This window comes from Pituophis catenifer, unplaced genomic scaffold (genome assembly GCF_029215685.1).
Source record: "Pituophis catenifer annectens isolate HBS135680 unplaced genomic scaffold, rPitCat1.0.hap2 SCAF_16, whole genome shotgun sequence".
In the NCBI taxonomy this organism is placed as follows: Eukaryota; Metazoa; Chordata; class Lepidosauria; order Squamata; family Colubridae; genus Pituophis; species Pituophis catenifer.
This window is the reverse complement of record NW_027256896.1, coordinates 17,511,058-17,631,174: the sequence shown is the minus strand read 5'-3', so window position 1 is coordinate 17,631,174 and position 120,117 is coordinate 17,511,058. Positions and strand designations below refer to the sequence as shown.

General features: G+C 45.4%; 2 protein-coding genes across 2 annotated transcripts; one reads left to right on the top strand and one right to left on the bottom strand.

Moving 5' to 3' along the window:
- Positions 1–5,689: 5,689 nt before the first annotated feature.
- On the bottom strand, positions 5,690–32,655 carry DNAAF5 (dynein axonemal assembly factor 5). The gene is made up of 13 exons (XM_070954973.1): positions 32,109–32,655; positions 30,573–30,757; positions 30,299–30,423; positions 29,593–29,708; positions 26,458–26,690; positions 23,584–23,796; positions 22,578–22,721; positions 19,426–19,594; positions 17,768–17,915; positions 12,372–12,522; positions 8,419–8,566; positions 6,827–7,018; positions 5,690–6,599 (listed from the first exon to the last, which is right to left on the bottom strand). Exons 1-13 carry the CDS (start codon positions 32,653–32,655, stop codon positions 6,454–6,456), a joined length of 2,517 nt encoding a protein of 838 aa, XP_070811074.1. The 3' UTR covers positions 5,690–6,453.
- Positions 32,656–36,188: 3,533 nt separating this feature from the next.
- Positions 36,189–117,087, top strand: PRKAR1B (protein kinase cAMP-dependent type I regulatory subunit beta). The gene is made up of 11 exons (XM_070954953.1): positions 36,189–36,254; positions 37,691–37,900; positions 56,294–56,464; positions 58,761–58,852; positions 73,909–73,970; positions 75,211–75,257; positions 84,261–84,419; positions 95,269–95,329; positions 96,618–96,739; positions 114,645–114,726; positions 116,915–117,087. The coding sequence occupies exons 2-11, from the start codon at positions 37,718–37,720 to the stop codon at positions 117,085–117,087; spliced, it is 1,152 nt and encodes a 383-aa protein (XP_070811054.1). The 5' UTR covers positions 36,189–36,254; positions 37,691–37,717.
- Positions 117,088–120,117: the final 3,030 nt, after the last annotated feature.

Here is a 120,117-nt window from a genome sequence, read left to right as displayed (position 1 = left end):
CTGTTCTGGAGCAAAGACACACAATTAGTGGAGGCACAGATAAGAGTTGGTGTGTTTTTTTTTTTTAGTGGCGTGGGCATTTATCTGCCAAGGAAACAGGAGGCACCAGCTGTTGCTATTCAGATCAAAACACTAGTAAAATTGTGTGAGCCTGGAACAACTTTGCAAGACTAACAATCCCCCACATTCTCATGTGAGGGGGAGCATAAGGATAAAATACTTCTCCTGGTTTGTTTATCAAATTTAGAGGCTGCCCATCAAGTGAATCTGGGTGGTTTATTGATACAAACAATAAAACCATGGGGGGGGGGGAATAGAATTTAAAACAGGTTTAAAACACAGCCAAGGATAAAATAAGAGCAGAGTTAACAAAAAGTTACAAAGTTAAAGGTTCTTTTCAAGAGTTTCTATTTCTTCATTACATCTCAAGGAAAAATAAATACAGACGGCACAGCTACATGGCTACAAAGGATTATTCAATTATTTTTCCTAGAAAACTTCCTTTTAACTTACCTTATTTACCTTTCATATTATGTTCTAGTATTAAAACAAAGATGCTCATCAGCAAAAATACAATGAGGGTGCTCCATTTCAGTTTTGTATTTGTCAGAGGTTATTCCGCTGCAAGACTTTGGGGTGAATAATAGAAAACCAATTTTTCTACCCATCACTGGATGTTGTATGCTTGCTTGAATAATTACATCTGACATCACTTTTGGAAAAGATACACATTCTGCCTTGAGGCTATGTTTCCAACAGTTTTTATTAGATTTATTAAACCAAGCATGGGAATTCTTAACAATATACTAAATTTTGGAGGGCTTAAAGTACTGCTTAATCAGTTTCTAAACTAATATATTTTGCAAACTTTGTGGGTTAATAACCAGTTTAAATGTGCTGATTGTTAAGTACAACCTATGATTTTTTTTAAAAAAAATATGAATTGAGGGGAAAGTTTGTTTAGGATACCCATAGTTTGTTTGAAAATAGTTTATGAAATTAAAAAGAACAGAGATAATTGTAGGCATGTGTCCTTTTTCAGTAACACAAGATGTAAAAGGTAAATAATGAGCCAACAGGCAAAACGAGAACCATCATTGTTACAAATCTTAAATAAACAGAAAAATGAAAAGTTGAAACATTAAAAAAATATGTATCAAGCAGAAGAAACAGGATTAAGGGAAAAGGTAAATATGTTAACATTACTGAGATGCATTAAATTTGTTAGCACCATTGTCAGTCCCAAAAAACATGTCTATTACAAAAGAAAGCAGGAGGAGAGAAATGGAGGCAGGACTAAATAGGCTTCATTAATTTCAGTGTTGTTTAAAGTTAGAACTCTCACAAAGTTCAGTAATCCATAGGTTACAAAGAAGTTAAACAGAAGTGAAACATATAAGCATCAAAACATACAGACAAGGCATCGTAAACCAAGAGTAATCAATCATAAGATGGTCAGCAAAAGAAAATGGATGCATTTACAAAGAGCAAAAGGCAGAAGTGGGCTTTAGGAGGTAGCAAACATATATTAAGAAAGAAAAGGAACTATTTTTGCTTCTGCCACAAATTACCTTGAAACCCTCAATATTTGGCAGTGTAGTTCTTTTAATGGAGAATCAGATAGTAAATTCTGACCCAAGCTGGAAGAGGGATTATGTTGTAAATTGCCTATTACCAGAGTCCTCTGCTAATAGGTTACATATAATGTATAATTAAGCTTAATGGCAAGCAAAAAAAAAAAAAACAGATGGCAGATAAAGGGAGCATATACAGCCCCTAGATATTTATACACATAAAAAGTAAATAATGTGTATGCTAGGAAACACACATGAAGTGTGTTTATGTGTGCCTCTGAGTCATACTTTCCTTGGAAATATTTGTCAGATGTTTGCCACTCCCTGCTTCCTAGGGCTGTGTGTGTGTATACAGGTAGTCCTCAAGTTACGACCACAGTTGAGCTCAAAATATCTGTTGCTAGTGAAACATTTGTTAAGTGAGTTTTGCCCCATTTTACGACTTCTCTTGCTAGTGTTGTTAAATGAATATTTGCAGTTATTAAGTTAGTAACAGGGTTGTTAAGTGAATCTGGCTTCCCCATTGACTTTTGCTTGTCAGAAGGTAGCAAAAGCCGATAACATAACCCCGGAACACTGCAACTGTCACAAATGTGAGTCAGTTGTCAAGCATCCGAATGTAAATCACATGACCATGGGGCTACCGCAATGGTCATTAAGTGTGAAAAATGGTCCCAAGTCACTTTTTTCAGTGCCGTTGTAACTTTGAATGGCCACTAAATGAACTGTGGACTACCTGCATATGTATATATAAAATGCATGTATGTCTGTCTGTGGGTATGTGTGTGTGTGTGTGTGTGTGTGTGTGTGTGTGTGTGTGTGTATACAGGCAGTCCTTGACTTACAATAGCTCATTTAGTGACTATTCAAAGTTATTGACTTTGGACCGCTTTTCACACAACCTCTGCAGCATCCCTGTGATCATGTGATCAAAATTCAGAGGCTTGAAAATTGATTCATATTAATGATGGTTGCAGCATCCTGGGAGTCTCGTGATTCCCTTTTGCCACCTACTGACAAGGTAAGTCCATGGGGAAGTCAGATTCACTTTACAACCGTTACTAACTGATCCACTGCAGTGATTCACTTAACAACTGTGGCAAGGAAAGCTGTCAAATGGGGGCAGAGCTCATTTAACCAATGTCTCCTTTAACATTTGTTTTAGGCTCAATTGTGGTTGTTGTCGACTACTTCTGTGTGTGTGTGTGTTGGAGCATTCACAACTTCTGGAGGGAATGGAGATTTTGCAATATCCTTCCCCTAGAGTGGGGAGGTAATGGGGATTTTGCAGTATCTTTCCCCTGCCACCCCCAGCAAGCCACCCCCACAGAACCGGTAGTAAAAAAATTTGGATTTCACCACTGATATATATGTATATGTGAGAGTGTGTGTGTGTGTGTGTGTGTGTGTATACATATATACCTGAAGACTTGGCTGTTCAAACTAATAGGCTGATTCTGATTCCGGGTTTTATTATTTACTATTAATTAGTTATTTGGTTTAAAATGGGATTTTATTGTACTTGTTTCTTAACTTGTGTTCGCTGCCCTGAGTCCTTCGGGAGAATGGTGGCATATAAATACATGATGTAATAATAATAATAATAATAATAATAATAATAATAATAATAATAATAATAATACACAAACTATTCTAAAAATATGAGTTCCAGGTATATTAGTAAAGAAAGAAGCAGACATCCTGCGAGCTCCGGAACTTAAAATTTTAAAAGAATGAAAATTTTATTTTACTAAGCTTTTTCGTCAGAGTATTAAACTACCATTATAGAGATCTCTGCCTTTATATATATTATTTATATATATGTATAAATATAAATGCAAAAAATTAAAATCTCCGGTGTTTTCCCGCGTCATGTTAAATAAGTTAGTTAAAATGTTCAAAAATTCTGGTTAAAATCTTAAATTTTAAAACTTAAGAAGACATAAATATAAATATACATACATATATATATACACACACACATAATATATACACACATATGCATATATATAGACACATATATACACACACACACATATAATACACACACAATTTATTTCAGGTGTATTATGTACACCTCTTTAGATAATAGGATAGGTATCAAATGTTCACAGCTGCCCAGGCCCCTCTCCCTCACCTGCAGGTATTATTTACTCTCTCTTGGGGGGGGGCTTTCCTTTCCCCTCAACTCCCAGCCAGGATCGAGACCCTCCTCTGAGGGGGGGGGCGTTTAAACCCACTTTATACGCCCCCTCCCTTCCCCCCCCGGCCCCTCCCCGCCTCAGCCTTCGCAGCTCTAAGGCAGCCACGGCCGACCGAGGCAACAGGTGAGCCGGGCGACGCGCGGGAGCGCGCACGCCCATCCCCACGTTACCTGACGGGGCCAGCCGTGCGCGTCCCCGCGCCGATCGAAGCGCCGCCGCGCTCTTCTGAGGGAAGGGAGGGGGGTAAAAGAAAAAAAAAAAGAAGGAAAAAAAAAAATCGCCGGCGCGCGCAGGCGCGCAGACTCCCCGGCGCAGCCGTTGGGTTTCGAAAGTGGCTCGCGCTCCGAGGGGGGGAAGACACGCCCACCGGCCTCGGCCACGCCCACTCCGCTTGGCCAAGCGAGCCTCGGTTGCCCCGGGATGTTGGCGCATGGGATGATGGGCGTGGTAGTCCGCGGAGGAGGCGGGATATATGGCCTTCTGGGGCTGGAACCACAGCTGGGGTTGGTGGTGGCACAAGCCAGGATCATCATCATCCCTATGCTCACCTGGATCCCAGGGTGGTTTAGCAGTACCTATCCCGGTTAGGGAGAAGCCAGGATGCTCTGTGTAACCTGGACCCTTCCACCGACTTCACAACAAGCCTAAGCCAATTAAGTGTGATCTTGGTTTGTACTTTGTGCCGAAACCATCATTTGGCTGAGTTTGGGCAAGGATCCTATCCCATCAACCAGTGTTTTTCTCAACCGGAGCAACCGAAAGAGGTGTGGACTTCAACTCCCAGAATTCCCCAGCTGGGAATTCGGAGGGGGGGCCAGCCAATAGTTCCCTAGCTGGGGAATTCTGGGAGTTGAAGTCCACACCTCTTCCGGTCGCTCAGGTTAAGAAGCACTGGTTGATGGGATAGGATCCTTGCCCAAACTCGGCCAAATGGTGGCAGTACAAACCAAGGTTCCCCAGCTGGGGAATTCTGGGAGTTGAAGTCCACACCTCTTCCGGTCGCTCAGATGGACAAACATCACCTTAAGCCATGATTTATGACTCACAGTGGCTGCTCTACATTTTACACCAACACTAGCCCATGATTTGGCTCGATTTATTTAACTCCATAATTCACGTAACAACTGCAGTGATTCACTCAATGGTGGTAAAAATGTCATAAAATCAGGTGCAAGTCACTTAACCACCTGCTTAGCAAAGGAAATTCGGGTCCCAATTGTCATAAGTCGGGGACTACCTGTATTGTTGTGCCAACTTCCTCCTAGGAGGTGTTAGCACAGGCCATTTTAAGTAAGGAGCAACTTTTTCTAATTAACGGATTCAATTAAAAAACAGCATTTAATTTAAAGATAGTCTGAATTCTCACAATGAGTGAGTTCGAAGCCTGTGTTTTTTTTCCTCTAAACAAACAGCAGAGAGATGTCAACCTTTTGAGATTTACCAGAATTTTGCTGTGCTCAATTTTGAAAGAAATGCAAGTCATAACCTCTACAGATACCAGTACCTCTATTTATCATCCTTTGGCAGTTCAGGTGATTTTGTCACTGGGAATTTCTTCTGGAGATTGCTGGTTCTGATAATGTAAGGGTCTGACGTTCTATTTTCGTTTTTTTCCGCTGAAAACTCTACTTATTATTTTTTTTAAAATAAGAAAATGCAGTCTATCTTATCAGCTTTTCCCCTTCCCATCATTATTATCCGGGCTTGCATTTATGCATGGTTTTAAATCTTTGCAAAATGCAAAGCAAGAAAAGGGAAACAAGGAATTTTCTAAACACCTAGCAACAACCTCAGGGCCTCAATGCATAAGAATTTATTGGTGATTTAAATGCTTAGAAACCTCTTGCATTTAAAAATACTGCTATTTTCTGAATGTCTGGCTTGAAATCCAGAAGCCAAAATCTCTTCCCTCCATCTCGGAGACATAGTTTATACAGACGCAATTATTTTATCACAAAATGTAAAGCTGTATTAAGAAACCAAACGGCAACGTTCAAAATGCCATAAAAACGAAGAGCGTGAATTAAAATCAGAGCAATTGGCGAAAGCACAACCAATGAACACCGAAACTCCTTTTATAAAGACTCCGAGAAAGAGCTATCTTCATTAATAATCCGGTTGAAACTTCTTATCAAAACCTGTTCTCAAATTATGTTTATATACAACACTGCTCTTATTTCATCATAAATCAAGGTCCTATAAAAACATAACTCAGGATGGCGTTTAGATTTGATACACACCATGAATTTCAAGACAGACAAATTCCCTGCTTTTTGCTCCTGTGACGGAGTATCTAGTATCACATATCAGAAATGGGTTCAATCTGCTGTTAATTTAATAAAAAACTATCCATTTTAACAATGCTTGCAGAATAAGAGCTTTCACGAGCTGTTAGACGTGGATCATTCAAGTCACACATCAGCTTGACCTAGCACACTGCCATTTTGTTAATCAAACTTAACCGCAGCCATGTTAGTTTCAGAATTGGCAGCAATAAATATTATTGAAGGTTTTTTTTTCCCCCCAGTGTTCATGTATGCAAGGAGGATATGAATTTTAGCTTCTTCCAGCTTAAAATGTCTGTTTATTGAAGCACCTCTTTTCTGGGGAACAAACTGGAAAGATTCCCAATTTTAATTAATGAAGGCACTATGAGTTAAGGCCCACTGAGGCATTTAGGACTCAGAATAGCTCCATCCCGTTGATTCAAGGTGCAGAAGGAGCTGGTCACAGTAGATTGGAGTGCGATGTTTGTGTACGACTCCTTCGATTTTCTTCGCCAAGAGGTCTGGATACAGAATGCCTCCTTCTTTCAAAGTATCTGCAAAACAGAAGTTGCTGGAGTTATGAAAACGGCTTGGGCTTCAGGGCATACAATTTTCTCAACGACAATTTTTGGAACCCCAACGAGCCGTAATTATTTCCTGAGACCGTGCCACTAGGAAGCTGGAAGTGATTATCAAGCAATGTCAAAGTGACGAACTAATTTTTTTTTTTAAAAAAAAAAAAATCTCAGGAAAATCAGAGCTTGCTGAACGGCGTAATTACCTAAAACAGCCGACTGGATATTTTGGTCGGGGTCATCCAGGTGAACTAACAACTCTTGGTAGAGAACTTCAATGTTGGTTTTCAGAAGAACTTTTGTCTCTGGGTTGTTTATACATCTGAACCAACTGGTCAAGGCAGCAGCAGCTGCCAAACGGACATCATGCGAGACGTCATCCAAGCGCTTCAAGATTTCTGAAAAAGAAACGGCAGGGTCATTTCCCGGACTTCATGAAGATGACAATTCTCTGCCAATTTACGTGACGAGGACATTGCTTCCCTCTATAGCAGGGATGGGCAAATGTGGCCCTTTTATAACCTGTGGACTTCAACTCCCAGAATTCCTGAGACAACCTGTGGACTTCAACTCCCAGAATTCCTGAGACAGCTGTCTCAGGAATTCTGGGACTTGAAGTCCACAGGTTGTAAAAGGGCCACATTTGCCCACCCCTGCTCTACAGCAATGCAGAGAAATCAAACATATTTAATAAACCTTCCATTATTATTCAGTTTTAATTCTTTCATTTTCTAAAACTGCCTAACTTTTAAAAAGAGCAGAAAAAAGGTTACACCGACGACCATGATTCTTAGTTGAAAAGCTTTGACAGAATAATTTTCTGTTAAATGACACATTTCTGGCCTACATGTATTGAATTAGTCACAGCTTTTTCTCATACGGTCCTTGGTATGGAGGAAATTAAATCAAAACACTCTGAGTTATCAAATGCTTGAATATTGCAAGAAAAATTACTTGGCATGTTCGGCTATGACAACATTGTCTCCATTTAGTCTCTCCTATGTTTTGTTGTTACTTCATCCACAATTTAGCAGACCAGGAAAAAAAAAAAAAGGGGGGGGGGAGGAAATATATCTAGAAACTGGAGTGACTCTAAATCTGTGTTTTTCAAAGTTGTCAAGTTTGAAAAACACTCTTAACTGAACAGCCAGGTTCTCATTCTAGAGCAGGGGTTCCCAACCTTTTCTATACCCTGCTCCCCTGGAACGCTTCTGATATATTCTCGCACCCCTTACAAAAATAAATAATTATTTGCATATGATTATGCATATATACTGGGGGACGTGGCGGCTCAGTGGCTAAGACGCTCAGCTTGTCGATCGAAAGGTCGGCAGTTCAGGGGTTCGAATCCCTGGTGCCGTGTAACGGGGTGAGCTCCCGTGACTTGTCCCAGCTTCTGCCAACCTAGCAGTTCGAAAGCAGGTAAAAAATGCAAGTAGAAAAATAGGGACCACCTTTGGTGGGAAGGGAACAGGGTTCTGTGCGCCTTTGGCATTTAGTCATGCCGGCCACATGACCACGGAGACGCCTTCGGACAGCGCTGGCTCTTTGGCTTAGAAACGGAGATGAGCACTGCCCCCTAGAGTCAGGAACGACAAGCACATGTGTGCGAGGGGAACCTTTACCTTTACCTTATCCATATACACTATAGTTTTGAAGCTTCTAAACCCAAGTTTTCACACCCCCTGGAATATCGTCTCGCACCCCTAGGGGATGCAAGCACCCCCACTTGGGAACCCCTGTTCTAGAGAAAGGTAAAAAGACTGAGCCATGCCTGCCGTTTATCCCTCTAAAATACCTGGATAAATTTTGCTGAGTTCAGGCTGTTTTCTGCAGTTGTCTAAAAAAGTCCTGATAATTCGGCAAGACATCAAACGGGTCATTTTGGAATCTTCCTCCAGCGTCACAATGATCTGAGGCATCAGAGCATCTTCGACATTTTGCAACTGTGAAAGCAAGAAATCATCAGATTTTAGGAAAAAAGACACTGTTAAGTAATCGGCATTTGACGTTCGACTCATTATCTCAAGCCAGATCTGTTATAGAGAGAAAACAACAAATTCAGCTAAAAGTAAGAATTGGGGCAAAGGTTAACCAAGCAGATAATTTTAAGAAAAGCATCCTTTTAGCAGCCATCTAACTGTGGTTTATTTCTAAATTATGTATTCTTTGTGTATGGGCAAGATTTGACAGTATTTAGCATCATTTTATAGGTTTCTCCTTGTTTGAACCAACGTTCAGTGAACGTTGCAAAGGATTTGCAAAGGATATAGGAAATAAAGGGGAGAACTATGCAAATTAGCTAGCTGGTTCCTCATCTTTAATTGGAATTTTATTGCACTGGGTGTCCCTGCTGCTTTTTTCCGCCCTTCTATTTTGTTTAATAGCTGTAGAAAGTTCAACTGTGAAATGACAACGCTAGGTCAAAAGCACCGCACGGCCCCAAGAGAGGGTCTCGCAATTATATTCCTCAGATTGCATCAGTCACATGCTGCAAAGAGGATGACTTTGAAGGAGAGAGTTTTTAAGAACAGTGCGTGATATCGTGCTGGAAGGAAAGACAAAAATAAAAAAATTTCCCACTAATAATATTGGAATAAATAACTAAATAAATACAGGCGAGACCTTTGCCTAAAGTAACTCTTGGCATCCTTATGGTCGAGATTTTTTCTGCTTTTTCTCAAGAGCTGCCCTTTCCGCATTCTGAAATCCAAACTGCCCCGATTTCTGCAGATTGTGCATGATTTTGTAAGCAAATGGAGCTAATTTAATAACCGTCTTACCCTCTTGCCCATTGGACAAGTTTGGAAAGGGTGACAAATTGGTTCAAGTTAGCATTTCAAGATTACTCCAGGAGATGGTGCTCCTGTCCAAATTTCTGTGCAACGTCCCACCTCAATCTTGCCTTGCCTACTTGAGCAATCAAAGGTATACCTGCCAGTTTCCCCCCTCCTTTCTCTTGCCTTCTCTGCCCGTCTATATTCTGCCTGCTTTGTGTTCAAATTGATTCAAAGTTCTGAGTAAGAAATCGAAAATTTGTACTAATGGAAAAACCCGAAAGCCGTGCCTACCTCATGGGGATTCTGAGCCTAATCTTCTAATGATTTAGTCTGACAGTTAAGTCAATATTACAGTCTTGGCTGTAAGCAGCCACGATATCCCAAATCTCAACAACAGCACTATGTTCCTCTACAACAGACCACCCAAATCACGAAGGAGAAATGCAGAAATTCCCCCTCCACACGCTTTCTACTGGAGATGGAGGAAACGTTTTCTGTAACAGCTACGGGATTTGCAAACCTAGTCTTCTCTTGGGACTAGGTTTGCAAAAGTACAGGAAGGGCTGTCGCAAGGAAGAGAGGGCCAACTTATTTACCAAAGCATCTGTAGGCAGGATAAATGGAAAGCAATGGATGGAAACTAACCAAGGAGAGAAGCAACCTAGGTCTAAGAAGAATGTTCCTAATGATGAGAACAATTAATCAGTGGAGCAAACTGCCTTCGGAGGTTGTGGGTGCCCCATCACTGGAGGCTTTTAAGAAGAGGCTCGACAGCCATCTGTCTGACAGGGTAGAAGGTTTCTTGAGCAAGCGGCTGGACTAGAAGCCCTCCAACTCTGTTGCTGTTACTTGCCCAATCTTTTTTTATAGCCATGAAAAAAAATAAATCATCAAAAGTTGATTTGAAGGGAAAATTGGTTTCCTTTCAGGCATGCAAGTAGCACCTATTCCGAAAACCCTTATAACCAGTGTTTTTCAAACTTGGCAATTTTTAGGACGAGAGGACTCCAACTTCCAGAATTGCTGGCTGGAGGGAATTCTGGGAGTTGAAGTCCACACCTCTTCAAGTTGCCCAGTTGGAAAGTCACAGCCTTAATCAAGCAGGATTTTTTTTAAAAAAAAAATTTCTGGGCTTTAGAACCATGAGGATGGATAGGAAGCTGGCACGTACCCCTTTTGAAAACTCCCAGGTGCTCAGAGACTGGGATCCAGCCTTAGATTGATTGATTTGAAGATCAATGTCCCTGATTAAGTCTACTTCAGGCCTGGCTTTTTCAAAGCCTAATGGGCAGAAGTCTCTAGTAAGAATCCTAGAGGTTGAAGCTTGCCATTATTATTATTATTTTTTTTAAAAAAGCCAGGTTGACTTTAAATTGAACTGGGCCATCTCAAAGCTTGTCCTGCTGCAAATTACATCTTTGTCCTTTGAATCAAGATCTCTCAGCGGTCCAGGTCTGTTTGGTCTCCCCTGTGTTAAAAGATTGTTTTCAGCTGTTTTGTGTCTTTTAAAATACTGAATTCCCTCCCCCCCCTCCCCAAAGGATTTAACTGGATAAGATGTGTATCAGTCAGCCTAATGGTCGGGACTCATTTCGCCAGACGTTGAAAAGCGAGAGCAGGTTGACTTCTCACTGAACAATGGGATAGAACCAGCTTGAGCCTTTGAAGTTAAAAGGAGATTAGAAGCTTGCATTCCCCCCCCAAAAACAAAAAATGCTCAAGTTTCAAACAAATTCCCCCCCCCCTCCCAGTCCAACACATCTGAGGGTTTCAGACTGGGGGTGGGGGGGGTAGTTAAGACACCATTCTTTCCTTGTTGGCTCACTGCTGACTCCTTTTTACCTCTAGCATAGCTTTTATTTTTGGGCAGAATCCCAGGCTAACCTATCCTTCCTAAGCACTAGTTTGGCAAGGGTTTAAAAACTATTTTAATTTAATTTCGTAAAGCTCAGATGTTGCCCAGCTTATTGTAGATTCCAGAAGGCTTATATCCAACCCCCTAAAAAACGAAAATACGAATTAAAAGCAGTAACAACCTCAAACCTCATCTCAAGCCTAGAGAGCCAACCCCCTATTTTGGCACCTGCTTTAAATGCCACCCCCTGCACTGAAAAAGGCACCTTGGTTTTAATGCTCCTCTGGAACAACAGGAGGAAAAGGGGTCAAAGTCACAAGGAGGGAATGGCTGATCAGACTGAGCTATCAAGCCTGCTTCCGTCCTCTCTCTTCCTTCACAGCCTGATGCTAAGAGTTTTTGTGGCAGTTCCTCCCAGCTGGGATATTCTAGATCAGGGATGTCCAACCCTGGCAACTTTTAAGACCTGTGAACTTCAGTTCCCAGAATTCTGGCTAGCTGGGGGATTCTGGGAGTTGAAGTTCACAAGTCTCAAAGTCGCGAAGGTTGCTGGCTGGGGAATTCTGGGAGTTGAAGTCCACAAGTCTCAAAGTCACGAAGGTTGCTGGCTGGGGAATTCTGGAAGTTGAAGTCCATAAGTCTTAACGTCGCTAAGATTGCTGGCTGGGGAATTCTGGGAGTTGAAGTCCATAAGTCTTAACGTCACTAAGATTGCTGGCTGGGGAATTCTGGGAGTTGAAGTTCACAAGTCTTGAAGTTGCCAAGGTTGCTGGCTGGGGAATTCTGGGAACTGAAGTCCACAAGTCTTAACATTGCTAAGATTGTGGGCTGGGTAATTCTGGGAGTTGAAGTCCTTAAGTCTTAAAGGTTGCTGGCTGGGGAATTCTGGGAATTGAAGTCCACAAGTTCTCAAAGTCACCAAGGTTGGACACTCCTGTTCTAGATGGCTAGATTCAACCTGGAGCAGCATTAAGATGAAGCACAGCTTGAAACAGCTGACCTGCCTTTTGAGGTGACAGTGTGTTTCCTTGCTGGGTTTTCACTGAGGCTGATCTGATGTGATGTTTGTGGGGAAGGAGGAGGGGGGGTGGAGGGGGGGGGCACAGGGCATTTTACCTCTTCTGGAGAGAGCAGTTCACTGTAAATCAGCGCCCAGAGGCAAGCCACAGCCGTGGTGCGGATGGCAGCTGCTGTTCTTCCCGCCTGCCACTGGAGATTAGGAGACAGGATGTCTTTTATCACGATCTCAAGGTAGTTACCGAACTGCCTGGAGCCAAAAAAACAAAAGACGAGCCGAATGAAAAAGCTTTGTGCAAACGTGCTGGAATGACAGGGAGGATGAAAAGGCACATTTTTAGACTTGAAAACAAGAGAGCCCCGAACAGGAAGAAGAAGAAGAAGGGTGCAGGAACAAGAAAATTCAGGGGAGGTTAGGGGGGGAAAAACGAAAAGCCTAATTGATGACAGGATATGTTAACAATATTTCATTCCTTCGGATTTCTTGAGGGGAAGGGGAACAAATGGACACTCTATAAGCAATATTTCAGGAAGAGCGGAAGGAGGAAGAGACCCCTTCCCTGTCCTCTTCCTGGACCCCTTACTCTCAGGTTGAACCCACCCCCAGGTTAACCTGAAGGACTTTTCTGTTTAAAAGTATCGTATCTGGAGGGGGTCCCAGGGCTGGCTGCAACCAACGATGCTTTTGAACAGAAAAGGAAGGCCGAGATTATTAATTGTATATATTACTTGCATTGATTAAAAGTGTCAGGAGATAAATACAGGTAGGACCCTTGACGTAGGACCCCAGTTGGGCCTAAAATAACTGTTGCTAAGCGAAACGTTCGTTAAGTGAATTTCTCCTCCTTTTATGAGCTTTCTTGAAAGAGTTGTTAAGTGAATCACTGCAGTTGCTTAAGTTAGTAAAATGGTTGTTAAGTGAATCTGGCTTTCCCATTGGCTTTGCTTGTCAGAAGCATTTGCTTCTCCATTGGCTTTGCTTTCTCGTTTTCTCTCTCTCTTTCTGTCTCTCTCTATGTCTTTTTTTTTCTGTCTCTCTCTTTTTCTGTCTTTCTCTCTCTTTGTCTTTCTTTTTCTCTTTCTTTTTCTTTCTCTCTCTCTCTCTCTTTCTCTTTTTCTGTCTGTTTCTGTCTCTTTTTCTCTGTCTCTCTGTCTCTGTCTCTCTTTCTTTCTTTCTGTCTGTCTCTCTCTTTTTCTCTGTCTCTCTCTCTGTCTTTCTCTTTTCTGTCTCTCTCTCTTTCTCAGTCTTTCTCTTTTTCTCCCCATCTCTCTTTCTCTCTGTCTTTCTCTTTTTCTCTGTCTCTCTTTCTGTCTCAGTCTCTCTCTGCCTTTTCTCTCTGTTTCTGTCTCTTTTTCTCTCTCTCTGTCTCTGTCGTTCTCTTTTTTTCTCTCTCTTTCTGTATTTATCCTCTCTGTCTTTCTTTTTCTGTCTCTCTTTCTGTCTCTCTCTGTGCCTCTCTCTCTCTCTCTCTCTCTCTCTCTCTCTCTCTCTCTCTCTCTCTGTCTTTCTTTTTCTCTGTCTCTCTCTCTTTCTGTCTCTCTAAAAGGCAAAAATACATTTGCTGCAGGTAAAATTCACTTCTGATGAACTGACAAAGCTTGCCAAGCTTCCAGCAGGAGATGATTCAGTGAGAAGCAGAACCTTTCCGATGTTCCAAGTCAATGAGGACAGATCTGTTCTTATGGCGCCCTTAGTCTTAGAAGGGACGTCTGGAGAAAGTTCCAAATATGGGGCTAATAAATATAGCGTTTGAACAATATCAATGCTCAACCGAGCAAATTAAACTGGATGTTCTTTCTTGCTCCACTGAGGACAACCTTCCTATTTTCCTATAGTGACACAAGGTCAGTATTCAGATCCTCTCTCCCCACGGGACAATTTCAGCCTTGATCATGCGGGGAGGTGGGGGGGGACGACGGACGCTGAAGTCAATACTCAGACGGTAGGAATGATGCAATAAATCTCCTCATTCTGACAAGAGCTTGTACGAGATGCATTATTTATTCATTATACAGAATATCTCATTTCTAAAATAGTCACAGGAAATACACGTAAATAATTTATAATGCAACTTTGCTCGGGCCTTGAAAGGAGTTCTTTCAGCATTCCCCCATTTTTTTTTAAAAATGGCGACCTTTGGTTAAACAAAGATGGCTTTTCAGAGATCGAGCCGTTTTCATTTTGAACAGATTTTGACCCCGATTAGGAATCGATTTCTTGCCTGCCGTTCCATGAAGGACCCAATCGAAGATTGCCTGGAAAAATGATTTCACTGGTCTTCTGCTACCCAAATGTCGTGGCATCGACCATTTTTTTTTTGCCCTTTGGCAGTAAAATTAACGTGAAGACAGCAATCGACCATTATGGATGGCACTTTTTATAAGGGAGTCCACAGCTTGGTTTTTAGAGTTGGAGACCCCTATTCTGCATGCTCTCCTCTTCCAGCAGGTGGCATGTAAGAACCAACCGCCAAAAGGACGACAGCTCTACGCTCAATAAAATCATACCATAAAGGCCAGGGTGGCTTTGCTCCCAGATAGCTAACTGAATGTCTCTCATTCTTCTATTCAGAATAACAGAGTTGGAAGGGACCTTGGAGGTCTACTAGTCCATCCCCTGCTCAAGCGAGAGCCCCTATACTATTTCAGACAAGTGGCTGTCCAGTCTCTTCTTAAAAGCCTCCCGTGAAGGGGCACCAGGAGTGAAATCCAGCAGGTTCTGGAGAACCGGTAGTGGAAATTTTAAGCAGTTCGGAGAACCGGCAAATACCACCTCTGGCTGGCCCCAGAGTGGCGTGGGAATGGATATTTTGCAGTATCCTTCCCCTGCCACGCCCACCAAGCCACACCCACCAAGCTATGCCACACCTACCAAGCCACACCCACAGAACCAGTGGTAAAAAAATGTGCATTTCACCACTGAGGGGCACCCACAATGTCTGAAGGCAAGCCATTCCACTGGTGAACTGTATTCACTGTTAGGAAATTTCTCCCACGGTTGGGAACAGCTTTGGTGGCGCAGCAGACTAAAGCACTGTTAAGTGCTGTTAAGTAACACCAGCTGCCTGCAATTACTGCGAGTTCAAATCTCACCAGGCTCAAGGTTGACTCAGCCTTCCATCCTTCCGAGGTAGGTAAAAGGAGGACCTGGATTGTGGGGGCAATAAGCTGACTTTGTATAAAAAAGAACACCGCTGGGGGGGGGGGAAGCCCTACTAAGCAGGTATATACAAAAGTATGAAGGCTATTGCTTAACGCATTGTAAGCTGCCCTGAGTCTCCGGAGAAGGGCAGCATATAAATCAAACCAATAAATAAATAAATAAATTTCTCCCATGTTTGGTAGAAAAAATTATGGATAAAACAAGTATAGATATTAGGAGAGTTGTCGTATTTCCTACACAATGTTCCATTTATGGGACAGGTTGCAACTCTGGATGGAAGCCTTGACCTGTTTGCAAGCTTCCGAAAAATATTTCAATCTATTGGGGATGGATAAAGGGTGGCCCATGGCCCTTGTGATGCAAGGGATTGGTTGATTTTATTTGCGAGCTTTGAAAAGGTATTTGTGTCCCTTTTTCTTACCCAGCGTGCAAAACGCAAATGCACAAAACGGTGTATCACAATGCCAGATAGGTTTTTTTTTTAGCCAGACAGTTATCGTGTTTCGCAATCTCCTCAGAGAACCGTCACGCAGACAGGAAACGTAATCAACCTGAACCGACTTTTCAAAAGAAGACTACTTTTCCTCCATTTATTATTATTATTATTATTTTTGTTCACCGTGAAAACCTACACAGCTGTTTTCTTTTTCCAAGTGATTTCAGGCTTTCCGGTTTTGGCTTCAAGGTGGTCTGGGCTAAATGACCCATGGGAAGTCTTCACATTTTTGCCCCCTCCCCTGTAATGGCTTCTTTTAATCCCTTAAATAAAATGTGTCAAAACCACAAAAGGGGGGGCTTTACCGGAGCCACTCACTTTGGAATGTCTTCCGGGAAGGCGAATCACGTTTAAAAAGTGCATTTAAAAAACAAAAGAAAAACAATTTGGAAGAAAAATATCTTCGGAAAATGCTCTCCCTCCCCCCCCCCCTCCCTGGCCCCGGCATCTTTTGTCTTTTCTTAGAGTCAAATTCATCCTATTTCAGATCTTTCTCCTGAGAGAAAGAGAAAGAGAGAGAGAGAGAGAGAGAGAGAGAGAGAGAGAGAGAGAGAGAGAAAATCTCCCACCAAAGCTGAAGGTTTTAGGAGCACCTTTTCTACCTAACAAGCTTGCACAATCGCAAGCGCGGCTCTGAAATCATAAACACAGCCTGGGTGGTAAAATCAACATTAAGCTGAAGTCTGTTGACAAGGTTTGGACGCTGCCCCCTGGATGTTTCTAGGTTTGTACTCTCCTTTGAGGACAACCCATTCTTCTGGCATAATTTTCGCCTTTGTATCAGGCTGTTTTGTTATCGATTTATTTATCGCTCAAATTTGTAGGGCCGCCCATCTCACACAAAGTGATTTTTTTTTTTTTTGATTTATATGCCACCCTTCTCCGGAGACTCAGGGCGGCTTACAGTGTGCCAAGCAATAGCCTTCATCCTTTTGTATATTTATACAAAGTAGGCTTATTGCCCCCATAACTGGGTCCTCAATTTACCTACCTTAGAAAGGATGGAAGGCTGAGTCAACCTTGAGCCTTGGCGAGATTTGAATCTGCAGTAATTGCAGGCAGCTGGTCTTAATAACAGGGTGCCTTAGACCACTGTACTACCAAGGCTCTTCATTTGAGTGATAGCACTTAGACTTACAGTATATACTGCTTCACAGCCCTCTCTAAGCGGTTTACAGAGTCAGCCTCTTGCCCCCCCCCCCAAACAATCTGGGTCCTCATTTTACCCACCTCGGAAGGATGGAAGGCTGAGTCAACCTTGAGACTCGAACTGCCAAACTGCTGGCAGCCGTCAGTCAGCAAAAGTAGCTTGCAATACTTGCATTCTAACCACTGCGCCACCACAGCTCTATTTTAGGCAACAGTGATATAAATAAAAAAAGAGGCTTTTTTTAACAAGGTCTTTACCTATTTGCCTGAGAATTCTTAGAATAGAATAGAATAGAATAGAATAGAATAGAATAGAATAGAATAGAATAGAATAGAATAGAATAGAATAGAATACTTTATTGGCCAAGTGTGATTGGACACACAAAGAATTTGTCTTTGGTGCATATGCTCTCATAAAAGAAAAGATACGTTCGTCAAGAATCATAAGGTACAACACTTAACTGTGAAAAAACCAATTTACACCTCATCTTTAGACATCAAATGCAAAATCCAATGGGGCGAAATGTCTAAAGCGGTGTTTTGCCAACCCAGCTGACTTCAAGATGGGTGGACTTCAGTTCCCAGGAACAGCTGGCTGGAGAATTCTGGGAATTGAAGTCCACACATCTTAAAAAGTCGGCCAGGTTGACAGACACTGATCTAAAGGATATGAAATCAGGCTCTTACCCTTTAGCATTGACTGTCTCGCCTGGGTTCTGAAGCAACTGGGATAAAATAGAAAATAACTTGAGACGCATCCGAGGGTCCCTGGAAGTCTGGAGGCAGGTTTTAAGAATGGAAATAAAATCCTTCAGGACTTCGGCAATCAGAGGCCCTGGGAAGAGAAAGGGGAACAGTGGAGTTTTGTACCAAGTGAAATTAGCCTCTTTTTTTTTTCTTATGAACAAGTTTTATTAATTTTTTCTTTCACATACATATTTTATGAACAGAGTATTGAATAGGTCACATCTTATACATTAATTTTTAAGTTTTATATTAATTTTTATAATCTATCCCAATCTTCCATTTGTTTTTTCCAAATACAATTTACATATTTCGATTTCTGCCAAAATATTCTTTTCCCCTACTTTTTTACTTTATCTTCATATCTTAATGCATAATATATAAACAATATCACCATCCGCCCTTCAAATCTTAATTCCTTAGCATTACTTCAATTATCTTATTTCTTCATTTATTAAGTATGTTTCTCAAAATCCCTATCATGCTTTTTAGCTATAAACAATGTGCTTCCTCTTATTCAATTCGTACATTGAAACCCTTTAACTTAATTGATCTTCCCCATCTTATCTTAATCTCTAGTTACATAATAAGCAATATCACTATCTGCTCTTAAATCCTAATTTTATGAAATTAGCCTCTGCAAGGAGCAATCCTTTCCCTAAGAGGGAAGCGGGGTTAATTCTGGCAGTCCAATCTCAGTTGAGCAAGCAGAATTATGAACAGACTTCTGGGAATGCAGCCTTGCAGGATTCCGAATAAACTACAGCGTTGTCCCATTTCACCTGGAACAGAACAGTTAACAAATGGCTTCAAGAATAAGCTAGGCTGGGATGGGATTCAAAAATTTTAGCAACCGGTTCTTTGCCCGATTGCTGGGTGGGTGTGGCCACGGTGGGCGTGGCCTACTCAGCCTCCTGCATCACAGCGGGCCTCCCCAAACTCCGGAGGCTTTTCTTGAGCCTACGGAAGGGTGAAAACGGCCTCCCCTGGGCTCTGGAGGCCACTCCGGAGGCTGGAAATGGAAACAGAAATGGGCCCGTTTCCAGATTTCCAGAACTTCCGGGAGGCCCGTTTTTTGCCCTCCCAGAGCCTCTGCGTGGGCCCTGCACTTACCTGGCATCCAAAATGGGCCGCGTGGAGACCCCTGGGAGGGGCGGAGTGGGCAGGGACAGCCAATCCTTGCAACTATCTGTTTGGCAAACCAGTATCCAGTTTTCCCGAACCGGCTGAATCCCACCCGTGAAGCTAGGTACCTCAAACCTTCTCTGGGGTGACAGTACATCATCACTCTGGAGAGAAGACTGGCCCCACTTTGACACTCTTTCACAAGACCCTGAAGATCTGGTTCTGCCAATGGGTCTGGGGACCCCCGAGTGATATGGACCTCATCGAGTGGCTGGTCTGATTGTTGTCACTAGGGAGGTTGGGGCTTTCTTGGGTTTTATACTGGGGCTTTATCTTTGTAAGCCACCCGGAGTCATCGTGAGTAAGCTGGGCAGCCAGCTTACTAAAAATAGATGAATAAAGCTGCCTTCACATCAGTCGGTCCGTGAATCCCAGCGCAGAGAGGTTCAGACCCTGCCGGCTTCCAATCTTCTCACCTGACTGAGTAGCAATTACATCCATCTGCAGGAGTTCCGGTGAGCAGCAGCTCCAGCCATCGTGAGTTGAGGACAGCCATTCCATCAGCTGAGATATGTGCTGCTTGTATAAGCCAGTGACATCCCGAATGTGTTGGACCTCAGCCAATCCACTCATCGCTTCCTCTAACTGTAGGAACGGGGCAGAGACAGGAAGAATTGAGGAATGAATGTGGGGAGTCCTCAACTTACGACAACGGAGCCCAACATTTCTGTTGCTAAGCGAGACATTCGTGAAGTGAATTTTGCCCCGCTTTCTGGCCTCAGCTGTTAAGTGAATCACTGCCGTTGATAAGCGAGTAACACGGTTGTTAAGTGAATCTGGCTCCCCCACCCCCCGTGTTGACATTGCTTGTCAGGAGGTTGCAAAACCAGTATAGAACCAGTAGTAAAACCGACTGACCCTGACGTCATCAAAACGCACGTGCGGCCCCGTTGCGAACCAGTAGTAAAGATAAGTAAAACCCACCCCTGAACCGGTGGTAAAATTATGTAAAACCCACTTCTGTGTGAAAAACAGTCATCATTTTTCTCCAGTGTGTTTTAGTGACTTTGAACAGTCACTAAATGAACTGTCGTAAGTCGACAACTACCTGTAGATGGATCGTGACAAACATTTGGCCACTGCAGGGTTTTGGAATGGAAAGAAAACCGGCAACTGGAACACGCCAGATGCTTCCATCTGTTGGGAAGTTTCTTAAAGCAGCCACATCATGGGAAAACGCACATCTGCAAGAGGCTTGAACCTGCGTATCCACCTTCCCTCTGAAGCCTTATATCTGCCTCCAAAGAAGATATAGGAGATACTTGTGGTGCTAAATAAAAAGAGCCTTGGTAGTACAGGGGTTTAAGGCACCCTGTTATTAAGCTGGTTATTAGGACCAGCTGCCTGCAATTACTGCAGGGTTCGAATCTCTCCAAGGCTCAAGGTTGACTCAGCCTTCCATCCTTTCTAAGGTAGGTGAAATGAGGACCCAGTTTGTGGGGGCAATAAGCTGACTTTGTATAAATATACAAAAGGATGAAGGCTATTGCTGAGCACATTGTAAGCCGCCCTGAGTCTTCGGAGAAGGGCGGCATATAAATCAAATTAAATAAATAAATAAATAAATAAAATAAATCAGTGATCTGGTCCAAAAATCTCCTTTTGTTTTTTTGGTTCTTTCCGGTGAATGCCTATTTGAATGCTTTTAACGATTTAGGACTTGCCTAACGAGCTTCCTTTTCTTTGAAACAGATTTATCCAGGAATCCCGCTCCCTTTTTTTAAAATCAGCTTCCCAAGACTAAATGCTTAGATTCTCTTCTTTCCTTGAACAAGTCTAGGCATCCGGATTCCACAAGGCAAAGTACCCCTTTGACCTTTTGTGTGTGTGTGTGTGTGTGTGTGTGTGTGTGTGTGTGTGTGTGCATCAAATACTATTAATGTTCGATTTTACAGTTTTAAAAGTGAAGTTTCGAAATTATGGCTTGGGGAAGGGGGTGGGGGTGGAGAGGAATTGCCTGTCGGTGGCAAAGAGCTGTAAATTTCAAGGCAAGTTTATCGTGGCTAGAAGCAACCGCACGGGAAGCCGAGTAGCCATTAAACGAAGGGACGAGTCTGGCAGCAAAGCTTGTGTAGGCCACCGAAGAGTTTCCATGAAAGGGTGGAATTTGACTGGAGAAGAAAGTGATTTATGGCATCGTGATAAGTCATAAACAAAGGTGGGGGGGGGAGAGAGAAGACATCCATTATCAGAAGCATCTCAGGTGCTGGCCTCCGATTTTAAGGGATGCCTCAAACTTTTCAAAGCTCAGCATTGGGGGTGGTGGAGGTGAAAAGGGCAGCTCCTGAAGAAAATACCGAAAGGGAAAGATTTTTCTTCTTTGAGTTTGATCCTGGAAAGGGCCAAGAACCTGGAGAGACTGAAGTAGGATCAAAACGCCCATCTAAATAAGCAGCTGATTTGCTTATGGTTTTGCAAAGCATGGTACACTAAGGCTATATTGTTTCACTGGATTAAATGCAGGCAGTCCTCGATTTAAGACCGCAATCGAGTCCAAAATTTATGTCGCTAAGTGAAACATCTGTTAAGTGAGCTTTGCTCCATTTTCCGAACTTTCTTTTCATGGTTGTTAAGGGAACCATTTGCGGTGGTTGTTAGTGACATGGTTGTTAAGAGGATCTGCCTTCCCCACTGACTTTGCTTGTTATGACCCGGGGACACTGCAGCTGTCATAAATATAAGTCCACGCCAAGCGTCCGAATTTTGATCAGGTGACCATGGAGATGCTGCAGCGGTCGTAAGTGTGAAAAATGATTATAAGTCATTTTTTTTCCAAGTGCTGTTTTAACTTCGAACGGTCCCTAACGGCTTTTGGTGGTCTGAGCGCTTGTGGCCCCCCTGAACTCCGTTTTCACTGGCAGAGGCACCGCAGGCTGGTCCTTCGCTGTTTCCAGGGCAGCCCCCTGGGCCAGATCTAAGCACCCCATAGGCTGGATTCGGCCCTCGGCCCTTAAGTTTGACACCCCTGGTTTAGAGGAATGCCAAAGCTCAGGGATAAAACGCATACATTGCATGAAGAAAAAACAAAAACGAATTCTCTACATGGCATCCCAGTTGCAAAAATGTTAAGATCTGGCCAAGGACATGACTGAAAGTGTCCTTAACTGTTGCCCATTAGGGCAAAATACTGGATCAGTGATCTAATTTGTTAGATTTCCTGAATCTCTTTATTCTCCCTCTCTCTTTTCCTTCCTTCCTTCCTTTCCTCACTGCCTCCCTCCCTCCTTTTCTTCCTTCCTTCTCTTCCCCCCCTTTCCTCTCTCCTTCCTTCCTTTCTCCCTTCCCCCCTTTCCTCTCTCCTCCCTCCCCCCTCCGTTCCCAGGCCCTAAATTTAGAAGATTTGAGGTTTAAAGGAATTGCTTTATAGGACCAGGTATCAAATACGGACTGAGCGTTGCCGACCCTGTATCTTGCATATCTGTGGCTAATTTTTTATTCAAGTAGCCTCAGCTAATCAATTCTGGAATTGCGAAAAGGCAACGATGAATGCTAAGAGCTGGTTCCAGATGTCGAATCACATTCTGCGAGAAAAGAACCTTAAGCAAAAACTGGCATTCGGGGTTGTTACCTTGACATGTAGATGCCCAGCGGTTGGTATTGCCATGAGGGTCACCAAAACCTTGGTGAGCTGGAGGCTTATTTCTTTGCAGTCTTCCTGGCACACTTCAATGAGACTTTCCACACAGCAGAGCAGCTGCTCCAGATAAAAGACCTACCAAAAATACCAAAAAGCCGCCGTTATTCCATGATTCCCAGAAGATGGAAATGGAATTTCCCTTCCTGTTTTGCTCTGCTTGGCTCAAGCGATCCGGTGTGGACTGTTTCCCATGGATGTTCTTAGCCAAGAAAACCTATCCGCCTCTTCTTCTCCAAATCTCCAGAGGAACATATCAACAATGTACCTGCAGGGGTGAAAACACCTGTCATACTTATACAGAGTTCCCCTGGAGACAAGCACGCACTTCAGTGGTGGGATTCAAAATTTTTTACTACCAGTTCTGTGGGCATGGCGTGGCTTGGTGGGCATGGCAGGGGAAGGATCCTGTAAAATCCCCATTCCCTCCCAACTCCAGGGGAAGGTTACTGCAAAATCCCCATTTCCTCCCGATCAGCTGGGACTCGGGAGGCAGAGACTAGATGGGGGCGGGACCATTCAGAATTTTTACTACCGGTTCTCCAAACTACTCAAAATTTCTGCTACTGGTTCTCCAGAACTGGTCAGAACCTTCTGAAACCCACCTGTGATGCACTTGCAAATGAAGGCAAATACATGTACGTGTCCTAGGATAATGTTGCAAGATCCAATCTGGGTCAGTCACCTGGATAAGAGGCTTACAGCTTCTGGACTCGTGCTGGAGCCCATCTTCAGGGAACTTCTCTCTACTGGGAATGAGCACGAGTCCAAAAGCTCGGAAGAGTAAACCTCTCGTCCCGAGGACCGACCCAGACTGGATCTTGCACGATGCCCTTGGATTGTGCCTGAAGCCAAAGATGCTAAACTTCGGAGAAAAGACGTCTACGGACTGAAAAGATGCATGCTTCGTTAGAGGGTTTAGTGGGGCTTCTCTCCTCACCTCTTCAGTCCGTTGGCTGACTTCAGGGTTGCAGAGCGTGTTGCCAAGGGACACCAGGTGAGGTTGCAGGACTTTGCGGGGAGATCCCCGGATAAGTGCCGCCAGGATCGTGAGGTAAGACGTCATTGGTGCTCTTTGGAGATCGGACAGGATTAATTTCAGAGAGACTGCTGGGCTGACAAAAGCTCCAATCAGCTCTGTTGCTTTCAAACACTGTTTAAAAAAAAAAATACACACAAGAGAAACTGGTTGTAAGATGTTAAAGACCAAATGAACTCCACGGAGCTATTTTTTTTTTTTTTTTTTTTTAAAATGAAGAATGAATGATGACAACAACTGCTTTCTTCCTTTTTTCGTGCTTGAGGAATTGCCTTGCAGGCCTTCGGCTCCATCCCTCATTCACGATTATGTGCACGGAAGAGAGGATTTCGTTCAGGTGTAGCAAGCCAGCCCAAAATAAGCACCCCTGTGTCTTCTTTCAGCACGACCTCTCCAACTTCCCCCTCGAATGAACGGAAGCTCTCTGTCCCTCTTAGACAGAGGCCCTCCCGCGGGATTTACAGTATCCCTTTCCCACAGCTGTTCCTCTGCCAGCTTTGAAGAAACAAAAGAAAAGATTCTACCTTAAGATGGTGGGTTATGAGGCTCTCTAAATTGTGTTGGGGGGAAATGTGTCTTATTTGTTTTCCTTTCAGAGAGGAAGAGGAATGGGGACGGGGGCAGCCTAAGGTTGAACAATAGAGGTCTTTTCCTTCTGGCTGTTACAAGGGGATGCCAAAGAATGGGCATCTTAGGAACCTGCATCTTGGATGCTTGTGTCAAGCCTGGAAGCCATCTTTTGCATTAGGCCTTCAGACCTGCCATGTTTACTACTGTGGGAAACTGGGAGGCGGGATTGTAAGGGTGATATATAGTCATAATAACATTCCTTCCTCAGAAAGTCAAGGACATCCTGCCTTGCACCTGGAGTGGTGTGACTGGGAAGCATCTCCAGTTGGAATGATGCTTGATTTGACCATGTGATGGACTTGTGAGTGTTGGGAAGGGACTTGAACTTTTCTTTGGGTGGGGAAAACCTGGAAAACTTTCAGATTTGGGTTTTTCCTAGATGTGCCAATATGACCCCTCTAATAAAATGGAACTTTGAGGAAACTCAAGCCGCGGAGTTTTCTTTCGTTGGGGGTGATACTTGGAACCCTGACATTAACCCAAATCTACAGCTTGTTAAATAGAAGCCAAGATTTATTCATCAATCATCCTGGCCACAGCTCAGTTAAGCCTCTCGTTATGAGATAGGAATAGGAGACATCATTGAAAAGGGAGTCCATTTCAACCTTGTCCCACTGTTTATGATGATCGCAGTGTCCTGGGATTATGTGATCCCCTTTTTGTGACCTTCTGACAATGGGGAAGCCAGATTCCCTTAACCACTGTGTTGCTAACTTAAGAGGTAACTTAAGAAGAACCGTGTTACTAGCTGCAGTGATTCATTTAACAGAAGTGGCAAGAAAGTCCGTCAAATGGAGCAAAACTCACTTAACAACTGTCTCACTTAGCAACAGTCATTTGGGGCTCCATTGTGGCCGTAGGCCGGGGACTGCCTGCAGTTCCTCACCTGGAGATGCTTAGGGGTTAAACAAACACGAGAATATAGAGCTCAACGCTTTAAACTTTGGTCTCTTCCTAATTGTAAGGGTCAAGAGAGTGCTGCCAAGAATGGCCTCCAGTGATATAATTCTGCTGACAAGATAACAATATCTGGAGAAAACTTGTATTTTGCTTGCTACAGTTTGTTGCGAACCACAAAAGGAACTCGTGTTTCTTCCAGACTAGACAAGGGAACCAGCAAGCTGGGAGCACGTAAGCTTCCAGATTCGGAATCTTCATCGGAGCTATTGCCAGGGATACGCATACCTTATTACTGTGGGAGGATTAGAGGCAGAGAAGGAGAAAGAGATAATATGGTGAAATTAACTAGAAAGGTTGTGAACTATGCATAACTCGCAAATGGAATTTTTCCCCCAAAGGCGTTTTTACATTTTAATCTCCTGCTTATGATTTTTGAAAGGCTCTTAATACTCCACCTTGGCCAGCACCGCAGGTGAAGCACAATTTGTACAATCTCATCACTGATCGGTACAATAATCAAACAGAAATATACTTTGCTTAACGGAACCGTGCGAAGTTTCTTGAATGCTTTGACCTGGATAGGTTGAGTAACAAAATTAACAGCCTTGTGGGTCAGCCCCCCCCACCCCATACATTCTAAAAGGAGGGCGGGAAAGGGTGACGTGGAATTGGGGCCCAGAAGATTTTATTATCAATCACGAGTCGCCTGATACTGTGACGTGGAAAAAATTCTCTGAAAACTTTCAGTGGAAAAAGTCGGTTCCACATCTTTTTCGTCCCGCTTCTGTGCATACTGAATAAAATTAATAATCACAGCTCAAGTCAAATCACAATGGGTACTATAATCAGTGTAATATGTTGGGTTGGTTACTTGGGAAATCTGCCTTTGTTTTACCCAGTGACGGTGGTGGATTGGGCTGAGAGAGAGTGGCTGGTGATTGTCCCAAAGTTACCCAGCTGGCTTTTATACCTAAGGCAGGACTAGAACTCACTGCCTCCTGGTGACTGGCCCAAAGTCACCCAGCTGAATTTCATGCCTAAAACAGGACTAGAACTCTGTCTCCTGGTGTCTGACCCAGTCACCTAGCCAGTTTCCATGCCTGTGACTAGAACTCACAGTCTCCTGGTTTCTCACCTGGTGCCTTAACCACCAGACCAAATATTCTCACTCGATCAAATCTCTTGTCAACTTTAGGGTAGCAGAACCTCCTTTCCCCAGCACAGTTCCGAAAGGAGCACACTTACGTTGCTAACCACGCTACTTTCCTCGTCGGAGCACACGCGGTACAACGTCCGCAGGAGGAGTTCCATGTGTTGCGTGATGTGATCCTCCGCATGCTGTAACAATATGAACAGGAGCTGAGATGCCTTCACTCGGGTGCCTTTGACCCAGTCGATGATATCGTGGCAGAGGCCGGGAAGTATTTTGAAGATGTTTCTGGTTACCAGCTCTCGACATCCAAGGTCTGGACGAGTTACTAGGTGAAAGAAAGAAAGAAAGAAAGAAAGAAAGAAAGAAAGAAAGAAAGAAAGAAAGGAAGGAAGGAAGGAAGGAAGGAAGAAAGAAAGAAAGAAAGAAAGAAAGAAAGAAAGAAAGAAAGAAAGAAAAAAAAAGAATTCAGGGAGAGGCAGCAAAAAAAGACTCAAAAACTCCTATAATGTTCTCAATTTGAAATTTATAGAAAACCGTTACACAAAGACATTGATTGCTACAACGGAAGTGTTTGCTGTCTTTTAAGTTCGGTTTTTATGATTCTGTTTCCCTCACATTTCATCAAACATTTTCATTTGCTGCTACTATTCCATACCACCTTGGAGAGTGTCTCTTTCTCTTTTTCTTACAGACAGACACGAGTGTGGTGATGTGTGAAAGATACACCTTTGGGAAGTGAAAACACACAAAGTTACCAGCAGTGCTTTTTGGTAAAACGATGTTGCTCAAAGAAAAAAGATGATCTAAGGCGGGGGTGGGGGTGGGGGTGGGGAAGCCTTGGAGCATCTCAGGGTCTCGCCTGTGGCTCTCTCCTTGTGTGGCTAACACAAAGCAAAACTTAACACAGGATGCAAATATACATGCAGGAGTGCTTGTGAAGCACCTACTTAAAGGGAAGAATCTTCAAAGGTACTCTGAGGTATGACTTCTTTTTGTCATGGAAGAAAAGCATTGGGATTATAGAAATTGACAGCCGGCAACAAAGAGGTCAAAGACAAAAAAATCTCGCTGAGAAGATGAAGATGAGAATGGCGTCCTTTTTGACCAGAGGCGCTGTCCCCCCTCCCCCCCAAAATAATTTTGACTGGCCCTTTTCAACAGTCTCCTTCATTCCTAATGCGTAAATGCAGCTATTTCATCGCGCGTATCTCACTGCTGTCAAAAGCTTCTCTCTCTCCACCTTTCCTTAACTTGTCTGCACCCACAGCCTGAGGCGGTGATTTTTTTTCCCCCTCCCTTTTTTTTCTATAGAAAGTCAGTCTATTGTTAGGATGGCTTTGAGCTCTTTCTCTCCTTCTCCCACTGACCTGCAATCTCTGTCAAACAGAGATCAAAGAACAAAAAGAGAGAAGTGTCAGGTTCATTAGCTTGCAGCTAGGAGGAGACCAGGGTGAAAGAGAATCCTTGGTGGAAAAGCCAGGACGGGCAAGGAAACTGACAGGTGTGCCTTTTAGAGGTAAAAGGAGTTTGCCCTTTCCCAAACCACTAAACAAACAGCTGATTTATTAAAAAAACATGTCATTTAAAGAGAAATGTTGGAAATCTAGGTGAAATCAAAGGGCAGAAAAATTAGCCCAAATGACATTAATAGGCAAGTTAAGTTGCATCTGACTTTCTGTGATTTTTGAAAACAAGTAAAATAGCAACAGCACTTAGACTTATATATTACTTCACAGTGCTTTTACAGCCCTCTCTAAACAGTTTACAGAGTCAGCCTCTTGCCCCCAACAATCTGGGTCCTCATTTTACCGATCTCGGAAGGATGAGCCAACCTTGAGCCAGTCAGGATCAAACTGATGGCAACGGGCAAATTTATCCTGCAATACTGCATTCTAACCACAGGGAGGGAGGGAGGGAGGGAGGGAGGGAGGGAGGGAGGGAAGGAAGGAAGGAAGGAAGGAAGGAAGGAAGGAAGGAAGGAAGGAAGGACAATAACAATAGAACTTAGACTTATATACTGCTTTATAGTGCTTTAGAGCTGTTTACAGAGTCAGCATATTTGCCCCAACAATCTGGGTCCTCATTTTACGGATATCGGAAGGATGGCAGGCTGACACAACCTTGAGCCGGTGAGAATTGAACTGCTGGCAGCTGGATGGAAGACGGTGTTTTTTTTAATATGGGAAAAGCGGGTTGCTTTCAAGCATCAGACTGTAGGCTTCACTTCTGAACTTCAAAGCCATAAATGAGACTCTTAAGTGAACGCAAACACACTCTCGCATCCAACTTTGGCCATCTTCTGGTTGCATGAGAAGATATGTGAATTGGAAGCCTAATCCCCCAGCCTTCCTTAGAGCCTCTGTCTTTCTCCAGTTACTTAAAGAAAAAGAATTGTTCGTTTTCCAGCTCAGTCTGGGAGGAAGGTGTAAGGACGCTAACAACAGCAGAAATACAAATTGAATTTAAAAGGTCTTGAAAGTGGAAGACAACAATATTGTCCCATGTTAGGATTCAGCTTCTCAAAGAACTTATATATTGAAGTGACTGTGAAAGCAATATTGTTTCACATTTAGTGTTGGACTCTGGCACATTTGCCAAAAAAGCTGCCCACCAATGAAGGCTTATCTGCCACATCTTTAAATTTAACACAGAGAAGAAGAACTGCATCAGAAAACAATCTGAAAATTCTTAAGAGAAGGGGGTGCAAATTTACTAGGTCAAATTTTAAAAGGTCACACAATTATCAGTTAACTTTTGTTACTGGAGATGTAATCTAAAAATGTCACAATGCTTCTAAATCAGACAAATCCCAGTGTAAATAATAAACAGATTGAAAAGTAGCAGGTCGTAACAGGGCTTGTTCCTTAACAATAGCAAAATGTTAAATCTGTTGATCAACCTGCCAGTAATCTGTGGGACTTCTGGTTAGGAGCTGGGGCAATTACAATATTTAAGAAAGTGCATGACATGAAAAAGCCTGCTCAACTGGGCAGATTTTAGATTAAATTTATGCAAACTGACAGGAAACCGTTGTTCATTTGGGAATGGAATAAGAAACCCCAAAGGTCCTTCTATTTGTAACTTACTTTATATTTTCTCTTGAAAATATGCCCTATACTTTATTTTTTAAAGTTATGCATTAAAACGTTGGGGAAGTAATTTGCCAAAAAAAAAAAAAAAAAAAAAAAAGGTCAGTTTGCACTATGAGCATTTTACACTGTACTCACATCCTGGTGGGTAATAAGGCGGCTCAGTATAAAAATCGAGTTTATCCTTAATATCGTCTTCATTTTCTTTTTCCCACTGCAACCCCACTTTCTTCCAGTAAGTTAAAGCCAGCTCCCTAAACACAAAGCAAAAATAATCACAAATATTGTCGATTCTATGCAAAATACATATCCTGAAAAAGCGGTTGCATAAGAAACTAAATCTGTTATTATTATTTTTTTTAAGAACCCATTCCTTGGAGGTGATTTCTGACTAAAGCTGGTCCCAATTGTGCTTTTAAGTCAAAGACTACATGTACATAAGAATGCTTCACAACTGCACAGGGTTTTTGATGGTATGGAAGCTTCCATATGGCAACGTTTCCTTTTTTGTCGATGTTAGATACACTAGGCTGAAAGGTATTTATTCTTTGCTCCATTTTAGAGCTCTAACGTCTGCATACAAGTTTAATTTCACACACATGATGTTCATGCTAAGAATTCTGGAAGTTGCTATCCAAGACATCCAGAAAACAGCTGCAATAGGTATCTTTGCAGCTACAATAGGGCAATCCAATGTTGTTGTTTTTTTTTACATGTGTGCAATGTGACACATTTTAAGAAAGGGTGGGAATTCAATGGCCCAATTGTGCTTGGCACTTTGTCGTCACTGACCATAGACAACAGCTCTGCTAGTGTAAGATAAGACAGTCTGAATTTGACTTACTTATTCTCATGCATTTCATCAGTCAGGCCACTGAGTAAGAGAGGAATCAATTTATGGAAGTAGGAATAGCGATCCCGCAGATGCAACAGCCACTCACCAACCACGCTGATAACAGCCTCTCTGACCTGAAAGACCGGGGGGGGGGGGGGAAGGGGGGAGGAGGGAAAGAAACCATGTATCATGCATTTTGCAATTCCATCCAAATCGAATGATTTTGCAGCAAGATACCGAGTTTACAAAAAAACCAATGAATTAAACCTTGGTCAAACGTTACCTGTGGAATGTCATCAAAACATCGCTGGGCGAGGTGAGAAAGCACATCATCCAGCGATTTGACGTTGCCGAATTGGATCACAGATCCTGTGGCATGAATGACAGCAACGCGGACCTTGTAGTGTTGATGGGAAATGGCCTGCATTAAGGGACTGATCAAGCTTTCCGACTGCAGGTGAAAATGATCTGGAAGGCGGAAATGTTTTATTTAGTGACTGGAAATGGTAGAGAAGAGCCCATTTTAGGGTTTGTTCTAAGCCAGGCGGTGCTTGGTTCTTGGCTGACTTTAAACTGCTGTAAATCTGCTAAATGCTTCCCCAGATGGGGTACACTTGCAATGTACTGCAATCTTTTTCCAACAGCACATTACATATAATGATCCATACCTACATTATTATATATATGGTTCCATATATGTATTATGTGCATGTGGGTTGATATATACTGTGTGATGCATGTAGTATGTGAATGCATACAAATATGTGATACATTTTATATACACACTCGCACACACATACATACATACACAGACACAGAGTTGCTCAATAGTGAGAGGGTGGCATATAAATTTAATAAACTATATTGACCCATACATACAATAGTTTTTATGGGCCAGTATATGTAAAAAATATCCATCTATCTATCTATCTATCTATCTATCTATCTATCTATCTATCATCTATCTACCAACCCACCCTCCCATCCATCCACCCATCCACCCATCTACCTACCTACCTATTGTACCTACCTAGGCATCTTTTAAGACTGGTGTGATTTCAATTCCCATCATTCTCTGGCCAACCAAAGAGCTCTGAGAAAGGATGTCCTCAAGTCTTAAAAGTCGCTAAGGTTGGCCACCCCTGATCTATAGTCAGTCAGGAATGTCAGGTATGCCTGTCATTGAATTAATTGGCCACACATCTTAATAAAGGGCAATTCTGGGCAGCCTGTATGTATGTATGTATGTATGCACGGTATTATCTCTCATCTATCTATCTCTCATCTATCTATCTATCTATCTATCTATCATCTATCTATCTATCTATCTATCTCTCATCTATCAGCTCTACCTACCTATCTCTCATCTCTCTCATATCTATCTATCTATCTATCTATCTATCTATCTATCATATATCTATCTATCTATCTATCTATCTATCTATCTATCTATCTATCTATCTATCTATCTCTCGTTATATCTATCTCATCTCTCTCTATCAATCCATCCATCCCTCATCTATCTCTATCTATCAATCTATCATCTATCTATCTTCTATTTATCTATCTATCTATCTATCTCTCATCTCTATCTCTCATCTCTCTCTCTCTCTCTCTCTCCCACCCACCCAGTATATGTATAAAATATAAATACACACACACACGACCCACATACACAGACTTACGGCGGGACAAAAAAGCTCCACAGCATCATAACCTCCAGAAGAACAGCCCTCCCTCTCCCTTCCCTTCCTCCCGTCCCATCCTCCGCCGGCGGGGCCCCGGGTGCGAGAGCTGCGTGGGGGGAGCAGAGCCCCACCTGGCAGGGCGGCGGCGGCTGCGGAGGCCGCCTGGCAGCCCTCTCGCTTGGCGGGCGGGAAAGGGTCGAGCAGGGCCGCCCGGAGGACGCCCACCGCCTCGGGCAGGAAGGGCGCCAGGGCGCGTCGGTCGCAGCGCCGGAGGAGCTCGGTGAGGAGCTGCAGGAGGCCGAGGCGGAGCTCCTCGCAGGCCTCGCCGGGGCCCTGAGGCAGCCCGAGCCGCTGAGCCAGCGCCGGCATCAACACGGGCAGCGCCTCGGCCGGGTGGGCGCCCTGAGCCAGCCCCAGGCGGAGCAGCTCCAGCGCCAGCTCGCGGCAACGCTCGGCCGGGTCTCCCGTCAGGCAGCGGCTCAGAGGCCTCAGCAAGGCCGGCCCGAAGACCTCGCGCACCGCCGGCGGAGGCCCTTCCGTCAGCAAGGCCCTCAGGGAGCCCAGAGCCCGCAGCCGAGCCGACCGAGACTCCTCCTGCAGCCCCAGCAGCTGCCGCGACACCGCTTGGCCGAGCTCGGCCGCAGAAATGACGCGGGCCTCTTCGCCCGGCTCGGCCATGCTGAGGGCTGGGGAAAAAGCACACGCGTTGCTAGGCCGCCGGGCCGTTGCTAAGGGCCCGCGCGGCGGTTGTTTTTTTTTTTTTTTTGCGACAGGCGACGCACTTGACGGCCCTCTTCCCCGCGCTTGACGGCCGGGCCGGAAGGCGGGGCCAGGTTCTGCCTCAGGCTTCCTGGGTGGTGGTGGTGGTGGTGGTGGTGGTGGGAAGAGAAGGACTTCAACTCCCAGCATTCTCTAGGGCAAGGGTCCCCAAGCTTGGCGGCTTTAAGACTTGTGGACTTCAACTTCCAGAATTCTCCAGCCAGCTGTGCTTTTTAGTTATTTGGCTGGAGAATTCTGGGAGTTGAAGTCCACAAGTCTTAAATCTGCACAAGTTTGAAGACCTCCGCTCTAGGGGATCGACATTTCTGTATAAGTAGTCCTGCCTGCTCAATGTTACAGTGGCTCTGGAAAAAGGGTCGAAGAGAAGAGAAGAGAAGATAATAATAGGATAAGATAGGGTAGAGTAGAGTAGAAAATAGCATGGGATGGAATAGAGAATAGAATAGAATAGAATAGAATAGAATAGAATAGAATAGAATAGAATAGAATAGAATAATAATGGAATGGAATGGAATGGAAATAGAAGAGAAGAGAAAAGAATGAGACAAGAGAAGAGAAGAGGATAATAATAGGATAAAATAGGGTAGGGTAGAGTGGAGTGGAAAATAGCATGGGATGGAATAGAGAATAGAATAGGATGGAATGGAATAGAATAGAATAGAATAGAATAGAATGAGAAGAGAAGAGAAGAGAAGAGAAGAGAAGAGAAGAGAAGAGAATAATAGGATAAGATAGGGTAGAGTAGAGTAGAGTAGAAAATAGCATGGGATGGAATATAGAATAGAATGAGAAGAGAAGAGAAGAGAAAAGAGAAGAGAAGAGAAGAGAAGAGAAGAGAAGAGAAGAGAAGAGAAGAGAAGAGAATGAGAGAAGAGAAGAGAAGAGAAGAGAAGAGAAGAGAAGAGAAGAGAGAAGAGAAGAGAATGAGAGAAGAGAAAAGAAGAGGATAATAATAGGATAAGATAGGGTAGGGTAGAGTAGAGTAGAAAATAGCATGGGATGGAATAGAGAATAGAATAGAATAGAATAGAATAGAATAGAATAGAATAGAATAGAATAGAATAGAATAGAATAGAATAGAATTCTTTATTGGCCAAGTGTGATTGGACACACAAGAAATTTGTCTTAGGTGTATATGCTCTCAGGGTATATAAGGAGAATAAAATACATTCATCAAGGATAAAAAGATACAAGACTTAGTATCTTAAGATAGTCATAGGTTACTAATAAGCAATCAAATCGTACCAGGAAACAAATAAAAACAATATAGATTGAAAGATACAAGCAACATGCTTATAGCCATAAGTGGGAAGAGATAGTTACTAGTAAGGAAGAGAAGATTAATAGTAGTGCAGATTTAGTGAATAGTTTGACAGTGTTGAGGGAATTATTTGTTTAGCAGAGTGATGGTGTTTGGGAAAAAACTGTCCTTGTGTCTAGTTGTTCTGGTGTGCAGTGCTCTACAGCGTCGTTTTGAGGGTAGGAGTTGAAACAGTTTATGTCCAGGATGCAAGGGGTCTGTAGGTATTTTCACAGCCCTCTTTTTGACTCGTGCAGTATACAGGTCCTCAATGGAAGGCAGGTTGGTTAGCCACGGTTTTTTCTGCAGTTCTAATTTTCTTAGGACTGGTTTTCACACTTACAACCATTGATCATGGAATCAAAATTCTGGGGACTTGGCAATGACTCATATTTATGACGGTCGTGGTAGTGCCCCAGGGTCATGTGATCCCTTTTTGCGATGTTCTGACAAGCAAAGTCAATGGGCTCCTTAACATCCCTGTTACTAACTTAACATGTGCAGCGATTCACTTAACAACCGTGGCAAGAAAGGTCGTAAAATGGGGCAAACCTCACTTAAATGTTTCGCTTAGCAACATCAATTTTGGGCTCCATTGTGATCGTAAGTCGAGGGCTACCTGTATACATTCCTATCCCCGTTGGTAAATTTTGTGGAATTTGCTGCTCAGTTTTGCTTAAAGTAAAAGAAAACAAAGTAAAATTTTTAAAAAACATGATAAAGCAGCTTTAATTAACATGCTGTGTTCAAATCCTGTGTACAAGGCATCGCCAGATTCCCAAAAATGTTTGCAAAAAAGTGCCTCCTTCCACCCTGGTTTTCTGTGATGTTGGAATGACATTTAAAAAATAAAATAAAATTTAGAATTATTAGCATGCTGTCCAGGAGGATGACTCTGTTTATGGATTGCAAATGTATTCTTTGGCATATCTAAGTTGCAAAATACACATTGACAGTGATACAATATATACACCAATATAAATAAATACATTTGTAACTTTCAAGAACTGCCTCAAAAATACTCTGCTTCTTTTATTATTTATTATTACAATGCTTTTATTTAAAACAAAGTTATATATTTTTAAAAAGATATTTATGAATAAATTACTGAGGTCCTGCAATTATTACTCAATAGGACACTAGTAACTGTTTTCTATTCAGTCATTTTTGTGATATTATTTGAGTACAATGCCAAAATGCCTATTTTAGGATTCTAGTCTTTTTTTTTTTTTAAGTCAAATAGGTCAGCTGTGCCATTTATCCAAACTGAGTTAATTTTTTTAATCCCCCACTAGTCATTCTACTGCTTTTTCAAAAAAATTTTTGTATATCTCGCCTCAGTTACGACAGACTGCATGAATTTCCCATATTTATTTTCTAATTCCTTCTCCCTAAATCCCAGTAAGAATAATTCTGCTTAAATCGTGACATCCGTCTGTAACATCTGCGCCACTGTATGAATTTGCACCCATTTCTTTTGCTTTTTTTCACAAGTCTACTGTGCGTGATAAAAATGGTCCCCTCTTTTATTTCATCCTTCCAACCCTGACTTCATATTCACCGATAAGCTTTTTTTTTTTAAAAAAAATAATAATAATTTAACTGGTGCCACACGTTAAAACGACACTCCAAGCAAAACCCAGTTCTTTCCTTTGGGGGGGAAAAATTGCCCACCACCCCACTGCCCACCTCTGGACCTTCATTTCCACCTCCTCAAAGGATGCAGATTTTCTCCCAGTTGGGAATCCCCCATTGGATCTCATCCAACAGAGCTGGTTCCTTTCCAGTTGGGAGTTTATTTTTTCTCTGCAGGAGAAAAAAAAAAAAAAAGAGAGAGAGAGAGAGGCTGAGCTTGGTATGACGGGGGTAACTTTCTGCGCAAGGAATGGATGTTGGGAGTCAGATTTTTTTTCTTTTAACCCTTTGTGTGCAAAAGGGGAGGGGGAGAGGGAAACACATATTCAGAGGGGGAGTTGGGGGAAAAAATAGACAGTGAGATCATCTAAGGACGGGGGTGACTGCCTGACTCCATTGTCTTTTAGCTGGGGATTTTTTTTACCTCCCCCCCAAGAAGATACCCAGAACATTGTGGGGAGAGGGAGATGTACCCCCCCATCTCAAGCTACCTAACAGCTAGACGAGATTTCTACTGCGAATAACGGAGCTGGAAGAAGCTGCTAGCTGAGCCAAACACCAGGTATTTATATACTCCTTGTCCATCCAAGCCTGCCCTTATCCCCCCACCCCCACTCTCTCCTTTGTGTATATTTGCATGCTCTTTTGTCTCTCTCTCCTTCTCTCTCTCTCTCTCTCTCTCTCCATCCTCCTTCCCTCCTTCTCCCAGCAACAATGGCTGAGATTTAATTCTGCACAAGAGAGCTATTGCTGATGGAGGCAAAGGACCAAAGGTTTACAGGGGGAAGGCTGAAGGTTTTTCCGTTTCCTTTCCAGGGAGAGAAGCAAGCATGCTGGAGGTGTGGGGGGGATTTCTTACCCCCACCATTTCAAAATAATGCAATAATAATCAGGGTTGACAATCTTGGGGTGCTTTTGGGGGAAAAAAGGTGCTTGCTTTTTGTTCGTTCATTTGTTTTAATGCCCTCCCCAAAAGGAAACGGGGATCTCCCCCACTCTGCCCTCTTTGAAGACAGCAGAGAGAATCGAATCGAAAATTTAATTCCGATTCTGCCTTCGAAAGATTCGGTGGAAGACTACACGCTGTGATTCTCTGACGGGAAGATGCGTTTGGTGGTTTTTAATAGCCCTGAGCATCTTCCAAAGAGAACTCCTTCGAGATAGGGGTCCCCGCGAGCCGAAATACCTTTGGAATCTTGGACCCCAAAATCCATGAACAAATGAGGTTGGTGGGGGGGGGGGGAATCTGCTCTTGCAAATTCCAGGGGTTTCTCACAAAACCTTTCTGTTTGGGTTGAACCTGCCATCCGAAACATTGCAAAATAAATAAATAAATAAATAAATAGAAAGCACTGGTAGAAACCCATGTGAGAAATTCAGCTGGCTGACTCCAGCGAGGAAGAGATGGCTTCCTTCCTGGGAGATACGAAATAACCATGTTTTCTCGGGAGGTAACACTAGAGCAGCTCTGGGTGTTGAGTCTGCCCAACCAACCGAAGGATGCAGGAGGGATACTGCTAAACGGTTAAAGATGTGATGGCCATGCAGCGATTTGAACCACAAGGGTAGATTTTGAGGCCTCAAAGGGGGAAAAAAAACCCAAAATCCAATTTCTATGAGCCCGTATTCTTCTATTTTCCCCAATTGTTAATGGCAAATCTGTCTCGCAGGAAGGAGTGATGCCTGCAAAGGTTTGGGTTTTGGGCTTCCAGGCTGCAGGAATGAGAGAGAAAGCTTGGAGGAAATAGAGGCTGTGGATTTTTTTAAAAAATAAATCTCAAATAAAGAGATTTGTAAACCGTGGAGCATTTGCTGGTGCTCCAGCGCTCCGGAGGAGATCACGCATGATGTGCTTCCAGACGTTTTCAAAGAGCTGGGAGCAGGGTGGTGGGGTGGGGGTGGCTTTTCCCTCGGAGGAGGCATCTCCTTCTCCAGGAAGCATTTGAAGATGGATGTCATCCCTCCTCTCACATCCCACCTCCTCCTCTTCCTCTCCAGGGTTGTCATCCGTTGACCCTCACCAAAATGGCGGCCGCCTCCTCCTCCTCCTGCAACGGAGAAGAAGACGAGAGCTTGAAAGGATGCGAGCTCTACGTTCAGAAGCATAACATCCAGCAAATCCTGAAAGAGTGCATCGTGAACCTCTGCATCGCTAAACCCGACCGGCCGATGAAGTTCTTGCGGGAACATTTTGAGAAACTGGAAAAGGTAAAAAGGGGGTTCTCAAACGAGGAGGATGCTGGGATGCTGGTATTTATTTATTTTTATTTTATTTTTTGTAAGAAGAAGAGTAAAGGTTTTCTGATCTTTAGAAGCGGCTTCCTAGGGAGTCGGAGTGTAATTCAACTAAGGGTGCTGTTTTCTAAGATTGGTGGCAGGACCTGAGCTTGTGATGGCCCAGGCACGCGTGGCCTTACCTGTTTGTCTTCTGGATTTCTGGCGTGCATGCGCGTGTGATGATCAGCTGTCCCTCACATGCACGGCTGTGTAGTGGAATGGAAGGACTAAAAAACATTCCTGGGTCAGCCAGAGATAGCTTTATTGCGCAAGGTTCAGAGCCAGATTTGTACCTGAAGCTTTGAACAAAGAAAAAACTCTGATACAAAGGTTTTTATACATTTCTAAGACAAAGGATTCAGTGAGATCATACATTTTCCATATATGGTTAATCATGAGATCATACATCCGATTTTCCTTCTATGGTTACATACACTGTATAATAAGTTCATCTAATTACTTAAAGCATTAATCTTAGTTTACAAAATTATCTTAGCCACACAACTTTTCTTAAGTGCTCAGAGTTGCTAATGGGAGAGTTACTACTATCCTTGGGTAAATTCATTGGATTAAGTAACTCTTTGTAACATATATCTTTGTGTCATTCATAGTGAGGTCACTCAGATGTTTTCCATATGGCTGTCCTTTCGTGACATCTAGGATTCATCAGAAGATATATTACCACTTAAAAGGGTTTAACTGTTTGTTAATGTAATTTCCAACAAGCACTTTCCTCTCTTATAATAATGCGAATAGATAGGGTCTCTCAGAGTTCATGTATCCAAACACGTCTTTCCCTTATAATAATGTGAATACAGAGGGTCCCCCAGAGCCCATATATCTGACTCTGTATGATTCCTATTTTATTCACATTATTTCTTTTATCTACATTATTCTTTATTTGCTATTTACCTCAGCAGCACCAAAAACCAGCCTGTGCATGCATGCCGGCCAGCTGATTGTCAGGCGCGCATGTGCGCTAGAATGTGGAAGTTCGGCTTTTCAGGAGCGCGGCCCTGACAAGCGTGTGTGTGTGTGTGTGTGTGTGTCTGCGTGACGAGTGCCCGAAAAGGTTCGCCATCACTAACCTAGACTATCCCTAACTGGAGATACCAAGGTTTGAATTATGGGCCTTTTTTTAGGCAGGTTGAAATTGTCGTTACGCTTTTCTAAAGGAGACTCTCTCTATATATATATCACCTCTATGGCTGACCCTGATTGGCAGCACCTGTCCTGGATTTTAAATGGGAGTCTTTCTAACTCTCGTGTCAACGATTGAACTTAGGGTTGTAGGAGAAGATGACCAGGCTGAGCTCAAGGGAGGAGTCAAATACGTCATAAGTCACGAGTCCATTCCCTTGGCCAGATTCTTGTAGAAAGCTTCCGTTTGCGATGAATCTTCATACTTGTTTGAACTACCTGAATCTCCTGATTTCCCCAGCGCTTGACGAGAGTCTTTGAAATGCAAAATATGTGTCAATATGTATTAATATACTGATACAGTTAGTCCTCGAGTTACAACAGTTCATTTAGTGACCGTTTGAAGTTACAACGGCACTGAAAAAAAGTGACTTACGACCATTTTTCACACTTGTGACCGTTGCATGGTCACATGATGTACATCCGATGCTTGACAAATGATTCACCTTTATGACGGTTGCAATGTCCCCGAGTCGTGTGATCCCCTTTTGCGACCTTCTGATATGCCAAGTCAGCCAGATTCACTTAAGCACCTGGTTACCACTTTAACAACGGCAGTGATTCACTTAACAACCGTGGCAAGAAAAGTCGTAAAATGGGACAAAACCCGCTTCACAAATGTCTCACTTAGCAACAGAGATTTTGGATTCAATTGTGGTCGTAAGCTGAGGACTACCTGTCTAAGGCTAATTATATAATGCTACAATGGAAGTTGCTTTGACTGGGGATATTCTAGTTTTTGGATCTGGATCTGGGTTACCTCTTCTTTCTATTGGAAAATGCTTACCTGATTGGTAACCTACCTTTTTACTTTATTGTAAGTTGTTGTTTCCTTTGCTGTACTAATATTCAGTAAAAAATAACCATATTAATAATGAGTGTGTTGATGCAATGGACCAGTATGGCTTAAAATGACAGCCAGATTTAACCAACCGGTTAAAGCATACCATATTTTTCAGAGTATAAGATGCACCTTAGTTTTTGGGGAGGAAAATGAGGGGGGGAAAATCTGCCTCTGCCTACCAGCATCCATCTGTATTCATTTGGATAGTGTCCTGTCAGTGTGTGAGAGAGTTGAGGGCTGTTTGGAAACTGAAACAATATTTGCTGTGTGAGCAACAAGGAAGGAGACAGCAAGGAGCCTGGGCGTGGCTTAGTTCTCCAGTTCTGAGCCTGTGCTGAGCTGTAAACTTGTCTGCTGCTCAAAACTGAAACTGAAACTCCTCTCCTCTGCTTGTGTTTTGCTTGTATTTACTACCACGTTGGAAAACCTGCTTTTGGTATTGTATATTTACTTCATGTGTTATATTATATATAAAGAGAAGTTATTGAATCCTGCTGAATCGGTTACTTGTGTGTGCTTCCTGGATGTGATTGCTGCTGCAAACTCTGACACGTCTTTGCAGCAAATAGCAAACAGCCAGGTCAGCTTCAGTACATTATTGCAGCCTGATTCAGCACGAGCAGCTGATTGGTGGGTGGATCGGCCTCCTGGAATACCCCCAATCAGCTATTCCAGGCTGCAGGGATTGCCACAGACCATCGCCGCCTCTGTGCTTCGTGTTTTTGGCTACATTCGGTATATAAGATGCGCCGAAATTTTCACACTCTTTTAAAGGGGGAAAAAGTGCGTCTTATACTCCGAAAAATATGGTAATTCGAGAAGCCGTAGGATGTCATTGTTGAAGGGGTTTGATTAAGACCCTGAATGTTCAACTGAGGAACATTTTCAGAGGGGGGAAAGGGGGACCTTGTGCCATACGAAATGTGGAAGGCACATTACGTGAATAATGTAAATCAGTGGCCCCTGTGGTGGGATTCAGCCAGTTCGCACCTATTCGGTAGAACCGGTTGTTAACTTTCTAAGCAGTTCGGAGAAGAAATCTTATTTTGTTTTCCCCTGCTTTACAGGGCTAATCCTGTAAGGAAGGCAGGAAGGAAACATTCTGGTGGTGTTTCTAGCCTAATCTTTATTGCCCTGCTTACAGAAACTGCCTCTCTGGTTAACCCTTATTACATTGTAACAGCTAAGGCGAAGCGCCCATCGACGTGCATGACATTGAATTGGCCACGCCCACATGGTCACATGACCACCGAGCCATGCCTACCCATCTGGTCATTAGGACAGAGAACCGGTTGTTAAATTATTTGAATCCCACCACTGAGTGGCCCCCCAACTTTTGGGCATCAGGGACTGATTCCACGGAGAGAGTATGTCTATGGAGAGTCGTCTCAAATCATGGTTATCTCGAAGGTGTTTTCTTTCAAAAGGCAACTGGACTTCCTTCTTTTGCTAGAAGAGGTTTCGCTTCTCAACCAAAGAAGCTTCCTCAGTTCTGACCGAATGGTGGAGAATGGAAGGATTTATATTCCTTGCCATCATCTGGTTGTTAGCACTCTTTCTGAGAGTCGTTGAGGCCATTTGAAAGGTTAACTGTGCCCTCCAGAAGATGACGGCGAAGAATATAAATCCTTCCATTTCCCCCCCATTCAGTCGGAACTGAGGAAGCTTCTTGGTCGAGAAGCGAAACGTCTTCTAGCAAAACAAGAAAGTCCAGCTGCCATTTGAAAGAAAGCACCTTTGCGATAACAGAAGAAGCAGTATCAAAAATGCCAGCCTGAGCTGTTAGATATCACTCTAAAAAGTGGTTTTGAGGTTTGGAATGTATAGTATGTGTTTGATGTGGCAATAAGGAACCAGGCTAGAAAACAGGAATTCTAGTCCCGTCTTAACCATGAAAGCCAGCTGGGTGACTCTGGGCCAATCACTAGGAGATGGTGAATTCTAGTCCCGCCTTAGCCATGAAAGTCAGCTGGATGACTTTGGGCCAATCACTAGGAGACTGTGAGTTCTAGTCCCGCTTTAGCCATGAAAGCTGACTGGGTGACTTTGAACGAACCACTTTCTCTTAGTCTAAGCCACCTCACAGGGTTATTACTCTGGGGAAAATAAGAGGAGGAAGGTGTGGTGGATATGTTCCCCCCCCGCCAAGTTATTTTGCAAAAAATAATAAAAGCAATATACAAATAAATAAATACATAAAATCAGACTATGGATGTTTAGGCAAGCAGTGAGCTTCATTGTGACTCCACCTCTCATCTAAGAACCTTCAGCCAATCAAGCTCCAGGCCCATCTGGCTCCATTAGGAGCCTAGAGAGGTTGGTGGGAGGATGCCTTGGACGATGTGACCTCCAAAGGCAAGAACATCTGCCTGGAACATCACAAAAAGAATTGTACCCAAGACTCCAGAGTGTGATGGTAACTTGAGGATTGGGCAAGCCAAGAAGTGGATTGGGTTCCGTTAGGCAGGGATGAACGAAAGTCATAGGAGTAGCTGTCTTCTCCTCTGTCAGACGGGATGAGGTCCAAGCTTGCCCATTCACATGGGCATCAGATTTAACAGATTTAACAAAGTTGGAAGGGACCTTGTAGGTCATCTAGTCCAACCCCCCCACCCAAGGAGGAGACCCTACACCATTTCTGACAGATGGCAGTCCAATCACTTCTTGAAAGCTTCCAGGGATGAAGCTCCCACAACTTCTGAAGGCAACTTCTGTTCCATGGGTTGATTGCTCTCCTTGTCAGAAAATCTCTCCTTATTTCCAGGTTGAATCTCTCCTTGGTCAGTTTCCATCCATGATTCCTTGTCTGGCCTTCAAAGGTGCTTTGGAAAATAGCTTGACCCCCTTCTCTCTGTGGCAGCCCATCAAATATTGGAAGACTACTATCATGTCTCCCCTGGTCCTTCTCTTCATTAAACTACAGATCAACAGAGTTGGAAGGGACTTTGGAGGTCATTTAGTCCAGGGGTCACCAACCTTTCGGACCTCAGGGACCACTAAATTCATAATTTTAAATCCTGCGGACCACTAATATGCATTTTTTTTTAAAAAAAGACTAGTATTTAGTGCAATATAAAAAATGCAAATAATTTTTCTGCGGACCTCCAACTTTTTCTCATGGACCACCAGTTGGTGACCGCTGATCTAGTCCAAACCCCCCCCCCAAGCAGGAGACACCATTTCTGACAGATAGCAGTCCAGTCTCTTCTTGAAAGCCTCCAGTGATGAAGCTCCCACAACTTCCGAAGGCAACTTCTGTTCCATCGGTTGATTGCTTTCATTGTCAGAAAAATTCTCCTTATTTCCAGGTTGAATCTCTCCTTGATCAGTTTCCACCCATTATTCATTGTCCAGCCTTCAGGTGTTTTGGAGAATAGCTTGACCCCCTCCTTTCTGTGGCAGCCCCTCAAATATTGGAAGACTGCTATCCTGTCTCCCCTGGTCCTTCTCTTCACTAGACTAGCCAGGCCCAGTTCCTGCAACCGTTCATCGTATATTTTAGCCTCCAGTCCCCTCATCATCCTGGCTGCTCTTCTCTGCACTTTTTCTAGAGTCTCAACCTCTTTTTTTATAGTGTGGAGACCAAAATTGGATGCAGGATTCTAGGTATGCATCTTTGCAATGCATCATAATCATATTCTCTCTTTCCTCCTCTTCCCCTGAGCCACTCTGCCATTGGGCTGATCAGTTTTTCCAGCAAGAATAGATTTGCTGGTAGTAGCACCAACCTGTTTTTGACCAAGTAGTTGCTCTTGTTGATTGGAGGAAAAACGTGCAGGGGTCCTGTCCCTATTTTCATAGCTGAGGAATGTTGTAGGAAAGAAGCTGGAACTATCAGAAGTTAATTAAGCAATGGGTGAGGAATACCTCCAGCCCAAAGTTTTTAGTTTGCTCAGAGTCACATCCTTCTGATCTAGAGAGCCTGGGAGAGCCACGGTGGCGCAGTGGTTAGAATGCAGTACTGCAGGCTACTTCTGCCAACTGCCGGCTGCCTGCAGTTTGGCAGTTCAAATCTCACCAGGCTCAAGGTTGACTCAGCCCTCCTTCCTTCCTTCCTTCCTTCCTTCCTTCCTTCCTTCCTTCCTTCCTTCCTTCCTTCCTTCCTTCCTTTCTCCTTCCCTCCCTCCTCCCTTCCTCCCTCCCTCCCTCCCTTCCTGGCGCAATGATTAGAATATTTCAGGCTAACTCTGCCCACTGCCAGGAATTCGATCCTGACCAGCTCAAGTTCGACTCAACCTTCCATCCTTCCGAGGTTGGTAAAGTGAGGACCCAGATTGTTGGGGCAAGAGGCTGACTCTGTAAACCGCTTAGAAAGGGCTGCAAAGCACTGTGAAGCGGTATATAAGTCTGCTATAGCTTGGGAAGGAAGGAAAGGAAGGAAGGAAGGAAGGAAGGAAGGAAGGAAGGAAGGGAAGGAAGGAAGGAAGGAAGGAAGGAAGGAAGGAAGGAAGGAAGGAAGGAAGGAAGGAAGGCATAGTGGTGCAGTTGTTACAATGCAATGTTGCAGGCTATCTCTGCCCACTGCCAGGAGTTCGATCCTGACCGACTCAAGGTTGACTCATCCTTCCATCCTTCCAAGGTGGGTAAAATGAGGACCCAGATTGTTGGGGGAAAGATGCTGATTGTGTAAACCACTTAGAGAGGGCTATAAAAGCACTGTGAAGCAGCATATAAGTCTGCTATAGCTTGGGAAGGAAGGAAGGAAGGAAGGAAGGAAGGAAGGAAGGAAGGAAGGAAGGAAGGAAGGAAGGAAGGAAGGAAGGAAGGAAGCCATAGTGGTGCAGCTGTTACAATGTAGTGTGTAGGCTATCTCTGCCCACTGCCAGGAGTTTGATCCTGATTGGTTCAAGGTTGGCTCATCCTTCCAAGGTAAAATGAGGACCCTGATTTTGGGGGGCAAGAGGCTGACTCTGTAAACCGCTTAGAGAGGGCTGTCAGGCACTATAAAGCGGTATATAAGTCTAAAGTGCTATTGCTATAGACACTTCCCTCTCTTCTTCTTTTGTTCCTCTTTTATTTTATGCATGCGTTGTGCGTCTGTGTTTGTTCCTGAGAACGTCCAGTCTTGAAACTCAACCCTCACAACATGAAAAAGAAAGGAAGATGTCGAAAACTAAGTCCAGGGAGGTTCCTTCCACCCCAAAGGAAGACAGTGAGAAAATGGTTGAGGGTTCCATGCAGGTTAGCGGAGCAGCTTACGGTGACCCAGAAAACACAGTCACGGGGTCCATGAACATCCAGGGTCCGGCCAGCAGCTACGCAGGGAAGTCCATGATGGGCTCCATGCACTTCAAAGGAGGCAAGTCGCTGATGGGTTCCATGCATATCAAAGGACCAGCAGATAACATCTCAGGGGCATCGTTGACAGGTTCCATGAAGGTCAGAGGACTGGCGAATGCTCTTTCAGCGCAGGAAACAGAAAATGGTGTAAGTGTTTTGACCTAGGCTTCCCCAAACCACGAAGCAGACTCCTTCTCCCGACAAAACCCCCTTTTTATTAAGTGACTGTGAATTCTTCTCATTCACATCTAAGTCTTTCAAGGGTTGAATTTACAGTCACAGACCTCATCTGGCTTGGAGAGCTGCCAGGCCGATATCTTCAAAACTTGGCAAGGAGTCACGAAACAATTAAGCGAACTAATTGTCTCCTGCAAATTATCTCCACTCCCCTTTCGCTCCTTTTTTATTCCCTCTGGGAAGGGTCATTCACCATCAATCTGTGGCCTTACTCCTGAGGCGACCCTTGTTCTTTAGCTGTTCCCTTCGTCTGGCAGCTCTGTGCATGCGCACACTGGGAACAGGCCCCAGCTGTTCATCTGCCTCACTGATGTCTGACTCCGAAGGCAGCTGATAACTGGCATACGGCTCTGTCCCCCTCTCTGCCTCCGATGCAGAGCCCTCATCAGAGCCTTCCCCAGACTCCAGGACTGGCCCAGGTTCCTCCCCAACCTCCTCACTGTCCGAATCTGCTGCCAGCTCTTGCTGGCTGCTGGCGGGCCACAACAGTAAGTTTGCTGAAACCGTGAGAAATCAATCAGAGGGGTTCGTTCTGGGCTCTTCTCACCTTGTTGGAAAATCCCCAAATTTGGCAGTGTTGGCGAATCTTTTTTGGCAGCAAGTGCTGAAACGGGAGTGCGTGTGGCAGAGCATCAGAAACAGGAAGAGCAGCTCCCTGGCGCGAATGGGTGCACCGGGAAGCTGAACTTCCGGTTTCCGGTGTGCGCATGCGTGCCGCTCACCTGGTTTTACGGTTTCTGGTGCACATGCGCGAGTGAAGACCAGGTGGCCGGCATGCATCTGCACGCCAGAAACCAGAAGCTTAGCTTCCCAGCATGCTCTTGCGTGCCAGGGAGCTGCTCTTCTGGTTTTCAGCACTCCTGCGCACGCGAATACCAGCTGTCCGGTGCGCATGTGTGGATCAGAATCTGGAAGAGCAACGGGGGATGGCTGGTGTGCCTGGAGAGATGCCCCTGTGTGCCACTTCCAGCACACATGCCACAGGCTCGCCATCACAGCCCTATGGCCTGTGTCCAGGTAGTCCTCGGCTTAACGACCACAAAAATTCCATTGCTAAGCGAGATCATTGTTAAGCGAGCTCTCTTTCTGAGTTTCTGCAGCTAATCCTCGACGTAATGACCACAACGGAGGCCACAGCCTCTGTGGTTAAGTGAAACATTGGTTTAAGCGAGCGTTGTCCCATTTTACGAGCTTTCTGGCCACCGTCGATAAGTGAAGCACTGCAGATGATAAACTAGTAACCCTGTTGTTAAGGGAATCCGGTTTCCCCGTTGACTTGTCAAAAGGTCGCAATTACGTGACCTTGAGACACAGCAAGACAGAGGTGGGTTTCAGCAGGCTCTGACCAGTTCTGGAGAACCGGTAGCGGAAATTTTGAGTAGTTCGGAGAACCGGTAGTAAAAATTCTGACTGGCCCCGCCCCCATCTATTCTCTGTCTCCCACGTCCCAGCTGATTGGGAGGAAATGGGGATTTTGCAGTAACCTTCCCTTGGATTAGGGTGGGAATGGAGATTTTGCAGTATCCTTCCCCTGCCACACCCACCAAGCCATGCCCACAGAACCGGTAGTAAAAAAATTTGAAACCCTCCACTGCACCAACGGTCCTAAATATGAACCTAGGTTGCCTAGCGTCTGAATTTTTGATCGCACGATTATGTGGGATGCTACAAAGTTGTAAGTGTGAAAAACGGTCACGAGTCACATTTTCCCGTGCTGTTGTAACTTTAGTGAGTGGTCACTAAATGAACTGTTGCAAGTCGAGGACGACCTGTATCTAACTCAGAAAGCGAGCTAGAGATTCTTGCCTTCTACACAACTCCGTTTTAACAAAAACTGGTAGGAGTAGTTTGGTGTGTCCATCGCACCCAGGAAATGGAGCAAACCTTGGGTAAATTAATCCCAGGAACACGTACAACGGGAATGAGATTGTAGCTAAAATATATGAGCCGAGTCCACCCATGGTCTAAAGTTCCTGTGGTTTGATTCTTCAGAGTTTGGGTAACTCTAACCATTGTGTTATCTAAGCTATGGTTGATGGCTGTATATTGTTGTGTGAATGCAACTAATGTTGGTCGATTGAGCAAACCACGGATGAACTAGCTATGGCTTAGCATAGAATATGAATCTTTGTAGAACCTCAGGCTCAGGAGTGAAATCCAGCAGGTTCTGACAGGTTCTGGAGAACTGGTAGCGGAAATTTTGAGCAGTTCGGAGAACCGGTAGCAGAAATTTTGAGTAGTTCGGAGAACCGGTAACGGAAATTTTGAGCAGTTCGGAGAACCGGTAGTGGAAATTTTGAGCAGTTTGGAGAACCGGTAGCGGAAATTTTGAGCAGTTTGGAGAACCGGTAGCGGAAATTTTGGGCAGTTCGGAGAACCGGTAGTGGAAATTTTGAGCAGTTTGGGGAACCAGTAGCGGAAATTTTGAGCAGTTCGGAGAACCGGTAGTGGAAATTTTGAGCAGTTCGGAGAACCGGTAGTGGAAATTTTGAGCAGTTCGGAGAACCGGTAGTGGAAATTTTGAGCAGTTCGGAGAACCGGTAGTGGAAATTTTGAGCAGTTCGGAGAACCGGTAGTGGAAATTTTGAGCAGTTTGGAGAACCGGTAGCAGAAATTTTGAGCAGTTCGGAGAACCGGTAGTGGAAATTTTGAGCAGTTTGGGGAACCGGTAGCGGAAATTTTGAGCAGTTTGGAGAACCGGTAGCGGAAATTTTGAGCAGTTCGGAGAACCGGTAGCAGAAATTTTGAGTAGTTTGGAGAACCAGCAAATACCACCTCTGGCTGGCCCCAGAGTGGGGTGGGAATGGAGATTTTACAAAATCCTTCCCCTGCCATGCCCACCAAGCCACACCACGCCCACCAAGCCACGCCCACAGAACTGGTAGGAAAAAATATTGGATTTCACCACTTCTCAGGCTATGAGTTAAGGACTTCCTCTGCGTTTGGCCTCCACAGTCTCTGGTGATATAAAAATTGCCAATATTTTCTTGCTTGGTAAGATGATGAGATGGTTGAACCTCCTGTAGGACTTCCCACACCTTGAATCTGGGTTGAATCTCAAGGCCGTCTTGGCGCTCAACAACACCAACAGGATTTAGTTTGGTCCAAGCCACCTTCCAGGAATGGAAGTTCACCCCCTGTCACATCCGTACTTGTGAATGACAGATGTCATCCATTCCCGCAGAGGCACGGGATGTCATGGCAACAGTGTGTGAGTCTCTCTCTTTTTCTCTGTGTTTGTGAAGGATGGGTGAGATTCCAGAGACAGGGAATTTTCTGGAAAGATTTGCAAGAATCCACTTTTGAGGAGCAGCTTTTTTGAAGGGAGAAGGTTTTATTTATTATCCCTTTCCCCGAGACTCGGTATGGGAATTTAGGGGTGAGGGTGAAGGGTGAAGGGCACGTGTTATCTGCGATGGCAAAAGGTGTGTGTATGTATATGTGTATGTGTATGTAAATGTGTATGTGTATGTGCGTGTATGTAGGCTAAGATGCTGAGCTTGTCGATTGAAAGGTCGGCAGTTCAGCGGTTCGAATCCCGAGTGCCGTGTAACGGGATGAGCTCCCGTGACTTGTCCCAGCTTCTGTCAACCTAGCAGTTCGAAAGCAGGTAGAAAAATAGGAACCACCTTTGGTGGGAAGGGAACAGCGTTCCGTGCGCCTTTGGCGTTGAGTCATGCCGGCCACATGACCACGGAGACGTCTTCGGACAGAGCTGGCTCTTCGGCTTTGAAACGGAGATGAGCACCGCCCCCTAGAGTCAGGAACGACTAGCACATATGTGCGAGGGTAACCTTTACCTTTTTATGTGTTTAAAGTCCTAAGGAATGTTCCTTTTATTTTATTTTTTTACAAGCTGATCTGTAGATCCTGGTGTATCCTTGAGACTTATGGGCTTGAAACATTCGAGAGAGGAGCTCTTATGCCTAGCAGTGAATTAGCAATGCATAGAAATGCTAGCTTGTCTCTTATTTGCACCAGCTGACAGTGGAGCTGTGTAGCAGAGATGCTTTCATAAAGACACGGACGGAAGAGAAACTATATGGTAACTTGCTTCTGTTTCTATTTCCCATCTGGGGTGGCGGTTGAAGAAGATCTAGCTAAGGGTTAACGGTGGTGCAGCTTCTAGAATCTTTCTCCTTTCCTTCTTGAAGGATGCCCTTCGGTGTTATTTCACCGGTACCTTATTAAGAGGCATTGATATATATATATATATTTTTCCCGGTTTGAATATTTGGATTTCAAGCTTTTCAAATGCTCTTCGAGAGGCTGAGGTTGAAGCTCATCCGTCTCACCGATGCTTGTTATCGAGGGAGGATCTTTGCAAAGTGTGTTTGGAATCCAAGAAAGGGTGGGGGGGGTGAGTGGGGGGTGTAGGAGCTGGGGATATTTGAGTAGCCAATTGATCATCAGTTGATCCCTGAACGGAAGGAAGGATATTAGCAAAAAATAATAATAATAAGGAGAGTCCGTGACAGTTTTTACAAGGCACCTTCAGTTGTGTATAAGGGAAGATTTTGAGTATTTGAGGTCAAAGTATTTATGACACGTCTCTATCCAAATATTAGAGAGCTGGAGGCGAACTCTGCAGTATTTTTCCACCTGGAAAAACCTCCTTCTATGCAGGATGGATAGATTTTGTTTTTTCCTTGCGAGGAATGTGGGCTTCTCAGCTTCGGGGAGCTGGGTGAAAGCCTCCTGCGTTTCTGGATCATGGACCCAAGCCAGCTGAATCCCAACTATCCCGTCTTTCCGATGATGACGGAGCTGCCTTGATGGGGGTGGGGAAGAAGAGGGGACTTTTTGATGAAGATGAGGAGGAGGTGTGTTGCCGTTTGGCACTCGCACAGTTTGGGATGGGCAAGGCCCCTCCCTGAGAGGAGAAATCAGGCGGCCCTGAGATTTCCTGTCCCTCTGCTCTGCTGTTGTTTCTGGAAACATGGTCGATCTGGTGGGTCAGCGATCCTTAACTGCAATGATAAAGGTATGGCTTTCCCGCTGCTTGCTCAGAATTGATGCTCTGTGGTGTCTCGCACGCACCCCTGGACTTCTTAGAGAGAGTTGTTGTGTGGCTGAGTGCGCGACTCTGTCATTGGTGGCTCCGTCATAACGATGTGCTGAGATTTGTGCTTCTCGCCAAGTTTTCTTTCTCCTGTCGTGTGAGAGACTTCTAGTTTTGGACTTCTGTTTTTGGGAAGGCCTTGAGGGTTTCCCATGGGGACGGTTTGCGCTGACTTTCTTGTTAGAAAGGGTTCTATGATGGCTTTTGGTTCCACCTCTTTTTCTCTGGCTTCTTCTGGATTGCCATTCAGACGTCGTTCCCAGAAGAGAATTGTAGAATCATAGAATGATGGCGTTGGGAGAACATTGAAGGTAGAATCACGGGGCTGGAAGAGATCTCAGATAGAGGTCTTCTAGTCTTCAACCAACTTGCTCAAGGCAGGAGAACTTATAACCAGTCCTGGTCAAATGATTGTCCAGTCTATTTTGGAAAACTCCCAGTGATGGAGCACTTACAATTCTGGAAGGCAAGCTAGTTGTTCTTCATTGTTCTCTCAGAGGATTTCTCCTTGCTTCTATGTTGGGTGTCTCCTTAACTGGCTTCCATCCATGATTTCTGGTCCTTCCCTCTGGTGCTTGGGAGAATAAGTCAACCCCCTCTTCCTTGTGACAGCCCCTCAAGTATCGGAAGACCGTTATCCTGTCCCCCCAGTCCTTCTCTTCGATAAGTTAGACAAACCTGGGTCCCTCAACCGTCCCTCATACAAGTTACAGTAGTGGCCAAAATTGGGGAAACCTTTTGGGAAAAGTGTATTTTCTAAAACTAGCTAATAACACCATTTTTTGGGGGGAATTCTAGTCCAACCCCCTGCTTAGGCAGGAAACCCTACACCACTTCAGAAAAATGGTTATCCAACAGCTTCTTAAAAACTTCCATTGTTGGAGCATTCACAACTTCTGGAGACAAGTTGTTCTACTGATTAATTGTTCTAATGGTCAGGAATTTTCTCCTTAGTTCTAAGTTGCTTCTCTCCTTGATTAGTTTCCACCCATTGCTTCTTGTCCTGCCCTCAGGTGCTTTGGAGAATAGCTTGAAAGGAATAGAATAGAATAACAGAGTCGGAAGGGACCTTGGAGGTCTTTTAGTCCAACCCCCTGCTTAAGGCAGGAAACCCTCCACCACTTCAGACAAATGGTTATCCAACTTCTTCTTAAAAACTTCCAGGGTTGGAGCATTTGCAACTTCTGGTAGCAAGTTGTCCCACTGATGAATTGTTCTAACTGTCAGGAAAATTTAAAGGAGAATGTCCAATGGGAAGCCTTCTAGTTTGGGATTAACTGGAAAAATAGGAAGCCAAGTGAAGTGGGCGGGGGGGTGTCTGATGTGCTAATCAAGGTCATTCATGCATACTTATTTTGGTCCTCTTCTTCCTAAGCGTCAGACCAAGACCTAGGAGAATTTCGCCAAAAGAATACCTCTTGGAAGATAATCCCGTGCCAGTGAATTTAGTGAGTAGTGGAAAACGCGGCAAGATCTTGCATAGCAATTGTAAGATATCTTTGAGGGCTTCTTGTGGGGTGTCTGTTGTGGTTCCTCACCCCTTGGAAAAAGCACGGTCTGAATTAGGACTAGCTTCCATGACGGCCATGGACCTGACTCAGTTAATTCATGGCCCCAGTCACATAGGCGGGCACACTCTGGACTTAATTTTTATCTCTGGTCAGTGGTCGAGTGGCCTTGATATAGGGGATATAGTCATCGAACCCTTGTCATGGTCTCACCACTCAGTCCTTCGACTAGACTTTCTAACGGCTACACCCCGCCGCAGGGAGGCGGAACCGTCCAGGTGGTTCCGCCCCAGGCGCCTGATGGATCCTGATAGGTTCCAGATGGAGCTTGGACCAATCCCTGAGACTCTGGCTCATGACTCGGCTGAGGACCTGGTGGCCACCTGGGATAGTGCAGCCGCCAGGGCCTTGGACTGCGTCATGCCTTTGCGGCCTCTGAACCGGCACCGAATCATGCCCAATTTTTTTTATGCCACTGTTGTTAAATGAATGGATTGTTCTTAAGTGAACCAGGAGGCCCTTAAGCGAATTCGGGCACCCCCCCCGACTCTGCTCGTCCGAAACTGACCAATGGCCAACTGCTTTTAACAAATAAAGAATTCCTGGCGAGATGGGCAGTGAGAGAATTTAATAAATAAATGAAAAGAAATTGAGATTCCAAGATATTTGGGGACGTCATTCCTGGGGAAGGAAGGAAGGAAGGAAGGAAGGAAGGAAGGAAGGAAGGAAGGAAGGAAGATGGGTGGATGAATGAGCGGAAGAAAGGAAGGAAGGAAGGAAGGAGGGGGGGAGGGAGGGAGGGAGGGAGGGAGGGAGGGAGGAAGGAAGGAAGGAAGGAAGGAAGGAAGGAACGAAGGGGCTCGCTCTGCTGCCCAGTCATTGAACTTTGAACATGGGTGGTTCTTGGGACTTTCGGGAAGGTCCCACTGCATTAAGAAGCAGCCTTAAGGTGCTTCTCTTAATTCCTCTCGTTACCTTGGATGAGCAAACCATAAGTCATTTCCTGAATGACCAGCTGATTAAGGTGATCATTAACCACATGTCTCCTATCCGGGCCACAGATACCCGATCTGTTTCCACCTCCGCAGCTTTCTATTTAGTAGACACATTTCCTAAATTATCTCCTCCCTCAACGTAATATGAGAGCAGTCAAAGCCTTGGGAGGGGATTGACATGACCGCACATGGCACAATAGTGTATTGTGAAGCCTAGTTGGGTGCTGTGTCGTGTTGGCTGTTCCCAAAAACGATGGGAAAAGCAAAATGGCAGGTGGTGGGAATGGATGGATGGACGGATGGATGGACAAACATCTCCCCATCTATTCTTCTGCGGTGTTTTGATATTTGTGAGACACCCCATTGTTCCCCAACAAAAAACTGTGTGAAAACCAAATGGCAGGTGGTGGGATAGAAGGATCAATGGATGGATGGATGGATGGATGGACAAACATCTCCCCATCTATTCTTCTACAGTGTTTTGGTATTTGTGGGACAGCTCCTTGTTCTCCATCAAAAAATTGGGTGAAAAGCAAAATGGCAGGTGGTGGGATAGAAAGATCAATGGATGGATGGATGGATGGATGGATGGATGGATGGGTGGGTGGGTGGATGGTTGAATGGATGGATGGATGCGAGGATGGATGGACGGATGGACGGACAAACATCTCCCATCTATTCTTCTGCAGTGTTTCGATATTTGTGGGACACCTCATTGTTCCCCATCAAAAAACTGTGTGAAAAACAAAATGGTAGGTGGTGGGATGGAAGGATGGATAGATGAATGGATGGACCAACATTTCCCCATCTATTCTTCTACAGTGTTTGGTATTTGTGGGACACCTCCTTGTTCTCCATCAAAAAACTATGTGAAAAGCCAAATGGCAGGTGGTGGGATAGAAAGATCAATGGATGGATGGATGGACAGACGGACGGACGGACGGACGGATGGATGGACAAACATCTCTCCATCTATTCTTCTGCAGTGTTTTGGTATTTGTGGGACAGCTCCTTGTTCTCCATCAAAAAATTGGGTGAAAAGCAAAATGGCAGGTGGTGGGATAGAAGGATGGATAGATGGATGGATGGATGGGTGGATGAATGGATGGATGGATAGATGCGAGGATGAATGGATGGATGGTTGGATGGATGGATGGATGGATGGACGGACAAACATCTCCCATCTATTCTTCTGCAGTGTTTTGATATTTGTGGGACACCTCATTGTTCCCCATCAAAAAACTGTGTGAAAAACAAAATGGTAGGTGGTGGGATAGAAGGATGGATGGATGGATGGATGGATGGACGGATGGATGGACAAACATCTCCCCATCTATTCTTCTGCAGTGTTTTGGTATTTGTGGAACACCTCCTTGTTCTCCATCAAAAAACTATGTGAAAAGCCAAATGGCAGGTGGTGGGATAGAAAGATCAATGGATGGATGGATGGACAGAGGGACAGACAGACGGACGGACGGATGGATGGATGGACAAACATCTCCCCATCTATTCTTCTGCAGTGTTTTGGTATTTGTGGGACAGCTCGCCTGTGAAGATCCTGTAAAAATCTCCAAAAGTAATAATCTACAGTGTCTATTATCTTGGGTATATATACACACATTTATATATATATAATGTTTTGGGAGTTTGCAATTCAAAGAAACTCCCTCAGGAGACGGTCCAATCTGGGCCTTTCTCTGTAGGGACTTCACTAGATAGGAATTCAGTGGCTGTTTAAACCTTTTTTAAAGCCCCATTATTGGATTTTTGCCCAATGCAAATGGTCTTCTAAATAGTCTCATTCGTTCCAGCTACAATATGCCAAGACTGCCTTGGCTAAAGCTTTGTTTCAGAAGAACCGGAAATGAAGATGGGAGGGGAACGGTGTATGGGTAGTCCTTGACTTACGACTGATCGTTTAGCGACCGTTTGGAGTTACGACGGCATTGAAAAAAGAGACTTATGACTTGGTCCTTGCACTTAGGATTGCAGCATTCCCACGATCATGTGATCAAAGGAGCCTTGGTGGTGCAGCGGACTAAAGTGCTGTTAAGTAGCACTTAGCTACCAGCTGCCTGCAATTACTGCAAGTTCAAATCTCACCAGGCTCAAGGTTTGACTCAGCCTTCCATCCTTCTGAGATAGGTAAAATGAGGACCCGGATTGTGGGGCAATAAGATGACTTTGTATAAAAAAGAACACCGCTTGGGGAGGGGGAGGCGAAAGCCCTACTAAGCAGGTATATACAAAAGTATGAAGGCTATTGCTTAACGCATTGTAAGCCGCCCTGAGTCTCCGGAGAAGGGCGGCATATATAAATCAAACCAATAAATAAATAAATAAATAAATCAAAATTTGGGAGCTGGTTAACAGGCATGTGTTTACAGCGGTTGCTCTACTATCAGATGATTCAACAACCGTGGGGAAAACCGGTCACAAAATCGAGCGCGGCTCACTCAACAGTTTATTAATTAATTTATTGATTTATTAATTTTATTTCTATACCGCCCTTCTCCCGAAGGACTCAGGGCGGTGTACAGCCTAATTAAAAAACACAAAGACAGACAAGTTCCCAGGGGGAGAGCCTTTTCTGTGGGGGCACCTACCATCTGGAACGGGCTTCCCCCGGAGTTACGAAACATCCAAGACTTACGCATATTCCGCCGTGCCCTGAAAACATTTCTATTCCAACAAGCTGGTCTGGCCTAACTCTCCCTTTTTAATTGGCTTTTAAACTGGCTTTTAAATTGGGTTTTAAACCTCTTTAGATAAATTTGGATGTTTTTAATCTTTGAGCCTAAATTACTTAATCTGTTTCTTAATAGTTTTTAACTTCTATATGTATTTGTATTTATTATGGCTGTTCACCGCCCTGAGTCCTTCGGGAGTAGGGCGGTATACAAATATGAAAAATAAAATAATAAATAAATAATAATAAAATCTAAAAATTATTAAAATTATTAAATAATAGGCCCAATTTATAAAACCCCAAATTTAAAATCCCATTTAAAACCAATTAAAATCTTTACATTGATAGCCCAGCCTGGCGGGACAACAAGGTTTTGAAGTTGCTTTGCAGAGCAGTGGGAAATTCTGATTCTCAACTGGGGTCATAAGTCAAGGACTGCCCGCGTGACCTTTATGGCTTCATGGCCACAAGAACCAAATCTCTCTGGCTTTTTTTTTTCGTCGTCACAGGAAGAAAGCAAACAGATCCAGGCTTGGCAGAAATCCAGCTCTCAGTCAGATTCTCATGACGATGAAGTTTCTCCTCCGCCACCCAACCCGGTGGTCAAAGCCCGACATCGAAGGGGAGGGGTCAGTGCTGAGGTCTACACAGAAGAAGATGCGGTGTCTTATGTCCGGAAGGTAATACTATATTGCTATTCTTGGACGGTTGCTGTAAGTGTAAATGATGCATGCAAATTGTGTTTCAGGGAGACATCAAAAGCTAATTGGGTGTAGTGTTAAAAGTTCTGGTCTAGAAAGCAGGAGACGTGAGTTCTAGTTCTGCCTTAGGTGTGAAAGCCACTGGGTGACTTTGGGCCAATCACCAGGAGACGGTGAATTCTAGTTCTGTCTTAGCCAGGAAAATCAGCTGGGTGATTTTGAGCCAATTATGGTGAGGATATGGTGAGCCCTAGTCCCACTTTTGGCATGAAGACATCTGGTTGACCTTGAGCCAGTCCTTCTCTCTCTGCCCTAGGAAGGAGGCAATGGCAAATGACTCCTGAAAAACCTTGCCAAGAAAACGACAGGGTCTTTTCCTGTAAGGTAGTTTCCACAAATCCAAAACATTCATACATCACCTACCAAGAGCCTTGGTAGTACAGTGGTCTAAAGCACCCTGTTATTAAGACCAGCTGCCTGCAATTACTGCAGGTTCGAATCTCGCCAGGCTCAAGGTTGACTCAGCCTTCCATCCTTTCTAAGGTAGGTAAATTGAGGACCCAGTTTGTGGGGGCAATAAGCTGACTTTGTATAAATATACAAAAAGGATGAAGGCTATTGCTTAGCGCATCGTAAGCCGCCCTGAGTCTCCAGAGAAGGGCGGCATATAAATCAAATAAAAAAAAAGACAGACTTATTTAGGAAAGCAGAATTTTCTTATGGCTCGGGGGACCTCTATTAGCCTTTTTGAGTGGTGGGCTGTGATTTTATCGATTTGTGTTTTTATAAATTCTATAAATTTATTCATTCTCTCCAGAACGTCTGCCCCAAGAAAGCTTGGTCAGGTCCCCAAAATAGCCATTATTATGTTCAGAAGGATTTTATGGATGGATCCTGCAATGTTCACTCCTGATTTTTTTAATACCCAATCACATCTATATTCTGTCCCAGCGTTTCAGTGAAAGTAAACCTGGCACCCACCCAACGTTCAGAACCATAATTAATGCATCACGCTGCTTTAAGATGCATTTGAAGAAATAATATTAAGTTCTGCCAGATGCTGAATTATTTGCTATTCAGCTTTTAAAAACAAACAAACAAAAAAATTCCCATTAGATGCTCCTTACAAGCTAATTCTGATTTGCTTCTGGCCTGCACCGTTGGTTCAATTCAGTTAGGACAGGGGGTCGGCAACCTTAAACACTCAAAGAGCCACAAAGGTCCTAACCGGAAGCCCCCATTCAATTCTGGAGCTGACTGGAAGTCCAGTTCCCCCCCCCACCATAGAGTCTCCTCCTAGCACGGCATCCTTTTTCCTCTGTTGACTGGAAGTCGGTTCCCCCACCATAGAGTCTGCTCCTAGCGCGGAGTCCTTTTTCCTCTACCTGTCCTAACCGAAAGCCCTATCAATTGAGGAGCTGAACAGCAACAGGGAGCTGCAGCAGAGGGATAAAAGAGCCACATGCGGCTCCAGAGCCGCAGGTTGCTGACTCCTGCTCTAAACCATGGGCTTTCCTAGCTTTGTTGGCTATACCAGGGGGGAGATTAAATATATATATATATATTTAATCAGGGCAACCTGGTCTATCCAAATATGGGATTGAGCCATACTGCTTCCCTTTCGCCGTTCAGCCCCAATCCAGGAGCCTTCGCAGGCAGTTGCTTTCTCGACAAACTATTTTGTGTTAATTTTATATTTTGCTGACAAAGAAATAAAGGGAGACTAGTATAGATCTATTTATTTCAAGCTATTTAGCTCTCATCAGCTAGCCATATCCTTCTGGGATTACAACTTGGGCTGCTCACACATTAGGTAGATGTATTAACCTCTAAGCCACAGGCTCTCCTTGCTTTGTCGGCTATACCAGGGGAGAGATTAAGTGTTTTTTTTTCCGGTGAGACCAGAAGAAATCCGGATCAGTTAATTCAGCATTTTCTAGATGATGTTTGATGCTCGAGGCACCGTTTAATATTTCAGATGAAGCAATTTCATAATTCTCTCAAAAAGTTGTATAGCAAAGCCATTTCTGGAAGCTTAACTCGGGTCTGGAATTATGGAGTTGTTTTGTGATTGCTTTTCTTTAATTAGTCTAAGTACAAAATTCTTCATCAAATGTGTTAGTCGGAAAAGAGCCCTGATTTCTGGCTGTTGTACATTAACGTGGCTCCCCCTACAAAGACTACGACAGGAGTCTGGGCTGATCTCTTATTAATCCTCTGGAGTTCTGCTCGCTCCTAACTTTGGCTTCTGCTCCTCCCTGCTTTTCCATTCCAGGTTATTCCAAAGGACTATAAGACTATGACAGCTTTAGCCAAGGCCATCTCAAAGAATGTCCTCTTCGCTCACCTTGACGACAATGAGAGAAGGTAGGTTGGGATCTAGGATGTTAGTTTGGTCATGAAACATCTGCAAGAAAATAACCAAGCTCAGAGAGCACCAAGGACCTCACAATCCTCTTCCTCCTCCTCCTCCTCCTCCTCCTCCCCCTCCTCTCTGCAAACCTCACTCCCTTCTAGGACTGATGATGTAACCTTGTTGGGTAATGAAACATCAGCAAGAAAACAACCAAGCTCAGAAAGCACCAAGGACCACTCAATTCTCTTCCTCCTCCTCCTCCTCCTCCTCTTCCTCCCCCCTCCCCTCTGCAAACGTTGGGGGTTTTCTGGAACGCTGACACCTCACTCCTTCTAGGTTGATGATGTAGCCTTGTTGGGTAATGAAACATAAGCAAGAAAACAACCAAGCTCAGAAAGCACCAAGGACTCCTCAATTCTCTTCCTCCTCCTCCCTCCTCCTCCTCCTCCTCCTCCCTCCTCCTCCTCCTCCTCCTCCTCCTCCTCCTCCTCCCTCCTCCTCCTCCTCCTCCTCCCTCCTCTCCGCAAACCCCACTCCCTTCTAAGACTGATGATGGGTATCGAATATCCAGATCGGCTTTCAGCCAAAACGCGGATTACATCAAAACCCTTCCCCCAACAGTATTTTTGTCTCCCTAACAAACATTTGATCCTATGCTTCACCTCTCCGTTGTTTTCACTTGTCCAAAACTTTCTAAAAATCCTGCTTTATTATTCGTTTTTTTAAAAAAGGGCAATGCGTTTTTTACATTAATCCAGTCGATCCAGCTGCTGGTTCGCATTAGCGGGTTTATTTTGGAAGAACCTGGTTGCCTTCATTATTTTTTGGGGGGGGGGGGGGAAACGGGACCCAAACTGCTCCGCGTTGTGTGAAACAGCTGGTTAAGTCTCATCCTTACCCAAAAGTAACCGTTTCTAAGCTTTCCAGAAACAAAGGTGGCCTTTGAATTGGCTACAACAGCTGGAGGAATCTGTTGCATTAGAGGGTGTCTCAGCTGCCCGATGCAGAACAGAGACGGGCGGGTAATAGAATATTTGAAGCGTTTAGTAATTCCAGATTTGTCATGTTTTAGAAAGACGCCTGTGTCTTGAGAGGGAAGGGAATATTGCAGAGGCCGTCCTTGATTTACAACAACAGTTCATTTAGTGACCATTTAATGTTACAATGGCACTGAAAAAAAGTGCCTCGCGACAATTTTTCACCCAACCGTTGGATCACACGATCAAAATTTCGGATGCTTGGCAACGGACTGATATTTATGATGGCTGCAGTGTCCTGGGGAAATCTCCTTTTGTGTCCTTCTGAATCAGCAAAATCAACGGGGAAGCCAGATTTGCTTAACGACCACGTTAGTAGGGGGTTGACTTCTGGTCATCCGAGAGAATGACCATTTCACTCTTTGCCAGCTGGTGTCACTGTATTCAAGATCATGCTTGTATTGTTGGAATTATAAAAAAAAAAAAAAAGAAAAGGAAAAGCCAAGCAAAAATGTATTTGGAGACCCATAGTCATAAAACTCTAAATACTTTGCTAAAACTTTAGACTGTCATTGTGAAGGTCAGAAAATACAGACCACCAGGGGTGGGGCTGCTGGGAGTTCGCAGGGGTTCGGGAGAACCTCTAACTAAGATTCTGTGCAGTTCGGAGAACCCCCAAATCGAGTGGTGGGTTGCTATCAGTTCGCCCCGGATTGGGCGAATAGTAGCGGTGGTGGCAGGAGGCTCTGCCCACCCGGGTCTATGCACAGAAGAGTTGCGCGCGTGAACGCACGAGCGCCCCCGAGCGAACCAGCAGCGATGGGTTTTGAAACCTGCCCCTGCCCAAATCCCGCTCCTGGCTGGCCCCACCCACCCTGCCCCGCCCCTCCCAGGAGTCTCCACGTGGCCCGTTTTGGATGCAGGTAAGTGCAGGGTGCACATGATGGCTCAGGGAGGGTGAAAAAATGGGCCTACCGGAAGTTCAGGGAGAGCCTCCAGAGGCCTGGGGAGGCCGTTTTCGCCCTCCTGGAAGCTCGAGCAAAGCCTCCAGAGCCTGGGGAGGGCAAAAACAGCCTCCCCCTGCCTGTGGTGCAGGAGGCTGACTAGGCCATGCCCACCAGGGCCACACCCATCCAGCATCCGGGCAGAAAAACCCCTTGCTAAAATTTTTGAAGCCCCACCCCTGCAGACAGCCATAAACAGCAGTCCTGGTGAAAAACTGGCTACAGGAGATCCATGTAGTTTGAAAAGGGCTCTCCTTTTTTGGACCACACACCAGTGGTGGGGTTGCCCCCGGGTTCAGACCGGTTCGCAAGAACCGGTAATAAAACCGATGGGAGGCTCTGCCCACTGACCCGGATGGTCATCATAGGCAATCTGCGCATGTTCAGAAGAGCACTTGTGCGTTGTGAGCGAAGTGCGCGCTGGCACGATGCGAACCGGTAGTAAAGGTAAGTATAAGGAATGCCAGACATTACAAAAACTGCTGATGACTTAATTTTTTTATTAATTTGTATGCAAAGCTCTCATGCGTCTTGCTTCTTCCTCAGCGCTTCTTCATCTTCTGGCAGCTTGCAGACGTGTGGACTCCGACTCCCAGAATTCCTCAGCCAGCTGGGGGAATTCTGGGAGTCGAAGTCCACACATTTGCAAGAGGTCCCGGCGGAGAAATATCGTTGGTCCAGACAGAGCTGGGTAGCTCACAAACTAGTTTTGCTGAAATGACCCAGGGAAGGAGAAAATTCGCATTGAGCGTTGTAGATCGAGGTTCCAGATTGGATTCTTAGCACCTCCAATGCATATCGGCATAAAACGTGGCACTTCTAATAGAGCTGGAGAAATTCCTATGCTCCAAATCCTGGAGAACTGCATCAAATCAGTGGTCAGCCGTATTATGGAAGTTGATGGACTAGTGAGCTGACTTAGAGTAAGGCAACCTCCTGCATTTCTTCTCATGCTGCTAACTCCAGGTAACATTTGGTATGTTTAATCACAGCTGAAGAAGGGAGGTGAAAGCTCTAGAAGAATGTTTCTCAACTTCGGACACTTGAAAATGTGTGGTCTCCTCCTCCTCCTCCTCCTCCTCCTCCTCCTCCTCCTCCTCCGCCTCCTCCTCCTCCTCCTCCTCCTCCTCTTCTCCTCCCTCTCCTTCTCCCCCTCCTCTCTTCTTCTCCTACTCCCTCTCTTCTTCTCCCTTCGTCTTCTTCCTCTCCCTCTATTCCTCCTCCTTCTCCTCCTCCTTCTCCCCCTCCTCCTCTTCTCCTTCTCCCTCTCCTTCTCACCCCTCCTCTTCTTCTCCTTCTCCCTCTCTTCTTCTCCCTTCTTCTTCCTCTCCCTCTATTCCTCCTCCTCCTCCTCCTCCTCCTCCTCTTCTCCTTCTCCCTCTCCTTCTCCCATCCTCTTCTTCTCCTTCTCCTCTCTCTTCTTATCCCTTCTTCCTCTCCCTCTATTCCTCCTCCTTCTCCTCCTCCTTCTTCTCCCCCCTCCTCCTCTTCCTCTTCTTCCTCCCTCTCCCTTCTCCTTCTCCTCCTTCTCCCCCCTCCTCCTCTTCTTCTCCCTCTTCTTCTCCTCTCCTTCTTCTCCTTCTCCTTCTTCTCTTCTCCTTCTTTCCATCGTATCAGTGTCCACAGTTTTGCATTTACCCACCACTTCAGTCTGCAGCCTCTAGTCATGTGACCAAAATTCAGAGGCTTGGCAACTGACTCCTATTTACGACGCTTGCAGCATCCCGGGGTCAACATAATCCCCCTTTTGCGACCTTCTGAAAAGCCAAGTCAATGGGGGAACCCGATTAACTTAGTAACTTAACAGTTACTAACTTAACAACTGCAGTGATCCACTTCACAATGGTGGCCAGAAAGGTCGTACAGCATGGCAAAACTCACGGAACAAATGTCTCGCTTAGCCACGGAAATGTGGGTCTCAATTGCGATAATAAGTCAAGGACTACCAGTACCATTGATCGCCTAGACTGGCTCCAATTCCTGTTTTACTTCGGAGAGGTTTCATCCTCACTTCTCACCTTGCTGAGCTGCTCAACAACTAGACCAGAAACCAGAAAGAGTGCAGAGAAGAGCAACCAAGAGGATTAGGGGACTGGAGGCTAAAACATATGATGAATGATTGCGGGAACTGGGTATGTCTAATTTAATGAAAAGAAGGACTAGGGGAGACATAAGAGCAGTCTTCCAATATCTCAGGTGCTGCCACAAAGAAGAGGGAGTCAAACTATTCTCCAAAGCCCCTCAGGACAGGACAAGAAGCAACGGGTGGAAACTCATCAAGGAGAGAAGCAACCTAGAATTAAGGAGAAATTTCCTGACAGTTAAAACAATTCATCAGTGGAAAGACTTGCCTCCAGAAGTTGCGAATGCTCCAACACTGGAAGTTTTTAAGAAGATGTTGGATAACCATTTGTCTGAAGTGGTGTAGGGTTTCCTGCCTTAAGCAGGGGGTTGGACTAGAAGACCTCCAGGTCCCTTCCAACTCTGTTATTCTATTCTATTCTATTCTATTCTATTCTATTCTATTCTATTCTATTCTATTCTATTCTATTCTATTCTATTCTATTCTATTCTATTCTAATTCTGTTCCGTTCTATTCTAATTCCATTCCGTTCCATTCCATTCCATTCCATTCCATTCCATTCCATTCCATTCCATTCTATTCTATTCTATTCTATTCTATTCTATTCTATTCTATTCTATTCTATTCTATTCTATTCTATTCTATACGACAGGAGACGATCTGGTGGCCCAAGGACCCTTGGGACACTCCGAATGACCCTGACGTTGCATTTTGGATGTTCCAGTCATATTTGTATCCTCCTTCGGCTACCCAGGATGCCAAGATATCTGTTACGGAACAAACATAGCTAGACTAATCACCCAATGACGTAGGCGGGCCGGAGGTGCTTCTGTGAAGTCGGAGGGACAGATCTACAGCAGGTGGCGACGACGAAGAAGAAGGCAGCTGGAAGTCACATCTGGAGAAATGTGCTCCTCGCTCTGCATTCCTGCAGCTGTTTGGCTGGCCTGGTTCTGTTTTTAACATTCGGCGCGGTGGCCTTTCCTACCAGATCATCTGCAACTCTTCTTCTTCCTCCCTGACACGTTGTTTAGAAGCAAGCCGTGGCATTATTGTTCTGCAGACACATCAGGCGTTCAGATTAGTGGGGTCTCTCCCTAGGGAATCGGGCTAGATTAGAAGCTTGCCTGCATGTGCTTCTTCCAGATGGAGGCTCAAGAACATTGATAAAACAGATGGGAAGGCCCTAAATCATGTTCCCTTGAATGTGCGAGAGGAGAAGAAGGAGGAGGAGGAGGAGGAGGAGGAGATTCATGGCCCGAAGAGCTAGATTTTGGCCTGGAATTTGGGCTGACTTCTCCCAGGTGGGGGTCACAAGGGAAAGTGTGTTGAATTAACCGAAGACCTGGCTGTAGCAACAAACGTCTGCTTCGTTCGGAAATAATAAAGCCTTCAGGAGAGGGTCATCGTCAAGACAGGGCACCCAATTGCTTTGCAAAAGTTCCAGATTTTGAAATCTCCAACATCTCCTAGGGCAGGGGTCTCCACCCTTTCGGACCTCAAGGACCACTAAATTCATAATTTAAAATCTCACGGACCACTAATATTTATTTATTTATTGGTTCGATTTATATGCCGCCCTTCTCCGGAGACTCAGGGCGGCTTACAATATGTTAAGCAATAGCCTTCATACTTTTGTATATACCTGCTTAGTAGGGCTCCGGTTCTCCAAACTACTCAAAATTTCCGCTACCCGGTTCTTCAGAACTGGTCAGAACCTGCTGAAACCCACCTCTGGTTAACTCCCAAACTCGGTTTCAGCCGACCGTCCCTTGCAGCAAAAGTCAACTTGAACGAAGCCCAGGAGCTGAAAATATCCCCGTGAATCATTTCCTTAAAAATGCACTTCTAGAATCTTGTTTCCGCTTTGCAAACAGTCGGGCTTTTATTGCTGGGTTAATCACTTTCTATATTTTTCTCTCGGCATTACTACATTCTGAGAGGCTTCCTTTACTGTAAGTAGTCTGCGGTCACAATGGGAGGTGGGGACCTTGGCGTGACCTGCACAGATTTTATTTGGATTAACCCATTCTGGAAGGAGATAAGTGTTCTCTTGGGAATCGTAGTTCATTTTCAACTCGGGTCGCAGAAAGCCGTAATCGCTTTGAGAGCCCTATATGGCTCGAATCGGAGTTATTCCCGAGAATATTTTCCTGTCTCGGATTTTATTTCCTGGTTTCTTTCTTGATTAGGTGTTTCTTTTACCGTTGTTGTTTTGTAAGTAACTCAAGGGGGTGAGCATACCTAATAGCAATAGCATTTGGACTTATATACCACTTCACAGTGTTTTACAGCCCTCTCTAAGCGGTTTTTTTTTTTTTTAATTTGATTTATATGCCGCCCTTCTCCGGAGACTCAGGGCGGCTTACAATGCGTTAAGCAATAGCCTTCATTCTTTTGTATATTTTATACAAAGTCATCTTATTGCCCCCACAAACTGGGTCCTCATTTCACCTACCTTAGAAAGGACGGAAGGCTGAGTCAACCTTGAGCCTTGGAGAGATTCGAACCAGCAGAAATTGCAGGCAGCTGTGTTAATAACAGGGTGCACTAAACCACTGTACTATCAAGGCTCTCAAGGTTTACAGAATCAGCATATCTCCCCCAACAATCTGGGTCCTCATTTGACTGGCCTCAGAAGGATGGAAGCAGAGGTGGGTTTCAGCAGGTTCAGACCAATTCTGGAGAACCGGTAGCGGAAATTTTGAGTAGTTCTCCCGAACCTCTGCAAGCCCCCAGCAGCTGATTTGAACCCAACCGTTCCCGAAAAGATTTGCCATTTTGTCTAGTTTTTTTGGGAACAAGTTAGTGGGTTGTTTTTTTTTTTTAAAAAACGAAATGAACCCAACTCAGCCCCGATTGTCCAGCCAGGAAGTGATTCACTTCACTTGTTTTGTAATCATATGAAAGGAGATTTGTGAAGCTCATCCTGTGGAGGAGCTGTACAAGCAGACGCGTGGATTTATGGAGAAATGGGCGAGGTCTACAGAACTAAAGGACTAAGAAGGCATAAATTGGTGAGAGGTGACAAGAACGACAGAATGAAAAGCATTCCGGAGTAATAGATGATAATATTTGTAGCTCAGGGGTTTATTATTATTATTATTATTGGTTAATCTTTAGTGAGATTCACAGCCTTTGAGGCTGGTTAATAGCTCAGCAGCTCGAGTCCTAACCAAGGACCTAGGAACTGTTAAGGTATCGTCGGAGGATGTACTATTATTATTATTATTATTATTATTATTATTATTATTATTATTATTATTATTATTATTATTTGATTTATATGCCGCCCTTCTCCGGAGACTCAGGGTGGTTTACAGTGCGTTAAGCAATAGCCTTCATCCCTTTTGTATATTTATACAAAGTCAGCTTATTGCCCCCACAAACTGGGTCCTCAATTTACCTACCTTAGAAAGGATGGAAGGCTGAGTCAACCTTGAGCCTGGCGAGATTCGAACCCTGCAGTAATTGCAGGCAGCTGGTGTTAATCACAATGCTTTCAGTCTGCTGAGCCACCAGGCCCCTGAAGGTTGAACTGGGGGTGGCCTTGGTGCTTTCCTTGCAGACGTTTCATGACCCAACTAGTAACATCATCAGTACTAGAAGGGAGTGGGTTTGTGGGTGGGGGGAGGAGGAGGAGGAGGAGGAGGAGTACTGTGGCATCCTTGGTGCTCTCCAAGCTGGGGGGTTTTCTTGCAGATGTTTCGCTACCAATCTAGGTAACATCATCAGTGCTAGAAGGGAGTGGGGTTTGTGGAGAGGAGGAGGAGGAGGAGGAGGAGGAGGAAGAGGAGGAGGAGGAGGAGAATTGAGATGTCCTGGGTGCCCTCTGAGCTTGGTGGTTTCCTTACAGACATTTCCTTACCTAACTAGGTAACATCACCAGTGCTAGGTAGGGAGTGGGGTTTGCTCTTATTTTATACACTACTTCATTATATACACTGTATACATTACTACATTTAGTACTACTACAACCACTATATACTATTGCTACATTTGATATACTTAATGTATATAAAATGAGAGCAAAACCCTCACTCCCTCCTAGCACTGAAGATATTATCTAGGTCGGTAATGAAATGTCTGCAAGAAAACAACCAAGCTTGGAGAGCACCAAGGACCCCACAGTTGTCGCCCTCCTCCTCCTCCTCCTCCTCCTCCTCCTCCTCCTCCTCCTCCTCCTCCTCCTCCTCCTCCTCCTCCTCCTCCTCCTCCTCCTCCTCCTCCTCCTCCTCCTCCTCCCCCTGCAAACCCCATTCCCTAGCTGGGTCATGAAATGTCTGCAAGAAAACCAACCAAGCTTGGAGAGCACCAAGGACCCCACAGTCGTCGTCCTCCTCCTCTCCACAAACCCAACACCCTTCTAGCACTGATGATGTTACCTAGTTGGGGTCATGAGACGTCTGCAAAAAACCTGCCAAGCTCAGAGAGCACCAAGGACCCCACACGGAGAGAATTGGTGGAGGTTTAGCTGAACGTTTGGCTGTTAAGAGTTCTCTCTTCGAATAGCCCGAAGAGGAAGTTTAAAAAATAAAATAAAATAACAGTTAAAACGAGGCCATAAGTTGTCAGTTCAAAGAACGCTGCTCTTTCTAGCCTGGTTTTTTTTTTCTCCACCCCGTGAGTGTTCAGTTGTGTGTTTTCACAGTTGGCACCAGAACGGACTATTTACTATTTCCTTCCTTTCTCACTCCACACCCCATCACTCTTTTCACCCTTAAAGTGCCACCCATAATGGCATCTATGCTGGGGGGAGCTGCTACTTCTCTCCCCGCGGGAACCCCTCATTCTCCTCAACTCAGGATATTTACTTTCCCTTTATCTTCCATCTGAAACAACAAAAGTTGAATTTCCCCCCCTCCTCCTCTCCCCTTTGACCCGAGGGCACGAGAAAGGTTGCATCATTTTGAGCAGTTTTAAACCTGTCCTTCCATCTTCGGTACGGAGAATCTAACAATCCTGGGTTAATGGAAGTCAATCCAGCTGGCGAGGTACCTATCAGACACCTTCTGCCTGAAAAGAGAGACCGTAGAAAGTCAGGCTTTGAAAGCAGCCAAGTCTCTCGATTTGTCCTCTGGACAAAAGCTGTGCTCTCTGAGCTTGGTTATTTCCTTGCAGACATTTGTTTGTTTGTTTGTTTTATGTTTGTTTTATTAAATTTATATACCGCCCTACTCCCGAAGGACTCAAGGCGGTGAACAGGCACAGAATAAAATACATAAATACAAAAGTTAGAAACATAATTAAAACCAAATTAAATAATTTAGCCCAAGACAATTAAAAATCCCAATAATTTAAAACAAATTAAAATTCCACTTTAAAAATTTAAAAGAAAGGGGAGAAAATTAGGCCAGGCTGGCTTGCTGGAATAGGAAGGTCTTAAGAGCGCGGCGGAAAGTGCGCCGATCCGGGATCCTCCGTATTTCCGGGGGGAGCTCATTCCAGATAGTAGGTGCCCCCACAGAGAAGGCCCTCCCCCTGGGGGCCGCCAGTTGACACTGCTTGGCCGACGGCACCCGGAGGAGCCCCTCTCTATGAGAGCGTACCGGTCGGTGGGAGGCTGTTTGTGGTAGTAGGCGGGTCCCGTAAATAACCAGGTCCTAAGCCATGGAGCGCTCTAAAGGTGGTAACCAAAACCTTGAAGTGCACACCGGAAGACCACCGGGAGCCAGTGCAGCTCGTGCAGGAGACGTGTCACACGGGAGCGCCATGTTGCTCCCATAACCACCCGCGCGGGCCGCACTCTGCGCCAGTTGGATCCTCCGGGTGCTCCTCAAGGGGAGCCCCATGTAGAGAGCGTTACAATAGTCCAGGCGGGAGGTGACGAGGGCATGAGTGACTGTGTGTAAGGAGTCCCGATCCAGAAAAGGGACGCAACTGGCGAATCAGGCGAACCTGATGAAAAATCCTCCCAGTCACGGCCATCAAGTGCTCTTCTAAAGACAGCCGTGAATCCAGGGAGGACGCCCAAGTTGCGAGCCCTCTCCGTGGGGGCCAGGTAATTTCATTACCCAACTAATTTAATTTAATTTAATTAATTCAATTTATATGCCGCCCCTCTCCGAAGACTCCGGGCGGCTCACAATACATTTTAAAAAATCATTATAAAAAACATTTAAAAATTAAAAACATTAAAAACTCATTCACAGCCATTCATGGCCGGGTATCTCGTCAGATCGCAAGAGCGAGATCAACGGCCCCAGGCCTGCCGGAAAAGCCAGATCTTCACCGCTTTTCGGAAGGCCAATAGGGTGGGGATGGTCCGGACCTCAGAAGGTAACTGGTTCCAGAGAGCTGGGGCAGCCACAGAGAAGGCCCTCCCCCACGGGCCCGCCAGCCGGCATTGTTTAGCTGACGGGACCCGGAGGAGACCAACTTTGTGGGATCTTACTGGTCGCTGGGAGCTATGCTATAAGCCTGGCCCTGAGCCATGTAGGGCTTTAAAGGTAATAACCAACACCTTGAATTGTGACCGGAGACCAATAGGGAGCCAGTGCAGCTCGCGGAGAATTGGTGTAACTAGGTAACATCATCAGCGTTAGAAGGAAGAAGGGAGCACTGATGATATTACCTAGTTGGGGTAACGAAACGTCCGCAGGACAACGCTCAGAGAGAGCACCGAGGACCCCTCTATGAAATTTGGAGATCTCCTAATCCAATCCTCTGCCCATCGGGGGGGGGGAATCTTCATCCCTTTCAAGGATGAAGGACTGTCCGCTCTGCGGCTCACATGTAATGTTGGTTTTAACCACGAGTGGATGACGGGACCACAGATGGTTGAACCTCGTGCGCGATAGGAGCCCCTAAGCCCTGTAAACTGGCACTGTGCATTTTATAGACTTGTGCATGACTCACAGCAGCATCAAAAGAGACGACTATAAATGGCTTCCCTTCGTCAGGAAAGCTTGGTGGCTGAGTGGCTAAACCCTAAATTATGGTTTCCAAACCACATGGCGGGATCAGCATTCGGCCCAAACTAAACAGTTTGTAGGATGGTTTAACCCCAACGCATGGATGGACCCCACTGGCGGGCAGGGCTACAGTGTCTTAACCTTACTTTATCACACCCCTACCTTCTCGGTAGTTCGTTTACTCCTAGCTTACTCACAGAAACACCCCAGCGGAGGGTAACTGAATAACAGAGTTGGAAGGGACCTTGGAGGTCTTCTAGTCCAACCCTCCCTGCTCACACAGGAGACCCCCATCCCAACAAATCCTGCAATAGCCTAACGGGTGAACCCCAGCCACGGCGGTGACTGGTTACTGGTGAAATTGTAGATTACTGGTGCGACGCGCGAAGATGCACCTGGATAAACCATGATGTAGGAATGACAGGTCTTCCACTCTTTATGGTGGGCTGCTGGGGGTTCGCAGGGGTTCGGGGAGAACCTCTAGCTAAGATTCGGTGCAGTTCGGAGAACCCCCCAAATCCCATTCCTGGCTGGCCCCCGCCCACCTCTCCCCTCCCCAGGAGTCCCCACGTGGCCTGTTTTGGATGCAGGTAATTGCAGGGTGCATGCGGAGGCTCGGGGGAAGGCGAAAAACGGGCCTATCGGAAGTTTGGGGAAGGCCAGGTAATGGGCCCATTTCCAGCCTCCAGAGGGCCTCCGGAGCCTGGGGAGGCCGTTTTTTTGCCCTCCCGGAGGCTAAGGAAAAGCCTCCGGAGCCTGGGGAGGGCAAAAACGCCACCCACTTCCATGGTGCATACCGCCAACTAGGCCACACCCACCATGGCCCCACCTATGCCCCACCCACCAGCTGGGCAGAGAACCCCTTGCTAAAATTTTTGAAGCCCACTCCTGTGGGTCACACATCACGCTAAGCCTAAACGTAAGTTTTGATTTTTGTTTTTTTTTGCAAAGTCAGGCTATTACGGGTTAAGGTTTATATGCGGCAATTCAGCCGTGAGTCGGTGCGTTTTTGGTGACCTTATTAGTCTCAGAAACCAAGACGTACCTTAAACAAGCCATGCGTTTTTGGGCAATGCATGAATGCAACCCATAAAGTTAGCGCGTCGAGTGAAAGTTCACTTCTCTTTCGGCATGTTAAAACTTGTCATTCGCCTTTGATCTCTTACTGCAGTCTTCTTTATTTTGGGGAGAGGGGCAAAAAAAAAATCAAATGTGGGTTGGGTTTCCTCGCCCCCACCAATTATCCCATCAGCAAAGCGTTCATGTCTGAACAAATTCTTCTGCTTTATTCTCTTATCGGTTGAACACCGAGCATCCCCTTACATGAAGGTGGTTGTTTCCACCCCTCCAACTCCAATTTAGAAGCTTAGATTTACCGCGACGAAGCTTTACGTCCTTCAAAACGCATCGCGCTTCCTTTAAGGGGGTTCGTCGCGCGGGGCCGCTGCCGGTTTTTACGATCTCGTTTTCGCAGCGGTCGTTAAGCAAACGCGACGGCCGTCGTTAAAACGAAGCCAGCGGTGGTTATGTGTGAACGTCGTGGTTGTTCCAAGAAACCCATTGTTCGCAATGGGCGGGTTTTTTAAATAAATAAATAAATAAATCCCAGTTCTTGCCCCACCACCCCCCCAATGTTTAATTCACATTGTTTTAATTCGGGCCAAAGTATATAATTCTTTTAATTAATTTTAAATTTTGTATTGTTATGTATTTTAGTTCTGGCTGTGCACCACCCTGAGTCCACTAGGAAAAGGGCGGTTATATAAATTGAATAAATAAATAAATAAATAAATAATGTTGTAAATTGGGATCACGTGACCAGATGCCGTAAATGCGGGGCCATTTATCGAATCCCCAAAATGTGATCACATGACCATGGTGGGGGCGGGGATAGAGTGGCCCTTGGAACTTCAGATCTGAGTCTCTCTCTCTCTCTCTCTTTTGGAAAGTCTGTAGTAATTTTGCTTGCTAAGTGACTGGGTCCATCCCACAGCAAAGCCAGCTTCTCCCCACTCACCCCCAACCCTCCCGACCTTCCTGAGTCTTCTCGAGAGCGAGAGGTTGGACTAGAAGACCTCCAAGGTCCCTTCTAATTCCATCCTTCTCTATTGAGAGTCTCTCGCCGTGTCTGTCGGTGAATCACTCTGAGCCGGTCAGGCTGATATGATAACTCTTCAGGAATAAAGATAATGGCTTTAGGTTTTAAATTTATGACCGGGTGTTTCCTAGAATCAAGGCCTGAGTGGATTTTGGAACTGCTGGACAGGAAATAAGCTTATAATGGGATTTTTTGCAACTTTTCCCATATATGGGAGTAAAAATTGCCATAGGTTACACGCTGACCTCCCTGTGTTTGGGTGAATCTTTTTCAAAACGGCTTTGTTCTCCTCGCCACAGAGAGACAGAGAGAGAGACAGACAGAGAGAGAGAGAGAGAGAGAGGAGAGAGACAGAGAGAGAGAGAGACAGAGAGAGAGAGGGAGGGGTGGGAGGGAGGGAGACAGAGAGAGAGAGAGAGAGAGAGAGGGAGAGAGAGACAGAGACACAGAGAGAGAGAGACAGAGAGAGAGGGAGAGAGAGAGACAGAGAGAGAGACAGAGAGAGAGGGAGAGAGAGAGACAGAGAGAGAGACAGAGAGAGAGAGGGAGAGAGAGAGAGAGACAGAGGAGAGAGACAGAGAGAGAGAGAGACAGAGCGAGAGAGAGAGAGACAGAGAGAGAGGGAGAGAGAGAGAGACAGAGAGGGGAGAGAGAGAGACAGAGAGAGAGACAGAGAGAGAGAGGGAGAGGGAGAGACAGAGGAGAGAGACACAGAGAGAGAGAGACAGAGCGAGAGAGAGAGGGAGGGAGGGAGGGAGGGAGACAGACAGAGAGAGACAGAGAGAGAGAGAGAGAGAGAGAGCGAGAGAGAGACAGAGACACAGAGAGAGAGAGAGACAGAGAGAGAGGGAGAGAGAGAGACAGAGGAGAGAGACAGCGAGAGAGAGAGAGGGAGGGAGGGAGGGAGACAGACAGAGAGAGACAGAGAGAGAGAGAGAGAGGGAGAGAGAGACAGAGACACACAGAGAGAGACAGAGAGAGAGACAGAGAGAGAGAGAGGGAGAGAGAGACAGAGACACAGAGAGAGAGAGAGACAGAGAGAGAGAGAGAGGGAGGGAGGGAGGGAGAGAGGGAGAGAGAGAGAGGAATGTGCTGTTGTACAACCAGGCTGTAGAATCACTGTGAAGGTCACTTTCACATTTTTATTTGTGTACTCATGGGTGTTGGGTCGGGACACAACTCACTGGCAACATTTTTGTGACCAATTTTGTCAGTTGATGCCGTCGATTTAGCCCTCCCTGTTTTGTCTCCCAACATCTGCAGACTCGCAGATAGTTGGGGAAATTTATCTCTTTTTTTTTCCTTATCCATCGCTCTTTTGCTTTTTCCATTTTTTTATTTTATTCAGAAGATCAAAATGCCAAAGACGACAACATTAAAAAAAAAATGCAATTAAAAAAAAAATAAAACAAAAGACAGAAAAACACATCTTTTCTCTTTTCCTTGTCCGCGTTAAAATACAGGTAGTCCTTGACTTATGACTACAACCGAGCCCAAAAATGTTTGTTGCTAAGCGAGACGGTGGTTAAGAGCGTTTTGCCCCATTTTACGACTTTTCCGGCCACAGTTGTTAAGTGAATCACTGCAGCTGCAAAGTGAGTCACACGATTGTGAAGTGAATCTGCCTTTCCCCATTGACTTGGCTGGTGAGGTCGCAAAAGGGGATCACGTGACTCGGGATACGGCGTCCGTCATAAATATGAGTCAGTTGCCAAGCGCCTGAATTTTGATCACGTGACCGCGAGAATGCCGCGACGGTCATAAGTATGAAAAACGATCATCCGTCGCTTTGTTCTGTGCCGTAACTTCAAACGGTCACTAAATGAATTGTTGTAAGTCCAGGACTACCTGTATAACCTTATAATAAAAATAAAACTGGTATTTCTTGTGCTTCTTTGGTAGACTACCCCAGAAGGGTTAACCACGTCGTGGTTCAGCACCACGTTCATCCACCACGCTAAACCGCTGCTTCTTTTTTTTCCTCTTTGCAGTGACATATTTGACGCGATGTTCCCCGTCACACACATTGCTGGAGAGACTGTGATCCAACAAGGTGAGCTTTGTGGGTTGAGAGGACACATCGATGTGGCCCATGCTCAGATCATTTACGTCTAGGGGTCGGCAACCTTAAACACTCAAAGAGCCATTTGGACCCGTTTCCCACCGAAAAGAAAACACCGGGAACCACAAAACCTGGGTGGAGTTGGCCAACTCGACATCACTCGCTTCCACCAGTCACATGACTCCCTAGCCACGCCTACCCAGCGGGTCATTAGGACAGAGAACCGGTTGTTAAAAAACACCGGGAACCACAAAACCCTTTTGACATCCCTCCCTCCTCCCTCTCCCGCTCTCCCTCTCCCCCTCTCACTGTATCTCTCTATGTCTCTCTCTCTTTCCCCTCTCACTGTATCTCTCTATGTCTCTCTCTCTTTCCCCTCTCACTGTATCTCTCTATGTCTCTCTCTCTCCCCCTCTCTCTGTATCTCTCTATGTCTCTCTCTCTTTCCCCTCTCTCTGTATCTCTCTATGTCTCTCTTTCCCCTCTCACTGTATCTCTCTATGTCTCTCTCTCTTTCCCCTCTCTGTATCTCTCTATGTCTCTCTCTCTCCCCCTCTCTCTGTATCTCTCTATGTCTCTCTCTCTTTCCCCTCTCACTGTATCTCTCTATGTCTCTCTCTCTCTCCCCCTCTCTCTGTATCTCTCTATGTCTCTCTCTCTTTCCCCTCTCACTGTATCTCTCTATGTCTCTCTCTCTTTCCCCTCTCACTGTATCTCTCTATGTCTCTCTCTCTCTCCCCCTCTCTCTGTATCTCTGTCTCTGCCCTGGCTGCATTTCCATCACCCGTCATCGCCTTTACCTTCTCAGGCCAGGCGAGGAGTGACTGGGAGGGGAGGGCGAGGGGCGGGGCCAGCCAGTGGTGGGATCACCCGAGAGGGAGCCACAGCAGAGGGCCCAAAGAGCCACATGTGGCTCCGGAGCTGCAGGTTGCTGACATCTGGTAGCCAAACTCAAATCCTGCAGCCGTTCTTCGTATATTTTAATCTCCAGGCCTTTGCTCATCTTCATTGCTCTTCTCTGAACTTTTTCCAAAGTCCCCACACCATTTTTTTGTAGTATGGGAGACCAAAATTGGTTGCGGGATTCCAGGTGTGGTCTTCCTTAGGGTTTTATGAAGCTTAATTCATACCTTCCCACTTCGCTTTCTCTGAATCCGGTCTTTTCAAAGCTGGTACAAGATCACCCTCTTAAGTTTATAGGCTCCTGATTTGTCTTTCTCTTCCACTGTAGGTGATGAAGGCGACAACTTCTATGTGATTGATCACGGGGAGGTGTATGTAAGTTGCAACTGACTTATTTGAAGGACTTGCTTTTCTTTTAGTGTATAGAAATGTGTTGATGTTCTGGATAAGATATGGACGAGAGGACTTCTCCTTACTGGTGACCTAGAGAGGAAAGAATAGAATAGAATAGAATAGAATAGAATAGAATAGAATAGAATAGAATAGAATAGAATAGAATAGAATAGAATAGAATAGAATAGAATAGAATTCTTTATTGGCCAAGTGTGTTTAGACACACAAGGAATTTGTCTTTGGTGCATACGCTCTCAGTGTACATAAAAGAAAAGATACATTCTTCAAGAATCATAAGGTACAACACTTAATGATAGTCATAGGGAACAAATAAGCAATCAAATCATACTAGGAAACAGTCAATATAAATCGTAAGGATACCAGCAACAAGGTTACAGTCATGCAGTCACAAGTGGGAAGAGATAGTTACTAGTAAGGAAGAGAAGAAGAATAGTAGTGCAGATTTAGTGAATAGTTTGACAGTGTTGAGGGAATTATTTGTTTAGCAGAGTTATGGCGTTCGGGAAAAAACTGTCCTTGTGTCTGGTGGTTCTGGTGTGCAGTGCTCTATAGCGTCGTTTTGAGGGTAGGAGTTGAAACAGTTTATGTCCAGGATGCGACCGGTCTGTAAATATTTTCACAGCCCTCTTTTTGACTCGTGCAGTATACAGGTCCTCAATGGAAGGCAGGTTGGTAGCCATGGTTTTTTTCTGCTGTTCTAATGATCCTCTGAAGTCTGTGTCTGTCTTGTTGGGTTGCAGAACCAAACCAGACAGTTATAGAGATGCAGATGACAGACTCAATAGTTCCTCTGTAGAACTGGATCAGCAGCTCTTTGGGGCAGTTTAAGCTTCCTGAGTTGGCGCAGAAAGAACATTCTTTGTTGTGCTTTTCTGATGACGTTTTTGATGTCAGGTGTCCATTTTAGGTCTTGCGATATGGTAGATATGGTAGAACCTATCAGGAAAGGAAGGCATGAACCCTATTCATTCATTGCCCACGTGGATGAAAGCGCCATTCCCTGGATGAGTCCTCAAAGAGGTCTGGAGGAAGCCGAGAAGACATGTCAGAAGTAATCTTCCCATGGATTGCCATCAGGAGCCAAGCTCATTTGTCCCGTATAAAGTCGCCTAATGGCGTATCATCCGCCAACAAATTATTTTAGGTTGAGAGCCTTAGAGTAACCCCGCCCGGAGGCCCTGCAGCTTTACCGCTAAACAATCTCGAAGATGGAAGGCCATCAAGTTGGAATGCGCCCCAAGCATTGGGTGAAACCGGAGCAAGCTGGGTTTTTTTTGCTAATCATCAAGGATTAGGTCATCTCGTGCCTTCCGTAAAGAGCAAGCTGGGAGCCTGGGGGGCAAGCCCGCTTTTTCATCTTCAGAAGATTCCAATTTGCTTTTTCCAAACTTTGCCCTGAAGGGGTTGAAACCTCACTGTGGGGACACCTGAAAATGACGGGCGGCTTCCCTCCGGATGGCTCCGGGTGGGCCTGGAAACCGGGACTTCATAAGGAATTTGTAAGGAGGATTACGGCACGGTTGAGAAGAAATGGATTGATATATTTTGGCCTTATTTTCAGAGAGGTTTTATTATTTTGGGGCGTGTGGAGCAAGATGGGGTTCCTCTTGCCGTCTCACCTGATTTCCAGCTCTGCGTTTAAATATTTTCGGGTAGGGCTTATTTTCGGAGGGAGGCTTATTTTAGCGCATGCGGTCAAAAGCCTGATTGGCCTTATTATCAGGGGATGTCTTATTTTCAAGGAAACAGGGGAAATATTTTTATTTCTCATAAACATGTCTTAAATGTCTCTTATTCGTTGTTAATCATACATATTCTCTTTTAACTTTTAACATTCATATTAGTTCATTCTTCATCCTAAAAAATTTGAGTATACTTGGGGTGACTCTTCTACCATTCCATCTCCTTTATTTTACAACAATCCTTCTTCTCCTTCTCCTCTCTTCCCCTTCCCTCCCTTCTTTTTCTATCCTCTTCTACTTTCTTCTTTCCTCCTCTCCTTCCCCTCCTCCTCTCCTTCTCCTTCCTTTCCCCCACTCCTCCCTTCTTCCTCCCTTTCTAACCTTCCCTCCTACTCTTATTTCCCCTCCCTTTCTTCCTCTCTTTTCCCCTTTCTTCTGTTCCTCTCTCTCCTTCCTCTCTTCTTCCCTCCTATCTATCCCTCTCCTCCTCTTTCCATTCTCTCCCCATTGTTGTATTCATTTTCAGTTCAATATTTTCCAAAATGGTATCCGAGCAACCCCGATGGATTTTTTTTTTTTTGGAAAGGAGCTTTGATTTTGTATCTAACAAAGTTTGGAACTGGGAGAGGCAGGAGGTACATGCACATGTGCAGTGGAGCTGAGCTGGGGCAATGGCTGGCATACCTGCAGAGAGGGGCACTCGTGCCATAGGTTTTCCATCACGGCCCTACACCATTTCTGACAGATGGCAACCCAGTCTCTCCTTGAAAACTTCCAGTGATGAAGCTCCCACAACTTCCGAAGGCAACTTCTGTTCCATCGGTTGATGGTTCTCACTGTCAGAAAATTCCTCCTTATTTCTAGGTTGAATCTCTCCTTGATCAGTTTCCACCCATTATGATGATGAGACAGCTGCTTTCTGTGGCTTCCTACATCGTATCAAAATAAAGTTTGCCCGTCTTTTCCCACCCAGGTTCTATTTTAAGAAGCAGCTGGCATATTTTTAAGCCACCCAACAGCGCCTGGCAGCTATTTAGGGAGACATAGCGTCTTTTTATGGCAAGCCCTTGGTGTGTCAGGAGGTCATCTAATTAGCATTGTTGGGCGTTGAAAGCCGTCCCCAAGTCACCATCTCCTCAAGAAATCCAACTGACTCATCCTTCCGAGTGGGGAAGCCAGGATGTCTCAGTTTGAAGCCTGCCACATCTGCAGGGCGAGGATTAGAGACAAAACACGGGTTAAGGTGGACCTTCTTTTTGGTTGTCAAATTTTAACCAGGCAAGTTGTCAAGCGAGTCGCATCCTGAGTCTTCGGAGAGGGGCAGCATACAAATTGAATTAATAAATAAATAATAAATCCAGTTTTTAACTTCTGGCCATGATAGTTAATTAATTAATTAATCAACTGCAGGGATTCACTTAATTAATTAATTAATTAATAAGAGCATTGGTAGTACAGTGGTCTAAGGCAACCTGTTATTCAGCTGGTTATTAAGACCAGCTGCCTGCAATTACTGCAGGTTCGAATCTGGGGGATTCTGGGAGTTGAAGTCCACCCATCTTCAAGCTTCCAAGATTGAGAAACACTGGGTTAGGAGCTTTGTGGCTCTTTGAGTGTTTAAGGTAGCTGATCCCTGTTCTAGAGTCTCGACATCTTTTTTTATAGCGTGGTGACCAAAACTGGATGCAGTTTTAGGTGTGGTCTTACTAAGGCTTTATCGAGTGGTATTAGTACCTCCCTCGATCCTGATCGTATCCCTCTGTTAATGCAATGTAGGATTGCGTTGGCTTTTTTGGCTGCCGCCGCACACTTATTGGCTGATATTATATCTCAGGCCCAGCCTGTTGTGGCAGGCATACACGGCTACTTCTGATAGCTTTCAACTATCACCCACTTTTTCTCTCCAAAATAATATTTTTTTTTTCCTCAAAAAAACACCCCCCACAAAGCTATCCCGGGTCTCTATTTTGAAAACTTCGGCCGACCACGCTTCGGGGTTTTTTTTTTGTTTTAAATTGCCGAGCAAAAGAGGTAAAAACAATAACAATAGACGTCCTGAAAATAACTCCTCGGTGTGGGTTTATATTTAGAAGGACGGATTCAGGAATTTTATTTTGATTTGATTTTCTCTTTTTAGCCGGTCCCACAAAGCCACCCTTCGGAGCAAGGCAGTTTCAACTTTTCTTTCTTTTTTCTTTCTCTTTTTTTTTAACGGAAAGTCTGTTATTTCTGTTTTGACCCCAAACGTTTTTTTGGGCAGGCTGTCTGTCTGTTTCCCGAGCTACCGACCACAAAAAACGGAACAGATCTCTCTCTCTCTCTCTCCTATCTGCTGCAACCATATTCCATATTTGGCATTCAGGAATAACAAGCCGGCTCTTGTTACAGGCTGACGGATCAAACGATATAATTCCAGCGGAGTAGATTTCCAGAGGAAGCCAATGGACCAGCGAGCTGTTTCTTTATTAGAGACAATTCAGGTTTTTAGAAGGAGATGCTTTCTTTCTCTCCATTTCTTACAGACAGATATCAGGAAAGCAGGGGAATCTGGGGGGGGGGGGGTCAGAGGGAATGCAGCCCCCAGCCCTTTTTCTCCCACTCTCTACCGTTGCTTCAAGATTTGGAAGCACAAAACACTGAGGACTAGCAGCCCAATTGAAAGAGGTCATGCTTTCAAGCAACAGAAAAAGCACTTCTTCTCCTTCTCCTTCTCCTCCTTCCTCTTCCTTCCCCTTTTCCCTTCTTCTCCTCCTCCTCTTTCTCCTTCTCCTCCTCCTCTGCCTCTTCTTCCTCCTCCTCCTTCTTCCCCCTTTCCCTCCTTCTCCTCCTTCTCCTCGTCTTCCTCCTCCTCTTCTTCCTCTTCCTCCTCCTTCTCCTCCTCCTCCTTCCTCCTCCTCCTTCCCCTTTTCCCTCCTCCTCGTCTTCCTCCTCCTCTTCTTCCTCTTCCTCCTTCCCCTTTTCTTCTCCTCCTTCTCCCTCCTTCTCTCCTCCTCCTCGTCTTCCTCCTCCTCTTCTTCCTCTTCCTCCTTCCCCTTTTTCTTCTCCTCCTTCTCCCTCCTTCTCTCCTCCTTCTCTCCTCCTCCTCCTCCTCCTCCTCCTCCTCCTCCTCCTCCTCCTCCTCCTCTTCTTCCATTCTTTCCATTTCCATAACCGCCTTGCTTTCCAACGAAAATTCCCCACCGAAGTCCTAAGTCCAAGGACTACCTGCATTCCGTCTATATCATTACCAGTCATTGGAGATGCAGTAAATGAGCGGTCGCTAAACGGTATTGTCATAAGTCGAGGCCTGCCTGCATGATTTCTGTAACAGTGGCGGCTCAGCGGCTAAGACCCTGAGCTTGCCGATTAGAAAGGTCGGCCGTTCAGCGGTTCGAATCCCTAGTACAGGATGGGTCCAATCCCTAGTAGTCCTGTGTGAGCAGTGGGGTTGGGCTAGATGGCCTCCCAGGTCCCTTCCGACTCTGTTTTACTGGGTTGCGGAATTGCGGTGGTTGCTTGCCAGAGAAAGGAAGAGGGGTTAAGTGGGACCTGTTGGGAAGAGAGCCGTGAGTGACTCATATCAAAAGCGATGGGGAAAAAAACAATAGAAGCCCAGAATGTTTTTGATCTTTGCAAAGCTGCAGGCCTTTGGCAAGGATTATAACTCTTCATATTTGGGTATCTTCAGTTCTGCATTCCTTTGCAACGACATGAAAGAGAGAGAGAGGGAGGGAGGGAGGGGAGGGGAGGGGAAGGGGAGTAAGCGAGATCTTTGGCTACTGTGTAGATGGAGGCTCAGCCGCTCCAGCCATGGAAAAGGAATGTTGGCTTGTGTTTAACCCACGTTTCCAGATTCATTGTGGATAGATACCTCGGCTGAGCTGACCTCTTCAACTCCGGCTTTGGAAGTTTTGTTCTGAAATCGTGCTCTCAGGTAGATCTCGGCAGAGACAATGAAACGGCGGGTCTCTCATTCGACGTCCTTCTCGATCCTCTCGTGATACTTTTTTCACACGTGCCAATTTTTAATCATGTCGTCGTGACAGTGAGGTTAATAGAAAGACACTGCTTCCTCCCTTCGCCTCCCTTTTTCCTTCCTTCCTTCCTTCCTTCCTTCCTTCCTCCCTCCCTCGCTTTTTCCTTCCTTCCCTTCTCTTTTCCTCCCTCCCTTCCTCCCTCCCTTTTTCCTTCCTTCCTTCCTTCCTTCCTTCCTTCCTTCCTTCCTTCCTTCCTTCCTTCCTTCTTTCTCTTCTCTTTTCATTCCTTCCTTCCTCCGTCCCTCTCTCCTCCTTCCCCTTTTCCTTCCTTCCTTCCCTTCTCTTTTCGTCCCTCCCTCTCTCCCTTCTTTCCTCCCTCCCTCCCTCCTTTTCCTTCCTTCCCTTCTCTTTTCCTCTCCCTTCCTCCCTCCCTTTTTCCTTCCTCCCTCCCTCCCTCCCTCCCCTTCTCATTTCATCCATTCCTTCCTTCCTCTGTCCCTCTCTCCTTCCTCCCTCCCTCCCTTTTTCCTTCCTTCCTTCGTCCCTTCCCTTCCCTTCCCTCTTCCTTCCTTCCCTCCCTCCCTCCCTCCCTCTTTCCTTCCTCTGTCCTTCCTTCCTTCCTCCCTCTGTCCTTCCTTCTTCCCTCCCTCCCTCCCTTCCTTCCCCTTTTCTTTCCCTTCATCTCCCCAGAGGCAGATCATGCAACTAAATTGGCAAGCAGAGGCCAGAATGACAGGGCAGTTTATCATCAATGTACTTTTCTCATCATCATAAAATGCCGGGTGGAAAGCTGAGGTTTAAACCTTCATCACTCTAGAGAAGTTCTCCTCTTTAGCCCACTGGCTTTTTTGTAGAGGTGAACCTTTCCCCTGTTTGATGGCAAGGAGACTTGGCATTTCCATCTGGGGAAGCAACCAAGTTCTTAAATTCAACGGACAGAAGGATAGCCGCATGTCCTCCTCCTGGTGGCCTTCGTTGCTTTCCCTTTTGCTTCTGGAGAAAGGATCAGCGTGGCTTCTGCAAAGTCGGCTTCTCTAGATCAGGGGTCTCCAAACCTTGGCAACTTTAAGCCTGGGAGGACTTCAACTCCCAGAATTCTCCAGCCAGCAAAGCTTCCCTTCCCAAAGCTGCCTGGAGAATTCTGGGAGTTGAAGTCCTCCAGGCTTAAAGTTGCCAAGGTTGAAGACCCCTGATCCAGATGGACCTCCTGACACAGCCGAGACTACAGCTGCCGTAACCCCCAGCTTGTCTGGCAAGGGGAAGGATGGGAGTTGTAGTCCAGCCCATCTGGGGAGGGTCAGGAATTTAAGGAAATTTGCTCACAGAGAAGGTGAGCAAATTTTTAAGGAGGAGAAAGCAAGTCAGGATCGCAGCCTTGAAGGCAATCAACCAACAAGGACCCTTCTCTTTACTCCCTGAAAGAATTCTCCGCTCTCTTTGATTTTTTTTTCTTGATTTTTTTTTGCTAAGTTGTGTTTTCTTTGGCAACAGTCCCGTAGTTGTTTTCCCTTGTTATCTTCTGCGATATTTGTTTTTTCTTTTTTTCTCCCTTAAATGTCCTCATTCCGCCTACAGCTCTGGACTTTCCAGGGTGGTCCTTCCGATAGAGGGTTTTTTTTTAAATTTTTAATTTTATTTTGAAACCAGGCTTTTAAGTCAAGGCCACCTTCAAATAAAAGGGGCTTCCTTCCTTCCTTCCTCCCTCCCTTCCTTTCCTTCCAGCCGGCTGAAAAGGATTCTAAGTCAAGAGTGCAAGAAAGGAAGGAACGTTTAAGGGGAAGGGAAGAGACCTGCCACGCAGGGTGTGTGAAATCTTAAATTTTATGTGGGCTTCCTATAGGAATGTAGGCAGTCCTTGACTTATGACCAAAGTTGAGCCCCAAATTTCTGCTGTTAAGTGAGACACTGGTCAAGTGCCCCATTTTACCACTTTTCTTGCCACTGTTGTTAAGTGAGCCACTGTATTGTTAAGTTAGTAACACAGTTGTTTAAGTGGAAAGCTTTCAAGAAGAGACTGGACTGCCCTCTGTCAGAAATGGTGTAGGGCAGTGTTGCCAACCTTTTTGCCGTCGTGTGCCAAAAGCGGGGAGGGGGGAGTGCAGGGGAATCATGTGCGAGTGTGCCCATACCCATAATTCAAAGTGCCCCCTCACGCTGCCCCCACTTTTGGCATGTGATGGCACGGTGGGCCCAGTAGACCTGTTTTTGCCCTCCTCCAACTCCAAAAAAGCCTCTGGAGCCTGGGGAGGGCGAAAATAGCCTTGCCATCCCCCCCGGAGGCCCTCCGGAGGCTGGAAACAGCCCGTTTGCCGACTTCCAGTGGGACCGGAAGTCCCGTTTCTTGCCGTCCCACAACTTCTGAAGGCAACTTCTGTTCCATGGGTTGATTGTTCCGTCAGAAAATTTCTCCTTATTTTGAGGTTGAATCTCTCCTTGATCAGTTTCCATCCATTATTCCATGTCTGGCCTTCGGGGGTTTTCGAAAACAGGTTGACCCCCCTCCTCTCTGTGGCAGCTCCTCAAGTATTGGAAGACTGCTATCCTGTCTCCCCTGGTCCTTCTCTTCACTAGACTAGCCAGGCCCAGTTCCTGCAACTGTTCATTGTAGGTTCTAGTCTCCAGACCTTAGATAGATTCAGATGAATAGAGTTAGAAGGGACCTGGTAGGTCATCTAGTCCAGCCCCCCGCCCAAGCAGGAGACCCTACACCATTTCTGACAGATGGCAATCCAGTCTCTTCTTGAAAGCCTCCAGTGATGAAGCTCCCACAACTTCTGAAAGCAACTTCTGTTCCATGGGTTGATTGTTCTCACTGTCAGAAAATTCCTCCTTATTTCGAGGTTGAATCTCTCCTTGATCAGTTTCCATCCATGATTCCTTGTCTGGCCTTCAGGTGCTTTGGAGAATAGCTTGACCCCCTCCTCTCTGTGGCAGCCCCTCAAGTATTGGAAGACTGCTCTTATGTCTCCCCTGGTCCTTCTCTTCACTAGACCAGCCATGCCCAGTTCCTGCAACCGTTCATCGTATGTTTTAGCTAGGTCAGAACATAACCTTGCTTAGTGGACTACTCGCAACCTGAGGCTGCTGAAGGTGCTTGTGAGAGCTTTGCTCCAGGGAGCGTTTGCGGGCACAGTTGGAGCAATAAAGGGTAGTTAGATATGTTCTCTAGTTGTGTTGCTTTCGTGCCACGCCCTGAGCCATCACATTCCGTAGCCTCTTTTATGTTTTGTACGCTTGCGATGTCCGTTTCGGAGAGGATCTGTCCCTTTCTCTCCATCCTTGCTTCTCTCAAGGGCTAACGACCTTTCCCCCTTTCTTTAACGAAGGTGTACGTGAACGGAGAACTGGTCACCAGCATCGGAGAAGGAGGCAGCTTTGGAGAACTGGCCCTCATTTACGGCACACCGCGAGCTGCGACCGTCAAAGCGAAGACAGATCTCAAACTCTGGGGAATCGATCGCGATAGCTACAGACGCATCTTGATGGTGGGTTTAAAAACAAACAAACAAACAAACAAACAAACTTGGAAGCGTACCCCTTCCAAGGCTTCCCCTCCACTCCCCTTGAAACAGTTTGTTAATATGGGGGAAAGGTTCTTGAAATGTAGGCCTTGGGGCAGGGGTGAAATCCAGCAGGTTCTGACAGGTTCTGGAGAACTGGTAGCAGAAATTTTGAGTAGTTCGGAGAACCGGCAAATGCCATCTCTGGCTGGCTCCAGAGTGGGGTGGGAATGGGGATTTTGCAATATCCTTCTCCCTGGAGTGGGGAGGGAATGGAGATTTTGTAGTATCCTTCCCCTGGAGTGGGGAGGGAATGGGGATTTTGCAGTATCCTTCTCCCTGGAGTGGGGTGAGAATGGAGATTTTATAGTATCCTTCACCTGGAGTGGGGAGGGAATGGGGATTTTGCAGTATCCTTCCCCTGGAGTGGGGTGGGAATGGAGATTTTACAATATCCTTCCCCTGGAGTGGGGAGGGAATGGAGATTTTGCAGTATCCTTCTCCCTGGAGTGGGGTGGGAATGGAGATTTTATAGTATCCTTCCCCTAGAGTGGGGAGGGAATGGGGATTTTGCAGTATCCTTCCCCTGGAGTGGGGTGGGAATGGGAATTTTGCAGTATCCTTCCCCTGAAGTGGGGCGGGAATGGAGATTTTGCAGTATCCTTCTCCCTGGAGTGGGGTGGGAATGGAGATTTTATAGTATCCTTCCCCTAGAGTGGGGAGGGAATGGGGATTTTGCAGTATCCTTCCCCTGGAGTGGGGTGGGAATGGGGATTTTGCAGTATCCTTCCTCTGGAGTGGGGAGGGAATGGAGATTTTGCAGTATCCTTCTCCCTGGAGTGGATGGGAATGGAGATTTTGCAGTATCCTTCCCCTGCCATGCCCACCAAGCCACACCCATCAAGCCACACCACGCACACCAAGCCACAGAACCGGTAGTAAAAAAATTTGGATTTCACCAGTGCCTTAGGGGTGTATATAGGGCCAGCTGTCACCGCCGATTTGTACCGTGTAGGATTTATGAAAGAGAAAACTCTCCGAAATTAGACAAAACTCTATTTATGGGCATGAAAGGCCTTGGATTCTCCCTTTTTTTTCCGGAGAAATTAAATGAGGTTCATTTCGGGGTCACGGGAGAGCTGCAGTCAGATCTGAAGGCGAAGTTCTGTTGACCGAAGAAGGGCTTGTAAGCAATGGAACTTCTTCATGTTTACTACTCCTTCCACTCCAGAGGTTTCAAAGCAGCTTCGCTCAGCTGGCCACATCGGATGGGTTGGATGAGGAATGTGGAGTCATAATATACCAACGTGGGACGCGGTGGCTTAGGGGCTAAGACGCTGAGCTTGTCGATCGAAAGGTCGGCAGTTCAGAGGTTCGAATCCCTGGTGCCGCGTAACGGGGTGAGCTCCCGTGACTTGTCCCAGCTTCTGCCAACCTAGCAGTTCAAAAGCACGTAAAAAATGCAAGTAGAAAAATAGGGAACCACCTTTGGTGGGAAGGGAACAGCGTTCCGTGCGTCTTTGGCGTTGAGTCATGCCGGCCACATGATCACGGAGACGTCTTCGGACAGCGCTGGCTCTCTGGCTTTGAAACGGAGATGAGCACCGCCCCCTAGAGTCCGGAACAACTAGCACAGATGTGCGAGGGGAACCTTTACCTTTTAATATACCAACACATCTGGAGACCCCAAGCAACAGAAGGGAGAATTTGGTCGCTGGCTTTAAGTAGCCGTCCTCTTCGTCACGAGGAAGGTATATAGACCAAAGTACCTGTCTCTCACTTAACATATTCTCACATCTGGTATGAGGATGCCAAAAATGCAAAATTGGTGGATCTGGTGCAGGGGTGAAATTCAGTAACTTCTAACAGGTTCTGGAGAACCGGTAGCGGACATTTTGAGTAGTTTGGAGAACCGGCAAATACCACCTCTGGCTGGCCCGAGTGGGGTGGGAATGGAGATTTTGCAATATCCTTCCCCTGGAGTGGGGTGGGAATGGAGATTTTGCAATATCCTTCCCCTGCCACGCCCACCAAGCCACACCCACAGAACCGGTAGGAAAATTTTTTGAATTTCCACCCCTGATCTGGTGTGTTTTGGATAGTTGATGACGATGATGAAAATCAAATTTTCTTTAAAACTTGGCATTCTAATAGCAAATCCTTCATAAAAGTTATTGCATTACATTCTTGATTAAATTATCTTTCCATTGATATATAATTTTATGGTACTACTCCCCCCCAAAAAGTGGTGTTATTAGCTAGTTTTAGAAAATACACTTTTCTAAACCAAAAAGGTTTCCACAATTTTGGCCACTCCTGTAAGCTTCTTTTCCCCATCTTCATCTTCAAACCCAAGTTGGCACAAAGCCATCCTATCAACAACCTCCCCTCTTCGTTTTCCCATTCTCTTCCCTTCCTTTCATCCCTTCCAAAGTCTTTCTTTTCATTCCTAGGGCTTTTTCTGTCCTTCCCCACTCTGTCCTTTTTCTCCAACTTCCCTTGGAAAGAACTTTAATGCTTCCAGTTTAGTTCCAAGAACCTGTTTTCCAGCAGCTCTTCAAAGGGGGGAAGAATTGAAAAAATTCCCAGGCTGTTCAGAAGCGTCCAACTTTGTCCTTTAATAGAAGAAAAATATGGAAATATTTGAAGCAATTTTTTTTCCCCCTCAAACCTTCAAATACATTGTGCCTCTTGGCTGGGGAATTGGTGCATACAGGTCCTTGATTTAAAAAAAAAAGTTTTAAAAAAGTTTTTTTTTTTTAAAAAAAAAGCAACTTGTGATATTTTTCACACTTATGACCGTTGCAGTTATCCCCATGGATACGGGATCAAAATTCAGACCAGTGTTAGGATTCAAATTTTTTTACTACCGGTTCTGTGGGCGTGGCTTAGTGGGCGTGGCATGACATGGCTTGGTGGGTGTGGCAGGGGAAGGATACTGCAAAATCTCCATTCCCTCCCTACTCCAGAGGAAGGATACTGTAAAATCTCCATTCCCTCCCCACTTCAGGGGAAGGATACTGGAAAATCCCCATTCCCTCCCCACTCCTGGGGGAAGGTTATTGCAAAATCCCCATTCCCACCCCACTCTGGGGCGAGCCAGAGGTGGTATTTGCCGGTTCTTTGAATACTCAAAATTTCCGCTACCGGTTCTCCAGAACCTGTCGGAACCTGGTGGATTTCACCCCTGTCTGCTGGGCTTCCCTTAATAACGGTGGCGAGAACGATTGTAAAACGGGGCGAAACTCACAACGGTCTCGCTTAGCGGGAGAAATTTCGGGCTCAATTGTGGTCGTAACGTCGAGGACGTGCGTGTAGGTTGGAGTAAAACTGGAGGAGCCTTGTTCGAAGCATCCCCCGTGTCCACAAAGGGCCGGTGATGGCACCTTTGTCTGTTCCTTCTCACGTTGGGTGTGTGGTGTCCTTTGTGTCGAGCTAAAAAGTTAACATTTGTTGCGCAGTTCGTCTTCTGAAGAGATGAAAGGAAGGAATCCATTATCTTCTTTGGAGGTTTTTCTTTGGGAACCGAAGCCCGGCAGGCCTTCAACCTTCTTCAATTGGTCTTTGTTGCTTCGGCTTCTGAATTCAAGGTCTTTATTGGGGTTGGGGGACGTGGGACAGAGAACAGGTGCGGCGTCTGGGAGATAAGCGGGATGAATGGAAAGGCAACTTGGAAGGAAAGAGCCTCAGATGCCGAAAGGGTGGGAGGAGGAGGAGAGGAGATTGGTTGGCATCACGAAAAGGGGTTGCAGGGAAGAAAAAAAAAATCACACGGGGCAGAGTGGGTAGGGGGTGTGGGGGAAGCGATGGGAGTCTGGAGGCTGCGGAGGGTTTAATTCTGCCTGACAAGACACAGTTGTGGCTTGCTCCTTCCTTCCTTCCTTCCTTCCTTCCTTCCTTCCTTCCTTCCTTCCTTCCTTCCTTCTTCCCTCCCTCTTTTTTCTTCCTTCCTTCCCTTCCTCCCTCCCTCTTTTCCTTCCTTCCCTCTCTCCCTCCTTTTCCTTCTCTCCCTCCCTCCTTTTCCTTCTTCCCTTCCTTCCTTCCTCCCTTCTTCCTTTTCCTTCCTTCCTTCCTTCCTCCCTCCTTCCCTCCTTTTCCTTCCTTCCTTCCCTCCCTCCCTCCTGTTTCTTCCTTCCTTCCTTCCCTTCCTCCCTCCCTTTTTTCCTTCCTTCCCTCCCTCCCTCTTTTCCTTCCTTCCTTCCTTCTTTCCTTCCTCCCTCCTTTTCCTTCCTTCCTTCTCTCCCTCCTTCCTTCCTTCCTTCCCTCTCCCTCCCTCCCTCTTTTCCTTCCTTCCTTCCTTCCTTCCTTCCTTCCTTCCTTCCTTCCTTCCTTCCTTCCTTCCTTCCTTCCTTCCTTCCTTCCTCCCTCCCTCCCTCCCTCCCTCCCTCCCTCCCTCCCTTCCTTCTTGGAAAGCTCAAGAGGAACTTCAAGCCCAGAAACATAGACCTATGAATGTGCATATTGACAAAAACTCACATTAAAAAGACAAATGCATTTTTTTTGGGGGGGGAGGGCCCGGAAAATTAATATTTCTAACCCAACCAACCGTCGAGGCTCTCAGTTCTCCTGAATGTCATTGAGGTGCCCCCCCAAAGACAAAACCCATAAAAAAAACCCCCCACAACGGTTTCTTAAAATCTGCAGCTCTTTCCATCCCCAGGTTCCCCCACCCCAAAGATAATTCCTACGTCAATCCCGAATTCACCACTGAAAAGGGCGAGGAGGGAATCACGCCCCCACCCCTTACTCCCCCAAAAGAAGACATCTGGGCGAGATTTTCAAGGGCAACGGGGGTGTGTGTGGATGTAGAGAAAGAAGAAGATTCCAACTCCCCTTATCAGCATTTCAGAGCCGAATGAGCCTGCCAGTCAGTTCTGCCTCCCACGGCTACGTCTAATTGTCCCCCCCCCAAGGCGAATGAAAAGGACGGGGCAGGAGATAATGAACAGGTGTTTAATCTTTGGATTGGCCACAGAAGAAGCAGAGATTCCTGGTGCCAGCAACACTGAATAGCATTCAGATACTCATCACTCCCTTTGGCTTGGTTTGAGAGTCTTTGGACCGCGGAAGTCTTTTTTTTTTAACCACCTTCCCTTGCCAAATTGAGCTGGTATCCTATCTCCCGTCTCCGTTTATTTATTAATTCTCCCCATTAGCACCGTTTACTTAGCTCCACGTGCAGCAGCATTAATCGACCATCTTCCCATCACCTTCCCACCTGGCACATCACGTACTCAAGTCGTTTCCCTGTAGGAACGTCGATGAGTCTTCTTTCTCTGTTGGGATGGTTGCCCTCTAGATCTATCTTCTGACATTTTTCCCCCTCCTTGGCTGCTCTCTTGGTCCATGTCAAGCAAAAAAAAAAAAACACCAACTCATCCAGCTTGGAGTGGAAGGCCTTGGAAAAAACCCATAATCACAACCCCAGAGTTTAAAAACACCACGATTCAGTCCATAAATCACCGTGGAGGGGTTTTTTTTTTTTTTGGTTAGTCCTTCAGTTGGGTTGTTTGGGACCGTCCTGGCGATGAGAGGACCAGACGGAGAGCGCAAAGGCTGCAGGTGTGATGCTTTGTCAAGACCAGATGAATTTTGGCTGTCACTTTCCTGGCCCGTTGCTCGGTGATGGGTTTTGCAAGGGCTAATTGAAATGGCATTCACGCTTATTTTTTTCGGTTGCGTATCACGTTGCAAATTTCTGGACTTGCCGGCTGCCTGCAAATCTTTTTTTTATTTTCCAAGCTGGCTTGGCATTGCTTTCCTCCTCCTCCTCCTCCTCCTTCTACTTTTTTTTGTTTTGTTTTTCCTACGTTTCTTTCCCCCTGCTTTGTTCTTCTTGCACTTGTCATTTTATATATCTTAAAGTCTCTTCCGTTGGCTTAAATGCCTGCTAATATGGTGCAGAGTTTTGGATGGGAGTCCTCAAAAGCTGAAACTTTGCAACAATGGAAGGTGCATATGTAGCTCTTTGTCTGCACGTGGACTTTTAATCCATTTTTCCCCCCTGGGTTGATTGGTGCGACATCTTGGCATGTGTGTGGAGATTCTCCATCCTCCAGGTCATGGCTGTCTCAAAGGTACTTTTTTCAAGAGGCCACTGGACTTTCTTTTTCTTTGAAGGCGTTTGGCTTCTCATCCAAGAAGCTTCTTGGCAGTTGCACGAACCCAAGGAAAGATCCAGCTGTTTTGTAGGTTTCCACATGCTGCATACTTTCAGTTGAGGTTCTCCAGATTTAGGGAGAAGGTCCACTAAAAGGGTGTACAATGGGACCAGGGCCAGGGGTGAAATCCAGCAGGTTCTGACAGGTTCTGGAGAACCAGTGGCGGAAATTTTGAGTAGTTCGGAGAAGAACCGACAAATGCCATCTCTGGCTGGCCCCAGAGTGGGCTGGGAATGGGGATTTTGCAATATCCTTCCCCCAGGTGTGGGGTGGAAATGGAGATTTTGCGGTATCCTTCCCCTGGAGTGGGGAGGGAATGGGGATTTTGCAGTATCCTTCCCCTGGAGTGGGGAGGGAATGGGGATTTTGCAGTGTCGTTCCCCTAGAGTGGGGAGGGCATGGGAATTTTGCAGTAACTTTCTCCCAGGAGTGGGGGGGGGGGAATGGAGATTTTGCAGTATCCTTCCCCCAGGCATGGGGAGGGCATGGGAATTTTGCAGTATCCTTCCCCCTTCCACGCCCACCAAGCCGTGCCCACAGCATGGCTTGGTGGGCGTGGGGGTAGTAAAAAAAATTTGAATTCCCCCACTGAACCAGGCTACCGTGATCTGAATGCTTGACACATTCGTCTCCTGACCACACTTGACTTCATAACCCATCCATCTCTTGCAGTGGCTTCAGAATTGATTTCGGGTGCTGCGAGTGACCTTGGGATGTGTGTTTGTGTGTGGGGACAAAACCTGTTCCCTTCTGTGTACTGCTCCGATCAAAGACACATGTTACAATCTGGAACGGGATCGTCCCGAGCGAACCTTAGCATGTGATTTAATGGAGTTGCCTTGGGATCAGAGACGGTAATATATAACAGCCTTTGGAAGGGGATCAGTCCCTCCACTTCATCGGCCTCTTGTTTATCTTTGGCATGACATTTCCCCCTCTCCGTCCTGCAACATCACTCCAACCGAAGGGATCTCGCTTTTTGTTCCCTTTTTATGGCTGGTGAAAGAAAGAAAGAAAGAAAGAAAGAAAGAAAGAAAGAAAGAAAGTAGGAAGGAAGGAAGGAAGGAGAGAGAAAGAGAGAAAGAAAGAAAGAAAGTAGGAAGGAAGGAAGGAAGGAGAGAGAAAGAGAGAAAGAAAGAAAGAAAGAAAGAAGGAAGGAAGGAAGGGAGGAGAGAGAAAGAGAGAGAGAGAGAAAGAAAGAAAGAAGGAAGGAAGGAAGGAGAGAGAGAGAGAAAGAAAGAAAGAAGGAAGGAAGGAAGGAAGGAAGGAAGGAAGGAAGGAGAGAAAGAGAGAAAGAAAGAAAGAAAGAAAGAAGGAAGGAAGGAAGGGAGGAGAGAGAAAGAGAGAGAGAGAGAAAGAAAGAAAGAAGGAAGGAAGGAAGGAGAGAGAGAGAGAAAGAAAGAAAGAAGGAAGGAAGGAAGGAAGGAAGGAAGGAAGGAGAGAGAGAGAGAAAGAAAGAAAGAAGGAAGGAAGGAAGGAGAGAGAGAAAGAAAGAAAAGGAAGGGAGGAGAGAGAAAGAGAGAGAGAAAGAAAGAAAGAAGGAAGGAAGGAAGGAGAGAGAGAAAGAAAGAAAGAAAGAAAGAAAGAAAGAAGGAAGGAAGGAAGGAAGGAGAGAGAGAGAGAAAGAAAGAAAGAAAGAAAGAAAGAAGAAAGGAGAGAGAGAGAGAGAAAGAAAGAAAGAAGGAAGGAAGGAAGGAGAGAGAGAAAGAAAGAAAGAAAGGAAGGAAGGAAGGAAGGGAGGAGAGAGAAAGAGAGAGAGAGAGAGAAAGAAAGAAAGAAAGAAAGAAAGAAAGAAAGAAAGAAAGAAAGAAAGAAAGAAAGAAAGAAAACAGAACTTGGAGTTTCTTTAAGGAGTCACTTGGCCATCGGCTGCCCCATCTGGCGATTCTCAGTTGGCATTTGCTAAAGAGCAACAGAGAGATTTGCAACTCTTGAGAAGCCAGAAAGTGGAGTTTTAATTTGATATCCCCGTCTTTTTCGCCCTGTGTCCTTCCCTCCCCACCGAATCCTAACCTAACTCTGGTTTTAATTACCTCCGTGGGGTGGAGAGCCCCTCTGCTTCTTAAAATTTTTGGGCAACCCACAGATGGTTGGAAGGCAGGATGCCACTTCCGGATCTGCTCTCTCTCTCTCTCTCTCTCTCTCTTCCCCCCCTCCACCCGCCCCATTGCAGCCCGTGGGCGTGGGGCAGACACCTGCTCCTCTTTCTCCAGCTGTCAGTGTCTGCTGGCCACTGGCAACTTCCCAGTCTTCCGGATTGGTGTGGGAGGCTGTCCAGTTTTTCCCTCCTTGGTTCTACGCTGAGCTGTGAGCCTTTGCTGTGGGGAATGTCTGGCCATTCCAGGGCTCCGGAAATTGCACCCTCCTCCATTTTGGAAGGAAAAAATACACACCTGGATTTGAACAACAATGGACATCAAGGAAGATTTTAGGAAAGGGAAGGTTACAGTCTCTCCCCCCCCACCCCCCGCCCCCAAATAGCTGGCAGGATCTCCAGCCATGCTGCTTGGGAATCCTGGGGGTGACTGACCCAGCAAATCTGGATGAGGCTGGAAAAAAACAGAAATGGGTAGAGCAGAGCAGAGCAGGGCAGGGCAGGGCAGAGCAGAGCAGAGCAAAGCAGAGTAGGAGAGTAGAGTAGAATAGACTAGAGTAGAGTAGTAGAGTAGAGCAGGGTAGGAGAGTAGAGCAGAGCAGAGCAGAGCAGAGGAGTAGAGTAAAGCAGAGTAGGAGAGTTGAGTAGAGTAGTAGAGAAGAGTAGAGCAGAGTAGTAGAGTAGAGTAGTAGAGCAGAGCAGAGTAGAGTAGTAGAGTAGAGCAAAGCAGAGCAGAGTAGGAGAGTAGAGTAGTAGAGCAGAGGAGAGTAAGAGAGTAAGAGAGTAGAGTAGAGTATAGGTAGTAGAGTAGAGCAGAGTAGTAGAGTAGAGTAGTAAAGCAGAGCAGAGCAGAGTAGGAGTGTAGGAGAGTAGAGTAGTAGAGCAGAACATAGCAGAGTAGGAGAGTAGAGTAGAGTAGTGTATAGAGTAGTAGAGTAGAGCAGTAGAGTAGAGCAGAGTAGGAGAGTAGAGTAGAACACAGCAGAGCAGAGTAGAGGAGTAGAGTAAAGCAGAGTAGAGCAGAGTAGAGCAGAGTAGGAGAGTAGAGTAGAGTAGAGTAGAGTAGAGTAGAGTAGAGTAGAGTAGAGTAGAGTAGAGTATGGAGCTGGAAAGGACCTTTGAGGTCTTCTAGTCCAGCCCCCTGCACAAGCAGGTGACCCTAGACCATTTCAGACAAGTGGCTGTCCAGTGTCTTCTTAAAAACCTCCAATGATGAAGTACCCACAACTTCTGGTGGCAAGCAGTTCCACTGGCTAATTGTCCTCACTGTCAGGAAGTTTCTCCTTAATTCCAGGTTGCTTCTCTCCTTGATGAGTTTCCATCCATGGTTTCTTGTCAGGTGCTTTGGGAAATAAGTTGACCCCCTCTTCTTTCTGCCAGCCACCCCCCCCCATACTGGAATACCCTGTCCCCCCCCAGTCCTTCTTTTCTCTAGACTAGCCAAACCCAATTCCTGCAACTTTTTCTTCATGTGTTTTAGCCTCCAGGCCTTTCATCATCTTCGTTCGCTCTTCTCTGCACTCAACATCCTTTTGGCAATATGATGACCAAAATTAACACGTGTGTCCAATAATGCCTTTCCTTTCTCTCGCCTGGCCAGTCGCGTTCTTCCTCCATTCCTAGAATTGCACTAGGCCAGGGGTCAGCAACCTGCAGCTCTGGAGCCGCATGTGGCTCTTTCACCCCTCTGCTGTGGCTCCCTGTCACTCAAAATAGGCCTCACAACCGCCAATGTGCGACACCCGCTGGCACGTGATTTATTGAGCTTTTCAATCCCCGGTAGGCCAACCCTGGATAAATCCAAGAAAAGAAAAGTTTCGGAAGAAAACAGAACGTTTAATTCAACTACATAGTCTAGTTTTGTGGCCGCTCACGGGAAGGGTTTTTGTGGCTCCCGGTGTTTTCTTTTCTGTGGGAAACAGGTTCAAATGGCTCTTTGAGCGTTTAAGATTGCAGACCCCTGCGCTAGCCCCTCCAAGGAGAATTTGGGCCCTTTTTCTCTCTTTGTAAGCAAACATTCCTGTTTGTTTACGGCTCAACCATCCAAATTGGGAAGCGGGGGTGGGGGCTGTGGGGGGCACAGACGGACAAACAACCCTCTGCTTTTTGTCTTCCTAAACTGGCGAGGAGAAAGCTGGGAAGTGTCCGATTATCTGCTTAACTCTAGGTCCTTTTAGATGTGCGACTGCGGGCTTGAATCGATTCTTCACACTCATTAGCCCATCAAGATGTGGATCGTAGTTGAGTTTTTTTCCTCTGTTTTGAAGCGGCTGGGAAGGGAAGGGAAGGGAAGGGGTGTGGGTCTCCCCACTGCACGGACATTGTGCCCCGTCTGCCGACGTTAAAATTCCACCCGCTTAAAAATTCCACCCGATCCAATTTACAAAGGGGCGAGATTCACGCTTGGTGGGAACTCCGTGGGCTCAAGGAAATGGGGATTATTTTGTTCTGGAGTGTATTTTTGTTTTGCTTTGCGCCTTGACCCTTAAGATCTCCTTTGAGGTTGGCAGCGATGTGGATCACATTAATTCTTCTTTCCCCCCTTTTCCTCTTCCCCCCCCTTTCTCTTTCACAACAGGGCAGCACGTTGAGGAAACGGAAAATGTACGAAGAATTTCTGAGCAAGGTTTCCATTTTGGGTGCGTAGATTTTTCCTTTTGGGGGTGGAATTGGATTGTTTCCTTCGCTGGGACTCAACCTGGGCAAACGGGCAAAATCAGACAATAAACCTCGGGGAGGGGGGTTGAGAGGTAGTGGGAGATGTCAGCCATAAGCACGAGGGTCGTGGTTGAGCTTTTAGTCTTAAAAAAAAAAAACTTGGTTATGGTTTGTTCCAGGATTATAGTCAGGGGTGAAATCCAGCAGGTTCTAACAGGTTCTGGAGAACTGGAGAACTTGGTGGGAAGGTAACAGCGTCCCGTGCGCCTTTGGCGTTGAGTCATGCCGGCCACCTGACCACGGAGACGTCTTCGGACAGCGCTGGCTCTTCGTCTTTGAAACGGAGATGAGCAGCGCCCCCTAGAGTCGGGAACGACTAGCACATATGTGCGAGGGGAACCTTTACCGTTTTTAATATTGTAAGCCGCCCAAAGTTAGCTTGCGGTAAAGTGGGCGGCCAATATATTTAATAAACGATAATAAATAAATAATAATCAACCAGAATCCAGCACGAGAAAACAGCATCAGCCTGTAGTGACAGGAATAACTACTTTACAGGTAGTCCTCAACTTGTTTAATGACTGTTTGGAGTGACGACGGCACTGAAAAAAGTGACTTATGACCATTCCTCACACTTACGACCGTTGTAGTATGCCTTTGGTTACGTGATCAAAATTTGAACGCTTGCCCACTGGCTCATATTTATGACGGTTGCAGCGTTCCCCAGAGTCACATGATCCCCAGTCAGTCCTAAATCATGGTTTAGAAATCTCAGAAGCTGGCTTGATGGAAACGCTTAGCCAAAATCGAAGGAAGGGGTGAGAAAATGGGCATTTGGGCTTCCTGCACCCTCAAAAAGAGGTGCCAACTCTTGAACTGTTTTCACAATGCCTCTTCTACAATTCAGATTCACTGAACAACCATGTTACTAAGTGAACAACCGCAGGGATTCACTTAACAAACATGGCAAGAAAGGTCGTAAAAAGGAGGCAAAACGTACTTAACATAACATGTCTCGCTTAGCAACAGAAATCTTGGGCTCGTTAGCCGTCGTAAGTCTACCTCTACGTAACAGTGCAGAGAAGCAGATGCAGAAATCTAACACGTGGCTTCCATCATCGCTGGACTCCAGTGTCCATAGTCCACAGCCACCAGTGTTGGGCGTTGAATAAGGCAGAATGAGACTTGCCCAAAGGTCTGTTGGGTTGCCAGAGACAAGCGGGCAGGAGATGCGAGTCCAAATTTCACTTGTGCTCTTTCGTCTCTTAGGATCGCTGGACAAATGGGAGCGCCTGACGGTGGCCGATGCGCTAGAGACGGTCCAGTTTGAGGATGGCGAGAAAATTGTGGTCCAGGGAGAGCCGGGGGACGACTTTTTCATCATCACAGAGGTAAAAACCTGCCGTTCAAATGCCAATCAATCTCTTGCCCATCAAATGACACGGCCGTCTCCTCGATGCGGCCATAGCTTAAATGGTTGGGTACCAGCTAAGATGGCAAACCTTAGAAGGACAAGATGCCCATGGTTACATGTCCCTCAGTCACCATTGCTACTACCTCTGTCTGTCTCTCTGTCTTTTTTCTCTCTCTCTTTCTGCCCCTCCTTCCCTCTCTCTATCTCTTTCTTACATCTATCTGTCTGTCTCTCTGTCTGTCCATCCATCCACCCACTCACCCACTCACCCACCCATCATCTATCTATCTATCTATCTATCTATCTATCTATCTATCTATCTATCTATCTCTATCTATCTATCTATCTATCTATCTATCTATCTATCTATCTATCTATCTATCATCTATCTATCATCTGTCTATCTGCCTGTCTATCTGTCTCTGTCTATCTGTCTGTCTATCATCTATCATCTATCTTTATATTTATTTATCTACATCAACATCAACATTATCATCTGTCTCTCTGTCTGTCCATCCATCCACCAACTCACCCACCCACCATCTATCTGTCTGTCTATCTATCTATCTATCTATCTATCTATCTATCTATCTATCTATCTATCTATCATCTGTCTGTCTGTTTGTCTGTCTGTCTGTCTGTCTGTCTCTGTCTATCTGTCTATCTATCTTTCTATCATCTATCTATCATCTATCTTTATATTTATTTATCTACATCAACATTATCATCTATCTATTTATCTATCTGTCTGTCTGTCTGTCTGTCTGTCTGTCTGTCTGTCTGTCTGTCTATCTATCTATCTATCTAATCTATTTACCATGCTTTCCCGAAAATAAGGCCCTGTCGTATATTTTTTTGAACCCTGAAATAAGTGCTTGGCCTTATTGCCATGTGCTCAAAAGACCAATTGGGCTTATTATCGGGATGTCTTATTTTGGGGAAACAGGGTATCATCTATCTACATCAACATTATCATATCTCTATCTCTATCTCTATCTCTATCTCTATCTCTATCTCTATCTCTATCTCTATCTCTATCTCTATCTCTATCTCTATCTCTATCTCTATCTCTATCTCTATCTCATCTGTCTATTTATTATCTATCTATCTATCTATCTATCTATCTATCTATCTATCTATCATCTATCTATCTATCTATCTATCTATCTATCTATCTATCTATCTATCTATCATATATCTGTCATATATCCTCCTCCTCCTCCTCCAGTGAGAAGGAAGGGAAAAGGGAAAAGAAAAGTGAGGAAGGGTAGCGAGAGAAAAGGAAACATTGACTTCCGACTCTCTCCGTGACAGTAGAATAGGGCCATACATATCAAAAAAGCACAACTTTTTGTTTTAGCAAAATAGCACGAACCAGTCGTTTCTGCAAAAGCCCATCAGTCAAAATCTTGCAGGTTTTGCAATAACTCTGTTATTCTCTTCCCGCAAAAAAACCCTGTTGTCTTCTCTGCCTTTCGCACATGTCCGAGATCCCCATTCCCACCCCGCTTTTCACTCAAATCTAGGTTTTCCCAGACTGGACAGATGTGGAATGCATCTGGTGGATTTTTCCAGGTCATGGAATTATCCTGTTTGAGATTCCTGGCACTCGGTGCTTAAGGACCTTAAGCCTCTGTGCAGGAGGGAACCGTTGCCATGAAGAATTACGATTTGGCAGGAGGGACCCTCGGCAGATGCTCGGCTCCTCAATCAGAAATGTGTAGAGCTCTGTCGTAAACTGTGCTCCCTGCTGTGGGGGTGGGGAAGCTTTGCCTTTTTTAAAAAAAAAAATTTCCTCAAATTTGGTGTCATGGTGTGTGTTTGTGTGTGTCCATGTGAAGGCACTTGTTTAAGAGCCAGGCTGGGGGTTTCCTCTATTTTCCAATCCAGCCTAAAAGAAATATTTGTCAAATGTTTAGACCGTTTGTCTGAAATGGTCTAGGGCAGGGGTCACCAACTTTCGGACCTCAGGGACCACTAAATTCATAATTTTAAATTTAAAGAGCTTCGGTGGCGCAGCAGACTAAAGTGCTGTTAAGTAGCACCAGCTGCCTGCAATTACTGCAAGTTCAAATCTCACCAGGCTCAAAGTTGACTCAGCCTTCCATCCTTCCGAGGGAGGTAAAATGAGGACCCGGATTGTGGGGGCAATAAGCTGACTTTGTGTAAAAAGAACACTGCTTGGGGGGGGGGAAAGCCCTATTAAGCAGGTATATACAAAAGTATGAAAGCTGTTGCTTAATGCATTGTAAGCCGCCCTGAGTCTCCGGAGAAGGGCGGCATATAAATCAAACCAATAAATAAATAAATAAATAAATTAATTAATAAATCCCACGGACCACTAATACGATCTGCCTAATGACCAGGTGGGTGGGCGTGGCTAGGTGGTCATGTGACTGGGTGGGTGTGTCCAACTCGATGTCACTCACATTGAGGGGCACCTTGCCAGCCTCTGTTCGCTCCTTAGGGCCCCAACAGGAAGCAGTTGTTGGTGCTAAGCAGCCACCACGAGAAAGAGTGGGCAAAACAGCTCAGTTCAAATTCGATCTGGCTGAGAAGGAGGCTCAGCGGAAGCACCTCACTGAGGACTAGGAGCATAGGCTTTCCAAACAGAGGGAAGACCTACAGGAGTACAAGGCCAGGTACCGGCGCCTTGAAGCTCAGTGGGCTGAAATGGTCAGTCAGTTCCAGGCCATGATGCAGTCCCACTGGAACGAGGCCCTCCGGCTCTTTGCCACCAGTGGTCCTTCCCTCCAGCCTTCGCCCAAAGCCCCGCACCAGGAGGCTGAAGCATACCCCCAGTCGGAATTTCTGCCCCTCTCCGACCCACACAAAAAGACCCTGAAGGGGGAGACTCTCTGCAGCAACACAAACGTTCATTGCATGTTAATTGCAATGAGAAGGAAGGAAGAAAAAAGGGAAGAAAAAAAACGAAAGAAAGAACAAAAGAAAGGAGGAGGAAAGGAAGGGAAAAAGAAAGGAAAGATAGAAAGATAGAAAGAAAGAAAGAAAAAGAAAGAAGAAAGGAAAGAGAATGAAAAGGAAGAAAGGAAGGAAGGAAAAAGAAAGAAAGGAAAAAAGGAAGGAAGGAAGGAAAGAACAAAAGAAAGAAAAGAAAGAAAGAAAGGAAAGAAACAATGAAAAGGTAGGAAGGAAAGAAGAAGAAAGGAAAAAAGAAAAAAGGAAAGAAAGAAGAAAAGAAAGGAGGAAAGAAGGAATGGAAGAAAAGAAGGAAAGAAAGAAAAGAAAAGAAAAGAAAAGAAAAGAAAAGAAAGACTCCCTCTTTTAGCCCATCTGACTTCATAGGGCTGTTGCTAGAAGCAAAACTATAGAAGCGAGCCTTATCTACCTTCTACCTTAATACAGAAGGTACAAGAGAAACCATGTGGCTGGGCCCTTCTCCCTTTGCCAGGCCTTGCTGCTGCCTCTAGCCTCTGCTGCTTGAGACCCCTTTCTGTGCCGGGCCTCATGGCCGGGAGCCCTCTGACTCCAAAGAAGCCAAAACAACCTTTTCCATCACCTTCCTCTGTGGGATCCTTTATAATTGGAGACGCCAAGAATTAATCCAAGGTCTTCTTTCTTTCTTCCTTTCTTCCTTTCCTTTTTTAAAGCTTCAGCCACCGAGTTGGAGGCTCACTTTGTTTTGAACTTTGCAAAGCACCTTGAGCTTATATCATGGAACAAAAGCTGGAAAGAAAGAAAACAATAGGCCAGGAGGGAAGTGGGGGGGGGGGGATGAAAGAGAAGCTCAAATCAAACCCAACTCAGTTGGAGGAACTTCTAAACTCCCCGTTTTAAGGTCACCACCGTGCCTCTCCTCGTTTCCCTCCAGCTAGCCTAAAGATGGTTAACTGAATGCGATGCATGTGATGGTTACTCTGTCCCTCTGCATTTAATTGTCATTCTTTTCCCCCTTCTGAGTTGTAGAAAGAAAGTAAAAGTAAATTTGTATATTTGTATATACAAATTGTATATTTATACAAAGTCAGCTTATTGCCCCCACAAACTGGGTCCTCATTTCACCTACCTTAGAAAGGATGGAAGGCTGAGTCAACCTTGAGCCTGGTAAGATTCGAACCTGCAGAAATTGCAGGCAGCTGTGTTAATTACAGGGTGCATTAAACCACTGTACTACCAAGACTCTCTCCTTTCAGTTGCTTCTCTCCTTTCAGTTCAGTGGTGGAATTCAAATTTTTTTACTACCAGTTCTGTGGGCGTGGCTTGGTGGGCATGGCAGGGGAAGGATACTGCAAAATCTCCATTCCCACCCCCACTCCAGGGGAAGGATACTGCAAAATCCCCATTCCATCCCCACTCTGGGGGCCAGCCAGAGGTGGTATTTGCCGGTTCTCAGAACTACTCAAAATTTCCGTTACCGGTTCTCCAGAACCTGTCAGAACCTGCTGGATTTCACCTCTGCCTTAGTTGGAGGCTAAAACATAAAAAGAATGATTTAAATCAGGGATCTCCAACCTTGACAACTTTAAGACTTGTAGACTTCAACTCCCAGAATTCCTCAACCAGCATGGCTGGCTGAGAAATTCTGGGAGTTGGAGTCCACAAATTTTAGCGTTGCCAAGGTTGGAGAGTGGAGACACTTGATTTAGTTAGTCTTTACATATAAAAACTACCTGGACAGGTAGGATGGACTTCGTCTGAACCAGCAAGGCCATTCTTATATGGACAAACATTTGTCCAGGATGATATAAAGGTGATATAACAACTCTTCCTTGGGCAGGGAGTTGGGCTAGCAATAGCACTTAGACTTATATACTGCTTTATAGTGCTTGGCAGCCCTCTCTAAGCGGTTTACAGAATCAGCCTATTGCCCCCGACAATCTGGGTCCTCATTTTACCCACCTCGGAAGGATGGAAGACTGAGTCAACCTTGAGCCCGTCAGGATCGAACTCCTGGCAGTGGGCAGAGATAGCTTGCAACACTGCATTGTAACAGCTGCACCACTATGCCTTCCTTCCTTCCTTCCTTCCTTCCTTCCTTCCTTCCTTCCTTCCTTCCTTCCTTCCTTCCTTCCTTCCTTCCTTCCTTCCTTCCTTCTTTCCTTCCTTCCCAAGCTATAGCAGACTTATATACTGCCTTACAGTGCTTTTACAGCCCTCTCTAAGCAGTTTACAGAGTCAGCATGTTACCCTCCAACAGTCTGGGTCCTCATTTTACCCACCTCGGAAGGATGGAAGGCTGAGTCAACCTAGATGGCCTCCCAGGCCCCTTTCCATGATTGTATGCTCTTCCATTCTCTGTTGATGGAAGCTGCCCATGAATACATCCTCAGCATGAGAACTTTGAAAGGCCAACATGGACCTTCTCCCAAAGCTGACTTTAGCAAGCAACAACTTTGGAAGAAGCGCTCCTGATTGAGATGTTGGGAACGCTTCGAAGTCTCACAGCTGGGCTCAGCCGTCCTCCGGCCTTCTTCTGCTCCCATTCTTCTTCTTCTGTGTCCGATCCTTTGGCTACAGTTAAGAGCAAGTCCCATTTATGGCCGGATGTGTTTGCATGGAAACACTTTCCAGAATGCGAGGAGAGAGCTTCTCGCGCCTTCCCTGCCCTCCTTTCTACCTTGCAATATCGGTTACAATATTGAGAACCACAGCTTCATCATGCTGGATTAGCACTTGGGCTCGGTGCCACGATGTTGATGGGAAGCCATTCCAACAGCAATAACTTGCAGATTAGGAAAAGAGAGAGAGAGAGAGAAAGAGAGAGAGAGAGTCAGAGAGAGACACACAGAGAAAGAGAGAGAGAGAGAGAGAGAGAGAGAGATACAGAGAGACCGAGACAGAGAGAGAGAGAAGAGAGAAAGAGACAGATACAGAGAGACAGAGACAGAGACAGAGACAGAGACAGAGAGAGAAAGAGTGTGAGAGAGAGACAGACAGAGAGAGAAGAGAGAGAGAGAGACAGATACAGAGAGACAGAGATACAGAGACAGAGAGAGAGAGACAGAGAGAGAAAGAGACAGAGAAAGCGAAAGACAGAGAGAGAGACAGAGAGACAGAGACAGAGGCACACAGATACAGAGAGAGAGAGAGAGAGAGAGAGAGAGAGATACAGAGAGACCGAGACAGAGAGAGAGAGAAGAGAGAAAGAGACAGAGACAGAGAGACAGAGACAGAGACAGAGAGAGAAAGAGACAGAGAAAGTGAGAGACAGAGAAAGCGAGAGACAGAGAGACAGAGACAGAGGCACACAGATACAGAGAGAGAGAGAGAGAGAGAGAGAGAGAGAGAGAGAGAGAGAGAGAGAGATTGAGACAGAGAAAGAGAGAAGAGAGAAAGAGACAGATACAGAGAGACCGAGACAGAGAGAGAACGAAGAGAGAAAGAGACAGATACAGAGAGAGAAAGAGAGAGAGAGAGACACACACACAGAGAGACACACACACACACACACACACACAGAGAGAGAGACAGAGACAGAGACAGAGACAGAGAAGAGAGAAAGAGACAGATAGAGAAAGACAGAGACAGAGACAGAGAGAGAGAGAGAGAGAGAGAGAGAGAGAGAGAGAGAGAGAGAGAGAGAGAGAGTGATGGATGCAGGGAATTAAAAAGGAAAGGGAGAGAATGGTGCCAAATTATTTCAGTGATTTGGGGATGGCCAGTCTAGAGAAAAGAAGGGCCAGGGGGTGACATGATAGCAGTATTCCAGTATTTGAGGGGCTGCCACAAAGAAGTGGGGGTCAACTTACTTTCCAAAGCACCAGAAAGGCAGGAGAAGAAACAACGGATGGAAACTCGTCAAGGAGAGAAGCAACCTGGAATGAAGGAGAAACTTCCTAACAGTGAAGGCAACCAACCAGTAGAACGTCTTGCCTCCAGAAGCTGTGGGTGCTCCTCCATCACTGGAGGTTTTTAAGAAGAGATTGGAAAACCATTGGGGTTTCCTGCTTGAGCAGGGGGTTGGACTAGATGACCTCCAAGGCCCCTTCCAGCTTTATTCTGAAAAAACATTTCCACATATTGTTTGAGCTCTTCCAACTTTTCTGAATCACCTATGCCTAGACATCTCCTAAGGAAGTCCCTAAAGGGTGTGCACTGGCTGCCTTTAAATTTGGGGTGCATCGCCTCAGATTCCAAGTGACGTCCAACTTCAGTGCGACCTTCAAGTGCTCTTGCAGAATTGCGAACTCGTAATGCTGCAAGAGGACAAAATGATTTAATACGTGGGGAGTAAGAGTAATTGCCCTCATATTTAATCAGTTTCCATTGAATTAAAATTAAAATTAAATTAAACGAGCTGAACCTTAATTCAAAAACCTGTCATTCCTGGGCCTACGGTCGCCCTTAGCCAAGTATTAAAATAGATAAGAGTATTAATCCAAAGTTTCTCCGGGGGGTGGGGGGTGGAATAATACATGCTTTGGACATCACTAGATTTTTTTGTTTTTTATTTTTGGCGTGCAAATATACAGTTCTCAGGTTTTCAAAAGTGACATTTGTGTAGTTTATAACTATATAGTTTGGGGTAGCTTTCTTGAGTAATGCAGATTATAAATCTGGGTTTTTCTTATCTTTAGTGAAGTAATGATTCACTAATACAATTGGGTTTGTAAAAATTTATGTGGTATGGGTGATTATATCCTGTTTCAGATGATAATATGAGGATGGAAAGGAAGGAAGAAAAGGAAGGAAGGAAGGAAGGAAGGAAGGAAGGAAGGAAGGAAGGAAGGAAGGAAGGAAGGTAGGTCAAGAGAATGGAGAGAAAAGGAAGGAAGGAAGGAAGGGGAAAGGAAAGGAAGCATAGGAAAGAAAAAAGAAAGAAAATAGATGGAGAGAAGGAAGGAAGAGAAAAGAAGGGAAGGGAAGGAAAGGAAAAAGAAGAAGAAAGAAAATAAAGGAAGGAAGAGAAGGAAGGAAGGTCAAGAAGATGGAGAGAAAAGGAAGCTAGGTAGGAAGGGGAAAGGAAAGGAAGCAAAGGAAAGAAAAAAAGAAAATAGATGGAGAGAAGGAAGGAAGGGAAAAGAAGGGAAGGAAAGGAAAAAGAAGAAGAAAGAAAATAAAGGAAGGAAGAGAAGGAAGGAAGGTCAAGAAGATGGAGAGAAAAGGAAGCTAGGTAGGAAGGGGAAAGGAAAGGAAGCAAAGGAAAGAAAAAAAGAAAATAGATGGAGAGAAGGAAGGAAGGGAAAAGAAGGGAAGGAAAGGAAAAAGAAGAAGAAAGAAAATAAAGGAAGGAAGAGAAGGAAGGAAGGTCAAGAAGATGGAGAGAAAAGGAAGGAAGGAAGGAAAGAAGGAAAGAAGGAAGGAAGGGGAAAGGAAAGGGAAGGAAAGAAATAAGAAGAAAGAAAGAAAATAGAGGGATGGAGGGAAGGAAGGAAAGGGAAAGGGAAGGAAGGAAAGGAAAGCAAGATAAAGAAAAAGATGGATGGAGAGAAGAAAGGAAGGGAGGGAAGGAAGGTAGGTAGGTCAAAGGGATGGAGAGGGAAGGAAGGAAAGAAGGGGAAAGGGAAGGAAAGAAAAAAGAAGAAGAAAGAAAATAGAGGGATGAAGAGAAGGAAGGAAGGTCAAGAGGATGGAGAGAAAAGGAAGGAAGGGGAAAGGGAAGGAAAGGGAAGGAAAGAAATAAGAAAGAAAGAAAATAAAGGGATGGAGGGAAGGAAGGAAGGAAGGAAGGAAGGAACTTTATCTTTCACGGTCCTCTTAACATTTAACCCAAGCCTGGGCCCATGTAGTGTTCCAAGCCAATCTGTAAATCTCAAACAAACATTGTCTGGGGAGACAAGCCAAGTCAGAGCCCACCTCGCTGTACTCTGTTTGAGGATAAATCTCTTGAAGAAATAAAGCGGGATTAATGATTAAACAGGGGGAGATGGACCCGATTTCCAAGGAGCTGTAAGCACCAGTCAGAAAACTGTTTTCAGGCCACCTTTTCCAGAAGAGGAGGGGGCCCTCCCAACCTCTCAGGAACCCAGCAGCCTTTCAAGTGATCCTTACATCCTAAGTCAATAAAGGCTGTCCTTAGATCAGATATCTCAGCTGGCCTCTGTTTCCCCTGGTTTCTAGCACTTGTCCCTAGTAAATGATTTCCTGTTGTGCCCTTAGATTTGACTTTTGAGAAGGCCAGGATCCACCCACCCTCCCACCCCCCTTTTTCGGAGGTGATGTGAGATGTTTGGTTTAAGTTTCTTCCCAGGGTCTCCCTAGCCAAGTTATTCTGGGTTATTTTGATAACCCATCTGGCCTGTCCCGGTGCATTTCCTAAAATCCTGTTCCTCATCCAGTTACATACGGACAGATCAGGCTGTTCTTCATTTATATGGAAGGCTGGTCCAGTATGAGCAATGAAATTCCAAGAAGAGAAGTTGTGGAGACCATTTAAGTTCCAAGAAGAGAAGATGAAGTAAAGAACGAGAGTCCAACCTTGGGAATTTTAAGACCTGTGGACTTCAACTCCGAGAATTCTCCAGAAAGATACTTTGGATAGTTCCTACTCCACACACCTTTCAAGGAGAGCTTGACTGGAGATAACATGTCTCCATCTTGCTCAGATATCATCTTTGTTGAAACATAACCCCTGATTCCTTATGCTGCTGGTTTAGAGGATTCATTTCTTACTCAAGTTTCTCACACAAAAAAACCAACACAGTTCAGCGCTGCATAAACAGAGGGATAGAATCGAGATCACGTGAAGTGTTAATACCACTTTATAAGGCCTTGGTAAGGCCACACTTGGAATCCTGCATCCAGTTTTGGTCGCCACGATGTAAAAAAAGATGTGGAGACTCCAGAAAGAGTGCAGAGAAGAGCAACCAAGAGGATTAGGGGACTGGAGGCTAAAACATATGAAGAACGGTTGCAGGAACTGGGTATGTCTAGTTTAATGAAAAGAAGGACCAGGGGAGACATGATAGCAGTCTTCCAATATCTCAGGGGCTTCCACAAAGAAGAGGGAGTCAAGCTATTCTCCAAAGCACCTGAGGGCAGGACAAGAAGCAATGGGTGGAAACTAATCAAGGAGAGAAGCAACTTAGAACTAAGGAGAAATTTTCTGATAGTGAGAACAATTCAACAATGCCTCCAGAAGTTGTGAATGCTCCATCACTGGAAGTTTTTAAGAAGATGTTGGATAACCATTTGTCTGAAGTGGTGTAGGGTTTCCTGCCTAAGCAGGCGGTTGGACTAGAAGACCTCCAAGGTCCCTTCCGACTCTGTTATTCTGTTCTCACTTGTTTCTCTGAAGGAAAGCAGTTCAAGTAAGTTTGGAGAGTCCTCTGCAGAGGTCAAAGGCTTGAGATAGTGTTGGTCATCCAGGAATGGACAGGGCCACAGTCCCAAATGATTGAAGCCATCCCTTTTCTCTCTTGCTTCCAATCTGGCTCAAATGATGATCTCCAGATGCCCTTGGATGTTCTCCATCCTGTTTCAAAGCAATGCCATCCCTCCCTTCTCCCCCAAACTTCTTAGATAGGCTTTTCTTTATTCCTTCTGAAAGGGCAAAAGGTCTCCTTTTCATTCCAGCCACCGCTGGGCGTGGCTTGGTGGGCGTGGTGTGTCTTGGTGGGCGTGGCAGGGGAAGGATACTGCAAAATCTCCATTCCCACCCTACTCCAGGGGAAGGATGCTACAAAATCCCCATTCCCTCCCAACCCCAGGGCCAGCCAGAGGTGGTATTTACCAGTTCTCCGAACTGCTCAAAATTTCCGCTACCAGTTCTCCAGAACCTGCTTAATTTCACCCCTGCTATTAAGCCTGTTTTATTAATTATGCCATTACGCTACTTTTAATAGGGTTTGTTTTTTTTTTTTTTTTTTAAAAAAAATCCCTTCCAATTCTTCGCATTCAGCCTTGCTCCCTCCGCGTGGGGGTGAGGCTGGCAGCTCTCTCGCAGAGTCTGCACTCCGAACACGGTAACTGTGAAGGTCAGTTCCAACTCTGAAGAGGCGATGATGAATACGCTATTCTTGCGGGCCACTTTTTCTTCCTCCCCCCCACTTTCTTTTTCAATGTTGACTCAGTGGACATTTCCTGGCTTCAGAGAAAACCCAGAGAATGGGACGCTTTGTTTCGGGCCAAACATCTTTAAAATGCAACATTTCCCCATTGCCATCCCTCGGCCCTCACTCCCCTCCTCCCCGATTTTATGGCTTTTGTTTGCTGGCCTGTGTGAAGGAGGAACGGGGAGCTTTTCCTGGCTTGGGGCCACTGGCTTGGCATGGAAAAAAAAATCTGTATCAGGAGGACACATGTTAAGATTGTTGCTCGGGGGACTTTGTCGCTCAAAATATTCTTTCGGGGGGCTTGATCCGCAACGTGAGACGGAGCCCAGCGGGGATTTGGTGAACCCCGTTTGCTTGTTCCCCCAACTGCATTTTTCAACTCTGGTTTGGAGGCTGCTGCGAGAGTTTATTCCAAGAAGGTTTCTCTCTGAAGTGGACTTCTTTATCTCCCTGTCTTTTGGGTCCAGGGTTTATCCCAAACCAGTGGTAGAATTCTTTTTTTTTTTTTTTTTTGCTACCGGTTCGGTGGGCGTGGTGTGGTTTGATGGGCATGGCAAGGGAAGGATACTGCAAAATCCCCATTCCCTTCCCACTCCTGGGGCAAGGATATTGCAAAATCCCCATTCCCTTCCCACTCCTGGGGCAAGGATATTGCAAAATCTCCATTCCCACCCCACTCTGGGGCCAGCCGGAGGTGGCAACGGGAGGAGAAAGGACTCAGCTTGCTTGTTTTCTTGCAGACGTTCCAAACTAGGTAACAGTGGGGAAATCCAATTTTTTTTTACTACCGATTCTGTCGGTGTGGCTTGGTGGGCATGACTTGGTGGGTGTGGCAGGGGAAGGATACTGCAAAATCTCCATTCCTTCCCCACTCCTGAGGGAAGGATACTGCAAAATCTCCATCCCACCCCACTCCTGGGGGAAAGATACTGCAAAATCAATATTCCCTCCCCACTCCTGGGGGAAGGATCCTGCAAAATCCCCATTTCTCCCCACTCTTGGGGGATGGATATTGCAAAATCCCCATTCCCTCCCCACTCCTGGGGGAAGGATACTGCAAACTCTCCATTCCCTCTCTACTCCAGGGGGATGGATATTGCAAAATCTCCATTCCCTTCCCACTCCTGGGGGAAGGATCCTGCAACTCACTGCAGCCAACTTGCTATGGCCAACTCGCTGCAGGAGAACAGTTACCCCACAGGACAAGAGTTACACTAATATCGAAGAAATCGTGAAATAGAATCATTAAAGAAAGGGTGCCAAAAGAGGGACAAGATGAAATATAAATGACAAAAAATGAAAATAATTTTTTAATTATTTTAAAAAAATTAAACTGAGTTGTTGAATTGCCCTGCAGTGAGTTGTTCGATGGGGAATTGTCCATGGTGAATTGGCTGTGGGGAATTGGCCATGGCTGGTTGACCATGGTGAGTTGGCCATGATGTCTTGGCCATGATGAGTTGGCTGTGGGGAATTAGCCATGGCTAGTTGAGCATGGTGAGTTGGCCATGGTGAGTTGGCCATGGTGAGTTGGCTCTGGGGAATTGGCCATGGGTAGGTTGACCATGGTGAGTTAGCCATGGTGTCTTGGCCATGGTGAGTTGGCTGTGGGGAATTAGCCGTGGCTAGTTGAGCATGGTGAGTTGGCCATGGTGAATTGGCCATGGTGGGTTGGCCATGGGTAGTTGACCATGGTGAGTTGGCCATGGTGAATTGGCCATGGCTAGTTGACCATGGTAAGTTGGCCATGAGTAGTTGACCATGGTGAGTTGGCCATGGTGAGTTGGCCATGGTGAGTTGGCCATGGGGAATTGGCCATGATGAGTTGGCCATGGGTAGTTGACCATGGTGAGTTGGCCATGGTGAGTTGGCCATGGTGAATTGGCCATGGGTAGTTCACCATGGTGAGTTGGCTGTGGCGAGTTGTCCCATTCAACCCCCATTACAGTAGCAGGCTGCTTTCCTTCCCCTTCCCCTTCCTTGATTTGTAGTTGGGGAAAGGATCGAGGAGAAGGCATTTCCTGATGATTAATGGCCCATGGGGTGGAGTTGCGCCAGAGCGGTAACCCTGCCCTTTCACGGACCTTTCGGAAATGCCCTGTGGCTGAGCTGTTTTTCCTACACTCCAGTCTTGATGTATTGTCATCCTGAGAGGCATTTTTCCCTTTTCTTCCTTTTCTGTTCTGGGTGGCTATTTCTGTGCCTCCCCAAATAGAGAAAGTGAGCCAGCTCTACCGCTTTGTTCTCCTTCCTCCCAAGGGAGTTGGTTTTCTTGCAAGAAGTCCTCCTAACAAAGGTTGGAGAGGATACAGAAGAGCGGTTGGGTTAGGCAAGAATGGGGCGAGATGCAGGCAGACTTCACAAGCTACCTTCTTCTCCTTCTTCCTGTTGGTTCATCCAGCCAAGTAAGCTGAGTCAGAAGTTCTTCTAGGGTTGAGGGAAGGTCACTTGACCAAATCTGATCAAAGAGAACCAGGTGGCTTCTTTCTTTGGGCAACTGAATAGCAGAATAACAGAGCTGGAAGAGATCTTGGAGGCCTTTTAGTCCAATCCTATGTTCAACCAGGAGAGAGACCCAGTGGGTCCCCCAAACAGTGGGAAGGAAGGAAGGGAGGGAGGGAGGGAGGGAGGGAGGGAGGAATGAAGGAAGGAAGGAAGGAAGGAAGGAAGGAAGGAAGGAAGGAAGGAGAAGGGAAGGAGGGAGGGAGGGAAGAAAGCAGTGGTGAAATCCATTTTTTTACTACCAGTTCTGTGGGTGTGGCTTGGTGGGTGTGGCAGGGGAAGGATACTGCAAAACCTCCATTCCATCCCCACTCCATTTGAAGGATATTGCAAAATCCCCATTCCCTCCTCACTCCTGGGAGAAGGATATTGCAAAATCTCATGGAGTGAACCAAGTCTTTTAGTTCTGCAGCTGTTCTAATGCGAAACCAAGATTGAACGATTGCTTCTATTAACTGGGTTTTATTGCTGAGTCACTTCTGACTAACCAGTTTCTTTAGTCGGCTCCCTAGATTTTCAATTGGGTGAAGGTCTGGGCTATTCTCAGGCCATTCCAGCAGTGGAATAGGATTCTCTTAAAACTCCAAAAAAAAGTGGTGTTATTAGCCATCAAACCTCAAAAATACAATTTTCCCAAAAGGTTTCCACGATTTTGGCCACTACTGTATACCTGGTGGTATACAAATAAAACATGAAAAGATTAAAAAAAACAACAACAACTGTATATAAAGTTTGAAAAGAGGCTTTTAATGGGGTTGGACTTCTTTCCCCCCAAAACACGCGCTGGATTGCATCAAATTCAGCCATTGTTCGGTCATTCTTCTTCCTCTTGAATTCTGTTTTGCTAGAGAGTTGAGATGAGCTAATGTGGGCTTCTTAGGAAGCTTCTGGAAGAAACAAACTCTAGAGGTCTTGACTTTTCAAGAACTGCCTGGTATTTTAGGAAGGAACCTGTGGTTATCCAGAGCCGCATAACTGATAGTTTAGTGAACCTCTCCAAGTCGAACCAAGTTTTTTTTCATCCCATTATTGTCCAATTAATGTTCGCCAAGCAAGAATAGCACCAAGGGATTGGCGGACATCGCTCCAAGAAAGGGTTTACTTTTGAAACCCAAATCCTGAGGCCCATTCAGGAGATCCTGTTCAACGGGGGGTAATGAATATTGCAGGCCGAAACCAGGAGTGTGCTTGCGAGCAAAGATCGGCGAAATTGAACTGAACGGGCTCCAAATTACGCTGGTGTAGAGTTTAAATGAAAACCAGCTGTTCTGTCTTTCAAAAACATTTTTCTTTTTTTTGAAAAAAAAGGGTTTTCAAAACATCACCTTGAGGTTGGGTTGAGTCCTCGGAGCATCTGCTGGAGCGATTAGGGTGTCGCGGTTCCCAAACTTGTAATTTTTGATGGCTTGAGCTTCAGCCACTGGTAGGAATCAAGCTAATCGTGACGATGAGGCATAATGTTGGTCCCGTCCATTTCTGGTAAATTATTTGGCATGTGAGCAAAAGGACTGAACATTTGCAAGCTGAATGGGGTGGGTTTTGTTGTCCTCCTCCTCCTCCTCCTCCTCCTCCTCCTCCTCCTCCTCCTCCTCCTCCTTCCTCCTCTTCCCCTTCCTCCTCTTCCTCTTCTTCCTCTTCCTCTTCCTCTTCTTCTTCCTCCTCCTCCTCCTCCTCCCCTCCTCCTCCTCCTCCTCCTTCTTCCTCCTCTTCCCCTTCCCCTTCCTCCTCTTCCTCTTCCTCTTCCTCTTCTTCCTCTTCCTCTTCCTCTTCCTCTTCCTCTTCCTCTTCCTCTTCCTCTTCCTCTTCCTCTTCTTCTTCTTCTTCTTCCTCCTCCTCCTCCTCCTCCTCCTCCTCCTCCTCCTCCTCCTTCTTCTTGGATTCGGTCCAGCTGCTACAGCCAACAGCAATTTCCATTGGATTGGATGTGACTTGAAATTTGCTTCTGCTTGGCTCAAGTTAAGATAGAATTGGGCATTAAAAACAAAACAAAACACAACTTATTTCCCATAGTATGTTTAATCAGTTGTTCATTAATAGGGAGTCATGTGGCTTGGTGTTGAAAGCATTAGACCAGAACTGGGGAGATGCAGATTCAAGTCCACCCTTAGCCACACAGAAGCTCCTTGGAAGACCTTGGGAGATGCAGATTCAAGTCAACCCTTAGTCCCACAGAAACTCCTTGGATGACCTTGGGAGACACAGGTCCAAGTCCACTCAATCCTACAGAAACTCCTTGAATAACCTTGGGAGACGCAGGTCAAGTTCACTTCAGACCTAAAGAAATTCCTTGGATGACCTTGGGAGATACAGATTCAAGTCCACCCTTAGCCACACAGAAGCTCCTTGGAAGACCTTGGGAGATGCAGATTCAAGTCAACCCTTAGTCCCACAGAAACTCCTTGGATGACCTTGGGAGACACAGGTCCAAGTCCACTCAGTCCTACAGAAACTCCTTGAATAACCTTGGGAGACGCAGGTCAAGTTCACTTCAGACCTAAAGAAATTCCTTGGATGACCTTGGGAGATACAGATTCAAGCCCACCTTCAGCCACATAGAAGCTCCTTGGACGTTGGATCAGAATTTTGTTGCTTAGCCTAACCTACTTCAGAGGGTGGTGCGGGGAAAAAAACGGCAGGAAAGATTATAGCCCCTTAAACTCCTGGAGGAATCTCTTCTAATCTCCTAGGAACAGCTTCTTCGTTGGTTGAAAGGAGAAATAAATAGCATGACTATGCTCAAATTCACAAATGATGCCCATCTAAAAAAGACTTTCCTAGGGTAGAGAGCCTATTGTCACTCGGCTACAAATCTCAGCCTCCTTCATTACTAACTTCAGGTTGACTGAAGTTTTCTGGAAAAAAAACCGTTCCTCCTTCACTGACTTAAAACATTAATGGGATATTTCAGTTGACTTCAGGATTTGGAATTGCTTCCTTAAGATTGAAGGCTAGTGAGCAGCCTGATCTGGAGAGATGCTGAATTCGCATTATTCAGATTCCTGATGTCTTACAATTTTTCAGAAGGAGATTTGACCTCGCAACAGCTCTTGGGCCAGAGGGGGTGGTGGGTGAGGGGGAAGGAAGCACTCCTCAGGCTAATAAACGTTTGGTAGTCAAAGCAATAAATCTTCCCTGATCCCAGGAATTTCTACAAAGAGTTCTTCGGGAACTGTAATTATTTCCACTTCTGGACGGAGCCAATCTGAGCTCCTGGTGGTGAGAATGACAGGAGTTGACCTAGAAAAAAAAAACACTCTGCCTTGGCCACTGATTCAGAACCTTTCTCTGCCCCAAACTTTCAAGGTCACACGTTCATAACCAGACAGCAATCTCACAAGATCCCTAAGGGTTTGCTGGTACAGTCGGGATACCATGTGCAAATAATAATATTGTCATATAGGAATAGAATAGAATAGAATAGAATAGAATAGAATAGAATAGAATAGAATAGAATAGAATATAGTACAGGGGAGAGGAGAGGAGGAGAGGAGAGGAGAGGAGAGGAGAGGAGAGGAGAGGAGAGGAGAGGAGAGGAGGAGGTAATGATAGGATAAGATAGGGTAGGGTAGGGTAGGGTAGGGTAGGGTAGGGTAGGATAGACAAATAGAATAGAATAGAATAGAATAGAATAGAATAGAATAGAATAGAATAGAATAGAATAGAATATAGTGGAGAGGAGAGGAGAGGAGAGGAGAGGAGAGGAGAGGAGAGGAGAGGAGAGGAGAGGAGAGGAGGAGGTAATGATAGGATAAGATAGGGTAGGGTAGGGTAGGGTAGGGTAGGATAGACGAATAGAATAGAATAGAATAGAATAGAATAGAATAGAATAGAATAGAATAGAATAGAATAGAACAGAATAGAATAGAGTACAGGGAAGAGGAGAGAAGAGAAGGAGGTAATGATAGGATAAGATAGGGTAGGGTAGAGGAATAGAATAGAAGAATAGAATAGAATGGAATGGAATGGAATGGAATGGAATAGAATAGAATAGAATAGAATAGAATAGAATAGAATAGAATAGAATAGAATAGAATAGAATAGAATAGAATAGAATAGAATAGAATATAGTACAGGGAAGAGGAGAGAAGAGAAGGAGGTAATGATAGGATAAGATAGACTAGACTAGACTAGAATGAAATGAAAGAAGCGAAGATGATGTCCAGTTCAGTGAGCGGAGCCTCCCGCCGTTTTACTACCGGTTCTTGGGAACCGATCCGAACCAGGAGCAACCCACCACTGATACACGTGTGCGGTGAACCGGTAGTAACATAATGTGAAACCCACCTCTGCTTGAGGTGTATCTTTTAATAGAAGAACCCCAAGACCTTCTGCAAAGCATGTCTGAAACGGCCCCTCCTCAGAGGTAAGCAAAGGAACACGGTGTTTTAGTGATATGTACTTGATTCTTTGGGCTTTCTCTTCTAGGGCACGGCTTCTGTCCTTCAACGTAGATCTGACAAAGAGGAATATGTAGAAGTCGGACGCCTGGGGCCATCTGATTATTTTGGTAAGTGTTGTGACCTAGGCTCACTTAGTCATTACAGGACACAATTAGTCTCAAACAAAACTATTTTATTATAACAGCTGAGAATTACTTCATTCCCAGCTTAGTCCAAATTAATTCCAAAACAAGTCCTTCAGAAAAAGTCCTTTATCTTCTTTGGCACCCTGCCAAAGGCCTTTCGGCAAAGCCCCACAAAGTTCAGAAACAAGAGATGCTGACTGGAAAACAGATTTAGCAACGTTGCTTTCCTACAAAGAGCCCAAGAGCCTTTGCTGCTCTTTTATGCCTTATGGGAGGGGCCAATCATCTCCTGGCCTTACTCCCGAGTCGTCCCTTTTGCTTTAGCTGCTCTTGCCTTCTGGCAGCTCTGCGCATGCGTGCACTAGGAATAGGCTCCTCCTGTTCCTCTGCCTCTCTGCTGTCCGACTCTGGAGGCTCTGGAGTCCGCACATCACTCCCAGATGGCCCTGGCCCCATCTCTGCCTCTGATGCAGAGCCCTCATCCAGGCCTTCCCCAGACTCCAGGACTGGCCTATGGTCCTCCCCAGCTCTGTCCGACTGTCCGACTTCGCTGCTAGCTCCGCAGGCTGCTGGAGGACCACAACAGTAAATTCTGTGGAATGGAATGGTTTAGAAACACTGATAAAATATCAGCGTTGCCATTTATGGAAGTATTGGATCTCTCTGTGCCTGCCATTCATCATAGAGAGGATTCACAAATGCACTATCGATGATTGCTGGAACTGTAGAATAGCACATCCCTTATTGGGCAGATCTAAGGGTCTTCTGATCACTTCTTGGATGCAGAGATCTTTCATTCTCCTTCCCAAGTCATCATGGAGGTTGGGGGTTATCGATGTATCATATCCCAACCACAGCAGTTGGGAATTATGGGAAATTTTATCCATCACATCTGCAGAGCTCCATATTAGAGTTAGATACCAAGGGCAAAGTATGAGGTAAAGATTTTAGACGGTGAACAAGGTGATGTTAGATAGGCATTCTTTGACCCCCTATGATGTCCTTAGATCAGAAAAAAAATGTTAATAAGGAAGCAATGAATAGCTCAGAGGAAAAATTGAGCTTAGCAAATGGACGACTGAGAAGAAACCAGACTAGTGGATCAGAAAGGAAAAGGGAAATGGGTGACTACTTCAAGTTAAGCGATCCTTGCAGTCACAAATTATCCCACTTGTTCTTCCTTACCATGTTTTCCCAAAAATAAGACCCTGTCTTATATTTTTTTGAACCCCGAAATAAGCGCTTGGTCTTATTTTCAGGGTGATCTTATTATTTTGGGGCGTGTGGAGCAAGGCGGGGCTCCTCTTGCCGTCTTATCTGAATTCTAGCTCTGTCTCCCTAACCCTAAGCAGAGGAAATGGCGGGGACCAGGTGCGCTTGCGGTTAAATATTTTTTTTGGGGGGGGTTATTTTTAGGGAGACCTTATTTTCAGGCAGGGCTTATTTTCAGGGAGGGCTTATTTTCAAGGGGGTTATTTTCAGGGGGGGCTTATTTTCAGGAAGAATTTATTTTCAGGGAGGGCTTATTTTCAGGGAGGGCTTATTTTCAAGGGGGGTTATTTTCAAGGGGGGCTTATTTTCAGGAAGAGCTTATTTTCAGGAAGAGCTTATTTTCAGGCAGGGCTTATTTTCAGGAAGAGCTTATTTTCAGGTGGGGCTTATTTTCAGGGGGGCCTTATTTTCAGGAAGAACTTATTTTCAGGGAGAGCTTATTTTCAGGAAGAGCTTATTTTCAGGTGGGGCTTATTTTCAGGTGGGGCTTATTTTCAGGAAGAGCTCATTTTCAGGGAGGGCTTTTTTCAGGGGGGGCTTATTTTCAGGCAGGGCTTATTTTCAGGGAGGGCTTATTTTCAGGAAGAGCTTATTTTCAGGGAGGGCTTATTTTCAGGGAGGGCTTATTTTCAGGGGGGCCTTATTTTAGCTCATGTGCTCAAAAGCCCAATTGGGCTTATTATCCAGGGAGGTCTTATTTTCAGAGAAACACAGTAGTATATTTTAAGGATGATGTTGGTGTCTTGGGTTTCTTGTTTAGTTTTGCCAAATAGGGCAGAATAATTGCCTACTAAATTCCTGATCTCGAAATAGCTAATGATACGAACCGAGATCAAAGCCAAAGGCATGTTCTCCAGATATATACAATGGTGACGCTGCGTTTTCTTCCCACTTCCAGGGGAAATTGCCCTGTTGCTCAACAGGCCCAGGGCTGCTACCGTGGTGGCCCGCGGGCCCTTGAAGTGTGTGAAGCTGGACCGCCCACGCTTCGAACGAGTCCTCGGCCCTTGCTCCGAAATCCTCAAGAGGAACATCCAGAGATACAACAGTTTCATCTCTCTCACCGTCTAAAGTCCTCTTGGGCTCCTCTTTGATGTTTAAACTTGTGCACTTAAAAAAGAAAGAAAGAAAGAAAGAAAGCGAGCGATCCGTGGTGTTTCATAGCTTTACAAAGGAAGGGAGAGGCACATTTATTTTACGCAGATGTTTTTCGGTGTCGACGTCCAATGTATTAGATATTCAATCACCTGTGTATTGTTAAGAGGACAGCAGATAGCTGGTTGTCAGTGATTTTATGGAATTGTAGATTTTATCGTTTTGCACTTTGAGTTACGTTCCAGATTTACGCATCCCTGGCTTCTCCAAATCTCTCATCACGCAGTGTAATGTTTCCAGATCTTTGGAGAACCAGCTTACTGTGTGCCTCAACTTTTATTTCTCCTGGTTGTGCTGACAAGCCACGTCCAACTCTCACTTCTCTAGAACAACGTAGGGTAATCGTTTTGAACATCTCATCTAGCGAGACTACATAACCCATATTATAATTGGGGATTGATGGACACATGGCCCCATGTAGCATTGTAGAACTAGCCCATTAAGACTTCCAGACATTGCCCCAAGTAGTCATTTTAAAGGTGACCTAAGGTAAAAATGATGAAATGCCCAACCGGAAAGAGTAAAATGTCCTATCAACTCAGTTGAGTTTGAACTCAAGATAAAGTCAACACGTTTTCTTTGATTGATTTCGTCTTGGCCCAAAGCTCCCTGCATGCTGCTCACAGGCTATTTAAAGTCTGTTAAAAGCAAACGGTGAGCTTTGACCTGGAAGGAATTGTGAAGTCCCGTTGGGCATCAAGTCATCCGTCCTTCATCTGGTTGACAATGACTTGAATGAACCATTTTGGCCACTTGAGATACTCAGCTAGCACCAAACCAGTGTCAAATTAGTGTCAAACAGTGTTTTTCCAACTTTTTAAAGATGTTTTAAGCTTCAACTTCATGCTGGCTGAGGGATTCTGGGAGTTGAAGTCCACACATCTTAAAATGGCCAAGTTGAAGAACATTGGCATCCCTCAATCAATCCATCAGTCAAACAATCAATCAATCAGCCAATCAATCAATCAATCCACACACATAAGGTAAAATCTGTTTCCTGTAAAACGTGTCAGTATTCTATTCTCTGTGTATCTTTTAAAGAAAGCTTTTATTTGCAGTTAATGTTTATTTACACCATTCATTTTGCTTATCATATTGTGATGCATGGGGGGAAACAAAATAATTGTGACTGGAGAAATATGTAGTAAATCTTTGATCACTGCCATAGGGTTGAGAGCCATTGGCCTGAGGGTCTCGAGTGAGTCTAGGGTCTCAGGTCCAGGACTAGTTTTACAGATATTTAAAAAAAAAAAAATTCTACAAAGATGAACGAAGAGATACTACTAAAACTGACAGAACCCAGGTGAAGTTGCAAAATCCATGGAGAATTGATTCAGGCATCCCTTCCCAATCCTAACTGCAGTAGTATTGCGGTTTTCAAATTTTTCAGCTGGCTGATGATATCCAGTCCTGGAACATTTAGAGGGTGCCAAATGACGGGCGACAGGATGAAACATCCAGGTTGATGTCAAAATCCTTCAATTGACTGGGTATCCCCAGTGGTGGGCTGCAACCAGTTTAACAATCGTTTCTGTGAGCGCACACTTCACTTTGAAGCTCAGCTGCTTAACTTCTAAGGCAGCCCTGGTAAGTAGAACAGCTGTGCCGCGCAAATCAGCTGAGCAGGAGTGAAATCCAGCAGGTTCTGACAGGTTCTGGAGAACCGGTAGCGGAAATTTTGAGTAGTTCAGAGAACCGGGAAATACCACCTCTGGCTGGCCCCAGAGTGGGGTGGGAATGGAGATTTTGCAGTATCCTTCCCCTGCCACGCCCACCAAGCCACGCCCACAGAACTGTTAGGGAAAAAAATTGAATTTCACCCCAGCAGCTGAGCCAGAAAGAAGGAAATATAGGAAATGATAGGGTGGATGCGGGTGAGCGGGGCTAGCTGATCATCAGAACTACCGTTTCACTCGAACCGGTCTGAACCAGCAGCAGCCCACCACTGGGTATCCCTCAGATCAAGAGAAGAACGATTGTCCATGGAAAGTAATCGTTCAACTTTGTTCTGCCTTGGGTCTATCCTTTCAACTTCTTGATCCAGTTCTGCATACTGCCTTCCTACCCCAAAAAAGACCCCCCCCGCAAAAGTTTCAGAGAACCCAGAATAGGTGCAGAGAAGGGAAGCCTAGATGATCAGGGGACAAGAAACATAGTTGACCCAGGAGGGAACTGGTGGCACACATAGCCATATCAGTGGGCACGCGAGCTCAGCTCCGGCACACATGCACGCGCCGGCCAGCTGATTTTTGAGCCTTCAGGGCTCACCAGAAGTAGGGAAACAGGGTGTTTCCTGCCTCCGGAGGGCCTCAGAGGGTGGTGGGGAAGGCCTGTTTTTTGCTGTCTCCAGCCTCCAGAGCCTTTCTAGGAGTCTGGGGAGGGTGAAAACGGCCTTCCCCATCCCCCCGGAGGCCCTCCGGAGGCGAGAAATGGCCCATTTGCCAACTTCCTGTGGGACCAGAAGGCCCGTTTTTTGCTGTCCCCGGCCTCCAGAGCCTCTCTAGGAGTCTGGGGAAGGCAAAAACATCCTTCCCCACCTCCATTCCCCGGAGGCCCTCCGGAGGCCAGAAGTTGGCAAATGGGCCATTTTCAGTCTCTGGAAGACCTCCGGGTGGGTGGGGAAGGCCGTTTTCACCCTCCCCAGGCTCCTAGAGAGGCTCGAGCCCGGTGAGAGAGAAAAACAGGCCTACCAGGCCATCATGTGCCAGGAGCGTGGGGGAGAGTCGTGCATGTATGCGTGGGGTGGGGCGCATAGAATTATGGGTGTGGGCATGCGCGAGCCCTCCGCCCCCCCTCCTGGCATGCGATGGCAAAAAGGTTAGCCATCACTGCCTTAGAGCATGTAATTATGAATAAAATTGAGAGGAAAACCACTTCCCAGTTGAATATTAGAAGAAACTTCCTTCTAGTTCAAGACGGGTACCAGTTAAGGAGAGAAGTGATGGG

Excerpts from the sequence above, each read along its gene's own strand:
- DNAAF5 (XM_070954973.1), bottom strand. The coding sequence starts at position 32,655 with ATGGCCGAGCCGGGCGAAGAGGCCCGCGTCATTTCTGCGGCCGAGCTC. Across the intron at positions 19,595-22,577 it reads CTGGGCATCTACATGTCAAG|TTAGAGGAAGCGATGAGTGG; the intron begins GTAACAACCCCG and ends CCGTTCCTACAG. Across the intron at positions 17,916-19,425 it reads TGTAATTGCTACTCAGTCAG|GGCCTCTGATTGCCGAAGTC; the intron begins GTGAGAAGATTG and ends TTCTCTTCCCAG.
- PRKAR1B (XM_070954953.1), top strand. The coding sequence starts at position 37,718 with ATGGCGGCCGCCTCCTCCTCCTCCTGCAACGGAGAAGAAGACGAGAGC. Across the intron at positions 73,971-75,210 it reads AGAGACTGTGATCCAACAAG|GTGATGAAGGCGACAACTTC; the intron begins GTGAGCTTTGTG and ends CTTCCACTGTAG. Across the intron at positions 95,330-96,617 it reads GAGCAAGGTTTCCATTTTGG|GATCGCTGGACAAATGGGAG; the intron begins GTGCGTAGATTT and ends TTCGTCTCTTAG.